At 40.8% G+C, this 140,112-nt stretch overlaps 3 protein-coding genes across 4 annotated transcripts; 2 read left to right on the forward strand and 1 right to left on the reverse strand.

The window, feature by feature from the left end:
- The first annotated feature begins 9,071 nt into the window (after nucleotides 1–9,071).
- CWF19L2 (CWF19 like cell cycle control factor 2) lies at nucleotides 9,072–78,031 on the forward strand. 2 transcript variants are annotated; one of them, XM_080342140.1, is made up of 18 exons: nucleotides 9,072–9,187; nucleotides 15,316–15,426; nucleotides 16,252–16,371; nucleotides 17,566–17,673; nucleotides 20,015–20,134; nucleotides 21,650–21,743; nucleotides 22,868–22,983; nucleotides 24,569–25,281; nucleotides 30,865–30,961; nucleotides 32,244–32,333; nucleotides 52,173–52,298; nucleotides 53,532–53,669; nucleotides 69,473–69,685; nucleotides 71,550–71,666; nucleotides 73,998–74,153; nucleotides 75,513–75,593; nucleotides 76,553–76,654; nucleotides 77,530–78,031. In XM_080342140.1, the coding sequence occupies exons 1-18, from the start codon at nucleotides 9,104–9,106 to the stop codon at nucleotides 77,668–77,670; spliced, it is 2,727 nt and encodes a 908-aa protein (XP_080198266.1). In that variant the 5' UTR covers nucleotides 9,072–9,103; the 3' UTR covers nucleotides 77,671–78,031. The 2 variants fall into 2 exon arrangements, with proteins under 2 accessions (XP_080198266.1, XP_080198267.1); XM_080342141.1 differs by lacking the exons at nucleotides 76,553–76,654; nucleotides 77,530–78,031 and having other exon boundaries at nucleotides 75,496–75,582.
- Nucleotides 78,032–103,862: 25,831 nt separating this feature from the next.
- LOC308037050 (vitelline membrane outer layer protein 1-like) lies at nucleotides 103,863–118,799 on the reverse strand (the record flags this gene model as incomplete). The annotated part of the gene is made up of 4 exons (XM_080338515.1): nucleotides 103,863–104,157; nucleotides 104,712–104,815; nucleotides 105,258–105,453; nucleotides 118,792–118,799. The coding sequence occupies 4 exons, from the start codon at nucleotides 118,797–118,799 to the stop codon at nucleotides 103,863–103,865; spliced, it is 603 nt and encodes a 200-aa protein (XP_080194641.1).
- Nucleotides 118,800–128,194: 9,395 nt separating this feature from the next.
- Nucleotides 128,195–132,657, forward strand: LOC308037057 (vitelline membrane outer layer protein 1-like; the record flags this gene model as incomplete). Its single annotated transcript, XM_080338526.1, is given in 7 exon segments — nucleotides 128,195–128,306; nucleotides 130,187–130,319; nucleotides 131,016–131,139; nucleotides 131,143–131,202; nucleotides 131,866–131,960; nucleotides 132,378–132,492; nucleotides 132,496–132,657. Coding segments are annotated over 7 exon segments (801 nt in total).
- Between the last annotated feature and the right edge of the window lie 7,455 nt (nucleotides 132,658–140,112).

The following is a 140,112-nucleotide window of genomic DNA, read 5'->3' on the forward strand; positions in this document are numbered from 1 at the left end:
TTGTTTGTGTGTGTGTGCTGCCCATCTTTTCACCCTCATTAAAGTACATGTTTCCTCTCTGGCCTCATGGCCTCGAAATTCTCACCCACATCAGATTTCCTAATACACCAATAGTGAACTGATGCCTTGACTCACACGTAATGCCATGCCTGAGTCCCTTCAAAATCCTAATGCTTTATATTTTCTGTTCAAATACTCTCCTCGGATTATTTGTTCTTCACTGTAGGATGTTATGCAATCTTTTGCATATCTGCATTTTCTTTACTTTTAACCGTCTCCTTTTATGGCTCTTTTTTAATCAAGCACTGGCTTTTAAAAGGATATTGGGCATCCTGGGATGGGCTCTGTCTGAGAGGATTATGTGAGATGTGCACCCCTGAGCTTCAAGGAACAGACCAACCCATTGTCAGGTCTGCACTCCTCTGGGAGGTGGATTTCTCACAAGCCTCAACACTAGCCAAATGCTGCTCATTTTTTGGATGAGTCCTTGAACCCTCTCCCCTTCTTAGGTATCCAGAGGGGAGCAAGCATGACCAAAAACCTGACTTCCACAGAGTTTAAAGGAATTACTTTCAGCGCTTAACAATTAAGCTTTAGGACTACATGAATTTTCTGAGAACCATTTTTGCTTCCTGGAATATGGATTCTTTTCAGGCATCCCAGGCTGGGAAATTTTGACATAAAGCCCTTTAGTAAATAGTCTGTCTGATCACTAGCCTGATGCTGGTTTTAATTTACCATAATAACTAGTTTCTAGCAGTTTCCAGCATGATCCTTTTCTTGGAGGGTTATGCCCTTCAAGAGAGCACGTCTTCTTGGAGAAATGCTTCCTATCTAATTATTTTATTGCTACTCTAATGATTTCTGCTGTGTGTGCTCACTTCACATCTCGCTTTCCTTATTCTGCATCCCATATTCTAAGGAAGGATCAGAGAATGTTTTATTTGGAGTTCATCACTGCCTCTCATCAGGCCACCAGAATGAGAGAATGTATTTCATCTGGCCCAGCTGTTTGCTTCCCCATCTTCCTTCAGATTGCTTCCTCTTGAACTGCCTTGAACTTAAATTACTGCTAAGACACTTGAAACTGGCATCCATAATCAGAGCACAAGTAATATTTTTGAGTGCTCCAATCAGTCTAATATCTTTTTAAATTAACAATAAATGAATCAGACTCGCCTCCAGTATCAGTGCTCTCTACTCTGGCTTTTGTGAACTGGGATTTTCAGACAGAGCCTCAGGTGGAGCATTAAAAGCCTGGTTCTGGTTGGCAGTTCTGTTTAAGATGTTTTATGGCACAGGCAAGAGAGGGCTGTCACCCCTGGCTTTTAACACCACATGTGGGCCTAAGGGCAGCACCTAGTACAAGCCTCTGTGGTGGAGGCCAGAAGAAGCCTGGTCACCATGCCAGGTCCCTCTCTGGCTGAGCACAGCCAGCACTTCTGGTGGTACCCGAGGTCTGAGAGGGCTGCAGAAATCCTGACCCTGGGCTCGACTGGGTTACACAGCCATGCAGACCAGAGGAAAACAGTTACAATGCTTTTCCCTTTGCTTCCTCACAAAATAACATGGTCTTCTCATCCAGATTAACTTAAGCCTTAAAGTTTCTAAGGGAGTCAGAGCATCACAGTGTCTGTATGCAATTAAAATTAAACCAAAAGAGACTGAAATGCATGGTAAGAAATCTCGAGCCCATATCACCTTATTCTGCACTGCAAACATGTTCATTGAATGCAGTGATTTACCACGCCACTCATTAAAGCTGAACTTTTCCTTGCATGAATGGTTCTGGTGTCAGTGTATAGAAGGCACATTTTTGAACATGGGCTTGAGTTTTTTCCTTGTTTTTACCAGAAAAGATCTCTAAGTCTTCTTTCTCAGATAGTGCTATTAAGAATACACTAAAAAGCATGTTTATTTATCGTGCATTTTTCTTGGGTCTCAGGCTGTATGTGACAAGGATGTAAATTAGAAGGTGATTGCAGTGAAACACATTTGCACCAATTCCTTTTAATGAAGCAATGCTGATCATGAAGATTTAGCTTATCGGTATGCTTTGAGTTAGAGGAATTGCTGTAATTAATCTTTTTTTGTTGATATCTCACAAATTAAATAAACAATTCTGCAATCTATGGCACTGTTCCTGTTCTCATTTCTGTTTCCAAACTTGAAAGGCACAAAGTCAGCTTGCAGGACATTTATCACACCAGAATCCCCAGTAGGACCATTGTTAGGATGGCCAGAACTCTTGCCCTGCCTCTGCTTTTCCCAAATAATCCTCTCAGTTGAGTCATTCCACCTGGCCAGGCTGACATGCCAGGTGTCTTCTGGGGGAACAGGCAGCAGAAAATACAGGGGCAGGAATCACTTCTCACCCATTTAGCCTGTCTAATATGTGCTTGGCTTTATAAGGCATAAAGACCTTATAATAAAGTGTTATTCCTGTGTGACCAATCTCTTTCTGAACACACCACCCAGGCAGGGTACGCAGCAGGTTTGTGCTAAGATGCCTAAGATGCTTCTGACAGGCAGGGTGAGAGCTTGAAACCTCATCATGGAGAAATATCGTAGAATCATAGAACCACTTTAGTTGGAATAGACTCTCAAGATCATGGAGTCCAATCATAACCTAACTCTAGCACTAAACCATGGCATTAAGAACCTCATCTACTTGTCTTTTAAACACCTCCAGGGTTGTTGATTCAACTGCTTGCCTGGGCAGCCTGTTCCAGTGCTTTACAACCCTTTCGGTGAAGAAATTTTTCTTAATATCCAATCTGAACCTCCCCTGATGCAACTTGAGGCCATTTCCTCTCATCCTATCTCTTGCTACTTGGGAGAAGACACCAACACCCTCCATGCTACACTCTCCTTTCAGGTGGTTGTAGACAGCAATAAGGTCTCCCCTCAGCCTCCTTTTCTCCAGGCTGAACAGCCCCAGTTCCCTCAGCTGCTCCTCATCACACTTGTGCTCCAGACCCCCCACCAGCTTTGTTGCCCTTCTCTGAACTCTCTCCAGCACCTCCATGTCTTTCCTGTGGTGAGGGGCCCAAAAGTGAACACAGGATTCGAGGTGCAGCCTCACCAGTGCCGAGTACAGGGGGACGATCACTGCCCTGGTCCTACTGGCCACACTATTCCTCATACAAGCCAGGATGCTGTTGGTCTTCTTGGCCACCTGGGCACACTGCTGGCTCAGGTTCATCCACCTGTCAGTCGACACCCCCAGATCCTTTCCCACCAGGCACTTTCCAGTCACTCTTCCCCAAGCCTGTAGCGCTGCCTGGGGTTGTTGTGACCCAAGTGCAGGACCCAGCACTTGGCCTTGTTGAATCTCATCTTGACTATGAAAGATGCTTTGTTTGGTCTTTCCCACTCTGAAACTCCTAGGACAGAAGAGGCCAAAGTGCACACTAAAAGAAATCCAAGGTCCTGCCGCTATATGGTCTCTTTCCTGACTCTGCAGTACCCAACAGCATGACAGATGCTTGAAGAGTTGCTTGCTTGGTGGTGTCTGTGTGTTTGCATTAACAGGGGCCTGAGGGGCATTTGTGCTTGAAAATGAGGTGAGCAGCAAGACAAGCTGGTAGTGTGACACTCCTCAGAGGGTTTGCTGTCAAGAACAGTGACAAAGACAGTGCCCCGGCATGTCAGACACATTACTCAGTATTTACAGCTATTTCTGGGTCAAGGGCTAAGACAAGAATTGGATATGAAATTATCCTTCCCTCTTAACACAGTACTATAGAATAAAAAAAAATGAGGAGCAATTTCAGGAATTGTGGGGTGAAAATTAGAGAGAAGTAAATCATTCAAGTTGCTGCCAAAAGAGACAATTATGGATGCTCTCTGAGGCAGTCAAATTCTCTTTATAATTATTGTTACAGAGCTGTAATGCCTCAGAGCTCTTCCATGGAGCAAGACCTCACTAGTCTCACCCATTTTTTTTCCGTCAGTGTTCACCATTTCATTAGAGAAAAACACGTTCCCATCCCCGTGTGTTTTTTTTGAATATTGCAATGAAAGAAGGAGACTCCCCCATGGTTCTCCACACACAGAGTCGAGCTGGGAGCGTGGCAGCAGCTGCCTTTGGTTTGCTGGGTGCTATCTGTGTGAGGGTGCATGGGGCTGGGCGGCAGCACTGCAGGAGAAGGGCAGGGGCAGCCCCAGGTCCCTGGAGCAGCCAAGGGCTGGGGTCGCTCTGCACAGAGTATCTGCAACACCGGCTTCGGTATTGCTGCTCTTGTAACTAACGGGCAGGTACAACAGCCTGTGGGACCAGGCTGCAGGCCTAGCTTTAAAAAACAAACATCTATTTCAATCTCCACTTCAAAAATAAAACCAACCTATTGATCTGCATTGAAACTCTGCCTAAGATTGTTTGAGTTTTTATTGCACTGGTCTGCTGCATAAAGACTGATAAACTAAAGTTTCAGGGTGTTAATTCCGGTCCTGGCCAGGTGACCTCAGTCAGTATTTATATCTTGTTTTGGAAGTAGCTGATTTGAAGCTCCTTGACATGTGCACCTCTGGACCTCTCCAAACTGAGCAGACATCAGAAAAAAAACATTTCTCTCAAATAATTTCTGAAAAAATGTGTTACTAGACTCAGTAAAGCAAGGACAGAATGGGTGTTTTCACTGCTGTGAGCTTCCCATCTGATTTAAGTCTTTGTTTTCAAATTAACAAAGGAAAAATGATAGCATGTAAAAGACCCACAAGAAATGAACTGAACAAGTTTTTGTTTCACATATGTAATGACTGCCTCACAAAGCATTTGTTAGCAGTAGTTGTCATTAGAGAATTTCCCAGATGAATGATTCTCATTATTACAATGATGAAGCTGGGGTGAGGACAGGGAAAATCGGGGTTTCTAAACCCCATTCCCCTGCTCTGCTGAGCTACAGCTGAAGAGATCGCTTGCTTTAAAAGGATCTCAGCAAATTAACAAAATAACTATCGCTCAGTGGCAGACAACACATGATTTACTATTGAATATGGAACAAAGGGTGAATCATTCTTCGATCCACCATGTCTTCTCGCTGGTTTTCATTGCAAGGAGAGCTCTCCTTTCCGAGGCAGGCTGTCAGAATCCTCAGCGTCACAGGGGCTCTTTTGTTGCTGCCAGGAGCACATTTTTTGATGGACAGTAGAAATTTGTCTGCTTTTTCAATGCAGGTGCTCACTGAACAATTCAGGCATGAGCATCTAATAACCCAGGCATTGCTCCAGCATTGATTTTTGGGCAAAGTGTTCTATTATTTTATGGCAGTGAGCTTAGACACAGTTGCTCTAATTTTCTCCTGAGGAAATATAATGAAATTTCTGTGAAAGAAATATGCTTTTCCTCATAACCACGTCATTATTATATTTTTTCTCTCCTGCAATTTCTCCAAGGACTGACATTTTTTACTTCTTGGACAAATTGTTGAAAATTCCCATCCCAGTCTAAGTAAGCTAATGTAAATGACTGGTCAGCAGTACCAATGGCAAATGAAAACCAGGTGGTTCTAAAAATGAACAGAATGAGAATTAACTGAAACTAAGAATATTTTGACTTGGGTGTACCCCCTTTCTGCCTTCTACCCAGCATCATACTGGATATTGTGCTTCTTTAGTATGAAGACTTCAGAATGTGTTGTTAAAATTGAGGTAAGAAACTGTCTCCAGTGACACTGTGGAAAAAAGAAGTTTCATATTCTCAAAGTAAGGAACCCCTTTTCCCTAGTGAAGCATTGCCTTTTGCTTAAAGAAAACTGCACAGGATCACACCGAGAGGATTTTTTTCCAACCTTTTTTGTATAAAAATAAAATATCAGAGTGTTGAAGGCAAGCAGTGCAGGTTAGCAGCATGAAGGTTTATCATATGAGTCAGTTGAAGAGTCACCAGCTTCTTTCAGAGAAAGTGTAAAATGTGTGATTAAATGGGAAATAACAATTCACTCTGCAATGTCAGTGCTTCTCTGCAGAAGTTCAGCAAAGATTAGTATCTCTGAAGCATTATTGTTTTATTAGTGTGTTTAATTTTGGCACTGAGAATGAGAATGAACACAGGTGCCCAGCTGACCATTAAAAGTGACATATCAAGGAGATTTCTGGGCATGTGAGGAGCTCTCAGATATACTAACATCTTGAAATAAGACTAAACTTTTTTTTTCTTTGTGTGTATGTGTGTCTGTGTGTGTGAGGAGAAGCAATAAGATTAAATTATGTCAGCCTTTCTCTAACTGCTGACTTCAAAATTAAAGTCAGCTCTTAGAAAGCCCAATGGCAGAATGATCATATTTATAAAGCAGCTTTCTAATTTCTATTGTTCTTCAGTTTTTGAGATTCCCAAGTGTATTTGCATCATGGTTTCTATCATAAAAACAGGAGTACTGGAAATTTGTTTTAAAATGAAAATTTACAGAGCTGCTTTATTAATGCTATGGAAGGTTCTGATATCAATAACACCAAATACTGCAAAGGATGACACCTTGCTTTGGGTTCTCTTCTTTGTCTGTAAGATCCTGCTGTAGAAAACACATTCCCTGTTCTCACTCCTGTACTGGAGGAAGAAATTGTCCACAGCGTCACCATCCATGCTCTGCCACAGCTGCCAGGCTTTCTGTTCTCATGCAGCTCTGCCAAATACTTCCTAAACTGGTTCAGTCACAACTAGTCGGGTCAGCTCATGGACTAGCAATTTGCTGTTTAGATTTAATATGTTATCAATTGGCTGCCCAGAGAGGCTGTGGAGTCTCCTCTGGAGACATTCAAGACCTGCCAGGACACATTCCTGTGTGATCTGCTATAGTGAACCTGCTTCAGCAGGTGGGTTGGACTAGATGATCTCCAGAGGTCACTTCCAAACCGAACCATTCTGTGATTCTGTGATTCTGTGATTCTGTGATTCTGTGATTCTATTAAGCCAATATGCCTGGCTGTGTGCTGAGCGAATTGGGAGCAACCACCTGAGAGCTCTGCTGTTTGCCTGGAGTAAGCGGTAACACTGGCATGGAGAGAAAACAGTTTGTTGATAAGAAAAGAATATCATGATCAGAGAAGAAGCTTTCCTTACTGAGCCAAACATGCGCCTTTCTTGCTTCTCCTCTCTCAACCAGTGTACTTTCCTGTATATAACTGAGGGCTGAGCATACCATTCATCAATCCTGCTGGAACGTCTTCTGTATCCATCTGTTTGCTTTACAAATGGCTCTCCAGAGGGGCTTCATGTGCTGCTTTTCCAAACGGTGCCCATTAAGCTCTATTAGTTATCACTATCTATCTAGTGGTGATCTACGACTACTTTTTCTTGAGATGTTTTTAACCATCATAGCATAAACTGAACAAGGATGCAAATGCAATTTACACAGTTAATACCACCATGGAGATAATGATTAAATTACAATTACCAATTTGAAAACACACTGTCCAATGCAAATAGCTAACAAATTACCCAAGCACTTCTTAGACTTTTACCTAAATAATGTTATTACTTGGCAACTGTGAACACATTTTGTGTCAAACACACCAATAATGCACTGATCTCATTCCAAAGGACGATGTCTCATATGTTTGCTTCACCTGAGATATAGCAGTCCTCTTAAACACTGTTGACCAACTGCAACTTCTAAGTGCTTGAATGTGCATGTTTTTTAATTTCCCTCCTCCCAGGCAGGCATATCCCGAGCAGCCAGCATGCTGCCATTGCAGAAGCCACGGGGAGGCACGAATGCACTGAACCGGCTGCAAACAGGGCAGAAAGTGGCTGGGAGGCCACTGTGTGGGTGACTGCAATGTGGAGCCCTTGGTGCTGTGAGTGTTGGTTTGGCCATGTTTCCCTTGTTTGCTTCCCGTAAATGTTGGTCCAGACAAGGAGGCTGCAGTTCACACAATGTAATTTCAGCCAAGAGACAGGGGCAAGCCTGGAGGACAGTGTTCCCAGCCCAGGACTTCCTGGTCCTGTCAGTCAAGTGGCACAAGCACCTCCTAAGCTGCTTGTGCCACAACACAATATTTGCTGTGACCTTCACCTGTGAGGTTGTGGAAAACCTTCCACATTTTGACCTCTGCAAGTTTGTGGATGAGACCAGGCTGAGTGGTGTGGTTGACAGGCCTAAGGGATGGGATGCCATCCAGAGGGACCTGGGCAAGCTCAAGAAGTGGGCCCATGTGAACCTTGTGAGGTTCAACAAGGCCAAGTGCAAAGTCCTGAACCTGGGTCAGGGCAACCTCCAATATCAATACAGGCTGAGGGATGAAGAGATTGACAGCAGCCCTGTGGAGAAGGACCTGGGGTACTGGTGGATGAAAGATTGGACATCAGCCGGCAATGTGCACTTACAGCCCAGAAGGTCAATTGTATCCTGGGCTGCATCAAAAGCAGCGTGGCCAGCAGGTCAAGGGAGGTGATCCTGCCCCTCTGCTCTGGTGAGACCCCACCTGGAGTCCTGTGTCCAGCTCTGGAGCCCGCAGTGCAGGAAAGACATGGACCTGTTGGAGAGGGGCCAGAGGAGCCACAGAAATGATCAGAGGCTGGGACAGCTCTGCTGGGAGGACAGGCTGAGAGAGTTGGGTTGTTCAGCCTGGAGAAGGTTCTGGGGAGACCTTATTGAGACCTTTCAGTACTTAAAAGGGACCTATAAGAAAGATGGGGACAGACTTTTTAGCAGGGCCTGTTATGGCAGAACAAAGGGTGATGGTTTTAAACTAAAGGAGAGGAGATTCAGGTCAGACATGAGGAAGAAATCTTTTACAGTGAGGGTGGTGAAACACTGGCCCATGTTGCCCAGAGAGGTGGTGGATGCCCCATCCCTGGAGACATCCCAGGCCTGGCTGGACGGGGCTCTGAGCAACCTGATCTAGTTGAACATGTCCCTGCTCATTGCAGGGCGTTGGACTAGGTGACCTTTGAAAGTCCCTTCCAACCCAAGCTGTCCTATGATGCTGTGACTCTGTGACTTTAGTTTTGAAGTTTTAAACGGTACGACGCGCCACGACCCCGCCGGCAGGAGCCAGCTCCGCCCCCCCGCCGTTGCCAGGGACGCCGTTTACGACAGTCTCGCGGCCTCGCCGTACGGCGGGGTTGCTGTACGGCAGGTGTTTCCGGTGTGGGCCGGTGATGGCGTCGGGGTTCGAGAGCGAGCGGAGCCTGGCGGCGCGCAGAGAGCAGCGGCAGCGCCAACGGGAGGCGCTGCTGGCGCAGGTGGGGTGCCCGGACCGGCCCGGTCTCGCCTCTTCCCGGGAGCCCCTTGGTCCCCTCCTTCCCCCGGCCGGGCCGGGGCCGGGGCCGGGGCCGGGGCCGGAGCGCTGCTGAGGGCGGCCCTGGCCGTGGGCTCCTGCCCACAGGTTTGGCAGCAGTGGGAGGGGGAGGCTCTGCGAAGGGCCGGCTCTGCCCCGAGAGGGGCTGGGTGTGGTACCGGGAGGGTCAGAAAGCAACGAGAAACGGTCTTGAGTGACACCTACCTGAGTTCATGCATTTTGCCACTTGTAGTGGTATCATTGCATCGGTATTTCACTTATTACGTGCTTCTGTGCTTACACCTTTCAAAGAGCTACGGTCGGTCTTCCTTGCAGTTCTCTTCAGATATTTATATACATTGATAAGGTGACACCACCCCCACCCCCTGGCCTTCCCTTCACTAGGCCAAACTGTCCCGGCTCTCAGCCTTTCCTTAAGTGATACAGAAAAGGCAACACCTCCTCCACCTCTTTGTCTTCATGGCCTGTCTTTGCTAAAAGAGTCGGGATATCGTATCTGGAATATTGTGTCCAGTTCTGGGCCCCTCAGTTCAAGAAGGACAGGGAACTGCTGGAGAGAGTCCAGCACAGGGCAACAAAGATGATTAAGGGAGTGGAGCATCTCCCGTATGAGGAAAGGCTGAGAGAGCTGGGTCTCTTGAGCTTGGAGGAGACTGAAGAGTGACCTCATTAATGTTTATAGATATGTAAAGGCTGAGTGTCACGAGGATGGAGCCAGGCTCTTCTCATTGACAACCAATGGTAAGACAAGGAGTAATCGGTATAAACGGGAACACAGGAGGTTCCATTTAAATTTGAGAAGAAACTTCTTCTCAGTGAGGGTGACAGACACTGGAACAGGCTGCCCAGGGGGGTTGTGGAGTCTCCTACTTTGGAGACATTCAAGACCTGCCTGGACACCTTCCTATGTAACCTCCTCTGGGTGTTCCTACTCTGGCGGGGAGATTGGACTAGATGAGGTCCCTTCTAACCCCTAACATTCTGTGATTCTGTGATCTCCATTACAGCGCTCCTGTCATGGAGTGCTAATAACTTGTAATGCCTTGGACACAAGTGGGACAGCCTGTTTTTGTGGAGCCAGGATGTTACTTGCTTGGTTATATCTTGCTGAAGTGTTAGTCAAGAATTAGGAGGCTCCTGCTCACACATGCTTTGGTAGAGTTGCTGTGACTTGGAGACCTGTGCTAATCCTGGCTAATTTTATTCAAAATTTGCCATGTTTGGTACTTGTGCAGTAAGCTGCCGATTCTTGTTGTAACTTGTAGGTAGAGTGAATGATAAAAGAGTACATGGTGCATCAGTTAGATGACATGACTTGTTTTGAAGTTTAAGGAGTGGGGGATAACTGGAAAGAAAACTGTAAGAGGAAGCCAGGGTATGACAAAATATAAGGTTGTGATGATGGGCTTTTGAGAGAAAGGCCAAAGTAAGCAGCTGCCAAATTTTACTGGGAAAAGATATTTTAAGAAAAAAAGTAATGGGAAAATGGCCTGAGTAGCCTGAGGCTTACTTACACTGTAACTTGCAAAACCTAGAGTTGAATAGATATATAGATATATATAGGAGATAAAGATATATAGGATATAGCCTATATAGCTGATATATACTAGTACTTCAGATATGTGGTGATATCGTACTGTTTAAAAGAACATTTAATAAAGTGATTAAATATTCTTCATTTAGCTTAAGCAAGTGATGTTGTTCCCATTAAGTATCACACATCTAGCAATAGTCAGTACTTAGCTAAGTTTGAATTCCCCTTTTTCGATGTTTTACACTGTTCTTAATAAACTCTCTTTTGAATTAAGTTAAAACCAGGTTTTGTCATAAGCACACATGAAAATCTTTCTTTTCCTCTGTCCATTCAGAAAAATAAGAAAGCAGAAAACACACAAACAGATAAAGTTAACTTCCCCTTGAGAGTACTGTCACTGAAGTTTTATGCAGGAAAAAAGTCGCAAGTGGCAAGTCTGGTAGGAGGGTTTTTTTTGCTTCCCTGCTTCTTACTGCAGAAGGAAAATCGGTTCTAATGAAGAAGAAGAAATACTTTTTGAAGAAAACAAAGTGTTTCTGAAGTTTCAGGACTCCTGAAGATGTTAATCTGTTCATTAAAATATGTATAGTTTTGATAATGTCAGTAAGTGAGAACAGATTAATGTCTTAAGTGTATTGACTTCCTCTGCTTTGCTTATGGTTACACTACATGCTGCTACAATGGTGGGACAGAACTGGGAGAGAACTGCTGCAAGGCTTTGTCTTGGTGCATTTTGACTGTCTTGCTTTCAAAGGCAAAAAAAAAAAGAGACATGCAGGGACTTTGCATGTGTGGCTGATCTAGTTAAGACAGTTATTTGGTGGCTGCAGTCTTGGAAGCTCCTGCTTTTTGCTTTGGCAAAGACACATGGGCAGCTGCGTAGGTTTTTGTGTGTGATAATCCAAGAAGTCTGCAGAAATGACTGTACTTCAGCAGTTCTGATTCTGGAAAGATGAGACACTCAGCAAACTCGCCTTAGGGAGCTTTAAGTTGTAAAATATTGGAAATTATTAGTCTGTCTTCTGTTCTATAGAGTATGTAGTTGGGGCTAAGATAAAAGGGAACTCTTTAAATCTCATTGTTGGCAGTGAGGAGTCTGAGAGAACCTTCACTATCTCTTCTGAAGTAATTCTCCTCAAATTGCTGAGCTCAGTAGTAGATGTGGGATTAGCCTACTCTTGCAGGTTGAATATATAGTAGATTTTGAAACAGTCATGGAAATAGAATAGATTTCATTAGAACTTTTTACTTTTAAAACTGAATAGAAGAAGTTGCTTCTCATTGATTTTTTTTTTTTTCTTATTTACTGTTCTATGTTTTTTGCCAGTTATGAACTTATATTTCCTTTGAAGAACCAAAATACTACCCTACTCACTGATTTAGATTTCTCTCTTAAATTTTGGAAACTTACTCTTTTATTTGTGTCCTTCCAACTGCATTGGTAAACCCAGCAGCTGGTAATGTTTATGATAATGATCAGTAATCAAATAATTAAGTATTGACATACAAATTGTTATTAAGCCCCAGAAATAGCATCTTGTTTTGATGAGAGCAGTAGTTCATGATAGTACTGTTTTAATTTTCAAGTTTAGAACACGAAAATAATCAGATGGGTGTTTTGGTAAGTGCAGGGATGTGTGTTTTTCCTAGACATGAATGCTTTTTCTTTTGTTTTAAAAAGCTAGCAATAATTCAAATTGAATTATTCTTGCATTTTTGCTATAACATGGTATTTCTGTACTTCAGGGTTGCTCTTCTGTTAATTGTTGGGTTTGGTTTTTTTTTCCTCCCCCCCACAGTGCACACTTTTTCTCTTGTTCCTTGTGCTTAAACTGGTAGCCTTGCTGACCTTGCCAGGGGAGCAGCTTGGAAGCTTGACCTGCAGGTGGGATTCAGTTTGTGTTAGGGTTGTCCTTGAAGTGGCTTCCCCTGCAACTGGGGTGCAGGGGTGCTGGGACCACCCTAGGGGGAGCGCAGGGAGGAAAGAATGGGAATGGAGCCCTGCCCTTCAGTGGTAGGTGGCCATCAGAGCAGCTTAGGTCTGTGTTGGATGGTTTTGTCATGCTGTTTTGATCTGGTGCTGTGCTGTAGAGTTTCTTCTGAATGCTTGTTGGAGAAAAAGGGAAGTTTTCTTCTTTTGGATGGAGAAGTTGACTACTGAATGGTAGTGTTTATAATCTGAAGAGACAGAGGTTGACCACAGTTAAAGTTGGGAAATTGCATGGTCTCTGTAGTGATATGGAAATTTTTTTCTGGCCTTGGTGAGAGCTGAAATGGTAAAGAGAGTTGGGGTCAGGGAAGAATGTTGGTCAGGGCCTCTGTGGAGGGAGTGTTTTAGCCACCCTCCCTAGGTGACATCCTTCCATCCCTTCTGGACATCATCTGGAGAACTGTTGTGTAACAGCCTCTCTTTATTGTGTGACCTAGACCTTGGCCATTGGCAGGCTCTTTGATCTTTTCTGCTTCTTCCTGGGCTGACATGGTGTAATTTTTACAGCTTTTGGTGTTTGTGTCTGCGGTATATTACAAGCTGTTTGAAACAAGTTTTATTCTTCATTTTGCAGATCCTGTTGTCAGTAACCATGCAGGCTGGTCTTAATGACCTGCCTAATGAAAACCAGAAAACACTTTTCCCTGAACTTGGTTTCCGTCCTCATTCAGATGGGGCTGTGAAATCCAAGACCCTTTGGCCTGCTTGTGGGAAAGACTAGAAAGTTTGGCACTGTTCACCTTGGCAAATATTGCTAACACAGAGCTGTAGAATAATTACTGTTTTTATTGTACCTTACCAACAGACCTTTCAGAGTGCTCTACCAGCATTATACTTCACCTTGTGCTTGTTGCAAAGGAGACTATGAGCAACTTTATTGGGGTGTCGCAGAAGTATGTAATGTAGCAGTATGCTTGTCCTTCTTGACTGGTTGTTGCTTGTAATGGTCCTCTGTGTTTGTGTGTAGCATGCAGTCATTTGCCTAATTATTGCATTACTTTGAAATAGAGGTATTTCAGAATTGTAGCATCCTGTGTTTATGGAGAAGAAAACTTAAAAATATTGCAGTGGTGACCTAAAATGTACCTAATGTTAAGTATTCATTTGTAAAGGGGAAAGGAGAAATTGTTGGGTTTTATTTTGGCATCACAAAATATTAATAAACCTTAATGTGAATTAATTGCTTGAACTCTTGTGGGTTGGGAGATGTGAACCTATTAGAGTTGGCCTTCATAGCACAGAATATCAAATCTGACAAGGGATTTAACTAGTTTTTCTTTCTTTTCTACAATTTATAAGATCTAGTAAGCCCTGTGTCATTATTAAAGACAAGTAGAATAGAAAGGTAAGTTTTGAAGCTAAGAGAGTAGTGTAGACAGATTTCCTCCTCCCTGCCTTGAAATGATTGTATGTGGGGATGTGTGAGGGGAAAGCATTCACCAAGAATAAAATGAATATTGTGATTTGATGGTAGAAGGAGCTAGACAGTTTTTAGAAAGGATCAGAGGGTTTCGCTGCTAACTTTCTCATGGTAAAATGATAATTTACGTGAAAATACTTATTTCATCTTTTTTTAAATGCTTAGGCAGCTTTTTATTTTATACTCAGAAATTGTTAAGAATTTTCTATATTTTGTGTCTTCATCTAAGAAGAAATTAACTTTCACCTGATGCATTTGTATCTGTCTTTCTTTTTAACAGTCTGGTGGTATTGCCACTACAGATTCATCTTGCACAGCCCTGTTTCATTTAGTATTCAGGCGACAACAGTCTGCAGTTTGATGATGATTTCTGTTCATTCTTTGTTCTGAATATATATTTGTATAATTCAGCCAAAATGATGATCCATGGTTTTTATTAGGATCACGTGTCTCAATTACCCAAATACTTGCCTGTGTTTCTCCTGTTTATTCTTAGATCTAATAAAAAGTATAAAAGCTCCTTTTGTATCTTATTTATAATGTTAACTTCATTTTCTGCAATGTATATTTGTAACTTTGTTAATATGAAGGAAATAGTAATTTTATTTAAAATATACTTGTTATTATGGAGAAAGGTAAGAGGCTGAATCTTCCTAGAGAGGCACAGAGCATATTAAGTGAAGACATGTTGATCTGGCTTGACCTTTATTTGAGGTGTTTATAGGTTTGTGTGCCCAAGAGCTGCTCAGGGGATGGAAGGGAACTGTTGACTCCAGCTGCTGGTCTTTCTCAACCAGAAGTGAAATGGAGAATGCAGAAAACTTGTTATTTTCCCAGGCTAAATCTTGGCAACATGTTTCGTGTTTACTTGTTGAGCAAACAAGTTAGGAGTCAGTTTTTGTCGCGTTTTTCCCCCCCTCTAGAATTTTATTTGAGTTCCCTGTATACCCATGGTTTCATCTCTGTCCAATTATAAGCTTAAGTTTTGTGTAGTCCTCTAAAAAGAAAAGTTCTCAAGCACAGATCTCAGCATTGTGTATGGTTTTGTCAGTGTGGCTTACAAAGGTGTGTCTGTAAGTAAATGCTACTGAATGCTGCCTGGTTATTTTTCTTCTCTGTTTGACTTAGGCCAAAATTAGTTATGAAAAGGAGCAAAGACATAAGCTGCTAAAGCATCTACGAGGTGAAGATACGTGGCTGCTTCCTGATGTGAATGAACGTGTGGAACAACTGGAAAAGGTGATGGAACTGTAAATCATTGAATGGTGGTGTTAGCTTTACAGCATGTTTGTATAACTAGAAGGCTTTGAGAGCTTTAAGATGATCTTTAAAAAACTCCCGATTTCTGAATTCTTCATGCTTAGATGTTAGCTTTTTTTTAGGTGGAAATAATTGTTTACTCACAAAGAGGAAAAATTTCTATCATTCAATTCCAGCTTTAATTTCTACCAAGTGTAGAAGAGCAAGAGTTGCCAGAGAAGAATAGTCCCATGGGAAGAGATGTGGAACATCCATCGTTTCATAGCTGTCCTGTTTGTGGTCATTCACAGGAGAAGCCTTAATGGAACCTCTGAGTATTGAGTCCGTCTAGTGTAGAAATCTGTGCAGATATTTCAACAAAGGACAGATGTGTCTTGATGATGCAGTGATTCCAGAGGCAATAGATTTGACTGAAATAAATGTAGTGTAGAAGATATTCTTATGTATAGTTATAATGCCTTAATTCCAGTGAGAAAGGTTTTGAGAGAGGAAGAGAAGTTGATGATGGATGTGAGGCATGCCCTCCCACTGTCCCCCTGTTCCCCCAACAGGAGAGAGAAAGAGTAGTAGAACTAGGGACATGGCTTAGAAGTGGAATTGTCAGTGGTAGGTTAATGGTTGGACACAATGATCTTAAAGGTATTTTCCAACAAAGATGATTCTATGGTTCTATAAAATGCAGCAATATCTAGCTGTGTGTGTTTTACCTTTTTCAGTGTGGTATGGTAAGTAGATTGAGATTGTTTTTTCTTGTATGTGAGTGATGGGGTTTACTGGATCTCATTTACAAACATTTACTTGTAGGAACATTCTGTGCACAAAAAAAAGAAAAAGGATAAGCATTCAAAAAAAGCGAAGAAAGAAAAGAAGAAAAATAAGAAACAAAAATCTGAAAAGAAGGATGACTTGGTTGATAGTTCTTCGGTAAGTAAAAAAACTTTCAAATGTTTCAAATTAAATTTTTAGAACTTGTACAGTTTCATTCTCTGTGGGTACATATGGTTAATAAAATTAAGGCTCATTCTTGACCATTTTCTATTGGGAAAAACTGTGGTAGAGTTTGTCTTTTTTTTAACATACCGAGTATTTAATCAGTTTAAAAGATGCTCTTAAGTGAGTGCTTGTGAATTTTATAATATTTAATTCACTCATCAGGAACTAAGGGATTTATGGTTTTTCAGCAGAGAGAAACTGAAATCTTCAACCATGGAAACTCCCAACAACATGAGAGTTGTACGTGGTTCTGAAGGAAGGCTCAAACTTGCACATTTGAATCTGTAAACAAATGCCTCCTTTTTTTATTTTTTTTTTTTAAACTTTATTTTCAGAGATTCTCTTTATTGAGTGAAGAAACAGGCAGTATGATGAGATTTATTTTCCAGGAACTGATATTCGAGGTGAACTATGCTTTTTAGTGTAGGAAGTAACCTAAGGCACAAATGTCCCACATGTCCCATGAGAGTCATCAAAACCCCTCAGATCACGTCAGTGAGTACTGGGTTACAATACAGTCCTGGCTGATGCCTTTGATCCAAAGTCTGTTCTTCCCATGAGAGGTTCATGTAAACAGCAAAGAAACTGTTCAGTGGAGTCCTATGGGCTTCAAGGGTAAAATCTCAGTACAGTGTTCGCAGGTGCAAGTGTAGGAAGTTGGATATGAAAATAGGAAGAGATAGCATGTACAGTGCTTTATCTTGTACTGTTACTGATTTCACTTTTTAAATATAAAACATACTTATTATTGAATTTAGATTTTTAAAATTTTGTTTTTGTAATACCATAAAAGCAATTGGTTTTGGTTTTATTCTAAAAGTTTTAACTGTAACAATTTTAACTTTAGCAGTGTTATGCTAATAAACTGCCAGTATAAACTAGTATTACATGCTGTGATGTGCTCGTGAAGTATGGTAGAATGTTTTGATCATGAAAGAACAATCTTCTATGGGAATATCAATATTCTATTTTTATTATCGTTATTTTAAAATAATAAACAACACTATATTAGTAATGCTAATCAGGATCAATTTCGATGATCAATATACTTGGTAAGTATGGCCTTTTATCAACATAAAAGTGTGTTAAGGGGCTATTAATATTCTTGTTAAACTCTGTTTTTAGGATTCTTCAGTTGAATGGGTTGAGTCAAATGTGTCACAGTCAGATAACACAGAAAAAGCTTGGAAGGTCAACAAGCAATCAGATGCTGTGGAAGAACCCTCCCTACAGGTGAGCAGTTTGATAAATACTCCAGAAATAAATATAGCATGACCCGATGTGAAATCTGCTTACATTTCTTTACAGCTCTTTTGCAACGTGTTGAACAAAACTTATTTTACAGACAAATGTCTTTGTTTAGCTTCTCTACCTAATAGTTGCTTAGCATTTAACAAGGCACTACACTTAAAGTTGCCCAGCACCAATTCCTTTCATCATATTTTGAAGGTCTAGCATCTTAGCTTCATTTTCTTGACGAGGTCAACTTAAAGACCTTGACTAGGCATGTTATTTTTTCCAGCATAATTTTGGTGACTATTCTGCAGTTGAATGAATTTTTACTTCTGTGGTGCTTGAAAAGATATAAGAAGAAGAGGTGTAGAACTTTTCAGCACCAATATTTGTGGAATCAATGTCTCTTTTGATCTTCTTAGGTGAATTATATGCCCAGTAAGCAGTATTTATTATGGAAAATGGAGTTATTCTGAAATGAACTACTGTGATTTTAGTAAAATAAATGTAGTCACATATCACAACATTCTCAGTTGTGTGAAAATGATGATTTTTAGTTTAATGTCTAATTCCACTCCTGAAAAACTCTGTTTCTTGTTCTGAATTTGCACATCTTGTTAAGAGAAATAAAAAGGGTCTCTGAATCATATCTGTCTTACTGGAAAAGTGTAAAGTAATGAAATATAAATCCTTCTGTATGTCATAATAACTTATACTGCAAAGCCATTTTTTTTTCCAAGCATTTCTTTTATAATCTCTTCCCTGGACTTGTCTATTTTTGCATGAAGAGAGTGCTTTTGAAAGGAATTTCATGGTCATCCCTGTTTTTTGTTTTTTTTTTTTTTGTATTTTGACTCACATTATGAAGAAGTCTTGGAGCATCTACATCCATTTCCTGTTGAATTTAAATTAATTTAAATGTTCTCAAAGTGCACCTGAGTTGCTCCATGGGACCAATGTTGGACTAGTCCAGTGTGCTTACTCAAAAAAATCCAAACACCAACAAGAAAATCAAAACCAACCAAACAGAAACAAAAAAAACCCCAAACTACAGATCTGAAGCCTGTATAGAAGACAGAGTCAGGCTCTTTTCAGTAGTTCTCAGTGACATGGCCAGAGGCAACAGGCACAAACTGACGCACAGGAGTTTTCTCTCTGGACATCATGAAACAGTGTTTTACTATGAGGGTGACCATGCCTTGGCACATGTTACCTGGAGAGCTTGTGGAATCTCCCTCCTTTGATGTATCTGTGAGCTATCTGGACATGGTCCTGGGCAGCTGGCTCCAGGTGGCCCTGCTGGAGCAGGGGGTTGGACCAGAGGGTTGGACCAGACGACCTGCAGAGGTCCCGTGCACATCTGCTTCTCTTGATTCATGTTGCTTACTAATGTGGACATAGTACTTTTGAAGCATTTGAAGACAGATTGTTTTTCACGTCTGTCTCTTTGCTAGATGAGATCTGAGAAGTAGGATGTTGTGTGTCACCTCTGAAACTGTCTGGTGTGTTGCCTAATGTAATTTCTAGATAACAGAGAAAGTATGACATATAGCATCTATTCAGATTGACAACTCAGACTTGAACTCTACTGAAGAGATGAAGAATCTTCTGCAAGGACATGTTTCAAAATAAACGTAATCTTGTTATTTTGGTTGCTATTCTATCCACAGAAGTGTACCAAATACATGTTTCTACAGAGTAGTTGTTTATAATGTGTGTATCACTGGTTTCTTTTTGAGGCTTCAGGTTTTGTGTGTATAAAGGTAGTAGGTATATCGAGGCTTATTAAATGCTGCTTTTCTTTAGAGAGTAGTCCTTATTTTTAACTTGTCCTTGGCTGGCTTAGGTCTTGTAAATGCAACTTAATGTAACTTAAATGTAACTTAATGTAACTTAAATTTGAGGGTGAAGCTAGTGGCTAGATATGAGCTTGCTCAGTTACTGATTGTAGATTCTATATCCACTAGAAGACATGTAAGAGGCCATGAAGTCAGAATGAGCAAGATGAATAGGAATTGGTCTAGATGTACAGTGTTTGTTTAAACAAATAATAGGCAGTCTGTATGGTTCATATGTTTACCATTATCTTACATTATGAAGATGTATTTCAGATTATGGAAAGACATTTATGAAATTTATTTGTGTAAATAAATATTTAAAAGTTGAAAGATTTAAGCTCTTAAAATCATATTTGCTTTTGATCGAAGTATTTTGTATTTGTTTGTAAAACCTATCAGTTTATTGAAAGTAACATTTGTCGGTAGTTGCACTGGTTTGATTTGTACCTAAGCCATGTTTTTGCTGAAAGCATGAACACTGATTCTTTGTGTTTATTTTAAAGAGAGAAGAATGGATGAATTTCGACTTCATGTCATTGAAAATGACATCAGTAGCAGCTGTCAAAGGTGAAAGACACAAAGAAAAAATACTGGAACGACAGAAAGCTCAAGAACATGAGCAGGTAGGATAAATTAATATATAATTTTTTTTCTGCATCTTATTGAATTTTGTGTGATGAATGAACCAATGGGATAAGTCATGAACCAAATACATGAGTCTTTTGTATAGTTTTTAAACCAATGCCTGATGTATTGTGTGGTAGTGATTTTAATTAAATTGATCAGTTATTTATTCTGTATGGGATGGGAAGGGTTCATACAGCTGATGTGCAGACAAAAGTCTTTAAAGTATCTTCTAGCCAGTTTTGTTAGTACTAAGTTCTGTAATATTTGAAGTTCTTCATTAATAACAATGATGGACTGTTCGTCTGGCCTTCTTCCCCATGGTGCATGTGAAAGGAGAACTGTTGTTTTGTGGGATAAAAGCTTGCCTAAGTTACTGTGTTAAAGTGTAGGGTGCTGAGACTTGTTTTTTCCTGAAGAAAGAATTCAGAGCAGTTGCTGTGCCTTTCATGGTGCAGTTGTGCATGAACTCCTGGGTGGATCAGAATCTGACTGGGGGAGAAGCTGCTGTCTTTAAATTAGTTCTGTTTACATACAGTTGCTGGTTGCTTCATTTGCTCATTCATCTCCTTAAATGCAAGGTAATCTGATCTGAAAACATAGTTGCTGATCATGGTCTAATATTTACTTGTCGTCACATCTGGCTGTAGGCCCCTTGTGGCTGTTAGGTTTTCCAGTTAATTGTGTTGTGGCTATGAATGAGATTGATGTGGAGCACTGTTCTTGGACAGTATGCAGTGCTTTAGTTAGTATCTTTTGAGAAGGGATTAGTCTTCTCTTTTTTTTCCATGCATAAGTTTTTGCTGAACATCTTTTCTGAACTCTTGAAGGGCCGTTTAATATGGAGATCTTAAGTCACTGGAATAACAGCATGTATTATATAGTTAAAGACAACTTATATCATATTCTTCAAGGATCAAGAATACATTTTTTTTATGGACTCTCCCACCCACGCACTTGTTCTCCATGCAGGTTTATAGTTTTGTGTTTTCTACACCAGAATGTCTGTCCTTCCTTTGATACCCAAAACAATGTGTGCAACAGATGCATACAGCATGCTGGAGCTGGTGAAGAGCGATGCTATAACATAGATAAATTCAAAATTTTGTCAGTGCTGGAATGCTTAATCCATCCTTTTCTCCAGGGGACTTCTTTGGCTGCCTCCAGAGAAGTCAGCTGACAGACTCACAGTAAGAGATCTAGTTTGAGGATGGAAAGCAGCAACTTTAGGTAAAACTAGGAGCCCCCATAACAGCAGTGCTTCAGTTGCAAGTGCATATTACTGCTACACGGGCAATGCAGTCAAACAGTGAAACTGCTTCTGTGTGAGAAGGGTGACAGCATGTTGGGGAGCTTTGACTTGGATGGACAGTTACATTTATTTCTACCCGTCTTTAGATAGTACAAGTTATGAGTAAACTGATTATTCCCACACCAGCATCACAAAATTTATGAAATGTTTTACAAAATACAAACCATATGCTATGCACACATTAAAATTATTTCTGTTTTAGGCCGTGCTGTCTGAGAGAGAACTCAATCCCTATTGGAAAGATGGTGGCACAGGTTTGCCACCAGAGAAGGATGAAGCAGAGTCAGTTAAAAAAGGTAAACAGCAACTTTTAGTAATAATCTTAAATTATGGTCCTCAGTCGCTGGTCTCTGTCTTGCTAACAAGTTGCAACTAATGTTGATGTAAAGGGATTATGAATTACATGTACTAAGTAAAATTTGGACGAAAATTCAGTATTGAATATTGGGCTAACACAGTATGTTGTTTTGCAGAATTTCTGTTCACTGGTTTTTAATCTTGAGCGGTTTGACCTTCAATATCTTTACAGAAATTCTCCATTTTGAACTAATTAAAGGAAAGCATGATTTAACCAAGACAAGATAAATTGTTGTCATCTCATTTGGTTCCTTTCATTCCATTACACAAATTATAGTTTTAAAATATTCAACCAGTGAAGTCTGAGTCACATTAAAATGAAGTACATTACAGATGCAGTTGGTGAAAAATATTATTTCTGTAACCTTTTCACTTCTTTCCTTACCCTGGGGTTATTCTGCCTATTTCCAGCAAGAGCAGTTAGGAAAATGTTTTTCATAGTGTCATGAAGCATTTATTATGTGATGAGAAGGGTCCTTGTATTCTGTCAACAGGGAACAGTAGGGTCCCTGGCTTTTCTCTTTGGGCGCCTTTCTCTGTGGACAGTCTGTCCTGCAAACCATTAGCCTCATACCCACTTGTAGGAGTCGCAGAGATCAGTAATCTGTAAGAGGTGACAGGCATCAGTGAGTATGTGTCCTGAATGTTAAAACCTCTGCTAACTTCTCAAATGGAAAGTGATGGGTTACTCATTAATTTTCTGAGAAGGGGGAATGCATTTGTTCAAATGGAAGGGGTATGCCAAAGAATGGACACAGAAAGTGGAAACAATAAGAAGGTTCTTTAATTTCGTTAAAAAACCCCTCAACTTCTCATATGCAATTCCTGTCATGGAAACTGCTTGTTTTGTTCTGTGATAAAATGGAGAAGCTTAAATTAAATCAACAGTATTACTGACTTATATCCAGCATTAACTCGTAAAAACAAGTAATTGTATTATTATATTATTTCTATTTTTCTTTTTCACCCCTTCAGTTTTTGTAATACATTAGGTGAAGATTTAATGTCACATACAGAGTAAGATTAAATAAGAGTGATGACCTCCCATTGTTTTTTTCTTCAGTTACAGTGGTAGAAGATGCTGGATTAAGTTGGTTACGAAAATCATACCAAAGGATGAAGGAGGAGGCTGAGAGAGAGAAACGAGATTTTGAGGAAATTGTAGCTGAGAGATATGGGGTAAGGATATTAAATTATTTTTCGTCATACTGATAGATGCTTGGAAAAGGTTACTTTCATGTAAAGGCACAAATACTCAATGTGTAGTGTAAGACATAAGGAAAGAAGCAGGAAAAAACAGCCTCTGAAGCTTCTCTCAAATGATGAAGAGTTCAAAGCTACCCAGCCTTTTATATCTTTAAGTTAAATATTTTTTTTAATATATGGGATCATATAGCAAATTTAAAGACATGTTTTCTACATCAGGAGGTTCAAATGGTCCCAGCTACAAAGTACTTGAGTGTTTCCAAAATTATGATGTATACTAGAAAATACATTTTGTTCTCTTACATGTAGTGGATAATAATGTACATTGTAGATAATAATAATAACTATGCCAAGATAATTTTGAGAGCTGTTACATTTTACCAAATACGAATCTTCTGACCACCTGTTATGTGCTCAGTACAGATACATTGAGAAAGATGCTTGCTTCTGAAAGGTTTGAAAGTCTTCAACATTTATTTTAACTAGAACAGTCTGCCATAACAATGTTAACTCTTTAAAGCCTGCTCCCCTTACATATTATATAAGTGTCTTTAAAAGCACTGGTCAGAAGTGTGGGGTGTTAAATCTTGGTCGTAGTGTTACATTTGAGTTTTCTGTGGGGTTTCTTGATCAGGCTGATTTGCTTGTGGAAATCTTGGATAAGGCAGTATGACTTCATGATATTGTCTTTTAACTGAATTGTAGTCACTCCTGGCTGATGAAAACAACATGGTCAGCACTTGTAGAAATTATTTGGAGTCTGTGGTTGTAAAGAATATTATTTTTAAGAATCTTTCTCAAGAAGTTAAAATTCAAACAGCATGAACCACTCTGGGTGCTGAAATATGGGATAGTGGTTGAAAAAGAACCCTGCTTGATTTGCTTCAGTATGTAATGTTTTGAGCCAAACCAAACCAAATAAAAAAAAAAAAAAAAAAGTAATTGGTGGCTTTTAATTCAGCTCGAAAGAGGGAAGAGGAACAGTCTACATTTTGCATAATTGTGTAACGAATGGAGTATTTGTCCAGAAAGCCAGAGATGGGTGCAAAGCCTGTTTCAGGCTAAGGATTTTGAATCCACTCTCCTGTTGTTTTTAAGAGTTTAACTAGATTGTAAAATAGTTTAGTGATAGCGTCAAGTAGTTCTATAGGAGCTGAGCATCTGGTGAGCATACACAGGAAGTTCATGAGTGAGAAAGAGGAAGCCTTTCACCCTGGCTCAAGCCTCTGATCACCTGGTTGCCAGGAGGGGACAGTTCTGAGACTCTGATCCCTGTACCCAGGAGTGTTTGGTGCTTTGCTTTAGCACCATAGGATGAAATTTAGAAATAGCCCAAGAGAAGGGATCAGAAAGCATTCCCAGCAGAGCATACTAGACATGAGGCTGTAAATTCCTTTTTTCGTTCTGGTTTTCTTTTCCACTCCATGGCTTCTGCATTGTCCTTTGCACAGTGATTCATTTTCACAGAGTGATGCCTTCCTTGTAATACTTTGTAGAGAGCTTCACGGTACCCCATGATCTTACAAGCAGTGTGTTTTCTTTTTATTCTTTCTTATAGTCAATGGAGGTATTTCAGTCACGATTAGAAGAAGCTGAAAAAGTTGCATCTAGAAAGGAAAATTATGGTAGAACTGGACGATGGAAGAACAGTGACTATTCAGAAAGTGAGAAAGAGAAGAAAGAACAGCATATGAAAAAGGAGACGCGAAATGAAGATGATAGAAACCGGAACGTGTTTGGGGGCTACACTAGGGAGAAGTATGGCAGGGAATGGGCACAAGAAGACAAAGGTTACAAAAGAGATACGTCAAGAGAAGACCAAGAATGTGGACACAGTAGCATGGACTCAGCATTGAGAGGCTACAGCTCCAAAGCAGAAAAGCACTCAGATGAAAAACCAAGTCAGGAAAAGACTTCATCTTTCAGTAACATGAAACACAAATTTCTGAAACCCTCTGATGATGATTTACCATCTTACAGTGCACCTAGAGACTACAAGTCACAGCAATCCTCTTCCAAACTGCCAGTTCATAGCTCTTTGAGCAGCCGTTTCCAAAAACCTAGTGAGGATACTGCACTGTGGACCAAAACACACAGAGAAGATAACAAGGAGAAATTAATGTCTGATCAAAAATCGTCAGATGCTAGGGAACAAACTGATGACAGTAGTCGGAAAAGAACTTCAAGTGATGAAAAGTCACGACAGGAATACAGAAGCGATATCCCCGAGAAGAGCCAAACGTTATCTGACAGTAAAACGTCATGTTCTAGGTATTTTACAAACATCTTGCCTTGTTTTTCATGGCAAAATGTACTGGAAACTCTTTCTTTGTAACAGTATTAGATCTGGTATGGTCAGGTCTCTTTATGTAGGAGGAGGCTTCCCTCACAGCTAGGGGCAGCTAAAATGAACCGCTGCAGGAATAATGAACACTCCCTGCTTGTCCTGTCTCCTCAGCATATTTGAGAATTGCTAATGACGGGTTATTTTCTACTTCTTTTGAATGTTAGTTCACACTGCAGTAAAATTGGCTTCTTAGGCAAAATCCCTGCAAACCAATATCTTAATTGTTGTTGAATTTATAAAAGACAAATTTGAAATGTTAGAAAATGCTGACTAAAAACTGAAATAATTAATACAGTGAGGATAGGTTTTCCACCTATGAGATAAACTCATATGCTAAAGTAGTGGCGTATGAAAAATAGTAGAGGGTTTTGATTAGAAAAGTGCATTTGCTGAGGAAAAGAGGGAAGCTAAATAAGAGTGGGAAGGGAAATGCAAACTAATATGTGGTAGGAATTTCAGTTTGCCTGACTTGCTTTAGTGAAAAACAATGGAGAGTAGCAAGGAGTGGTGGTCAGAGAAGTAGGTTGTAAAGAGCTGAGCTTTTGCTCCACTCGAGGACGCCTGTTCTCCAGTATGACCACCTGGTTCTTTTGGTGGTATGAGCAGTGTGGTTATTACTGTGAATGCTTTCCTTCCACTCTTTCCAATAACAGGAAAGCATGTTCAAAAGTATTTTAGAGTCAGGGTGGTGTTTTTTTAATTGCTTGGGAATGCTGGACAAGTAAATATTCTTGGTTGGAGTAAGAAGGATGATATGATTTAGTTTGGAACAGCATTTGATGAAATGTAATTAATTTCCTCCATTCTTATATGCTTGTGTCAGTTATTTGCAGAAAGAAGCTTATGGTTGGGTTATGAATTTACTTTTAATGTTTAATTGTTGAATTCTAATAACAAGACAATACCTGAAAAGTATTTATTTTATTTATAACTCTTCCTACATGTAGTACTTGCAGATACGTCACTGTTATTGATTGTACATCAAATGAATAGTGCATGACTAACCAGAAACAGGCAGCTTAATCTGTATAGGTTGGGTATTTTTTCCAGATTATACTTGCTATATTTTGCACATTGATAGGAGCAAATAAAATGTACATTTTCTTTGGTAGCAGGAAGATAAATTGTTTGGATGATGTTCACTTAATCAAAATTATTTATTTATTTCAAAAAGCATGAATTTGAATATACTTGGTAGCAGGAGTAATTCTTGATTCTGTTGTGAATAGTTTGTATGCATTATGGGAAGTCCCACTCGTAAGAGTTTGTCATGTCTTGTTTTATTGTTTATTTTAGTATTTGCCTAGGTGTTATTTTGCTGGCAAATCAGAAATGTAACTTTATAGTTGTTTTGATTACTCTGAGAAAAAGCTCTTGTAGCATTAAACCTGTTATGTATGAGGCATTATTAGACATTCAAATCTAGTGATTGTCTTGGTTTATCTAGATATTGCCCAAATAGTTATTGTCCTGAAGTGCCTGCTGTTTACTGCTTAAATGCACTTCGTAAGCTTTTGATGAGAATGATTCATGGTGTGTCTGAGCTGGATCCTATGAGATTTCCTCAGCTCTTGAGTCCTGGTTTGTTCATGACTTTGTTGAGGTACAAGGTCTGCACAATCCACGGTTGTTTTCTGGCTGCCTTGGGTAGCGCATTGGTTTCCATAGGGAAATATAGGTATTCGTCTCAGGAGGGATGCTGTGGTGAGCTGGGAGAGGATGTCTGCTCTGCACTTCACGGACGGCCTCCATGAAAATGAAAATATACACCCAGAACTATACTTCCAGAAAAAACCCACCCTGTTAAGAAGCTGCTTTTTTGTGCACATAAAAAGGCACGATTCTGAGTGGTTGGAGTCTTATCCTTCATCCCAAATATCCTGCACTTAAAAAAAAAATCCAAATGCTTATTAGCAGCAAATATTCTCTGTAAATGACATATAATCCTTCAGTAAGTCTACCTTCATTCTCAGTTCTGTTTCCTTTGTGACTTCCAGAAGGAGAAAGCAAGCTCTGACTGCTGTGTCATACAGCTGATGGCAAATAAGAATCCTGACATCCAATATATTTTATTTAACTGTAGTGAACTAGTGGTTTGTACTAGTGATTGTCTGAAATGCAGAGACTGAGTGAGAGAGCCCTTGTGAAGACGCTGCGGGAGATGGGGAGGTGTTGACGCCAGCAGGTTGCTTCGTGTGTACCCAGCTGCTTGCTCATTCTCCATCCCACAGAGGGAATCAGAAGAGCAAAAGGGGCAGAATGACAGAATCACAGCATATGAGGGATTGGAAGGGACCTCAAAAGATTATCTAGTCCAATCCGCCTGCCGAAGCAGGAACACCCAGATGAGGTTACACAGGAAGGTGTCCAAGCGGGTTTTGAATGTCTCCAGAGAAGGAGAATCCACATCCCCCCAGTTCCAGTGTCTGTCACCCTCACTGAGAAGAAATTTCTTCTCATGTTTGAGTGAAACCTCCTGTGTTCCAGTTTGTGCCCATTGCCTCTTGTCCTGTTATTGGTTGTCACCAAGAAGAGCCTGACTCCATCCTTGTGACACTCAGCCTTTGCATATTTATAAACATTAATAAGGTCACCCCTCAGTCTCCTCTTCTCCAAGCTAAAGAGCCCCAGCTCCCTCAGCCTTTCCTCATAAGGGGGATGCTCCACTCCCTTAATCATCTCTGTTGCCCTGCACTGGACCCTCTTCAGCAGTTCCCTGTCCTTCTTGAACTGAGGGGCCCAGAACTGGACACAATATTCAAGGTGTGGTCTCAATAGGGCAGAGTAGAGGGCAAGGAAAACCTACTAACCGCCCCCGCTTCTAATCCTCCCCAGGTACCATTGGCCTTCCTGGCCACAGGGGCACAGAGACTCCTGCACCGGATAAAGACAGTTTAACAAGTGAAGGAAAGAGACAAAGCCAAGTGGTAGAAAGGCAGTCAGTGACTCGCCACCTCCCGTGGGTGGACTGATGCCCACTAGCCGCTGAGCAGCAGCCACTTTGCCAAGACTGTGCTCCCCAGCTTGCCGTGCTGAGCGTGAGTTGTGTGGCCTGGAACAGCCCTTTGGCCAGTGCAGGTCAGCTGTCATGCCCATGTCCCCTCCCACCTCTTGCCCACCCAGCCTGCTTGCTGGGGTGTGCAGTGGGAACCAGACAAAGCCTTGGGGCTGCGTAAGCACTGTTCAGCAACGGCCAAAACACAGGTGTGTTGTCAACACCGGCACCAGGCACGTCCAAAGCACAGCACCATGCAGGCTGCTATGAAGAACACAAACTCCATCCTAGCCAGACCTAGTAGAACGTGTAACTATTGAATGCAAGTCAGTGATACCATTGTCTCGTTATTATTTTTTGTTAAAAAATGATGGTTCATTTTTTTTTTTTTTAATTGCAAGTACAAAACCTGTACCTTTTAGCTTTTGCTTACCACGTGAAGAAAGTGCAATGCTGACTAACTGGGCAGAGCTGCAAGTTTTGGGAAACTAGATTGTGTATGGAAGTGGTTAGCTTATTTAAGTTCAAAGAATTCAATTATTGTGATAGAAAAGGTAATTCCTTTCCTCACAGAAGAGAACTAAGCACAGAAACTGTTTAGCTGATATTTTCTTTTGCATATGTCTTCTGTTTTAGTTCTGTTAAACCCAATTGTGCATAATCTTTGTTATTTTAATTATATTTCTTAGCCAACACAATTACTGAGCTGATTTATTAGTAAAGTGGAGATTACTTAGGTCTGGAAAACCATGTAGCATCTGCTTATTGACTTATTTATTTCCAAGTTCTTTAAGCTGACTCTTAACTCCTAAGCTTCTGTGTGTTTGAGATCGTGTATGACCTATTTTCCTATTGTTTTCAGTGACAATTGTCATCTTTTTTGCAGAATTTTATCAAAAATCCTGACTTTTGGAACATTTTAGGTTTGATTCTGTGGGGTAGTTATCTGTCGGGAATAATTTATAGACTGCTGCTTTCTTTTTCTTCCCAAAGTTTCGAGTCTTGTAGTACATGTACTCTTTCAGTGGTGTTGTCAGTCAGTCACAAAAAGTAAATGTTAATTGACGTGAAGGTTTGGATTAATAGGTGTTGCTGGTTCAGTTCCTCATCTCTCATGCTGGCAATCTACCTTTTAAGTTTTATCTCTTCTAAAACACAGAGTTTCTTCAGCCTATAAATCAAAGTTATGACACAGGTTAATTAAAAGTACTGATTTGATGTCCAGGGGATCTCCCCAGAGCAAAAGTCCATCCAGCTGAAAATCCCACTTAATTATGTGACTGCTTCAGAGTTTGATCTGAGACAAGATAAAAAGCAAATGAAAATAATGTCTATAGTCTCAAAAAGTTCAGATGATGAATCAAGGACTAACACTGCTTAAAAAAAGGATGTATGAAGTATTTTTTTAACTGAAATAGTCTGCCTTGTTTTGAAAAATATGGATTAAGGAGAAGTGAGAACTACTTCTTTGAGAGTTCTGTTTCTGGTGAAGTTAATGTAGATGTTTCTGCTGAGTTTTTTGGTTTTGGATTGGGCATCTTCAAAATAGGCAGAAGTAACTTTGTTAATTTCCTCTGGGCTGGGGAGATCTGGCAGTTAAAGATGATTCCATCGTCAGAGTTCTCTCATTCTTCAAATTCTACAGGGTTTAACCATATTGAGTGGAGAGTGAAATTGTCTCTCCCTCTTTTAATAGCAGGAACCAATATCATAACTGTGTTCTTGTCTCTTTTGTGTTCGATATTTTACTTCTAAGAGTTAGTTGGTTTTAGTCTTTCCTAGGGTTAGAGAAGAAGAGCCAAACTTGTTTGATGCCACTTTGCAATAATTCTTAGAGACCTTATTTATTATTGTAAGAACTCATACACTGGCCTTTTAATATTAAAGTACAATACTATAATATGTCTTACTTTCTGTAGCTTCTTTAGGGAGACTTTGTATTTTAAAAACAGTACCAGTTAATTTTTCATGGAAACTCTACCATACCAACCATAAGATCTTTTGAAGCAAAGCTTGTACTGTTAGCAGGTAAGTATGAGCATTTAGGTAGTTTTCGAGAGCTGGAAAGCCATTTGGTGTACAGGAGAAGAACGGGGAAATGGGTCATTTTTGCTGGAGCTGAAAAGTAAAAGCATGACTAAAGCCAGAAAGGAGAATTAGAGTGGGTTTAAGTTACTCTTTCTGTTCTTCTTTTCCTTGCTTTTTGTCTGCTTACACCTGCTACTGGCTCTTGACTGTTTTTTCAGGCAGAGAAAGTCTTCCTAGATAGTGCTTTTCATTTGAATTGATATCAAAAGTAAAAGGAAACCCAGCTCATAAAAATTTTATTCAAGCTTTGTGGTTTCAGAGGTCTTGGCAACTTCTGACTGCAAATATGTTTTTATTATATGTTGTTATCAATTGATTTGACAATAGGAGCATATGTACCAGTACAGTAGACATACAATGCTTAATTTCACAGGTGAATACTACACTGTTTTTCTATGGATTTAGTGCTGCTGGTGTTTTACAGATACACATCAAAGGATGAGCCACCTCGGTTCCTTAGTGAAGATGAGATGAACAGACTGGGAGCGAGGATTGTGAAAGCAGAACTCATGGGAGACATGGTAATATCTTTGCAAAATTGTCATAATTTACTGAAATTTTTCTTTAAAGTTCACAGTGATTTAATTGTTAAATATATATATGTATGTGTGTGTATATATATACATATTCCTGCAAAATTTGATCGGGTAGGATTTGAAGATACTACTTTACTATAAGTTCTGCTTTAAATGCAATGCTTTGTAGACAAATAGGGGACTTGGGTCCCCAGGTTTTGCAGGCTAGCTAGCATAGCCAAAGCCCGTTGTTATCTGTCTTTTTTGATAGGATTTAGTGTCTTTTTATTATGCAGGGAGCAGGTGAAAACTTCAAAGCTCCCGGTGTTACAAGGTAGACAGTGTCTGGAACTTCTGTTAGTTCATCAGCTTTGTCACAAGTCGGTGCTTGAGGTCCGTAGCACTGCTCTATAAGCCTGCTTATTATGCTATGGAAATATAAATATTGAATGTTGTTTCAGGAGGCTTGTTTCAGACAGTGATCTGAAGGAACAAGAATTTCAATCCTTTGGAACACTCTAAACTCTGGAAGTATATAGTTTTTATTACTTTAAGTATGGCCATAGTGATTTGGTTGCCATCAGTAGTACTGCCTGAAAATTTTAATTATAACAAGGTCGAAGTCTGTTAGTTTTGAAGCCATGTTTTACAAGTGCTTGCTCTGAATTACTGCTCTTAAGGAAGTAATGCTGAAGATTTTTGAAGGGTATAGTAAAATAACATTTTATAGAAGTGGATCCTATCACTATGGGCCTTTAAAAAAAATAATTTAGTGCACCTGTTTAAGCAGCCTCTTGTGACAGAGTATTTGCACTGAAATCTGCATCACTAAGAAGTGATAAATAAGACATGTTACACCTTCACGTGCCAAATTAATCTTTCCTGAGAGCCATTGATTCTTTGGTTTGTGGGAAGTTTTAGGATGTCTGGTATATTAATTTATTGCTGGATTAGGATATGGTGTTGGTCTTTGTCAATGCCCCTGTCACATAATTTCAGTTTTGTTAGGAGAAAGTGTCCATTTTATAAATATTTTCTTTTCTAACTGATTTTATATTATGAATTATTTTTCCACAGACGTTAGACACAAATGTGTGTATCTAGATTTACAAAGTTTGAACAAATACACCTTTTCTAGAAATCTTGTCCTTTTGAAATCTTTTATGTCATTGGAGTTTTAAAAAATATATCAAAACATAAAGAAATTGAATGAATAGTTAATTCTGATATAAAAGTCTCTAAAAGTTTAAATGGTTAAACTAATGGAGTTCTATGACTTTGTTTGTAGGAGTTAGCTTCAAAACTTCAAGCAGAACTTGATAACGCTCGCAAATTGAGAGAGGCTCAAGGGCAGGTTCCAGCTAAGTCTGGCAGAGAGGTAAGGAGAAAATATTCTTCTTTTCTTTGTGGTAACACAATAGTATAATTTGGGTACCAGCTCAACAGAGAAACGTACTTAGGAAAATTATTGGGTGTGACTTCAGGTGAATTACTGTTCAAATTGAGTTATACTTTTTGGTGGTAAACAAAACTTTTTCCATTGTAATTTAACAACTTCCAAAGGATTTTTTTTTTTTTTTTTTTACTGATAATATTTTCTCTGCAATGTTATGTATCTTCCATTAAAAGTAAAACTGATGTGTGTTGTGGTGTTGACTGTGCTGGCTGTTAGGTAGTTCTGCTGTCTCTGAAGAAGCTGGCGCTGCTTCAAATGGTGTTTTCAAAGAGTGGTTGATATTCAAGAAATGGATAGTAATCTTCCATACCAACTTCGATATAGCTATAAGGAAGCAGTCTATATCTTCTTTTATGAGGTCTGTCCTCATGTCAGAGAGGAGACTTTTAGGCAAAAACTGATGTTGTTGTTCAATTTGACACCAATTTTCTTTCTGAAATATCTTAGTAGCAAAATGTCTACCCTTGTGAGTTCCACGTTGTCTTTCTCTGATGCTCAGGATCAGCGTCTTACATAACTCCAGATGTAGGAGCTTGGTTTTTAGGTCTGTTCATCTCAGAATGCTTGTTTTTATGTTGAAGTTCATTTGTCTTGCAGAAACAATCTTTAGCTTGTGAGAGCCAGGTCTGCTGACAGTCGTGCTGTTTTGGACTTTCCATGGCTTACCAATGCAAACCGGCTCTTGCAGATACAGCAGCTTATGTTGGTAATTCTGCAAAGGCTGGCTCTTGAACTGTGTCATGCTGGAACAGCATCAGCCTCTTTACAGCTTGCTGTAAAGTTGCTCAGCTTCTTTGGGTGGCATTAAATTGGCAGACTCCTCAAATGATGGTGAAAACCTTGACGTTTATTTGAAGTCATTTGGGTTTTAATTACTGCCAGGTCTTGCTTTCCAGAGCGCAAAGGTCTTCCTGTACATTTTAGAGGCTTGCTGTCTTGTCTTTATGAATATGCCTTGCCTGTGCCTGTTTCATGGCAACTTACTGGTTTTACACTTTCAAAGTGATTTGGGGCTACTGAGACACAAGCAGAATGTATACTCCTAGGTGTCAAGTGGCAGCTATATCACACTGTGTCTGAACAGCCCAGATGTTCAGAAACCATCTCAGAACATAAAAGAGGCCAGTTTGTCAAGGTGTATTGGAAACTGTACGAATCAGTCTTTCTAGAACATTGACCTCCCAAGTGAGAGCCTCAGCCGGGTGTATTGCAGGTACGATACCTGAAGCAGTTTCCACAGAAGTCATTTCCCAAAAGGATGTCCCATTGATCCCAAGGTTTGATAGCTTTGCCTCCGCTACCAATACCAAACATGCAGCATTTTGTTTCAGGCAGGTCTGTCTCTGGTTCCTGGGAGCAGTGTGGCCAATGTCATACTGAAAGGTCCTCAAATGTGGCCTCTCCTTATTTTAATTTCTGTTGGGAGAACTGGGGAGAGAAGTCAGGAAGCAGTGAAGGCAATTCTGAATGCATCTCCCTAAGAAGGTTTTTTTTCCTTCTTGATTAATTGAACGTGGATCAATTTCCCAATTCAGTTCCCTGTGTGACTGAATGAAGACTCATGTGAGTACAAGGGGTGTGCAGGGGCAGCTGGGGTTTGTACAGAGGACACAATCAATTGTTTTGGCAGCGGTGCTGGTTTGTTCTGCCTTAAAGTGATCAAGAAAATATAGACTGAAGGGACTGTAAAGTGGCAGCTTAAATCCTGGGTTTATTTATTTTTTTGTTTGTAAGTGAGAATAGAGGCAAAACTAGCTTTTATAGCTTGTTTGATTTAGACAACAATTCTACCCCAAGCAACAGCAGGAATTAAAATTGTACTTCATATCCACAAATACCTACATTTGGTGTTTAAATCTTTGTGTCTATCAGTTGATATATTTCACTATGCCTACAGATCCTGATAAGACTGTTACAGTACAAGTTTTTGCTTTGGCCAAAGTCAACCTTAAGACCTCCTGTTTGTGATTCATTTAGATGTTGAAAGTAGACATTTCCAGGGGAAAGAAGCCAAAAAGTATGGATGTGTACATCTTTTGAACCGAGAGTAGCAAGAAAATTGTAAAAGATACTGGAGCAGAAGAGAAGTCCATAGTTGCATCCTAAGTAAGCCCACTTGGGTAATTTTATAGCAAAAAAAATTCCTTGAGGAAGAGGATTGTTGTTTTCTTTTTTTATTTTTTTATGTTTCTGTTAGATGAAGTGAACACCCACAAATAATAAAGGTATAGGTTTTCTGTGTATGAAGTCATACCATATTAAAATTCAGTATAGGCCAAAACACATTTGGATTCTCTTGAAACTGAAAAAAAAATACTAACTTTGTCTTAAACCATTTTTCACAACTATTGAAACATTTCTTTTTTGCACTACCAGCCCTCATTTTGCCTGTCTAACATTTGATTTGTTTTCAACTGCCTTCCATGTGTCAAAAGCACAGAAAAGCCAAAGATTTATTGGGTTGTTCTTAAATTGTTTGTGGCTTTTGAGTAGCTTTAGAAATGGAATTATTTTGCCTGAATTGAGATATGAATTTTTTAATAATATGTGTGGGTTTTTTGAAGAGATGAGTTTTTATATATATTTAAAGAGGTTAGTTTTTATGTATATTCCTCCTGAAGGCATATGAGCAGCTGTTATCTTGTTTTTTTGGGATTTCACAAAAGATACTAGGGAGTGTTGTTTGGGAATAGTGGTTCACTGAAGTTGTTGAGTTTTTTCCACCACATCATTTCCACATCATGTTAAATATTTAGTTTCTCAATTGCACTTTTTCCTACCTCTTTCGTGTAGCTATTTTTTTGATAAAATATCTGTATCTATAAATAAATACAAACATATGTATATATATATATTTATATAGACACACACACACACACACACACGTATATAAGAAATCAATGTGGTGTGCTATCATAAGTATTTTCCTAGTTAGTTGTGCTAGGAGAGCACAGACAGGAAGATAGTGGGAGATAAAAGGTAGATTGATTAACATTTCGTCTCTTTGCACCTTTAAAGGTGCTAATATCTGATATCCTTAAGTGTAACACAGGTTATTTTGAGTATTAGTAACATTAAATAAACATTTTTATCCAAATATTTCCAGTTTGAAACATGAAATCAGATTGGAACAACAGTTAAGGCACTCTAGACACTGAACAAGCCTGACTTTGGGCTCATTGGGTTAGATGCCTGTCACGGGGCAGAGGCCATATGCGTTGTAAATGGAAAATCTATGATTAAAAGCACCAAGTTCAAAATGCAGGAGTGTGTCAGCTGGTTTTGTGTGCTTGGCTCCAGTGAGAGAGGTGTCCCCTTGGGTGCATGTAGCACCCTGGACATCTGTAGACAGAAGTTACTGGTGTGGTGGGGCTGTCGCACATTGCGTGGGTGTCTCCGCTTGGGTAGAGCCCCCTGTTGTTCACTGCAAGCTGCCTTAAGCCTGTGGCTCTATAAATTTTAGGATTACGGTTAAACGATCTGTTAAGTGAAATTTGAGGCCTTAATGGCTACTGTGCTTAAATACACATTATACAACTACAATGAATGCATATGCAAAGACCCTTTTTAAAAGAATGAATTAAAATGTGCTTGTTTTGTCTTTATGTTTGAGCAGGAGGCAACCTTCAGGGTCTATGGAAATAAAAAAATGGGGAGAATATGCAAAAGAGGAATTTGGGCTGCATGAAGGAACTAAGCCTGAATTAAATATTTTAATTTCATTTGTGATAGAAGTAAATGATGCTTATATTCAGATGCTCGTGTCTTATTTGTCATGGGCATTTTGAGAAAAGCAAAGTTTCACTTTGAGCCCTAGTATAGTTTGTATTTCTGTTATCTGACAGTGCTACACAGCTCTTGATTTGAATGCATCGGTTATGAGGATGTTACCTCTGCCATTGTCAACATCTGCCATACCTGATGAAATTTATGCTTTTATTCTGTATATTTACTTAACAAAATATATTTGGAACATTAGCACTCCTTTGAAGCACATCATTTGCAGTGGTTTTTGGTGGTACAAAAATTGGGAGGTAAAATTTAAATAAGCGAGAGGCAGAATGTAGAATATTTTGGTTGGAAGAGGCATAGAGTGATCATCCAATCCAAATTGAAAAGGCAGATTGAAAACAAGTGGAAAAAAAAGTGTTTCTTCCCAGAATGGTTGCTCCAGGATATTGTGGGTGCTGAGGGCTTAAGTAGATTCTAGGAGAGACTGGACAAGTTCATGAAAAATAAATCCCTGGAGGACTGTACAGGAATGATGTGTGGCTCTCAACTTGGGAGTCACAGTTACTTGGAGACATCCTTCCTTTTGTACTCTGCATCAGGCATTCCCTTTTGGTGACTGCTGGAGAAGGAATGTTTGCCTTTGGTTTGATCCAGTATAGCTGCTTTTATGTTTTAATCTGCATGTAGAAGGTGTTCTTTATGGCAATTCTAAATAATATATGATGTGCATTATTTGCGTGCTTTGCCTTTTTCAATTTTTTCAAGAATGTTTTCTATTATTTCTCATGCTTCATTCAGTATGGTCTCTGCATAAGAATTAGAGTCAAATCTGCTAAATGAAAACTGATTTGGTTTTGTGTTGCTACAAACTTAACTGTGTTTATTTTTTTAATCAGAAAATATATTGACATGATACAGAATTAAGTAAATCTAGACTCAGTTCATGGTGGTGGATGAATGAAGTATATACATCTTTTAAAACTGTTTTGAATTCTAAGTGAAATCTGGCCTATAAGAAAAGCTTCGCAACCCTAAGCTTGTTACCCTGTTCCATGGCACTTAATCAGTATGCAGCAAACAGAAAGTAGTCTCTGCTGAGCAGTTGCCAGAGGCAGTTCTTAATAATGATGAATTGTGTTTAAAAGGCAAAATCAATGCAAAATTTAATGAGAAGTAGAAGATGGTACTTAGAGCAAAATAACATGTTAGAGGATAAACTATAATATAGAGTATTTAAAATAAGAGAGTGAAGTTCTGGAAAAGTATGAACAGATACAGGCTTTTCTGTCATGTTTTTGAGAAATTGTAAGGAAAACACAAATGATTTCAGCATAGCAAATCTTCATTTGAATAAGGGAATTTCCTATGAAAGTTCATCAGTCTTCAGACTAGTATGATTCATTTAATAAATATATTTAAAGCATAAGGAATAAAACAATGATTGAGATAGATGTATATATGTATATACACACATATATGCACGCATAGAATATATAAATTTATTCCACCAGATATATATATTTCTCAACACAGAGCAATGAACAATCTCCTGAAGCTTGTCTAATGAGGGGTATGTAGATGCTTCTGTGAAGCGTCTTGGGCATGAAAGGTATCACTAGAGCCATAGTCTTCAGTTGTGGCTGGCACTGTATTTCACTTTACAGTTGGCAACTGACTGACATGATGCTGCTTTAGAGGAGAAAGCTTTTTCTTGGCTACCTGTTGGTTCTGTAAGAGTAACAGTCTCCATTGCTTTTGCATCTCAGATAGAGATGCAAGGAAAAGTTAATTTAGCTGGTTTTATGACATAAGTAGGGCTTGTCTTTTAGTGAAACCATTCTTCATATCAAGAGCTTCACATACTTCAAATGCTTCTGCTTTTTTTAAAATTACTCTTCCCAAGTATAAATAATAAGGATGATTACATTTCCAACACCACCTCTTACAAACTGCATCTGAACACAAATTTTGATGTATTGAAGGTCAGGTGTTTCATTTGGATCCCAGAGATGCATTAGAGTCCAGACTGAGAAATAATTCTGGGGAACCTAGATCAGTATAAAAGTTTGTTTGTTTGTTTGTTTTTCTCTTCTTGTTTAAGAAGTAACACCTACTGTTTTTCAGAAAGGAAACTGAATGCAACAGCTCAGCTTATACCTCAAATCCTATTTATGGTAAAATACCATCCATTGCATACCGTTACATACTGTTCTGTCTTAAGAGAGACAGGACAGAACATACTGGATCTCTATCCAGAGAAATTATTTGCAGCACAGATATTATCCTGAGACAAGCAAACCAGATGATGTTAGGAGTAGCTGAGGGCAATCAGTTGTGGAACAAACCTGAAATAATATTCTATTGGTTCCAATAATGATAATAGAGAAAATTGAGAGTGTTTCTTTATTTTTCATGTGTTTTCACGATTGGCCCTTTTGAAAATACCTTGGGAAAAGTTACCTAAAGGTAAAGTGGTGTGTTTACATGTAAAATTTAGATAGTAATTGATACTTCAGAATAGGAAGTGAAAGAAATAGAAGAAAAATCATCAATGCTTATGAGGTGTGGGTATTTTTTCTTTTTAAACAAGTAAACAAACAACAAAACCAAACCAAACAAAAAAACCCCAAAGCACCCTGAAAATTACCACTCAAAACTGCAGGAGTGCCAGCATGTTTAGTTTTAGGTTTGGGAAAGGAGACTATAAACACAGGTATTTTCCTGCAAAAAAAATTATTTGTTTGTCACAATTTACCTGTGATATGTTTAAATAACACCTGGTTGAGTGGCTTTCATTGTGACATGCCCAATGCAGAACTTCTATACAGTTGTGGTAATGCTTTTAGACTTACGATAAAGAAAAGTTTAAAAAAAATGTTTAAAACTGCTTCTCACAAAAATACAGCTGAGACACTTGTATAAGAACTAGGATGCTGGGGATTAATGATCCTTGCTAAATGCACAATAAAAATCTGTGATTTCATTTGGAACTTCAGATGGTGGGGAGATACAGCAGCAGATGGCTCTTGGCCTGTTTACTCTCAGATCTCTTCAGCTCATCATAATTTCCAATTCCTGCTGTTCCATCATACTTTAATCTCATCTGCAGGATAGCTGTGCCTTTCTTCACCAAAAGTTTATATTCCGTACAAAGAGCTGACTATCTCTAACTGGAACAGGGAACTGTTTGGACTTAAAATAATTTACACATAAAACCATTTATAAAAGTGTGAACCATAAATTAACAATGTATTTTGTATGTTTCAGCAATGAAACAAAATAGTTGTGTTCAGAGTGAGGTTTTGAAAAGAGACGTTGATCAACCAGTGACTGTTGGGACCACCTGGTCTTTAGCGTAATTACATGTTAGGTCTCATTAGCCATTGCTACCAACATAAAGTTTATATTCCGTACAAATAGCTGACTATCTCTAACTGGAACAGAGAATAATAACATGGACATACTTTTGCACAACAGCTTTAATACCATTAGTTTGTACTTTTAAAAAATAATGGGTATATGCAGATTCTGGTGAGTATATTTCCTGAACACTCTTGCTGATGTCAGTAAGAGATGATTACACAATTATTTGTAAGATAAAACGTACTAAGACAAAACATCTTAACTTCCTGAATGTAATTTACAGGAAATGTTTTTTTGCAATTAAAAAGTACTGGAGAAATTGTGTTTCTAACTAACTGATGTAAAATATCTTACTGGTTTCAGTACATAAAGGGCAGAGTGGATAAAACTTCCTTAGAGTTCAAACTGATAATAAAAAAGCTTTGGAATGTGCTTTGACACTGGAAGCAAAAACCATATCCAAGTGCCATCCAGCACTTACAGCTGGTGCTGTCATTTTTTTCTAGCTCTGTTTTTCTCCTAATAATGTGTTGAGTTTCTGCATCTTTTTAGTGCTCTATCTACCCTTTTGTTGTGTTTTCTCAGAGTAAGTTCTGGTTTTCTTATCAAATTTCACACCCCACAAGCCCCGAGCTAAAACCAAAGCAAAGGCATTCCTGGAAGGCCTTTCTGGTGCAGTAGATCCTGTCAGCATGAAGTGGAGAGGTAGAACCTTGCTCATGCTTCTGTTGGTCCTTGCACAGTTTAGGTAAATTATTAAACCTGTTTGGACTTAAAATAATTTACACATAAAACCATTTATAAAAGTGTGAACTGTAAATTAACAATGTATTTTGTATGTTTCAGCAATGAAACAAAATAGTTGTGTTCAGAGTGAGGTTTTGAAAAGAGACGTTGATCAACCAGTGACTGTTGGGACCACCTGGTCTTTAGCGTAATTACATGTTAGGTCTCATTAGCCATTGCTACCAACATAAAGCAGAAATGTTTTACAGAAATAGGCTGTTTAAGGGGAGCAATTACACTGGACAGCCGTCCTTCTGAAAGGAACAGAGACATTTGGCTTTGGGCCAGCACATCTGGATAAGGAGACACTTCCAGCTGTGCAGTTGTGTGTATGAGATTTTTACAGAGGTTCTTCCCGGGCGCTGCAGTGACGGCTGTGGAAGTGGAAGTGGAAGTGCCAGCACCAGTGTCAGTAGCAGCGTCACCGTTCCGTGCTCCCTGTCTCGGGAAGATGATGTTATAGGCTCCTTGCTTTTTCCAGTCTTCGTTTGTCTTCTGATGTCTTCCAAAATATCAGCAGTGATAATGGCTTGAGGGTGTGGATATACATGAGCAGAAGCTGAAAAGGATGCACAGTTGAATCTTTGTTCTGCAGCATCTAGTTGTCCACATTCTTCATCTGCTTTTTCTTTTTGAAGATCCTTTTCTACATATACTCCTTTAATAATATTTTTTTTCATATTGGACTACTTTTCTTTCTAATAAAAATGCATTATTAAGTGCTCTCATATGCCTGAATACTATTTTTTGGTTGAGTTAATCTGTTTGTAGAAGTACCTTTTCTGATCATAGTCTCTGAAAATAACTCATATGGCAGAGCTAGGGTAAATCTCTTTTCTAAATAGTGTATATTGAGGCCTGAACATTTTTGAAACTTCTTGCAATAATTTTACTGGACTTTTTAATTTACTTGTTACTAAATGTTTATATTTAATTAAGTAAATGCCATTTTTATTTACATATGCTGAACCTCTGCTTAACACCTCGGTTGACTATTACATTTCTGTATTTGACAAGATGAAAATGAAATTGGTGGACTTAACAACATGCTGCAACATACTTTTCTTCTTTATCATCTGAGTGTATGTGTTTTCTATCAGATGTTCTTGCTATAGAAACAAGCCATTGAATCACTACATTTAAAAAAAAATTCTTTCATTGCATACCTACAGCAGCTCATTGATGGCACGGTTAAGTGACTCACCATTTCAAAGTGTAGCTAACAATTTAAAATATCAAACTACTTATTTAGACTTTTTTTCTTAATTAAAGTTGTATTTGAAAGGTTATGTGGCTATCCAATAATATTGTAAGTTAAACTTAATTGCTTTAGTTTTCTCCATTACCAGGCACATCACTGGACTTATAACAGTCCACTGTGAGTTGCAAACTACTAGTTTCAATCTTATTTGCACAGCCTGGCAGTATGACTCTTACTGAGTTTGATTTGAGGTTTGTGTGCATGTCCATTCTACTCAGGAGGTTTTATTCTGATCATCCTATCTGAGAGATGCCATAAGGAAAGAAGTACTGAGAGCAAATAAAAGGATTTTTGAATGCAGGGGTGCTTGGAGACATTCATTATAAAGAGGAGTTGAATAAGAAGGTCAGGACACTCATTCTGAGTAATGAGCAAGCGAGTTAAAATACACTTTTTCATAATGTAACAACAAAGAATTGTTGATTTAAAGGGCAAGCAATTTTATATCAATAAGATGAAATAAATTTTTTTACATAACAAGTTATTAACCTGTGTCACTCATTGACTGGGAGAAAGAAAGGATAGAGACCAAACAATTAGTAGTTATCTAAGTACCTAATCCTTTTCTAATTATTAATATTTTTATTCAGAAATAGGAGCTATGTTGTGCTTTTTTGTGTTGTGTGTTTTTTTTTTTTCCTCATGCTTTATATGTAAATTTAGCACTACCTGATGAAAATACTATTATGTAGACTAGTTCATTTCTATGTTTTACTGTTCTGCTGTTAAGTGCAAGGTGATAATTTTGGCAGACCAACTTCCTGATCTTGTCTAACTTTTTAAAATCCCATTTCTACATTAGCATAATACTTTTTGAAGTTGCAATAGTGGTGCTTATTACTATATTTACTGAGTCTTTCTTGCAATACTGAATTTTTAACCTGGGTAGAAGTTTACTTGTCCTTGTCTCCTTCATGCTGCTAATTCTCTTAGACTTATTTTTTTCTCCTGTAAGAAAACAAATCAAAGATAGAAGTTTAATACACTGGTGAGGGGTCTGGAGCACAGGTCTGATGAGGGGCGGCTGAGGGAGCTGGGGCTGTTCAGCCTGGAGAAAAGGAGGCTGAGGGGAGACCTTATCGCTGTCTACAACTACCTGAAAGGAGGTTGTAGCAAGGAGGGTGTTGGTCTCTTCTCCCAAGCAATAGGACAAGAGGAAATGGCCTCAAGTTGCACCAGGGGAGATTTAGATTGGATATTAGGAAAAAATTCTACATGGAGGGGGTTGTGAAGCACTAAAACAAGTTACCCAGGCAAATTGTGGAGTCACCATCCCTGGAGGTGTTCAAAAGGTGTTTAGATGAGGTTCTTAGTGGCATGGTTTAGTGCTATGGTTGGACTTGATCTTGAGGGTCTCTTCCAACTGAAATGATTCTCTGACTCTATGACTGCTGTTACAGACCTGTGACCATTTTAATTTCATCTTTCTTTGAGTTCCAGACCTTGGTCTTGCTATGGAGAATGGTCTGCCTGCTGATTTCATAGGCATTACCTCCATGTTGACAGTTCATTATTCACCACAAACAGCAGAGCCTGGCAGGTGGCTCAGAGGCTTTGCAGCCCGTGTCACACGGGAACTCCACGTGCGGCTGCACCGGCCCCTCAGCGATGTGCCGTGCGTACATGTCGCCCGTGCTGGCAGAGGCAGACGGCTCCTTCTGCGTGAGGTGGACTTGTCCTTCTGAACACTGGTGATTGTGTGCAAACACACCCTGAGAACCTGATAGAGGGGTGGCTGAAATGTGAGGAGAGTAATGGAAGAGAGCAGGAGACAGTGGGTGGAAGATGTAGCTACATCCAGCACTCTGACAAGTGCTAGATGTCTCCTAGACATGTATTTGATATTGTAAGGGCTGACTTTTCCAAGAGACGCATAAGGCAATATTCAAAGCATAGCCATTGGCCATGGGCTGTAACAGAAAGGGCACAGGTTGTGTGCTTAGTCCAGTGTCCAGTTTGTCCACAACTATTATAGTGTTTGGTAGTGGAGGTTTGTTCCTTGCTGGGGACTGTTGCTGAGCTTTGTTATTCCCTCATCACACTGTGCTTGTACCACTGCAGTGTCGCTCCTGGTAAACATCTGCAGACAGCTCTCACCTCACACAACATCCAGCTTTTGTTGGCTCAGTCATTTAAAAAAACGTTTGTTTTTCCTAGCTCTAGTTGCTCCTTATCCCACAATATACTGACTCTTAAAAAATATTGTCTTCTCTTCAGCTGTTAACATTGAGACCCTGTTCCAATGGAATAGGTTTGGCCTGTTCACTCCCTTTGTTCAGTGTCTGTTGCTCAAATTCAGCTACACACCTGGTGGCAGCGTTTTTCCATTTCCTCCTGCTGGGTTATGGAACAGACATCATCCCTCAGGAGTTCAAAAATGTTTTTTAGAACTGCATTTTATTTATTTATGTATTTAATTTAAAACATTTATCTTTCAAAACCAGACTTGTCTGCTTTGTTTTGTTCAATTGGGTGCTAATCGCTGTATAGTGGTTAGTACATTTGGAGAGAACAACTGTGTACTTTGCATGTTTAATTGGCCTGAAGTAAAAATTCGTATTCCTTGATGGGAACAAACAATTCCCCTCTCATTCTGTAAATACACTCTATCTTTGTTCATTTCAGACTGTAAATTATATTGTTTGTGTAGCAGTCATCACAGGATTCAGGGATAGGGACTGAGCCTCTTCTCCAGTTTCAGTTGTAACACTTAATAGAATGTATAATACCTGAAATACTTCAATATATTTTTAAACCTGTGTTGTGCTTATATAGATAGAGATATTTATCTGATGGTAATTATTAAAGAACAATTATTATAATACTAGAATCAACATTTCTACTAATAATATAGCTTAGTACGTGTAATATTTAATATTATTTAAGAAGTCATTAATTCAGAAACTTGAGAGGTTTAAGTAAGCTATGTAAGGCTGCCTGGACAGTTTCAGACTTTGTTATTAGGAAAGAAAGTAATTACTCCACTCTTGTGCTATGCTGAATGGCACATAGGTGTTACTGGATATCATGTCACATAGAAATGCAGGTCTATATTGTGTAAACAAAATATCAACAGATAAAATGAGAGTTTTAAGTACAGTCTTCCAGTTAGATTGGTATCCACGCTCCTTTAAATCCTTCAGAAATGTCTGATACTTGTGCGAGTCATGGCTTTCCCTGCAAAGGTTCTTTCCCAGTGTGCCATGTTTGTTCAAGTGTAGAGGAATTCTGCTCTTTATTAAACTCGTATGAATTTGTCCATTACAAATGTTAAATGCATCACCCTGTAATTCCCAGAATCAGCCTTTCGCATATTTTTAAAGGTTTATGTTTTACTTGCCACCCTCCATTACTTTTGTACTGAGACCTGTTTAAGTGATAGAATGCATGCTGAAGGATGTGGACATTATGTATTGGAATTCTTTTGGGGACCTCTAGTGAAAAATCATCTCTTTATGGCAGCTTGCTTGAAACTCCTTTTACTGATATTTCAATTTAAAGATGATTCCTAAAGTTTATTCTGTTTTTAAAAGAAAATTAGGATTGAGTAGGAAAATACTATATTTAGAATTAAAGACAATAAGTTGTTGTTCAAATGTCATCTTCTGATACTGTTGTAATCATTTGATCATCATTTCTGCTAGAAAGCTTTCTGCTTCTGATGTATTTAGAAATAGCTTTACTATTTGTTGTTAGTAAGATCTTCCTCAAAATCAACTTGCGCCTTGCCTTTTTATGTTAGTACAGTTACCTTTCTATATTTGTTATGTTTTTCATTCAGTTCTATTTAGACAGGATTGTGACTTCTGAAAGATGTCTTTGCCTCTGATAACATCTTTAATCTTCTGAATGATCGTGCCTGGTGTATTTGATCCATTGGATTCATCTTGCTTCATAGAACACATTCACTTTTAGTCTCTCACATGACTTCACATTAGTCTTCATCCTGCCCGTAATTATTTTGTCCTTTTATCTATCTGCTGCTTTTAATTTCTTTAATTTTTTTATTTTTATTTTTTTTTTTAACTTTGTGTTCTAAAGCTAAATATTACTATGATTTTTTGGCCTTTTCTTTTTCTCTGGAATATTAAATCTAAATATGTTATGATCAAACTCATATGCATCGTTGTTTCAGGACTCTGGACTTTGCAATTAGGAAAAATAACCCCACACCTCACAAACCCCACAAAAACCAGCCAATTGTCTACCTGTTGTGGTTGTTGTTTGTTTGTTTGTTTTTGTTTTTTCATGAAGAAAGAAATGACCAGTGCCCTAGCAGCCTACATTGGTTACCTCTGCTATATCCAGAATACTCCATTGCATTTATATCCCATTTAAAAGTATAATGTACATCCTTCTGCTTTTCCCTTATGTTGTATTCCTTCTCCACCCTGTTGTTTTCTTTGCTAATGTAATGCTGATCATTTGTTGTTGTTCTGCTTTCAAATTAATAGTGCTTGTAGTGCTGTAGTGTTAACTAGGTCTCACACCTGTTTGAACAGCGTAGCAATGACATGAAAACAGTGTCCCCCCAGTTGTCTGTGTCTGTAGCCAAGTTTGACCCTTAGCACGTGGCAAGTGTGGGGTGCAAGTACGTGGCTGTGGTCTCCGGTGCAATGAATCGCCTTTTCTCCCCCTCCCAGCAGAGAGAAAATGCCTTATCTTGGGAAAATGTAGCAGGTGAGGCAGGTATCTAGCTGATGCTGGAAATAAGTAGTGTTGTATGTATATTCTCTGAAAATACCATTATTGTTATTGGAACCAGACCAGTGTTGGACATCTTGGTTTGCTTTGCAAAATGAGATTTGCCTTTGATGAGACAGGAGAGAAGTTTGGCTTATCTAGGCAGGTTTTTGGTCTGTAACTTATGTTTCTGTAACTTCTCTGGGAAAAAACATAGTTAAGTCATTGAAGCTAGCATACTTGAGTATCTACAACATTTTCAGACTTTATTAGGGTTTCTGGGACAAGCTTTCATTAGGCAAGGATGGCAGATGTAAAGCAAACATCAGTTGTTTGGTGGAAAATAGCTTCAAATTGAGATTAATAAAGTTGTTTATAAGATTTGACAAAGGCTGTCCTAATATCACCAGATTTAGTGATGTCCCCATTATTAGCTCTGATTTGATCAACCGACTGACCTAAACATCTTTGTAGTGTAATCAAGAAGGTGTCAGGCTTTTTCTTTTTTCTTTCTTTATTTCATAAATACTTATTTTGCTGGTGAAGAATTTCTGCATTTTATTTTTATATGTGTTTCTCTCCATATATATTTGTAAGTCTGAGAACACCCCTGTGAAGTGGAAATGCACAATTGTCCCTGTTTTGGAGGGAGCTGAGCTGACCTCGCTCTTGACAGGACGTCCATCATCTGAACAGACGTCTGTCGGCTGAAAAGGCAGCAACTTCCATTCCAAGCAAGAAGGTGGTTGGTGGCGGCAGGTGAAGGTGTGGGGAGACTGAGGGCTGGGTGCACAAAGGGAGGCATACGGAACAGCACCCAGCGCTCCCGTACTTCAGTTCGGGCAGCTGGCAGCAGTTGTGTGAACTGCAGTTGCATGTCCTGAGAAATGGAGTTTGCAGTAGCTGAGGTGCAGCAAAGTATTTAAGCAGTTTTTTGGGAAATGGATGGATTCATTCTGCTCCCTGGTATTTTTTTTCTGAAGGACTGGAATCTGTGGGAGTGCTTATATCACTGAGCTACACGCTAATGCTCCGGTTTCATATGTGCTGACTTAATGAGTCCTCCCTGTCTGTTTTTCACTCCTGCTGTATTCTAGGCCTTTTCCTTCTCTCTGCTTCATGGGTAGAGAAGTTATAGGAGATAGAGTCTGTAACCTTCCTGAGCTGCACTGAAGTTAAATGAGTGAATGATATTCCCCTGGGATATTTCTACTAAAGGGTATTTTTTTTTCTGCATTAAATTTGTGGCCCCTTTTAATGAACTCAAGAGTGTTAAGGATTGATGGATCTGACCTAAGTCAACCAGGGATAAAACTTAGGGCTAAGGATACTTGGTCCAGGCAATATGGAATTGGTGTTAAACAATCCATCTCTGGCAAAATGGGAGCAGTTTTAAGCATACTCGGAAGCATAACTTGATATGGCTCTAGAATTCCACTGATAACAACTTCGATGCTCCTAAGATCTTAGGTGCTGAAGGGTAGATGAGGAGTTTAGGGATTATGCTTTTCTGTCCAGACTAAGATGACCTCACTTGTAGGTAATTCCTTGAGGTAGGTGTTTGCTTTTGGTCTTACAGTTCTGAAGATACCTAATATAATAAGGGTTTACACTATCTGGCAAGATGTTTCAATTGTACAAAGAAACTGAGAGGTATCCTCTGTGCTCCTATGAGTGATAGTGATTTTACTGTCCATTCACCTGTCCCTGGCTGACAGATTGAACTGCAGGCGGACACTTGGCAGCTTGCTGCTTGGCTTCTGATAAGGAAAAATCAACATTGCCACTAGTTTTCATATTAAGCTTCTATCTATGTCTAATGGTAAGGACCACTTTGTGAACTTCTTTCCTTCTGATATCCAGCATTTAATGTTTTTACAGCTGTTCTGTTTTTCCTCTTTGTAAACTAATCTGAGAACTGTCAGTCATAGCTAATAGGGGTGAAGGTGAGAATAGGAGCATAATGCAGACTGGACAGGCACTTTTTTTTCAGTAGCATCCCTATGTAAATTGTGACACGGATCTTGTGGTACCTCTTCAGTAGTGATCTACCTTTCAAGTTTGAAATGAAAGTTTAAAAAACTCAAACCAGATGATGAGTTGTGGGTTCTGTCTTCTATTAGTTTGGATCCTGTTTCATGGTGCTTTGTGAATGCCAGTATTGCGGAAAAAAAAATACATGTTCAGAATATGGGTAGAGATAGTAAAAGGAAAATGACACTGTTTATATTTAGGTTTCTATTGGTCTTTATTCAGTTTAAATAAAAGGTGTATGTCAGGCAAAAGATTTGGTTGACTGATCGCACTATTTCTAGATCACGTAGCTCCTGTTTAGAGGTTTTGAACTCTTACAGCAGTTATAATAAGCATATTAAAGAAAAAAGAAAATAAATAGTCACCTTTTCTGTGTCATAAGAAGGTCTCCATGCTTTGTCAGGTAATAGTAATTGTGAAATAGCTGGTAAGATGTGCATTTAGCTCTGTCTCATTAAAGAGAATGGGTTAGAACTTGTTTACAACAATAATAATAGTAAGCAAACTGGGGTTTTTTTGCAAATAATAAAAGATTTCTTGCTGATATCTGCTGATTACAAGGAAAGCAAAGGCAATGTGCAGTCTTGCAAAGGTCTACATCCATTGTAAATAAGCAGTTGTATTATATTCTGTATAAAGGACACAGGAAGTCTGCTTAAGGACTGTTTTGTGTCTTTAACAACATTAAATATTAAAATATGGAGTAGAAAATTGCTGAAAAACTTCTCACTGATAATACAAAAGATGTTAATCTGAAAATACATTTAAAAGAAATTAATTTCTGTTTAGTTTTAAATGAGGGGCAAAATGGACAACCTTATATATTTATTTTAGTATTTGACAAAACTGATTATTTCGCTCAACCATGTTTAAAGGCTACATTTATATCATTAAGAAAAATAAGAGTTATGGCAGGATGTTCTTCTATTGTATTTTGTCCAGAGCTAGAGCAATTTTTGGAGAATGAATGCTTTAAACTTGTTTCACTTGCCCATTTCCCTCTGTAATCTTACCAATTTATGAGATCTTTTGAAAATGACTTTTTTGCAGTTTTTCTATGTGTAGAAAATTGGTGTAATAAATTGCATGTGCAGGACTAAGAGTAGCATTTTGGCCTCTAGAATTCTCATTACTTTGTATAATCTACAGGGTGGAAATCACAGCTCAGAATGTGATTAGCTGGCTCATAAACTCATTTTTTCACTGCTGTCAACCAAGCATCCTGACTTTTTTCTACAGAGTTGCCTCCTCATCTCTCTTCAGCCTTCGCCAATGAATGAGTTTGTCCCCAGGTGCAACACTTAGCATTTGTTTGAGATTCCTGTCAGCCTGTTTTTTCAGTTTGCTGAGGTCCCTCTCAATGGCAACCCTGCCCTCCAGTCTGTCAGCCGGATCCCCATCCTGTCTATTTAGAGTCTCAGCAAACTTGCCAAGAGCACATTCTGTTCCATTGTCGAGGGTGTTGAAGTCAAGTTATGTAGATCCTGCTCTCAGCCCCTGAGGGACGGCATCTGTAACAACATGGTAGTTAACCCATGAGGAACGCCACTTAGACTGGGAAGTATTAACAACTTCTCTTTGAGCCTGGTAATACAGATGATTTCCCACCCATCTTGCAGGCTACACATCCCTCCAATCAGGCAAAGACAATACTGTGAGACTGCATTGAAAACCTTGCAAACACTAAGGTAAACAGCATTCCCAGTACTTTCCTTGTGCACTGAACCAGTCATCTCACTGCAGGTGGCAGATTTATCAGGAATTATTTGCCTTTTGCAAATCGTGCTGGCTGTTCCCAGTCACCTTGCTGCTGTTGTGCTTGGAAGGGGCTTCCATAAGGACTTGTTCTGTAATTTTTCTGGAGACTGAGGTGAAGGTGGTCATCTTGTTGTTCACCAGGTGTTTCTTCTTTGTTTTTTTGAAGGTGACCGTATACATTTACTTTTTTCCAGGGACATCTGTCGATCACCACTACTTTTCAGATGTGATAGGGAGCGACCTCTTGTGCAGCTTAAACAATACGTGCATCTCATCTAGATCCATAAACTAGTATGTTTCCCATTTGCTTAGGTGGTCTTTAAGTTGGTTCTGCTTTCCTGCAGGTAGTACAACTGTCCTCCAAACTCTGCTGCTGGGCACTGGGGCTTGAGAAGCCTGAGGGTAGATCTTGCTGGTAAAGACTGGCAAAGTATTGAGTGTCTTAGCCTCTTTAGTCTTTCATGTCCTTTGTCACTAGGCCTTTCCTCTTTCAGCTGTGGACCTGTGTTGTCCTTGCTTGTAGAAGGATATCCAATATGCTCACAGAATCCCTTCTCTTTGTTCTTTGTGTCTCTTAGTACCTTCAGCTTCAGCTGTGGTTTTCCTAATTCTATCCCTGCATGCCTGGAAAGTGCTTCTGTGTTCCTCCTGGGTAACTTTTCTCAGGTTCCACTTGCTGTTAAAAGTCATTTTATTTCTGTTAGATGTTCCCCATTTTGCCAAATAGCAGATCAAATGGACCCTTCTCATCCTCTGTGAAAGTTGTTCTTGTAGACCAGCCAGTTCTTGTGGGCACCTTTGTCTTTCATGACCATTTCCCATTTCCCCTGAGATCCAGCCGAGCAGATCCCTGAATAAACTGAAGTCCATTTTCCTTCAGTCCAGGTTTTTTCTTTGTTCTGTTACTTGCTTTCTTCCTTTCCCTGGGAATCTTAAGCTTCAGTGTCTCATGGTTGCTGCAGCCAAGGCAGCTGCTCACTTCTATGGCCATTGGTTTGTTCAGCATTTGTGTCAATACTTGTCCTCCATGTACTCGAGTCTGGATTGCTTGTGCCCTACTGTGTTGCTGTTCCAGCAGATGAACTGCTGGTTCTGTTCCACCATGAGGACCAAGGGTTAGTGTGTGACAGCTTCCCTTGTTGCCCTCTCCTCTTACCTCACATCTCCAGCACCTCAAGAGCTTGGTTTAGTCAGGTTTCAAATATATCTTCCTCATGATTCCAAATTTCTCTTGGTATGTAGAAACAGTACCTAAGTACCGTTGTTGTTTATGTGTGACTGAATGTATGTGCCATCCAAAGGCAAATGATTTATTTGGCATATATCATGTAAATGTTTGGTCTTGTTTCCATATATTTCAACACACAAACAGATGATGTAAACATTGTCATTTCTGCCTCAGTCTATAATTTAATTTGACCTAAATAATTGATATACATCTACTCATCTGTTTCTTCTTCACTATAGAGAGATATATTTATGTTGAGCTGTTTTTATCTCCTATTCTGCATATCCTAGAAACAAGATGAAAAAATTTTTAGTGTTGTATTGTGATAAAAGTGATCTGTGACTAATAGTAGGTGCAGTGCAGGAAAGAAAAGTCTGATCTAATTGAATATGTTGAAAAGCAATAGCTAATGTTTTGGCTAGTTTGTTAGCTAAGTTTTGAAAAGAAAAAAAATCCACAAAAAACCCCTGATTCCCCCAGTTCACAAAAAGGCCAGATGTGGTAATATCTGGCAGCTTTTCAGATGGTTTTCAGGAATACACTGTTATAATGGTGGTGGTGTATATTAATTCAATGTTATCTATTTAAGTCTTCAGGAATATTGCATTTCTTCTGGGGATGAAGCTTTAGGAGAAGGAACCAGGAATACAAACTTAGTTCATTTTGGAAAGGTTTTATTAACACTGCACTTAACTACCTGAAAAAAATTTTAAAATTGTGTTCTGTTTGAATGTGGAAAAGTATACCTTGTGTAAGGTAATACTGTCTGCGTTCAATTACAACGAACACACACACACTGTAAAGAAGCTCTTATTTAATCTTCAGGATTAAAAACATTTATTCAGTGTGGATTAGGTGTTTCTTTTGGTTTTGTGTGTATCATCTGTTTTAAAATACATTTTAAAACCTGGCACAGGCTTCAAGCCGTCAAGAAGATGAACAAGTGGTCCTTGTCAGAACAGATGGAAGTGGAAGGGCATGGCCTGTGACCGCACCAACTGAACCGCAGGAGCCTAAGGGGGGACGGAGAAAGCGGCAAACGGTAACTTTTACAAATGATTACGGTGTAATTCTGAAATGATTTTGTAGTTTTACTTTTATGATGCCATAATGAATCTGAGCATCTTATCAGAATGTCAATAGGTAGTTAAAAAGTCTCTTTTGGAAGATGATTGTAATTAGGTGTTTGAGTACATATTTATTAAGCATATATTAAGTTTATATTCAGACTGTGTTTCCCTAGGGATCACTTTAGAGCTTATTTAAATGCACGTTCAAGGAAAAGTTTTTCCAATTATCACAGTCTCTTAGCCAAGTAGTTTATAGTACATAAAGTTATATAAATAATGCAGATTAGTAGAGGTGAATATTTCCGAAATAAGAAATATTTTACTGGGATACTCAGGCCTTGGGAGCTAATTTTCATTTTATTTTCTCCTGGTCAAAAATACTGCTGCTCCTGATAATAAATACTATGACCTAATCTTTGTGAAAAAGTGCTTTGGGGGACAGTAAAAAGCTCATAGTGTTTTATTCTTAGGGTGTTTGCTTGCAACAGTAAATAAACTAATATTTCTATCATCTTGGGAAAAGAGGAGATGACAATACCTCATATTTCTAGCAAGTATGTTCTTTATTAGTAGGACGGCTCAGTTTGTAACACTGCTATGGAGGAGTGAAAGGCACAAGAATGTGAGGAATTGGTTGTCATCTTGCTGTTGTTTCCATTTTGGAAAACGCTGTCTCTGTTTTATGTTGATGACTGTTCCCTATGCTCCTTCAGGATTTAGTTTAGTCCTGCCCTAAAGGGCAAACTCTGTTCTCTTGTACTCTCTGTCTAAGATGGCAGCATTTCCCAGCAGAGGTATCACATTTATACATATTTTTAGTAGTGTCTGTGACTTGACAATTGAAAAGCTGCTGTAAATAATAAAGTTTACTTTTTGGAATATTCCATGTTTCTGAGCTGGTTAACTGTTTCAGTGAATTACTGTACATCTTTCCTGAGTGGTAATGATGTAGCTGTGATAGCTTAAGGGTATAAAGGATATAGCGATTATGGGTAGAGGCTGTATTTTTATTTAGACCTCCTGATGCAAATGAAGAAAGGGAAAGCTGGTTTTTTTTCCTAAGGTCAAATGAAGCAGCAAGCCCAATTGTTTTAGATGTAGTTAGTTTGATTTCTGATTCTTTAAACATTTTGAAATTACTAGGATCTGATTTTTGTAGTTGATCTTTCTCACTAGGTTAATATTTTCAATATGTTTATTTCCAGGTCCCTACTCATGTAGATAAAGAAAGAGTAAGGTATTTTCAGGATGATGATAGTATGGACCTGAAGGATTTGGTCAAAAATGAGAAGATGAGAACAGCAGAGGATCAAAACTCACTCTTCATGCGTATGGCATCAAAGGTAAGGTGTCATGTGCATGGCTTTTAAATTGAGAATGTTGTTATTAGGAATATCAGGGAGGACAGGAGGCCTCAGTGCTCCATGTATGTTACTTTTGGTTGAGAATTCTGATTGTCATGAATAATAATAAAGCCTGTAGTAAGATGGTCCTGGTAGATGTTACTGAAGTGATGAAAACTCGAATGCATGGAGAAATGGGGTACATTCAGTTCCTTCATATAAGTGATTGTGCTGTTCCTCTGCCTGTAGAATTTGATGCTTCTGAGGTGAACACTTTTAGAGTGTGTTTGTTGTACATTAATAGGTTACTTATGCCCAACAAAGCAGGTTTTCCCCGAATTAGTAACAAATACAAGCAGCATTTTCTTAGTGTTTAGAATGTCTTTTCCATTTAGAAGTTACAAGTGTCAATGAGATATGAAGCAGACTACCTGAAATACCATCAGGATGTCCTGGATGATGAGATAATTCATGCTCGCAGGCCACACAGATTAATACATGATTGGTTCCATGAATGGTTCCATGGTTAAAGGAGTGGCCAGCTCACAGATACTGCAGAGCAAATGGAATTATTAATTTCTGTCATCCAAACTGAATATTAAAGGATACTTTCTGTGCTTGATATGGAAGTGTTTGACAGAGGTGATTTCCAATAACTATGACATCCACGCTTCATATTTTACCAGATTACTGCTCCAGTATTTTGCGCACTGCTGAGCAGGTTTTGAAAAAGCTTGCTGGCATGGAATTGCTATTATCACAGCCAAACTTGATTTTTTCCATTTATCTAGAAGGCAGACAAGATCCTGGAGAGCAGGTTTTGCTTGGTGGTTGTGGTATTATTGTATTGTATTAATTTATTTTTATAATTTTTATTTTTATAATTTTTATTATTATTTCATTTTATATTTTTTTCTCAAATCTCCTTCTTCACGTTATACTTGCAAGATCAGAAAAGCTGTGATAGTGCCCAGTAGAAAATATTTAACCTAATGCTGTAAAGCATCTGACAGGAAGTTCTTCTGGAGAGATTATCAGAACTGTAGAAAGTAGTGTGGCTTATACATCTTCTCCTTCAGCTGCTTCTGGTAGAAGTTCTCATTTTCTTCCACTGGCATACTAAAAAAATGGGTGCCCTTGGGGTCCAGATAAATAAATGTGTCTTGTTGCCAGTATTTGATTTCCTTCTTTACCTTCCTTTCTAAAAAAACCACAAACACATCATATTTTTCTACAAAACCTGTGTAACAGTGCAAACTATTAACTATAATTAACTAGCGTATGTGTCCTGCAAATATTTACAAGTAAATGAAAATGTAGGGACACAATAAAACTCTGTACTGTCTACATCATATGATAATATGCATAACGAAGACAAATGGTTGCCATTTTCTCAAGGACCTTCCATTCCAAGTGGAATGGAATTTTTAAAAAAATCTTTAACTCAAATCTGGGCATTGAACAAGGGTTTGTAAATCAATATTAACATGTCTTTCTGAAATTGTTATTAATGTACCCAATTTGTCTGATTTTAGTCTGATGTTTCATGTGTTTTCTTCCACTGAGCAGTTTACAGGATTGCTTTCTTTGCTCTGATTCTTTCCAGATATGTGAAAATAATACCAGACAAATTTGAATTTCCTGATTTTGGTAATAGCAAATGTTTGCAGTGCCCCTATGGAGTGGGGAGTGCTCTCAAAGAGAGAAATATTTTTCGCTTGGATTTTTTCAAACTCGAATGAAAGGCCATTTTGACTTTCTGAGAAATATGTGCATTTATACAGTAATGTACTTGGCTTGCCGTGAAATTACTAAACTTTGTGAGAAATATAATTTGTGTATTCATACATTTATTGATTTCAAGTTTTTTCAGTTCGAGATGGAAATAACGTTTGACTCTTTGAGCAGATTCAGTTGTCCTTGGTTTAGTTTTGGGGTTTTTAACATTATATTAATTAATTATTAATGCAAGGAAGAGTAGCAAACTCGAAGGGAGATCAAAGGTTTCTCTATTATTTAGTTTTACAAGCCTTCAAAGGGAAAATTCTGCTATTTTTCCTTTATATTTCTTTTTGTTCTTTTCTTTTTATCTATTCAGTTTTGAAATGCTGTGTGTTTTCCAAGTTCTTAATGACTGAGACACTTAAAGCAAGAACAGCGATACAAGAGATTCACTCAGCCCAGTATTCTGTATCCAGCAGTGACTGCTTAGGAAAAAGAGTGTAAGAACAGGTGACATTTCCAATGATGCAGCCTTTATGTATTTTCCTGGCCTTTAGCTATTTGGGAGCTTTTATGGTACCTCCTTGTTGTGATTTAACCCATCAGGCAGCCAAATGCCACACAGCCACTCACTCAAACCCGCCTCAGGGGGATGGGAGAGAGAATTAAAAAAAAAAGAGAAACTCTTGAGTTAAGATAAAGACAGTTTAATGGGACAGAAAGGGAAAATAACAACAACAACCACCATAATAATACTGCTGCTACTACTAATAATAATACTAGTAATAAAATACTCATAACAAGTGATGCACAATGCAATCGCTCACCACCCACCGACCAATGCCCAGCCTGTTTCCGAGCAGTGATCCCCACACCCAGCCAACTCCCCCCATTTTTTGTTCAGCATGATGTCCGATGGTCTGGAATATCCCTTTGGCCAGTTTGGGTCAGCCATCCTGACAATGAGAAGTTCTTGACTTGGTATAAGCACTACTTAGCAACTTAGCAACAACTCAGTGTGTTATCAACATTATTCTCATCCTAAATCCAAAACACAGTACTATACCAGCTCCTAGGAAGAAAATAATCTCAACCAAAAGGTGGACACTCCTTACCTGGTATTTCTCTCTGCTTTTTGTTTATGGATATTTCTGTTAATTGGGGATTTGGTTGAATATCGCCTGTTACTTCCTTTCGGTGACTGCTCATCTCCCATTCTGTCATCTGTACCTATTGCTAAAAGGTATGAGCTCTAATAATTGATTTTGAAGAAAACAGAAAACTAAATCCTGTATATATAACATCTTTGGTTGGCATTCTTGTATCTGCAGCCAGTTCCTCCAAGATTTTAGTTACTTGCACTGTAAGGGTTTCCGAGACAGTGGGGTAATTTGATCGGTTTAGGAATGGTGCAGAAATAGCCTGGCTCAGTGTACAGCTGTTTTAAAAAAAAGATTCTATACAAATGAGGGTGAAATTTGGGAATGGAACTTTCATTCATGTTGTAGAAGAAAATGCAATATAGTATTTAACATCTGTAAACAGGTAATTATGAAGAACTAGGAGTCTGTTTAATTGGGAGTTTAAAATTAGTCCCTAAAGAGAAAATGCTTGCAGGTTATGAGGGACCTTCTAGTACACAGTGCTAACTGCACGTGTATGCAACATTCTAAGGAAGTGAACGCCCTCCCAAAATGGGATAAAACTCTATTTAGTAGTTTTTATTTAGAAATAAATCCAAGGGTGGGTGAATGAAAGAATAAAGAGTTTCTGGGGTTGAAACAAATACCAAATCCAGAACCCAGCCATTATTTGGAAAGTACTTCTCATGTCTGAGTAAGGACATGAGCTTGAGCTTAGCAGGCTTAGAAGTAAGCTTTGATAAGAAAGATTGAAAAATTATCTTCCGGGAATTACTTTAAGTAATTATTTTGCGTTTTCTAAAAGCATAAAACTACGAATTAAACTCACTGGAAGCAAGAAGCCTGCAAGAGTGTGGTATTGAAAAAACCTGACCAATGTATAATTAGAGCATTTAGGAAAGATAAATGAGGTCAAAGCATTTCTTTTGCATGAACCGTTATTTACAGGGAATAAAGAAAAAGCTATCTCAAGCTAACAGTGTCAGTAAAATGACTTTTAGCTCAAATTTATAGAAATCCATTTTTTTAAAAAGAAACTTGAATTTGAGATTAATAGTAATAAACGACTAAAACCGAATGGTCATCACTTAAGTGATCTGAAAGTAGTCAGGAGTGACATGCTGAGTGTGATCTTTATTCCTTCTGAGGAACAGATGATGGCAAGTATAATGGCCATCTTTAAAAAGAAAACAGTGCAGGAGTAAATGGTTGGTTTTTATTATAAAATATTATAAAACCAGTGTATTCATCAGGAACCTCTCGTGTTCACCACATACATAAACCTTCTGGAGGAAGGGATGCTTTATGACCCAACAGTTTGTTTTTGTTACAGAATTATTTAGGACTGTCAAAAATAGAGGTCACTGTAAACTGTAAGTTAGAGAATTTCAAAATACAAAGCTGGGATTTTTCTAGCATTGTAAACCTTTTATCTGAACTGATTCTTAAGATTCACTTCAGAGAGTTGCTGGAGAGGTGTACGTATTTTATTGGTGTGAGTCATCTGTCCTATTTTGAATGCTGTCTGACAGACACTATGGGTATAGAAGGAATTAAGATGTCTAGCTCAGACACAGGAGATTATGCTATAGACCTCTGAGATAAGGAGAAAGAGATCCCACCATAGGTATTGAGGCAGTAAATTCAGAAGAAATTCAGGGTTAATGAATGCAAAATAATGGTGATTGTGAAGCTGAGTGAACTATGCATGTACAACAGGCTGTTTCTGCCTGATTTGAGAGTCATTGTGAATCTGCAAACATCGTCTCACTGCTGGTGAGACTGTGGAGAAAAAGGGAATTTAGGACATACGTAAAACATAAGGCTACTCTAGTGCACCCATGGTGCATCCATAGCTTCGATGCTACCCAAGTTTGTGAATCATACTCAGTGGTCAAAAATACAGAATGGTACCATTTGAAAAAAAACCAACCACAAAGTAGCCCAAATTTCATCAGCTTGGGAAAAAGGCAGCTGGTAGACTAGAACACACAATTCACTTAAAACTGTAATAGAAAACAACTATTTTTGTTTCTCAGATGTGAAGTGGTCACAGAGCAGCTTTTAACACAATGGAGGTTTGTGGGCTTTTTAAATTTGTTTCTTTTTTTCCCAGTGAAGAAGGAAATTGTAGAATGTGTGCTGCAGAGCAGGAGACGCTATGGAGACCTTAATTGTGAGTGGGAGGAAAAAGGATCCAGCGCCTTTGTGAAGTTCTGTTTCATTGGTAAATACTGAGTAGGGAGATCTAAATAGGATTTTGCCTTAGGATTTCCACAGAGAAATGCTGAGAGCTGCAGGTGTGTAGCAGAAGTGTCAGTTCTATGCGCCTTGCTGATGCTTTTCCCCGTACATTTTAGCCATTGCTGGAGATTGATTTTGCAACATACACTGATCACACTGGGTTAGAGTAAGCAGCTGTTTAGTATGCTTCATTCTAAAGGTTTCTTATTGGTTTAGTTTTGGTTTGTTTGTTTTGTTTAAGGATAAAACTTTTAATGATGTTTCAAGAATGTATTGTGTTTTCTGACTTTAGCAACTGCTTCATTTTAGTTTGGGAAGGCTCTGAAGCTCACAGCATTACAAGATCATTGTTAGTGCTGAAATGTTGGCAGGAGTCTAAAAAATTTGAGTGTGATTATAGATACTCTAGATGGTTTCTTTATGTACTTGATAAACCTGTACTACAGAGAGTATCTGCATTATGGTCTAGGGGCTCAGTGAGACAATCTTTGAAAATCTTGCATCTCTCTTAAATACATTCAGCAAGGTGTTTTCATGTCCAGCAGGAAGTCTAACAACCAAACCTTTTTTGTCAGTTTTGGTTTGATAACATAGTACACAAATTTAACACATGCATCTTACTCTTTGTGCCTTCATTTGGGAAGTGGAAAAAAAAATATCCACGAAAATGAACGTATAATATTTCAGAACAGCAGTGGGAGGAAACTGCTGAAAAGTCACAGAATCACAGAATGGTTGGGGTTGGAAGGGACCTCTGGAGATCATCTAGTCCAACCCACCTGCTAAAGCAGGTTCGCCAGAGCAGATCACACAGGAATGTGTCCAGGTGGGTTTAAATGTCTCCAGAGAAGGAGACTCCACAACCTCTCTGGGCAGCCTGTTCCAGGGCTCTGGCACCCTCAAAGTAAAGAAGTTTCTCCTCATACTCAGGTGGGACCTCCTGTGCTTCAGTCTGTGCCTGTTGCTGTTCATCCTCTTGTTGGGCACCACTGAAAGGAGTCTGGTCCCATCCTCTTGACACCCACCCTTGAGATATTTATAAACATTGATGAGGTTGTCTCTCGGGCTTCTCTCCTCCAGGCTGAACAGACCCAGCTCTCTCAGTCTCTCCTCAGGAGAAAGGTGCTCCAGACCCCTCAGCATCTTTGTATCCCACTGCTGGACTCCCTCCAGTAATTCCTTGTCTTGAACTGGGGAGCCCAGAACTGGACACAGTACTCCAGATGTGCTCTCACCAGGGCAGAGTACAGGGGGAGGATAAACCTCCTGCGACGTGCTGGTCTCATTCATTTTATTAGTCTGAATGACTTTTGTTGAGTGATTGTTGTGATTTTATCTCAGTAGTCACACCTAAGAAAGCAACCCACTGCAGACAAAACAATTGCTTTTAAAGAATGAAATATAGGGTATATTTTTACCGACAACCTTCCTTTAAGTATCTGTTTTGCACAGTTACTTCTCATTATGGTGTTGGTTTTGCTTTCATGGGCTTTAATGTCAAACCTGCTGCCAACATAATTTGCAGGAAAATGGATGTGGGGTGGCTCATCCTTAGGTTGAGTTGGATGCCTCTTTTCAGCTGAACAGAAAACAAACTAAAATTACCAAAAATATATATATTTTTTTAAATTCTGTGTCATTCGTTAGTTGTCTTAAAATTGCTGGCTGCTCGGCCAAGTAAAAAGAAAATTTAGACTACAAACTTAGGGAGTTTCTGCTACCATAATATAGCCAATTATGTCTGGGGATTTTTTTTGTTTAGAGGTTCTAATTTATGGTCAGGTTATATTTTTCCATGTTGTCTATATCTTGTTCAGCCCGGTGAACGTTCAGTGCCTGGCAGCAAGGTGGCCCTCCAGCCCTTACAGCTCTTTGGTTATGCAGCGTGATCACCCTTATTGGCACCTTTAATCCAGTGTGAATTTACCAATGTGAACAGAGGAGCCTCAGCGCTCTGTGTCTTCATCCCTCCGTCTAGTACAGGCCTGTGCGGTGGGTTTGCTCCTGCTCCCGTCATGCGGTGTCAGTCCCCTGCAGCTGTGGCAGTGGCCAGCTGTGGTTACCACTGAGTATACAGACTGCAGCACTATAATTTCCTTCAGGGATTTTCCCAGTGCTTTTATCACTTTCCCACACTGCGCCAAAAAGGAAACTCCAACCACATGGCTGTTGGGGATCGAGGAAATGATCACTGCTCTCACGCCTGGAATGCAGTGAGAAAGACAGACCAGTATATATTTTCTGGCTTTTACACAGCTGAATGCTCTGTTCCACAGCAATGTTACTCTCCTGATATTTAGTGTTTTAATGGTATTTCAAATGATATACAGGCTAGTAGTTACAAATCTCTGAACACAGTGTCATAATCTCAGTTTTGTAACAGGAGACAAGGATGTTGAAATAGATACAATTTATAAAAGGATTTACTTTCTTGAATGGGACATGGAGGAAATGGCAGTACATAGACCCAAAATCTGTGTCCATGAGATCTCTGTCTAATCCCATTGGCAAATGAAGGTCGATATAACTTTATCTCATGCCTGACTCCCGCTCAGGTTCACAGGCTGAACATGTGTTGTGGTCAAGGCATACGCATCCTTACAAATCTTTTTCCCACCTTTAAAGTTTCCTTTTCTTAAGGGCTCCATGAGATCAGATCGAGAAAATATGCCGTCTCCTTGCTGTTTGTTTGCCTGTTGAGCCTATGTTTTAAATTTAGATGAAAAGCAAATTCTGATTTACCATTCCCCTTTTGCCCGTTCTTCTTTTTTCTAGTTATGGTTCTAGTACAACCCTGTTGTACTTGAGGCTCTCATCTCCTGTTAGTTTTTTGGCTTCTGTGCACAGCAAGTTGATGTGGACATCAGTTACCTCAAACAGTTTGAAACAGACCCTTTGCTACAGTGTCCCGTGCATGTTCTTATGTCAGAGTTGTGAACATAATGAAAAAACCTCAAATCTTTAACTTTCGGTGGTGAAAAAGTGTTTTTAAACAAAAAAATAAAACGCCAACAGTAATATTTTTGATATATGGAAGAAAGCAGGCCTTAAAGTCTAATTCTTTCATATATGACTGTTACGCTTAAAGAAAGTAAGCTGTTTGGGGTTACTGTGTTTCTACTCCTTCCCCTCTACTTCGCCCTGGTGAAACCCCATCTAGAATAATGTGTCCAGTTCTGGGCCCCTCAGTTCCAGAAGGACAGGGAACTGCTGGAGAGGGTCCAGCGTAGGGCAGCAAAGATGATTAAGGAATTGGAGCATCCCCCTTATGAATAAAGGCTGAGGGAGCTGGGGCTCTTTAGCTTGGAGAAGAGGAGACTGAGGAGTGACCTTACTAATGTTTATAAATATATAAAGGGTGAGTGGCACGAGGACGGAGCCAGGCTCTTCTCGGTGACGAACAATGATAGGACAAGGGGTAATGGGATCAAGCTGGAACACAAGAGGTTCCACTTAAATTTGAGAAGAAACTTCTTCTCAGTAAGGGTGACAGACACTGGAACAGGCTGCCCAGGGGGGTTGTGGAGTCTCCTTCTCTGGAGACATTCAAAACCCGCCTGAACATGTTCCTATGTGACCTCACCTAGGCGTCCCTGCTCCAGCAGGGGGATTGGACTGGATGATCTTTTGAGGTCCCTTCCCATCCCAAACATACTGTGATACTGTGATACTTTTTTCTTTCTTCATCTTGGAAAGCAGATTGGGTTCTCACTGCTACAGGAGTATAACTATAGGATACAAAAAAGTCAACAAAATATTTGAAAACAGATTTTTTTTTTTTTTTCCTCTCCCAGTTTTAAAGTCCAAAATATGTGTGAAGTCTTAGGTTTTCACTACCGAGAGCTCTAAGTAACCTGTCTGTAGTTCCTTCTGCCCTTGACTGTTGTAAGTAGTTCAGTTTTACCTAATTCATACTCTTAAGGCTTATGTAATCCTTTCACTTATGTCAATAGGAGTTTGTGGGTGTGTAGAGACTGATTTCTAGGACATTGCCTCAATAGAAATTACCTTCTATTTGTACACGTAAATTCTACTAAGGCTTTTTTTTTTTTCTTTTTGATTATGTTTTACTGGAAGAAAGTGAGAACAATTAATTTGTGTTGTTCATCAAACCATTTAAATTTTGGCCATAAACTCATTTTCTTTGTAAGTCTCTGCAATAATCCATAACATTAGTTTAAGCAGTGAAAAATACAGAACTATATTAGAAATTCTGCCCGTCATTTATGGATTTAGTGAAGAGATATGCTGGTATTACAGGTTTGTAAAAAGTGAGTTTGCATGGTGCCTTTCTTTGATTCTGAAGTCTTTAAAATGGAAAATTGCTTTCAGCCTTATCTTTTTGACTTGCTGTGCAAACCTACCTGTTGCACATCTTTGCATTTCCACCACCATAAACCAAAATAATAGTCTAGAAACATTTTAAAAGCTAAAATGAAAAATGCAGAATATTTCTGCTGCTATTGTGTAATGAAGTCTTTTCTTCTCTTTCTTCACGTGGTGAAGCGATTCTAGCACAGGATTTAATAGACATGATAACCTCTAACAAAGCTCTGGTGCACTGTTGCTTTTTACATTTACTTGAAGATCTACACATGTTCATGGTTTGCTATAAAAAAAAAATGAAACCCAAGAGGAAATAATTTCAAATACCTGCATTATGCTACATGTCAGTTCAATGCACTAAACAACTTCTGTGAATATTGTGTGGACACAAAGCTGCTTCTGCATGTGGACACACATCCACAGCAGTGACAGCTGGGATAGGAGAGAAAACCTGGGAAAAGGAGCAACTGTGGAGAAGCAGCCCATAATAAATGGCTGCGTAAGCATTTGGTGTTCTTCATGAATTACGTTAACATTCCAAGATATGTTGCAAATAAAGACTTGTGCACAACTGTATTTTCTAGACTGTGTTTTCTTTCATGTAAGTTATGGCCTGGAATAACTGTAAAGATAAATGCTAATCACACTTTTAATAGCAGAATTCTGTGGCTGAGGGTATTTTGTTTGGCTTTCATTTCATTGGCTTGCATATGAAGTTTTATCTGTCCTAATAACTAATCATAGCAAAATCAACAGTTTTCATTTCAAATAGCTAAAGCAGAAAGGATCGTGGTCCCTAATCATTGCACAGGACTCCGCTGTATGTTTATTCCTTGACTTCTGCTGCTCAGGGGTAATTCTGAACTACCTTGTTCATCAACATGATTCATAATATTTTCCTGTATGTGTCATGGGCATTAAAAGCACGCTGTGCGTTGATAAGTTAAAATCCTTTGATACTATGTGTTTTAACATACTATTTAACATACCCTGGAATGATAGGTTTCTGAAATGCCTATACGCTGAATTATATGTTCAATTAAGGCTACAGGTTCAGGTGTCTGTGGTCATAGGGAGATTGGAGTTGTAATAATGCTAACATGATAACATTCTACCTTGATCTGGCTTGAACACATGCTATTTGAGATCAGAAACTCTGTTTTCTGAGCTAAAATGCTAAATGATGAATAAATGCGACTGTGATGAGATATATTCATATATCACTCAGGTTTCTATTCTAAAATAATAGTTTGTTCTTTATTGCAGCTTCCCAAAATATATTAAGAGACAACATTCCACAAATATTAACTCTGTCATTTAAAGTTGAAGACGTCAGTGTTGCCATGACAATATAAAACCAAACTGATACGTTTTATACAGTCTATAGACTTTTTTTCACAAATTTTCCAAGCAGATGCACTTTTATTAGCTTATATGGAAGTAACTTTTAGCTATGATTGTGTTAGCGAGAAAAGAGAAAAAGCAGTCGTTCAATAGTTGCATACAAAATAGAACAAGAAAACAAGCAGAAAAATGTGTGTACAAAAAGGCTGAAAATTACCCGTGCTAGAAAGAAGCAGGTATATTTTGTTACTGTGCTAATTGTGTTTGAGAGAATTTCCCGTTTCATCTCCAGATTTCAGAGGAAAATTGAAGAGGAGAAAGGTGTACTTGGAGTATTATATAGGGATAATCCCTGATGACTAGGAGTTCTGTTGCCTGAGGTTTCCTTTCAGTATGACAGTGTCGTTGAATTCTTTAGTGGTTCCAAAGGGCGCACCCAAAGAGCAAGTGACAGCAGCGGAGGGAGAAGGAGGAGACACAGTGTGTAGCACCCTTTGGATGGAGAGTGTGGGCAGCCAGCAGTGTGTAAGAACCGGGTCAAAAGGAAGCTATGAGATACTGTTCCATCAGTCTGAACACTTGGCGGAAACATGAGGCTGACCCCAGAGTGTACCTGGCACAGACCTATAGGAGTTGTTTTTGGAGTTAGCCCCATGCAAAGGTGCCTAATGGCTTCAGTAACATAAAAAAGTGGAAAAAGACACAAATTATTTTATGAAAAGAATGTTATATAATGAAATCATTAATGAAATATATTCATGTTATTAATGGTAATTATAATGTTAAGGGTTTCATCAGCAAATACAACATTGTAATTTTTCCCTCCCTCAATTCATTCACATGTGTGCGTAGTCAGGTGCTGATCTCTTTCTGAATTCTGGTGAATGGTTGGTGCTTTCTCTCCTTGTTTGGCATGTTGGCCACATTTGCACATGTTAGATCTGTCCAAATGAGATCCATAAGAGTGATTTTTATTTGCCCCTGGAAGAAGTTTGAATACCTTCCCCAGCTGCTCTATAAGTGTTTATATAATACAGGCCTTTCTTGGCCAGGGCAAGCAAAACTGTGCTGCTGTCCCTGTTGGTTAAACCAAAACTGCATCCTGGTGGTGGAAAACAGATCCCCTCTCAGATGGGTGGTGGAAATGTCTCAGTTGTACAATGACACCATGAAGTATAGGAGGCTGTGTCATTTTGCCTGGTGCTAAAAGTCCTAAAGCCGCCTATGTGTTCTCTGGTTAACCAGTGCTTGCCAAGAGGGGAGGAAAGGTTGGAAAACAGACGTACAAGCAAAGCAAAAAAATCACAGAAATGTGGCAGATGAGCCCAGAGTAAAAAAGCAGAATGAAAAAGTGGAGACAGGAGACTGTGGGGATGATCTGTCTTCTTATGAGAACACCAGTTTACATTAGCTCTTGTTTTTGGCCAACATCTGGTAGAAACAAGGACTTCAGGTGCATTGTCTTTATAGATGTCTGAATTTCTTATATTAAGTTTAGGTAGATCAGTGATGTTTTTTTAGGACATTCCATCTTAAAACTGATATATCAAAGTGACTGCCTGCTTCTTTCTGATCTCTGTATAGCACCTGAAATACAGTGAGCGCAGCATCCAGCACAGTGAGGGAACTAAATACGCAACTTCCAGAATGCATTGACTTTTACATTTAACAGGTGTGATGCTTCAGCTGGTGCAGAACAGCAGCTTTCCAGTAAATCTAATACATCAGCATAGTTCCTTCTTTGGATTTGTACTTAGCTCAGTCTTCTATATGGAAGAAGATATGTATGAAATAATTCGTTTTTTCAATGGTTACTCGCTTTCCTTCTGGCATTTTGGAGAACACTCTCTTCTTGTTCTTCCATTTCCCTTTAATTTGTTTGGATAAATTTTATTATAGCCAAATAATGCAATTGGCAGAACACACTGGGCACCTTATTGTAAAAGTAAATTTTTTGAAAGAGAATTTGTATTTTCTTCCTGAATAACTTTTCAAAAGGCCAATATTTAGAGTAGCAGTTGAAGAGTACCCTCTAGTCTGCCATAGTAACAGCTACATTTTATTTAATTTCAGTTCTGACACATTGATATTTGGCATTTTTAGGATATGAGGGATAATAATATTTAAGGGATTATAATATTTAGGGGATTACACCCTTGAAAAAAAGGTTTTTTTCATTTTTCCTGGCAAATAATGTGTTAGTGATGTTCATTGCTATTATTGCAATATTGCAGACTAAATGTCTTTAGTAGTGGTTTCTTTGTTTTTAAGGCATTGCTGAACGAATTTTCCCACTTGTATTCATGCCGTATCTTATTTCAGTAGGAACACACAGTTCTTGCTGACTGATATTCTTGCCTGGTTTTGGTTTCTGTACTTCCTGAACTGTTTTGAGGTATGTTGGAAGGACACTGTGACAATACAGGAGTTGCAAAGAGATTCTTATTCCTTACATGATTGTTGTTTTTAGAGGTGAAAATATATCCCATTTTAACACTCTTTTAAAGTGATCTAAAGGATGTGATAATACATGGCGAGAAATGAAGATTCAGAGGCAGGGTGACCATCTGTAACTTGGTCTTTTAGTCTCAGAACTGCAATATAACAGCACTATGCATTGGTGTTCTAGACTTACGACTTGAATAAAGGTCTCATAAGCTTCTCCTTAAAGGTGTGAAAAGGGAGAAAGAAATAAGCCCTCATTTTTCAACTTTGTCCTTATCTGTATTTCTTCAGCGAGGGAGAGGTATAGTGCTTGAAGAACATCCCATTGGACATGAGTTATTAATGACTAGGCATCTTTTATTGCAGAGACAGATTGAAATGTTTAAAACACTTTTTTTCTTAGACCCTGATTCTTTCAAGCACTTATTTAATGTCTTTGAAGCTGGGGTGTTGGTTTCTTGAATTGCCTTGCATTCCTTGTTATCCAGTTATTCATTAGTATTGCAATGGAATCTATACTTTGGTTGCTGGTAGAGACTCTGTGGTAGAGTTAATCTGAGCCTGATCTGTGAATACTCCTTGAAATATCCCTTTACTTTGGCTCCTCTCCCAAAATGCTGCATTGCTACCTACCTTTTCTCATCCCTTCACTTCTCCAAAGTAATCATGTTTATTTTACTTCCTTTCCCAGTGTGCTTCATCTAATTCTGTTGACCGATAAATATTGCATCTTAAACCATAAGTGCAATGTTGTCTGGCTCCCATGGCCTCTAGCTGCATGAAGAACTCTTCTACATACCTTTTTGTTTCTAGGAACAATCCAAAGTTTTGTTTAAGACTCTTCACTGACTTACTCTACTCTGAAACACAGACCTTGGGTGGGAACCAGGCTGTAGTAGGAGCTTACACATTCCACTTATGTATGTAGACTGTTTAGTAATATTAGAAGTGAAGGTATAATTTAATATTTTCCATTGTTTCCCTTCACTTTGAGAACTTTTAATTTTGAATCCTGAAATACTACCATTGGATTTCCAGGAAGCACTAGGAGAATTCTATGATGCAACTGGGAAATCTTTCTCATAGTCCTTTTGGGTGTCTTAACTTTTGCCAAAGGCTGATTGGTTGGTTTGTTGTTTGTTTTTCCCTTTTCGTTGTCATGGTTGCATTCGTAGCTGGGTGTTTTTAAGTCTCCTGAATTGTGCTCGTTTTCATTGACTCCACTCAAGGTCGTGTATTGGACTTTATGTTGCTTCAGACCTACTTCTAGGTTTGAGTCTTTGAATTATGAATTTCATTTCAAGAGAAAAACTTGCAACAATTATTTAGAATTTTTTTTTTTTTTTGCATTTGCTTTAGCTATATGTGTTGAATATTTAGGGCATTAATGGCACACAATTTTAAAGTTGTGTAGAGCAGCCAAAGCAGAAAATGGAGAAATACTTTCCTAAGTTCTTTAGAAAGTTAATCTTTACAATCAAGACTTGCTAAGTCTTGATTTAGGCAAGATGTCATGGGATTTTTTTGTCATCAAAATAAAAAAAAAGATTGATAAAGCTTAATGCCATATATATGTAGGGGTTCAGTGAGTTTTTAAACTTAGTGAAATCTACTCTCATTTGGGTTTGAGTCCAGTGACCTCATATTTTATTTTGCTTTCCTTTCCGTTAATTGTGTCTTGCTGCTGTTGCCGTGAGGCCACCTTCTTACCATGTGCTCCGTCACCTGGAGTCACCTTCAGTTCCTCCGGTTCCTCTCTACAGACTCCATCCCTGCCAAGTATCATCTAGATGAGACGTAGCCAGTTTGTATGGGTTTCCACTATTAAGTTCTTTTAAGACACCACTGATCCTCAAGCGTGTCTTCGTAACAAATTTAGTATTTTCAGAGTTTTCTTTTAAATATGGCACATTTAACTAAAATGTAGCAATTAATGAGCAAACAAAAAACCTGTGGATCATTCAGTGTTGTTTCTGGTAATGTGCTTATTGTGTTTGTTATCCATATCTAGCAACAGCTGTATTCAAGAAAGACTAAATATTAAAGACAAAGACTGTTTTATCCACAAAATAGCTTAGTGCTGTTCACTAGGTAAGAATAACTGTTGGCGTATTTTCACAGGGCATGAGGTGCAGAATCATGATCTAGTTATTTCACAAGAGATGATTTGATGGAGAGTGATAGTTGTAATAGGAGAGGAGGAGGAAGAGGAAAACTAAAATAAAATATATGATAATATATGATTTTTAAAAATTTGTAGCTATCGAAAGCAAGCTGAAATTTTGTCAAGTTAATACTGAAATACTTAGCCCTTACCTTGAGATGGAATATATTATAGTAATATACTCTTCTTACTGCTGTCACTCATCTATATTTTCATACCTGTGCTGTCTAAGATTGCGTACGACCGCTCTCAGGAGATGTATCTGGTGGTAGCAAGTGCTGCAGGTGCTATATGGAAGGAAACAATGCTACTGCTTACACACTTAATGCTTTTCTCAATAAAGGATGCTACAAAGAGCTAAGTATTTTTTGTTGCGTATGTATAAATACACGCATTTTTTCTGTGTATCTTTTCAGCTCATGGAAAAAACCGACAGGGAGTACTACACTCTGGATGATATGTTTGTTTCCAAAGCAGCCAAAAGAGCGCGCAGTGGGGAAGAGGAAGAAATACAAAGAAGAAAAGCAATACATGAGCACCAGCAGCTTGCTGCACGCATGGAAAAGTGCCCACACTGCTTTGAGAGCAGTGAACTTTCTAAACATCTTATTATTGCAATTGGCACCAAGGTAAGAAAATAGCTATTTAACACAAATGTAAAAATAAAAAAGATATAAAGGAAGGCAGTGTTAATGTTAGAGTTCCTAAGCTTAAGAACAAAATTGCTTCTGCAAAATGATTTTTTTGTTCTGCATCTTATTTTCCATGTCCTTACAATTCATTTCACAAATTCCTCAAGGGTGAAGGAGAAAAAGATATAAATCTGTCATGAATTATAAAGCTAATCTTTGATATTAGAACTTCAGATTTTCTGGATTTGTGGAAGGCAGGAGCAATAATGAAAGATCTGAGTGCAGAGATTAAACTGTAGGTGGACTTGTCGAAGACTAAATCACACTGTATCACATTATATCTCAGTGATATAAAAAAAAAAAAAAGTGGAGAATTCCAGTTTTAAGCCTGAAATGCTTTGAAATAGTTTGGTACAGGGAACCTTCTTGTTTCTGTTAATGCTTTTAAATGTTGCAAAAATATTTGGATTTATAACATATTAAATGATTGAGTATAGGCTATTTTTGTCATTCTTTAACCAAAGTTTTAATTTATTATTGATGTTTTTAATTTGATTTGAAACTTTTTATAGGCCAAGGAATTAAATGCATAGATATGCATTGATGGTACATTGCACTTGTTTTGTAATAGATAATATATACATATACACACACACATATGTATAACTAGATAGAGATATAAAAAATGAGAGGACTGAGAGCAACCCTGTGAAGCATGACTTGGGGGTACTGGTGGATGAAAAATTGGACATGAACCAGCAATGTGCACTTGCAGCCCAGAAAGCCAATCGTATCTTGGGCTGTATCAAAAGCAGCGTGGCCAGCAAGTGGAGAGAGCTGATTCTGCCCCTCTGCTCTGCTCTGGTGAGACCCCACCTGGAGTCCTGTGTCCAGCTCTGGAGCCTCAGTACAGGAAAGACATGGGCCTGTTGGAAAGGGGTTAGAGGAGGCCACAAAGATGACCAGAAGGCTGGAAATGGCTCTGCTGTGAGGACAGGCTGAGAGAGTTGGGCTTGTTCAGCCTGGAAAAGAGAAGGCTCTGGGGAGTCCTTACAGCAGCCTTCCAGAACCTAAAGGAGACCTATGAGGAAGCTGGAGAGGGACTTTTTACAAGGACTTATAGTGACGGGACAAGGAGTAATGGCTTTAAACTGATAGAGGGTAGGTTTAGATCAGGTTTAAGGAAGAAATTCTTCCCCATGGGGATGCTGAGGCACTGGAACAGGCTGCCCGGGGAAGCTTTGGATGCTTCATCCCTGGAAGTGTTGAAGGCCTGGCCGGATGGGGTTTTGAGTAACCTGGTCTAGTGGAAGGGGTCCCTGCTCATGGCAGGGGGGTTGGAACTAGATACATCTCTAAGGTCCCTTCCAGCCCAAACCATTCTAGGATTCTATATGAAAGTGCATACAGATATGCATCTATGTGTGTATACATATATATGTGTGTTTGTATATCTGATAGATATACAGAGATATAGTTATATCTGTATGCATTTATATATATTATATTTTATTAGGTTAATACAAATATATATATGTATGCATTTCTGTATTAAAAGTGTATTGTAGTGGACAAAATAGTATGATTTCATAATAGTTAGTTTACCAATTTGTCTGTAAAGCTGATATTACTGCTTTGTTGGTGGAGCTGGTGCCTGAATACTACTAGTTCACTGGAGCTACTGATGGATAATGGAACCTTTTAAAAAAAAATACTAAAATTACTAATACCTTGATGTAATTAGAAGGTAATGACTTTCATTTGTTTGAAGTTTAGCAAATGATGTATTTCTGAGCCTTAGCAATGGGAAGGTTTTTAATGCTAGAAAAATGGGCACTTAGTTTTTATTTGCTTTTTATAGGTTTACTTGTCTCTACCACGGAACCAGTCCCTTACTGAAGGTCACTGCCTGATAGCCCCTCTGCAGCACCATACTGCAGCCACTCTTCTGGATGAAGACATCTGGGAAGAAATCCAGGTCAGCTGCGAAACTGTCTCATTTTCTCACATTTCTGTAAAATAATGTTGTTTTGAATAATAATACTCGTGTCATTAAGTACCTGTTTTCATAATTTCCAGCCTGGCAGCTCTTCTCTGGTTCCACTAAGGGGCAGAACATTCTTGCATTTTGGATAAAAATTAGTGGTCGAAAATTAAAAAAGACAGATGCAGGGTAAACACTGAAGAAAAGTTCTCACTTGTTAGTACTAGAAGAAGTTGCCTGGAATGCTGCAGAAGCGCTGTTGTTGGAGGTCTTAGAAACCAGGTTGGACAAACATCTCTCAGGGCTGTGATGTAGGTATAGCTGATCCCCTACAGAAAGTGGAATAACTGGCGTGGCAGTTAAGATTTCCGTGGGAGTGCCAAAGAAAAGAAAAGGATTGTCAGGGCAGAAAGATGCCTTATAATGAAACATGAGCTGAAGTTATGTTGTTTACATATCTTCGGGTTTTTAAAGCTGATCTGAGTTTTGGGTGGATGATAATTGAGAGAGAACTATCTCATTCTTTTTCATATCAGTGAGGTCTCTGTTAGAATACAATTTCCTACTTTTTTGAAACAAATTTTAGATTTAAGTGCCAAACATGATGGGTCGTGCTTTCCGACTCTCTTACGAAGGCATTTAGAAAGTTCTAAGTTCCGTTTTCTTTGGAAAAGGAAACTCAGGTTCTGACTAAGAGATGGACAGTGATTGGTCTTCCCTCCTCCCCCCATCAGGATTTTTACAAGGGGAAAACAACCTGCAACCTCTTACATAAAAATCATGGGTACTACTTCAGACTAGGTAAAGGGTTTTTTGTTTGTGGTTGCTTGGACTTACAAGCAGGTTGATTAATGAGTTTGGAATAGGTTAAGTAACATTGATCTTACCTTAAGCCTGGCAGATGATTCTCTGACTTTTCAAGTTTTCTCCCCACATTGATTCCCAGGGCTGATCTAATTTTTATACAGTGTTTCATAGTAAATTATGCTCCTCCAAAACAGAAATGAACAGAAATGCCTAAGGAAGTTGGATAAGAGGCAAATTAGTGCAACAAATAGGAATTGGGAAGTAAAACAGAGCATGGAGAAGAGTGGTAAATGCTTATTCTGTATCTTCTGTTTATCTTAATCTCTTTTAACTAAATAGAGGAAAACAGGATGTATGTAGGAATAGTTACATTTATACAGTTCTCAAATTACATTTGGCCCTTTGAAGGCAACCGTGAGGCTGATGTAGCCCCCGGTGAAAAAGCATTTGGCACTCCTGCTCTGCAGGGATAGAAAGGCTGAGGGGTGGGTGGTGCTGGGCAAGGTGGGGAAGTCACCTCACTGACACGGCGCAGTGCCATGGCAGCCAAGCCAGGAGGAGCGAGCAGCTCCCATGGTTAGACAAGCGTCAGCTGTAGCCCAGTGATGGCTAGACGGGTCTGCGGGGATGAGTTAGGTTCAAGTCAGCAAGTCCGGCTCACGGTCAGCCAGGCTGGGCACAGGCATCCCTGAAACTTAGGCAAGGACAGAGGTTCAGCCTGAGCTGAGCTGCTGCTCCTGCGTGACGGGGCCAGGCCCGGCTGCTCACAGCTGTGCTTTCCCCTCCTCCTGCTGCGGCTGACCCCGGCTCACAGCTCCACCGTGTCAGAGCTGCCTCGAGAGTGTGCGGGGCCCTCACACTGGAGCTGGCAGAATTATAGCTTGAAATACGCTTGGAATAGGTGCAGCACCTAATTGTAAGGGGAACTGGTAATGTTGAGGACAGGGCTATGTATTACAGTATTGCATTTGGCAAGCTGCTGTACAGTGAAGATGGCAATTAAAGCCAGGGCTTTCTTTGGAGGCAATGTTAATATTTTCCTTAAAGGTCAAGCATGCCTAGTGGAAATGTCATTTTTTTTTTCTTTTAAACTGTGTAATTGGGATGAATATTGGAAAGATAATGGTATCTGGAGTCAATACAAGGCAAGACATTAACTCGGAAATTGTAAGCTTGGGACCTACTGTTAGAACCATATTGTCTTATGGAACATCACAGTTATGAAGTTCAACATAGCTTTAATTTCAACTGTAAAAATATGTGGTATTTATTAAAACTGAGTTTGTAGTGTTAATTATAATGTGTGTTTCACAATAGTTTTCCAGACTTCCTGTCTTCGTATCTTAGCAACTATAGTCCATGTTAAATTGTTGAATAATACGGCATTTTCCCAGTATGATTGCTGCTGTTATCCATTTTATCATAAGTTTATTATGAATATAATATATGTTGGTAAAATGATATAAAATATCTGAAAGCTTTGAAAAGCTTATTCAAATTACACTTTTCTTTAAACAGATGTTCAGAAGTGCATTGGTGAAAATGTTTGAAGCTAAAGACTTGGACTGCGTATTCCTAGAAACAAACATGGGTATGAAGAAACGGTATCACATGGTTTACGAATGCATTCCTCTTCCAAAAGAAGTAGGAGATATGGCTCCAATTTACTTTAAGGTACATGAAAATAATTTTTCTTAGGTCATTTGAATGTGTTCATCATAATTCATCTATTACTTCTTTTTTTAATATTCAAGTACTATTTTTGAGAAGGTGGATTCTTTGATCCTACTTCTTGATTCATTCTTTGAACCTGTTACTTGATCTTAAAACAAGCCCTGTGAGGTAATTCTGTTTTTCAGGCAGTCAGGGGAAGAGCCAGATGTCACTGTGCAGTTGCCTCAGGTCTGACTGCACTGACAAATACTGGAGGAAGACGAGAGACTTGTAGTTTCTTGAAGTGCTGTAAGGATAGCCATATTCCTCAATTAAGTCCTATAGTATAAACTTAAAACCCCATACATGTGCTTGGCAAACATAAAATGACAAAATAATACCAGCTGTTGTAAAAAATGTCAGTATATAATATTTCTTCCCCATTTTATTTCAGTAGGCCCAAATTTGATATGTGTCTTAGGTTTTTGATGAGCATTAGACAGCATGGTAAGTATTTCTTCTGTAGCTTTTCCAGTCTCTTTCCGCTGACCCTGCAAGGAAAAGCTCGTTGAACCTTCTGCCTGCAAAAGAAGCGTTTTGGCTTTCAGCAACTAGATAATGATTTGCCTTTTTTAAGTAAATTTTTTTATTTGTGCTTTGAAATATTATTTTTGTTTTCTGGAAATAAATAGTGTGATTGGGTTTTGATGAAGTGGGGTGGTCAGTATGATGAACAGTAGTGCAGTAACTACCACATTTGAAACTCTCCACCTGGTTGATTTCATTGCCGTATTTCAAGCATTGGTAAAACTTGGGTTTTATCTGAATGTTAAAGGATACAAAATTTATTGTGATGTAATGTGCATAAAACTTTCTCTCAGGAGTTTCCATCATTACAATATACAACAAATAACATTTAAAAGGTACCTATACTATACTACACTATACCTACTTCTATACTATGGAGGATACAGAGGCAGCTTGAGAAGGTTTAATCATAATTACTCTTCTAAGCTGGATTCTCCTCTTAGTGTTTAAAAAATAAAAAAAAGGCTACTATAATGAACTCATAAGTGGTTTTTGTATGAGCTCAGTAAAAAAAGAATGTGACCTTTTAGCTGAGAGTTGTGAGATAATTTGTGTCAGGCAAAAGTTAAATTAAAAATAAAGAGGAATAGAATTAAATGAGTTTGAAGATATTATACGATGCTTTTATAAAGTATGTAAGTTCTGGAAATTTGAAAGGTTGCTAAAATAAAGTTACTTTGTTCAGAAATAATTGGTACTTGCAGTGCAACATACGTCACTACATTGAAAAGTTAGCTCTTTGCTTGCTCCTCTGAAAGACTATTTTCACATTTAGATAAAATGTTTTTACAGAAAGCTATAATGGAATCTGATGAAGAGTGGTCCGTGAACAAGAAGTTAATTGATCTTTCTTCAAAAGATGTTCGGAAATCTGTAAGTAAAGAAATGTATTGAGAACGCTGAATTTCTCAGCAATTTTTTCTCATCTTTTTTGTTAAGTGTTTCAAAGAGAGAAGAAAGGGAACACAATTAGATTAGTGTGTCGGGAGATGGAATAGACATGATGAGAATTAAAAGGCTGAGTGAGCTCATAACAAACATCAGGGAAAAGATTCCCATTTATTTCAACAATAGGTGGACTGAGCTGCACGTATTGGTTGAGAACAAAGCTGGCACTATGAGGACATGTACCAGAATAATTTTCTTGATTAAGAATTAAGGTAGATCAAAGATTTGCAAATTACTTTCCTGGAAAAAATATGGTGTGTCTTTTTCATTGACCTAGAACAGCCTTTTGTGTTGCCAAGTTTATGTAGCAAAAATATAAATAGCATTATAAGCTTTTTTTTTCCTAAAACAAGGGAACAATAACCCTCTCTGTCTCCTGGATACTGAACTGAAATATCTTTGTATATACAAATCTTAAAGGAATAATGCTGAAACTATTAGGTTCAAAGATTGTTCCATCTTCTTAGTATTAAAGATGTGTGGTAGATAAACTTACCACAAAGTAGTTTACTACTATGTAGTAATAATACTTAATTTCTGAAAGCGTCTTTTAGTAAATATAGCAACTTTGCACTAAAAAAATCCTGATTTAAGAGAAAGAGGAAATGAGTTTCAATAATGAGATGTGAAGCCTGATATGACGGAGAGAAAGTATAAATGCAGTAGAGCAAGGGATTGAATGGCTGTTATCACACAACGCCGTATTTGTAAGAGATGCAGCTTGCTGGTGGTTGTCTTGAAATTTCTGCTCAACTCATGTTCTTCGAAGGTGTAGGATGTGATACCATCAACTGCAAAACCGCTTTCAAATTCATTACATTGTGAGGATGTCAAGTAAATACCTACAGTCTATTAAACGTATAAAAATGTTTTTGCGTGTATAGGTTCCTAAAGGATTACCATACTTTTCTGTGGACTTTGGGCTGCAAGGAGGATTTGCTCATGTCATTGAAGATCAATACAAGTTTCCTCATTACTTTGGAAAGGTATTGTTATGTAAAAGATCGATTTACCAATTATGCCCTGTTTTGTAAAATTTAAGTAATTAAAACAGGTGCTGCCAGAACAGTCACTTTGATGTGCCTTGTCCCAGTTTGTTAGCCAGCTCTTCTTGGTGACTCATTTTAACTTGGCTTGTTGAATGAACAAGTAGTTGATTTCTTGCTGTCTCATACTCAGAATGTGATTCTAGATCCATGTTTCTTTTGAATTAGTAGGATGTCTAGATATTTGACATATATTCTAATAGGTGGAAAATACATCTATTTAAGAGTTTTCATGGCCAGAGTGTTCTCATATAGGTGCACGGACTTGTGATTACACACAGAGTCTCACAGGCAACTCCTAGTAAAATACTTCCATGGTTAAATTACTCTGTGTGGTATAGAGAATATCATATATACAGGAAGACCTGCAATAAATTCTTCCTTTCTTTATTATGTCACAGTACATCACAGCAATCATTTATTCAAAGAGTTAATATTGCAAAAACATCAAGAATGATTGGGCAGAAATGTAACTTCAGAAGGAGTTAAAAGTGAACCGGGCAGCTTTCTTTTTTCTGAATTTTTTCTTAGTCACAAGCATACTAACATATTAACAATCTTGCAATGTTAGGATTTTTATGCAGTCCATTGCTATGCTATACCTAAAAGAATTTTGCTGAAGCAACCATACAACAGCTACGGTTCTAATTTTTTGATTGATATATTTTTCAGAATTTCAAGTTTTAATAACTAGCACTCAAAGAAAACAGTGACAATCTCTTAATTTGAAAATATGTATTTCTTTATTCTAAGGGAAAATAGTGTTAAGTAAATGCTAATTTTCACATATCATTATCTGTCTTCTACTTGCAAAGGAAATCATTGGTGGGATGCTGGACTTGGAACCGCGACTCTGGAGAAAAGGAATCAGACAGAACTTTGAGGAGCAGAGGAAGAAGGTGTTGCAGTTTGCACAGTGGTGGAAACCATATGACTTTACCAAAAAGAAAGAATGAGTACACCCCTGCGGTCAAGGACTATACAAGCCATAAATTATGTTAAAGGATATTTCATATGTTAAGAATAACAATAGTGTGTTATGCACTACTAGTATATTTTAAAACCAAGGATATTGTCTAATTGCTGATTACCTATTTCTGTTTTTGGCACTGCGAATGACATGAACCTGCAAGCCTGGAAAAACAGAAGTGTACAGTGGTTTTAGTTTTTTGGTTTTTAGCTGAACCAAAAGAATAATATCCCTGTGGCTACTGGAGTTCTTCCAAAAGCAGAAGCTACATTTTGAGTTTTTATCATCTTTGAGGCAACTGTTTTTTCTATTTTGTATTTAGTATAGAGCCAGTGCTTAATTATCATGGTGACTTTTTACAGAAAGTGGTTTACATTGTAAGAACATTTTGATTAATACAAATACATTGTTGCAGATGGAAGCTGCACAGAAAAATAATTTTCTGATTTCAAGTCCTTGTGTTCTTTAAGTTGAGGTCATTGCAGTAATACAGACATGGGATATGATTGATAGATTTGCTGCTGCCCCCCTGCACAAGAATTAGTGCAATTTTTTGTACTTATTTTCAGTATGAAGTAGTATTTTTTTCAAGCTGGGCTGTTGCACAAAGGCTGATGAGACAGTCTGTTGCTGGTGGCGAATGTCAGCTTTCGTGGTAACAGGTACTTTTGATGATAATAAAAAACAAAAAAGAAAAAGAGGAGGGTGAAAGAACCTTAAGGGAAAACAGTCTGTGATGGCCAGGAAAGAAGAAAATGATCATAGGGATTTCCTCAGCTGACTCTTCTGCCCTGGGCATCCCCTCTGGTGCTGCAGGTGGCCCGCCATAATACTTTTCTGATAATCACTGTATAGTTTTCATCGAGATCTGCTTAAACTCACTCCTGGTTGTTCCTGCTCATGATGCTTTTAGTGCTGATCGGAGCAAACTCTGATCCGGACAAGAGCTGCACCGTAACTGATCATTAAGCTCTGTGCATGGACATCACTGAGAACTGCCTGTCCACTGTTTAAAGGACGGCTCTGTTATGCACTAGGTTTTGTTTTTTCCTTTTGTGTAAAATTTACAAAATGGGGGTGGGAGAGTGTGGGAGGGAGGGAAAGGGAGATTCTCACATCAGTGTCAATCCCTTTCCATGGGAAACCTGCCGTAGCAGGCTCAGGCTTCACAGGTGCAGAGCTGGGAGAATAGGACAAGGACAGAAGGACAGGGATGGAAATGTTGCCACAGCATCCTCGCAGCAGGTGAGGGACAGAGAGCTGACTGACTTGTGAACAGAAGGTGCCACACGGAACGGCTCCGAAGGGCAAATGGGGGCCCTTAGCGCAGGAGAAGTCAAGGCATCCTGCAGGTCTCCCAACATGCTTCCCACTCCTTTCCCACCCACCATTGCCCTGGACAGCTCTCTTAACTGTTGTGAACCGCTCAGGTTGAGAAAAGGGTCGCTAAATATTACTAGGTTGAATAAGTGTTCATTTCTAGTCCCTTGGTGGTCTTCTGCAAATTTCCTGAAGAGTTAGTACCTTTTATTTTTTTTCCCCCATTTTGGCAAAGTCTTCTTTGTTGTGAATCATTTTCTGTAGGATCTTTATGTCACTGCAAGAGAAATACCTTAAAAATAAGCTGTCACACTAGTTTTAGTATGAATCAGACATAAAAACTACTTTTTTTCACCAGCAAGCCACGGATAAAAGAGCCAGTTCTACTGTTCTTCAGTAAGTTTTGATTGTCCTTAGTCTACTGGAGAGATTACAGAGCAAATAGGACATGAAAGAGTTGCTGCTTGGAGTTGCTGAGAATGTGGTAACACTGAAGCAAATGTAGGTAAAGTGCAGTCGTGGTGGTGTAAAGCATGACTAAAAGTGGTTTTCTCTGAAAGCAAATGTTGCCCCTGGTCTCATGTGTCCCCCGGGAAGCAGCAGAGGTGTGTGTCTTTTAGGGCCATGAAGAATTTTTTTATCCAATACTGTGTTGAAGATGCAATTTTTCTAAATATCACTTCTCTCAAAATTCATATTCCTCAAGGGAAGTGCTGTGTTTCACAAATGATATCTAACTTGTAGAAAAGTCTGTCTCTCCGACTCATGGTGTGTGCATATTTTATTTTTCTGGTTTGGGCAAAACTACTGATATTCTTTGGACCAGAAAGGACTCTGAAATGTGGAGTAAGGGTAACAATCTCAAGCTGCCGATACAGGAGAATGTGTCTTGCCCTAATAGAATTTTTCAGAATGGGGACTGTGCTTACCATATACACTGAGAATAGTATCGTGTTGTGCTTGGTCACAGACTAGGTGAGCATATCTTCAGGTTAAGCTGTTCCTCGTTGTAAGTATCTTTAAATATTCATAAGGCCATGAGAGTGAACACAGCTTGTTAGGGCACTTAAATGGAAGGCATAGTACACTTGAACTTCAGTCTTTACTCGTATAAATATTAAAATATTTTAAATAGACCATCTTCATCCAGAAGAATACCCGTTACCTACATTCTTTGGCACTGAGAGGTGGAAAATGTAAATTCAGGTGTCCTCAGGGATAACAGGTCAGAAGCTGGATTTTTTTACATGGCTATAAATGTGCTCCTATGTACTCTTTGGTGTAAGCAGGGAGGTAAAGTGACTTCTCTCTTGAAGTGAGTCAGTGTGTGTAATTTAACAGGTGTTAGAACATAGTCGTGTCCTACCCTATCACACAGAAAGATTCTTGTGTATAATATGTGCTGGAGCTCAGGATCCAGAGCTTTTTATTAAGTTATGTTTGCCATGAGGTTCTCTAGAGGGAACCAGGATGGATGCTATAGTCAAGCAGATCATCTGCCTCAGGCCTTGAAACCTTGAAGATTCCCAGCCTGGGTCTGTCTTGGGGCAAATGAGCTGAACAGGCTCCTGTGAGATGTTCACTTTCTTCTCGGCTTTTTCTCACCCTGGTGTTCCCTGGGCTCACATGCTTGCTGGGGAAAGCTGCCTGAAGCATGAGGCCTTTGCCTTCATATCAGGGACCCACGTTTTGAGGTTATTTTTGGTCAAATAGAAAGAAAGCAACATGAATTTGTATCACACCATTAGCTGCAAAATGAAGTGCAAAAGCTGCCATGGCATCATTATTCTTATCCATAACCAGTGGCTGGCTGATATGGAGGTGATTGCCTCAAGTCATCCGTTGGTGGAAACTGACGTAATGTACAGGACATTTAGGAAAGATGTTTCAAAGCAGTGGTGATTTCAAATTGGTTCCATCTTTTTGAAACACCCTATAAAATAAGGTTGATATAAGCAGAGGTAAACCCAGCAGATATGGAAAGCAAGGCTTTCCGCTAATTACCTCTATTTTTCCAGATAAGTACTTCTCATTTATGTCCCTCTTCCACTTGCTTTTCCCTTCTTCTTTTGTGTTTTCCTTTGGAATGAGAATGTGAGATGCTGCATTTAGTGCAGTTCTGGTGTAACAGTGATGGATTGTTTCTTTGTACTTGTTAAAATACCCAAAAGAGAACAATGTGGATTTTTGTTGCTTTGCTAGAAAATCAATATAGCAACATTCAGGCTTAGGTCTGTTTGGGCTGATTTTTTTGCAGTTTGTTCATGAATCCAAACGATGAGTTATTCCCAGAGTCATAGTCAAATGTGATTTAGTGGGATTTTACATATTGAGTTCAACCAACTTGTTTTAAATTTCCTACAAACTCTAATTGGAAAAATAACATGGTAGAATAAATAAATAAATACACTCTAATGGCAAGAGATCTCAAATCTCTCGCAGTCTATGAAAGAAGAAACATTTTAATGGGTCACTTAAGGGATCTGTCTTCAGTCAAAATTTCTTCATAATTTCCTGTCTTCATCTGTATTTTTATCATTAAAGCATGTTTTCTCTTTCTGATTCCAGCTCTACTGCAGGATGAAAAGATGTGGGCACACAGGCTGCTATACTCTTAGTTTAATCTGAGCTGGTTTTGAAGCAAGATCCTAAATATTGTAGCTAAAAGTACCACTTCTAGCCCTCATAAATCAAGACAACCTAATCCAGTATGAAGGAACAGACTTTAGAAATCCAGGCTTGCTAACATCGTAATTATCATGTGTGTATTGATGTTACTGTGTGATAACATTACTTTTCAAATGTTGGATTTCTGTTGTTAAAAGTGGTAAGGAAGGGTAGCATACTTCCTTCAAGAAAGTCATGCTGATATACCCTTTACAGAGAAGCTGGTGTAAATTTTACCCCTAGGTTAAGAACCACTGGAATTTGGTTCCAAAAGAAGATTTAAACCTTCCTCAGGTCTCAGATTTTAAAGCTAATAATGTAACTGCAGGACTGTCGCAGGGAAATATTTGGAAAATAATTATCTATCATTGTAGAAGTTGATGACTTTGTAGTTTTAAACATTATAATCTGCTCAGTGATCAATCTTGCATAACTGCCCAGCTGTCCCTTTTAATTCTGACACTTATGCTGTAGATATTTTTTTTCCATTTTGCTGGCATAATTTTGAATTCTATGTCTGCTCTTAGTTTTGGGCGAAGCAGCATACTGTATTGTGACAACTGGAAATTGATGCCATGTCCATGTGAACCCTGCAGTGCTTGTGTACACTGGCTAAACTGTTTCCCTGCTGTCACTTTTATTGTTGCTGATGGATTTGCTGCAGCTTCTGATACCATTATTCTTGCTGTGGATGTAGAGGCTGCGGGCATCACAAGTAGCAAAAACAACAGGAAGGGTGGGTTTAGAAAGTCAGAAAGTGGTATCATCTGGGAAAGGTGAGGTTGAAATGAACTCTAGGATTATATTCTGTGTCATCATGGGGAAAAATTGGGTTGAAAATCAGACATTCCTGTAATACCATTCCTTTTTGGGTCATCTGCCTGGCTGTGTACCCTCCCAACTTCTATTCACTGGAGGGGCAGAGGGAGAAACAGGAGAAGGCCTTGGTGCTGTGCAAATGTTAGTGTGTTATCAGCACTGTTTTGGTCCCATATCTAAAACACAGCACTATATGAGCTGCTGTGAAGAAAATTAACTCCATCCCAGCCAAACATGATACATACATTTTTTGCAGGCAAATCTCTGATTCCTGAGCTGGTTTTCTCCATTTAAAGACTGTCATTACCTCTCAGCAGGTTTAGGATGCACTGGATTATCTATCTCAGACTTAAGCAAGTGCCCTTTTGCTGCATAGTAACAGTTCTTCTTTTTTCCTCTGTTGCTATTCATGAATATTCATGAAATGGGAAGAAATATCTTTTACACACTGCAGGGGTTACTCATAGAATCAAATAATGGTGAATTCTGTGTTGAATAGTGATTTTTACAGTCAGAAATCCAAGGTTTCTTTTGCCTGAGTTTTCTTCTCTCTAATCAGAAGTGATCAGAGCACTGAATCTTAGTCTGTCAGCAAAGAAATCTTGGTCAAAATCAATATATTTCAGTGAAATGGCTCAGCTTTATTGAAACAACTTATTGGATCAAATTTCATGGCTGATGTTCTCAGCAGTTCGATCTCCTTGCTTATTATGAGTTGGAAAATAATGTAGTAATCCCATATTTAGTATTTTTATCCAACTGTATTTGAAGTGAGTGGAAAGTGACTGTCCATGTAAAACAGATCTGGAAAGCTTGAGGTGGGTCCTAGTTTGGCCCATATTTCTGTCGGGGCCAATTACCTTCTTTCCTTGGCCTTTGCTATCAGCAGATGGTGAGAGAACCATGACCCAACAGAAGTTTTGAAAGAGTTGCAGTGATTTCCAAACAGGTTGTTTGAATCTAAAAGTATATACTGCTGGCTGTTCCTGAGAACTCTGGGGAAAACGTTATCTGTAATTCTGACATAGACTGGGGATTCTAAAAGCCCTAAACAACTTAACATGCTGTTGAAGGCAGAGAATAGACAGAAAATTTAGGTATTATTTCTTTTTACAAACATCACATGTTTCTTGAGAGGTTTCTGTGAACCAGCTCTCCACTTTTCCTGATGCATAGTCTTTAGTGGAAAGCTTTTGGGTTATTTTCAGAGCAAAAATATTTTGGCCAGTATCACTACAGAAACAGATGATATGGAATTGACCTCACCTCTGTATGAGTAATTCTTGTCTCTCTATATAGATGTCTGGAAGACTGTGTGGATAAATAGCATTTTTATTTCCTGCTGAATATGAAACCTTTAAAAAACTTCGTTTAAAACTGAAAGAAAAGAGTGAAACCCTCCAAGGAAATCCTAATCCTCAGGACTTTCCTCTTCACAGCTCTTCATAAACATTAACTCCATATGTCTGAAGGCTTTGACCAACATAGCTCCCTCTGACAGCCATGACACTGCTGTTCCCTTGGACCAGGGGAGTTTGCCCCAGGCCTCAGTGCATCCCTCACCCCAACCCAGCACATGGGCTTTGGGTTGCTGGGAGGGCCCAAAAGGTCCTCTTGGATTCCAGCTCTTTGTGCACCCCAGAGATCCCACTCGCTTCAGTTGGTCACATCCTCCTCGAAGTGTTCCTTGTCCACAAGCAGTTTTAAATGATTCATGACTGCACAGACTTATGTTTTTAGCTTCTGTGCAAAGCTTCCAAATCAAATCTTGGTGGGAGCTGCTGTCTGGGATAATTTTGTTGCCTTCCTCTCCACTAATGAGAACCAACTCAGTCTTGCAGTTAAATGGTGTGGTTGTCTTCCTTAGTACATTTTTATACAAATCAAACAGGAATACAGGTAGAAGAGAACAGTAATATGATTCTGGCATATTAAATAATTAACTTTAAAAAGGTTAATGAGTCCTTGCCTAACAAAACAGCAGTGCTAGAAAGCTTAGATTGTCTTTTAATGGTAGGAAGAGAGGACATGGAAGCAGGCTGTGAGGACTCCAATTCACTGTTTTCTTGCCCTTGATCCCCAGAGGAGTTGTGCAGTGTTCATAGGACACGAGTTTGCTGTGCAGTGAGGATGCTCACTTCTCCTGTCTGTCCTGGAGCTGCTTCATCATATATGGTTTCTGTGAACTGCTGTGATTTAAACATTAATACTTATTTCTAAGGTATTTGATATATGAAAATATAAGAACGGTAGGAGTTTCTTCTGAAGGCACTAGTTTGTGAGGTATTTGGCCATCTGGTAGCATAATCCTGGCTTCATTTGGGTTAGAGACCAGGCATCAGTGGCTTCCTCTGCATTCTCACTGGGACCTGCAACCTTAGTCTGTAAGGGCCCTACAGGGAGAAGCACAAAAAGCAGAAACAGATTGAAGTTAGTATAGGACATTTGCATTCGAGGACACTTGGGACTTTCTGAAAAAGAGGGGGTTTTGTGGTTGGTAGTTTTTGTTGTTGGTATTTTTTTTTTCCCTCTGCAAAAACTCAGAGGGGCTGGAAGCAAGATGCTGAAAGATGAGCAAAACACGACCATGTTGCTAATACATGGCCTGTTGTAACCCAGACCGGTAAGGCTGGCAATATTTGCAGCTTCCTTCATTTGCTTAGTATGTGTTACAGTGGCATAAATGAATGTCTGTGACATGCGGTGGCAGTGCCTGAGCTGGAGCAGCACACCCTGCCCTGGGCTCCGCAGCGATGGGATCTGCAGGTTTTGAGAAAATGTTGAGATCCAGAAAGGCTATAAACAATTGCAATTTTACAGGAAACAAACAAGTGAAAATAAAAGTGGCTTAAGTAGCTTTTTTTTTCTTTTTTAAGTATTGGGAACCAATGCTTGGGAATAGAGTATGATTCATGATACAAAGAGGTAAGAAGTCAGGCAACAGCTGGCTGTGACTGCGGGAGAAAAAAAGCACCTGTAAGGATTTCCAGTGTCACTGGTAGACACAGAACATCCCATCACTTCCTGTAGCATTGCTCTGGTGTCTCACAGGAAAGTGAAGAAATAATCCAGGAATCAGTTTTACAGCAAAGGAGGCCAAATTCAATATGATTATTTTGAGGAAAAAAATTGTTAGCAACCTTAAACATCCAGCAGTGAATACCTTTTTAAATGGAAAACTGTAGTTTAAGGTCCACCACGTGAAAGACCACCCCATTACAAGTATTTTGCTAATAACAATATAACTTTTATTAAGAAATGCTTTTGTTAAAGAAATGTTCATTTCTCCACTGCTCATAGAGTTTCCTTTGGTTTTATGATCAGGTGATTCCTCAGTTCTGTTGTTACCAGTCCTGTGGTGGTTTCCACCTATGGCTGCATTATTATTCAGGGCAATAAAATTGTAACATTTCATTTTCTTAAATTAGCCTATATGCATTACTTGAGTAACAAAGTCATCTCTGTACAACATCTGGTTAATGTGTTTTAGACTCATAGCAGATTTCTGGCTATTCTGTTTTCATAGCATTTTTTTTCCATGTAATATGTTGGCTGCAGTACAGCTGCTAGTGTGAGGGTGGCAGCAAGAACGCTTCTCCTTGTGTGGTATTGTGCTTAGCATCTCTCTATGTGAATTCCTTGTAGTTAAGTAGACTGGCACTGCCTGATGCTGGGAGACCTTGGAGACGTGTGCTGTTGCCTTTCCTAGTGGGGTGGGGGTCTTGGGGACAGGGTCTGTTTATTTGAGATGATATGTGTGGTCATTTTCTAAAGGATGCCAGAAGACCTCAGTCTTGAGGAGTGATCCAAACATGATCATCCTCGCCTTCTCCGGGAGTGTGTTCCATACCTAGGTCAGCTTATTAGGGCTATTTACTAACGAGGCCCTAGTGTGGTGACACAGCAGGCAATTATTTCTTGCACCAAGTTCCTGCTTGTTTAATGACAGACGGCAGGACCTTTTAAAACTGCAGGCCTGATGACTTTGTGTTTAATCTATTATTTCAGTTCAGTCTTTAACAACATCACAGAATCACAGAATGTCAGGGATTGGAAGGGGCCTCAAAAGATCATCTAGTCCAATCCCCCTGCTGGAGAAGGAACACCCAGATGAGGTTACACAGGAAGGTGTCCAGGCGGGTTTTGAATGTCTCCAGAGAAGGAGACTCCACAACCCCCCTGGGCAGCCTGTTCCAGTGCTCTGGCACCCTCACAGTGAAGAATTTTCTTCTCAAATTTAAGTGGAACCTCTTGTGTTCCAGTTTGTACCCATTGCCCCTTGTCCTATCATTGGTTGTCACCGAGAAGAGCCTGGCTCCATCCTCCTGACACTCACCCTTTATATTTGTAAACATTAATAAGGTCACCCCTCAGTCTCCTCCAAGCTAAAGAACCCCAGCTCCCTCAGCCTTTCCTCATAAGGGAGATGCTCTGCTCCCTTAATCATCTTTGTTGCCCTGCACTGGACCCTCTCCAGCAGTTCCCTGTTCTTCCTGAACTGAGGGGTCCAGAACTGGACACAATATTCCAGATGTGGTCTCACCAGGGCAGAGTAGAGGGGAAGGAGAACCTCTCTCGACCTACTAACCACCCCCCTTCTAATACACCCCAGGATGCCATTGGCCTTCCTGGCCACAAGGGCACAGTGCTGGCTCATGGTCATCCTGTTGTCCATCAGGACTCCCAGGTCCCTTTCCCCTACACTGCTCTCTAATAGGTCATTCCCCAACTTATACTGGAACCTGGGGTTGTTCCTGCCCAGATGCAATACTCTACGCTTGCCCTTGTTATATCTCATTAAATTTTTCCCTGCCCAACTCTCCAGCCTGTCCAGGTCTCGCTGGATGGCAGCACAGCCTTCTGGCGTGTCAGCCACTCCTCCCATCTTGGTGTCATCTGATAGTACACTCTATTCCCTCATCCAAGTCATTGATGAATATATCAAATAGTACTGGTCCCAGTACTGACCCTTGAGGCACTCCACTAGATACAGGCCTCCAGCTAGACTCCACCTCATCGACCACGACTCTCTGGCTTCTTCCCTTCAGCCACTTTGCAGTCCACCTCACTACCCGATCGTGCAGACCGCACTCCCTCAGTTTAGCTGTGAGGATGCTGTGGGAGACTGTGTCAAATGCTTTACTGACATCAAGGTAGACCACATCCACTGCTTTGCCATCATCTGTCTACCTGGTTATGTTTTCATAAAAGGCTATGAGGTTGGTCAAGCATGACTTCCCCTTGGTGAAGCCATGTTGACTGTCCCTGATGACCCTCTTATCCCTGATATGCCTTGAGATGGCACCAAGGATAAGTTGTTCCATCACCTTTCCAGGGATGGAAGTGAGGCTGACCGGTCTACAGTTACCCAGGTCCTCCTTCCTGCCCTTATTGAAGACTGGAGTGACATTTGCTTTCCTCCAGTCCTCAGGCACCTCTCCAGTTTCCCAAGACTTGGCAAAGATGATGGAGAGTGGTCCAGCAATGACCTCAGCCAGCTCTCTCAGCACCCATGGGTGCATCCCATCCGGACCCATGGATTTATGGATGTCCAGATTGCCTAACTGCTCCCTATCCCAGTCCTCATCAACCGAGACAAACTCCTCCATTGTCCTGCCTTCCTCTGGGGCCTCAGCAGTACGGGGCTCCTCAGGACAGCTTCTGGCAGTGTAGACAGAGACAAAGAAGGCATTCAGTAACTCTGCCTTCTCTGTATCTTCTGCCACCAGGGCACCCACCTCATTCATCAGTGGGCCTACGTTGCCTCTGGTGTTAATCTGCTACGTATTTGAAAAAGCTCTTCCTGTTGTCCTTGACCCTCTCACCAGGTGTAATTCTAAGGAGGCCTTAGCTTTCCTAGTTGCCTCCCTACACCCTCTGACAATAGCCTTATATTCTCCACAAGTGGCCAGCCACTCCTTCCATGATCTATAAACTCTTCTCTTCCACTTGAGCTTACCCAGCAGCTCCCTGTTTAACCACACAGGTCTCCTGGCTCCCTTCCTTGACTTCCTACGTGTCAGGATGCTCTGATCTTGTGCCCAGTAGAAACAGTCCCTGAACACTAACCAACTATCTTGGGCACCTTTACCTTCAAGCAGCCTTGCCCATGGGATTTCCCTTAGCAATTGTTTGAAAAGGCCAAAGTTGCCCCTACTGAAAGTCCAGGGTTGTGATTCTGCTTGGTATTCTATTTCTGCCACATGAGATCCTGAACTCCACCATCTCATGGTCGCTGCAACCAAGGCAGCCCTCAACCTTTACCGCTTCAACCAGACCCTCCTTGTTAGTGAGGATGAGATCCAGCAGTGCACCTCTTCTAGTCGGCTCCTCCACCCTTTGCATCAGAAAGTTACCATCAAGGCACTGGAGGAGCCTCCTGGACTGTGTCTGGCCGGCTGAGTAGTCCCTCCAACAAACATCAGGGAAGTTAAAATCCCCCACCACAACCAGGGCCTGTGATTGCGAGGCTGCTCCCAGCTCTCTGTAGAGGCCTCATCCACTTCCTCACCCTGACCTGTGGCCAGTAATAGATGCCCACAATAGTATCAGCCTGCCAGCCTGCCCCTTAATTCTCACCCACCCACAGACTCTCAACTTGCTCCTCATCCATGCCTGAACGACACTCAATACATTGTAGTTGCTCTCTCACATAAAGAGCAATTCCACCACCACGCCTGGCCGGCCTGTCTTTCCTGAAAAGGGCATAGCCATCCATGACCACATTCCAGTCATGTGAGCTGTCCCACCATGTCTCTGTAATTGCCACCAGATCATCATCTCCCGACCGAACATGTCTAAACCCCAACCTAAATCCCCAAATACAATCACATTACAGACCAGTTATTTGGCTTGCTGAGTCACTTTGTCAGTTTGACAGCATGCCTGGCAGAAAATTTTGATTCTTTTCAATTCTTTGATTAAAGAAATTAATTAATTCAGCATCTTATTTTGTTTGGAGAGATGAAGATCTGACTCTCCCACTGATTCATAGTCTCCACTGGTAGTTACTGGTGGGATTCATTCTCTCTCTCTTTGAAGCTGGAGAGATCTCTCATATAGTAAAGGTAATGAGCTTCTGGCAAAATCCTTCTTGCTGCCATGCTCAGATGTAGATCCCTTGTCTCCCTATATTTGAAGACCTACTCCCAGTTCATTGTTTGTATTGCCCAGAAGCTGATTGTGTTTCTCTCTAGGAGCCATGAATGGCCAATGCAACAACTAGTCTTAAAGAAGGGGGTGATCCTTACAAAGACAGATTCATTACGGATTATTATTTAAAACAGGGAATCCAAAGATGTGTAGACAGAGATTGGAGATGGGAAAGAATCTTTTGGATTTGAACAAGCTGGTCTTGAAGTTAGCAGCTATTCATGGTGTTTGAACTTCTGAATATTTGGTTGCTTAGACAAGTTAGATATCTGCAGTGTCTAAGGAAGAGTGAGAACTGTTGACAGAAACATACTGTCATAGGACTCTGATATGTTTTTCTATTGATTATAATGGGAAAGGAATAATATTAGCATTGGCATTTTGAAACTGTTTCTCAAATACAACAAATACGTTACGATTTAGAATTTATAATTATTGTGTTGCTATCAGCACGCTGCAGACCAGATTGACTGTTATACTGGCTATTGCTTTGTCACACAGCTAGGCCTCCCATGTCATAAAGAGCTCAAGCTCTAGAAAAAACCCCAACCAACCGAACAAGAAAAAACCCCCAACACTCAGAGTAGAGGAAAAGTCACACTTTCCACTCCCATTTTGCTAATGAGAAATGACCCACAGAAAGATTGGAGTTTGTGGGAGTTGCTGTTTGACACCAGGCAGTCCTTCCTGCTCCCATGTGGTCAGCACAGGTTAACGTTTAATGGGAAGGATGATAATCCACTTCTAATTTGTGGAAAGGAAAATTATTTGAGATCTATGTAAGGACATAACAGGAATATGCAGGGATAAAATCAGAAGGGCTAAGATGTGAAGTGGATCTAGTGACCTATAGGGTCATAAAAGACCAGGAGAGAAGCTTCTTCACCTGCACTAAAAGGGTGGCAATGGAAGTGTGTCAGCATGCTGAGCTGGGAAGAACAGGAAATAACCAATGGTGCAAAGGACAGGTGAAGTCATTTTGGCTTCTAACTTTGTAAAAAAAACCAACAAACATTGATTGTCACCAAATGCTAAATAAAATGAAGATTTCAAAGGAGAAAATAGTCAAGTAAGAAATGAAGAAAGAAGAGTTAGAACAAAATGTTCAATAACTTGCATGCATGGCAGTCTCTGAAAAATCAGAAAGAAACTATCTGGATGGCTTGGAGTATTTGGGGAGATGTGAAAATATTATTACTGCATACTAATAAATATTTACAGAGACTATCAAGTGTAGTATAATATTAACAATATGTATCAAATTGCCTACACCTGTGGCCCATAGCTTTGTTCATTTTGTCAAGGATGTTTTTTAAAAACAAAAGCAAGAACAAACATTCAAAAAGAGTATTGTTTTTTAACTTCTCTCCATGGGAATCTTCACAATTCCTTAAAAATTTACCTTTCCATCCAAGCAAAGCTTGCAGAATCTCCACTTTGAGTTTTCTGTCATTATGCAGCCTAAATAAAACTCATCCATGAAAAAGTTCTTTCAGATGGAGATTTACTGCCAAGAGAAAGAGTATAATTTTCACTACCCTCCTGGTGATTTGAGTAGCAGAAAGGTTGAAGTGCACAAAACCTGCTCTTTGTGCTGGGTAATTTTACACCCTCTTGTGGCCATGAAGTTTTTCTTTATTTCCAAATTCCCTGAAGCAGATAAAACTCTTTGCCACAAGAAGCAAAATGTTCAGATCCTGCAAGTCACCTCTGTGCCCTCTACCTATAATCAAGTAATACACATCTCTTTCCAAAAGAATATATTAAAATAACTGCATTTTAATGAAACTTTTTTCTCCCTTCCACACTGCTGAAAAGAAAAATCTCATCTGTGACAGTTAGTTTATGCTTAATAGCTGCCATAAGCGACAGGAATCCTACAGTACTTTCTTGTCACCTTTGACAAGCTTTGTATTATCACAGAAAAAAGGACCCTGGGTATTTTTTTTTTTAAAAAAAAAAAAGAGCTCCAATTCTGTGTCTGCATCCTCAAATATCTTTCTTCCTTCTGTTGGGACAAACCCTTTGAGAGGAGAAATTGCTTCAGTACCGAAACAATTTACATATTCTTTCCAAGGCAGGATGCATCAACGAGAGGTAGTGAAGGGCTGAATATCTCAGTATTTGTCTGTGTTTGTTCCCAACTAAATCACAGAACTGCTTGAAACTCTGTACATTTGCTGTACGTATGTGGAAAGAAACTTCTTTCAAATGCCCATCAGAATCCCCTGGAAGAGAACCTCACATGCCATAATGGATTATGAATGCATTTAAACCAAGACCCCTCATTCATATCTCTCTTTGAGTCCAGTTTTTACACAGAGCAAGTTACATTTCCTCCTGTAAGAATCCAACCAAGACAACGTTACCCTTGCTGGTAAGTGTAACCCTCAGCCTTTGTTTCTTCTACAACCTTCAGAATTTGCTTGGAAATCAATTCTGTGGTTACCTAGGAAATGCAGTAAAAAGTGTAAGCTCTTCACTGCACAATGATGAGCTGCAAGTATATCTCACCTTGACTTAGGTGTGTGATTTAGCACTGGTGTAGGGAAGGTGTCTAAACTCCTGTTACAGTCAGTACAGTTGCTGGAGTTGAGAGGGTGATTCAGCCAACTGAATGAATGTGAGTGGTGTTTTTGGGATGAGCCAAAAATATGGGTTGGAGCTCAGACGCATGCCTTATGGAGACACATGGAACGGTGTTGTAGAAACTCAGGTCCAGGAAGACTGGACTGAGAAGAGCTCCTGGCTTCAGACTGAATGGCCTAAATTCCAACAACTGGAAAATCCTGGGTGTGCTAATGCTTACCAAGTGAATTTAATCCCTTGTGCATGCGTGCGTATGTTTGCTGGCAAATTTTGAACTGGACCAGCTGAAGGAGACCTGCCTCTAGAAACACTCAAGGCCTGAGCCGGTGGCTGGGTGAGAGTCCTGGGGTCTGGGTGTGGATGTGAGGTGGACTGAGAGCCTGTGCTGACATTTAAGGGGTTGGTGAGCGTGGGATGCCTGTGACATGAGCATATGGCTGTGTGTATCTGTGTTGCTGGTGATGATCAAGCTGGATGAGCCAGTGGGTAGGAAGAAACCTGTTGTATGGGGTCAGGGGGGCAGTTCAGGCATGGTCGTTGTGTGTACTCGGGGGCTGTGCTGTCATCTGAGGGATCTGGGAACATGGATGTGCTTGTGAACATGGAGAGAGAAGGCAGGTATGTTCTCATCAGCAGGCTTCATTCCTGACAAGCTGGAGAGGAGGGAGGGGCCTGAGCTATCCGTGCTATCCGTCTGGGTGCTGTTGCTGTTTGTGGGGATACTGGCGAAGGCCGTGCTGTTTGTGGCAGCCCATGTTGGTGTCCTCTGTGTGTGTGTGTCTGGGATATGCTCTCAGCCTCATTACTGGGCAAACTTGCAAGCATCTGAGATATCTGGAAGCTACTTTGTAGTTGACTGACATTCCCAAAGGCTCTAAATATATGGTATCAAAGGCATGGACTTAATTAAGTGACTCTTAAAACAGTGGCAATATGGTATCCTGCTTCCCTTGACTGCAATGACATCTGTTAACAATAAAGAAAAAATGGTCATGTCAAAGGTCACGTGTTATTTCCATGAGTTACAGAAAACATCCTTTCCTAAGACTCCCACAGTACCGAATATAATGACTCATTGCCTCTGTTCATTCCCTAATTGCAAAGGTCCTATGTGGGGGTCTCAATTAATGACAGCAGGTCTCACAGGCGTCGCTTGCATAATGACTCTGCCCCATGGCATGCTGGAGCCCAAGCATGGCATTAGGCTGAGGGCAAAATGTACCTTGGGGTTTCCAGTGGTTGGAACCTCCAGCAACCACAGCTCCAGCACATGCCGACTCACAGACGAGGAGAAAATGAGTGGAAAATTCAAGGGAAATTGCTGCACATGCCAAGCAGAAGGAAGAAAACTTCAAGGTTTAAGGTAGAACTAGGTGATATATCACAGTATCACAGTATGTTTGGGATTGGAAGGGACCTCAAAAGATCATCTAGTCCAATCCTCTTGCTGGAGCAGGAACGCCTAGGTGAGGTCACACAGGAACATGTCCAGGCGGGTTTTGAATGTCTCCAGAGAAGGAGACTCCACAACCCCCCTGGGCAGCCTGTTCCAGTGTCTGTCACCCTTACTGAGAAGAAGTTTCTTCTCAAATTTAAGTGGAACCTCTTGTGTTCCAGCTTGATCCCATTACCCCCTGTCCTATCATTGTTTGCCACCTAGAAGAGCCTGGCTCCATATATATGTATTGCGGTACAGCCAGAACCACATAAAGCAAAAGGCCACTTCCAGATACATTTTCCATCATCACGTGCTTCTCACAGTGCTGTCAGACACAGCCTCTTCAAAATAATGCTCTTTCACTCTCTGTAATTTGGAAGCCAGAAGGAATTGTTGTAATTATCCAGTTGAGTGATATCTACCCTTTAGCTAGAACTTCCTAATTAACCTTGTTTTTCCTGCCTGCCTCTAGTTACGGCCTCATGTGCTCCGACGTGTGGCAGAACCAGGATTAACAGTTTTGGTGGTGATATTGCTTCTGTGACAGGAGGTCCTGCCAACCCAAAGAGCAGCTAATCCCAGAAGGGAGGCATGGCATGAAAGGTGAAGCTGCTCCAGCAGTGCTGGGAAAGATGGTCAGAGGGGATGAAGGATCAGCTCTGATTGCCCTGAAAATATGCTGTTTGAGCTTGCTGAGGCTGCTCAGAGGAACTACAAAAATGGTGTTTGGAAATAAGAAGAAAAAAGAAAAACTGGAAAAAGAGGGTGAGAGTGAACACTTTCCCTCTTAATTTCACCCCTGTTTGGTATGAAGATTAGGTGATTGGACTCAATGATCCTGAGGATCTCTTTGAACTGAAATGATTCTGTGATTCTAAAGGAGTTTTGAACAGATCTGAGTCATCTCTTCTAATGGGGGTAAAATATTTTTCTGTGGAGTCCTGTCTCCTCTTCAGCGTATGCTCCTGGGAATCTGTCTGCCAAACACAGGTGGCTTTAGGTATTGCAGAGAAAATTGCAATTGTACTAAGTCTACTTGCTGCCTTAATACAACCAGAAGGAAATGTATTTGGAGTAGTTCCTGAGCTTGCAAACACTCACTTTCGATGATTTGGGTTCTAAAGGTGGTACATCTTACCATTGAATTAGTAAAGTGTTGTCCTGATTAATCTGGACCTACAGATCATAGTGTCTCTGAAGTACTATTTCACCATTAATTACTGATTTTTACAGTGTGATTAGGTATAACAAAGGCTGCCTCTCTCTGGCACAGCATGTACTCTATCTGCTTTTAATATAATTTTCCAAAAGACAATCAAGTGTCATTTTCTTTTTTTATAATCTTCATTTGGACAACCTTTCTTTGTGAAGCTGTACCAAGAGGAGTTTCTTTAGACACTTAAGTAAAGATTGAAGAAAGAAATAGTGGACAGATGTTCAACTTGAGGAGCTGGAGATGTCTCTTTTCTACCAGGCTTCTGATCAAGCCAGTGTGTGTTGCCCCGCATGTAGGCTGCAATCTAGCAGTAAAGATTTCTCAGCATGTCTGTAGACAATACTAGCTCTCAACTGGCTTTTTTTCTGTGGCTGTTCAGGACAGTATCACCTAACAAGGACTTGCACTAATCTATCAATTACCTTTTTACATGAAGAAACCTCAGCACATTTTGATCTTGTGCAAAGGGATGACTTGGACTCTTGTAGCTCTTGTGCCTGACTTAAAATATATTACTGACTTTGCATGAAAAATAATGTTGGAGACGTACAACTCTGTAATGGCTGCTCTGTGGCCATTTTGTGGTTTTTGGCTCACTCCCATTATAAATCTTGTATTTCTGAGATACTTCCAACTCACTCATTGAAAATTGCATCAACCTAACTTTTGACATTCAGGATGTTGGTTACAAAAATTATCCAGGAGTTTAAAAAGATGCAGATATCTTCGTCAAAGATAAGGTCTCCTGACATACAACACTTCTCAGAGCTGTTGGAGTTCACATGAAAAGCCTTGGGGAGGGAGGCAAGAGCAGAAATCCCACAGCTGTTAGATCTAGACTGAAGTCTAGGTGCCCTCCTACACTAGACACTTTATATACATAATAAGATTGTGCCTGGCCTGAACAGCTTACAGCCCAAATAAAGAGAGGTGTGAAGAGATGAAAGAGGTTGGAGAAAACTTAATTTTGTGGGTACGAGACCAAAACCTCCCTGCCCAACTGCAGAATTGTTCTTGATAACCTGGAGCAATTTCAGGTGCCTGTATCTTTTTTCCATCATTCTGTCGGTGTATAAATAGTGAGCTAATGGTCCTTAATCTCCACTCCAAAAAGGACATAGTATTAGTGGTCATAAGAGGTTTAAGCAGGACTAGCACAGTTTTAGGTAAGTGAATAATGAACAGGTTCTTCTTTTTAATTTGAGTTTATCCATAAGAGAATTGCCTGATATGCTGACTTGGTGTTTCATGCTTACTGGACAAAAAAATCAGTGTGCATTCTCGATCTTTTAGGATGTGTGTAAAACTGACTTAAATAAGTTGAAGTCCATTTACACAAAAACCAGCCTGGCATTATGGTGTAAGGTGGGCCAGATGATAAGTTCATTGTAACTCGGAACCCCACTCTGTTAGGAAGTTGCTCTAGATAAGGAAATGTCTCCAGGGATATCATATTCATGTGCATAACAGCAGAGGAGTGCTGGAGGAGGAGCGTGGGAGAGGCACACCAGCCTGGGCAGCTGCAAGAGAACCCTGGCTGGCCCCACCAGAGCAGCACTGGGCACCTTTCCTGTCTTGCTCAGAGCACTGGGCTGCATTATTAACACAGACACTGGTCATTTGTCCTGCTTTTCTTTCCTGTCAAGCTATGATTTTATTGTGTTTTTGTTTTTTTTTTTTTTTTCACTAAGCTTCAGCACACAAGCTATTAATGAATATGTCATGCCAGTGGAGCCACTTCATTGTCCGGGCTCCAGGCAATCCAGCCTGGACACCAGCTCCTATCAGACTGCAATGTATGGCGTTTCTACAGGTTGTTTAATTAATAGAGCAAATAGAAATGACAAATCGGTGGAGATATTGAACCTGAACTCTGCATGGGGATTTTTCAGCACAAGAAAATAACACTAATAACAGAACAGGTTTATGTTCTTTCTCTATATTGCAGTTATTGGGAGATGATATCCGAAAGTGCTACAAGGAGTAGAAAGAGGTGTACTAAAGGCATCAATTTAGATTTAAAGTATTTTCTGTAGCTAAGTGGAAGATGCAGGATGACATCAGGTAATTTTTAGGCCTATTACCTTATGACAGATGACAGAGGTGCATTTAGATAAATCTGTATAAGCAGACAAGCAATATTTACAGAAGAATGGGAATCAGGTCCTTAGACAGTAGCTGTTTTTTGACAGACCTTTGCGACGAACCAGGAAAAAGTAGCTGCATAACAAGACTTTGGAATATGTACTACAACTGCAATCAAGACACAGACTTTAGCAAGACATTGAAATCCTAGCACTTTCTTGATGTCTTGGTCTTGTAAAATCGGATGTTACTTGCAGAAACTTGAGGCTTGGAAGCACTGTGAGAACAGCAGATGATGCTTATGATGCTTGTTGCTTTTTGATACATTTTTTTTTTAAACATACTTCAAAATCATGCTGGAGAGCAGGAAAATGAGAGGTGGTGATCTTTCTTTCTTTCTTTCTTTCTTTCTTTCTTTTCTTTCTTTTCTTTCTTTCTTTCTTTCTTTCTTTCTTTCTTTCTTTCCTTTCTTTCCTTTCTTTCTTTTCTTTCTTTCTTCCTTTCTTTCTTTCTTCCTTCCTTCCTTTCTTTCTTTCTTTCTTTCTTTCTTTCTTTCTTTCTTTCTTTCGTTCTTTCTTTCTTTCTTTCTTTCTTTCTTTCAGGACTCTCCCCCAAAAGTATCACCATTGCATCTTGTTACTTGGAAGCTTTCAAAAGACATCCTTAATCCCTGAAATGGGAAGAGGAAACCCCATCCTCCCAGTTCTGAAAGCTCCAGGCAGCTGTAAAGAGCAGCAATGCTGGAACTCGTCCCTCTGCAAGCCAGGGAGCAGGTAGTCTCCCTAGAACTCTGTCCTTTCCTCTTCTTCATCAAGGCCACCTCCAGACCTTGGCAAGGGATCAGCTCCTGCCCCAGGTATTGGCAAACTGCCATGGGTGTTGCGATGTCCCTCCACTCTTCTTTCTTGAGGACAGCAGAGTTTAAAAGCTGTGTAAGAGTCTCGTTGTTCCTAAATCAGCTTCTGAGTTCTGTGTAGGGAAGGCAACTACACTCCATGGAATTGTTCCTGCAAACACTGTGCTGAAGCTGGGCAGAAGAAGGAAATCTCCAATACAGCAGTGAGTGCTCAAAAGCATGTGTATGTGAAGTCACGGCTGAGGCTGATCTCTATTTTTCAGAAAATCCAAGGGAAGATATGAAAGATTTAGGGATGGAAAAGAAAAAAGAGAGAAAGTATTCAAGCCAAAAGAAATGAGTGATGACACTCGTTCACATCAGTAGAGACTACAGCCCTTTTTTAACTAGCAGACTTTCCTGAGGTAAAGGATGAGATCAATTCATCTTGAAATTACACTTAACAAGAGACAAACTATCTATTACAATCTCATTTAATAAACTGTTTAGCCCACTTAAATATGTTTTTTATCTACTTTATTCACTGGAAACATATGCTTTAGCAATTCATGAACCCGTCTTCTAATTACATGGATATGGGTAGCGCTCTGCTATGACCCTGCAGAACCACAGCACAAGAAATGTTGTTCTGTTACTCAAAGCACATGTTTGCTCCTGAAAAGGGGCACAGAAAGGTCAGAGGGATGTAGCTGTTTGTGTCCTCCCTTGGATTTACTGAAATAATTACTTGCTTGTTCAGAATTAGCCATTGCTTCAGTACGGATTTTATTACAGGTCAAAGACACTTGTGGACGCAAACCCAAATCTCCTACTAAAATAAAAAATAACAAATAATATCAGATACAGTATTTCTACTTCAAGGAAAACATAAATAAGTACTTCATTAAAGATGTTCTCAGAGGAAATAAGCTGACTTGGAAGAGCTGTGAACTTTGGGGGCATTTGCTCAATGTGGAGCCACGTTCAAACTTCACAGAGCTGGAGATACAGTTTTTTTGACCAGAATGTGGTGGGCTCAGAGGATGAAAATGCTGATAAGCATAAGACAGCTACTAGGCTGCAATGTCTCCCAGTGCAGTTTGTTTTCTAGTTTAGACTGGAATCCAACCCTTGCTGCTTTTAGGGAGGAAACAAGAAGCTTTCTGGGGAAGTTTTGAGGCTGATTGCTCCCATGAAGGTAGATTGTTTGAAATATCCAGTGCCTAGATATGAGTCCGTGCTGTCTGACAAAGTTAGCATTTTGTAAAGCTTTGAAGATAGCTATTTTCCAGCTTTAATATTAATTGTTTCAGCTTGCATTATCTATTAGCAGGCTTAAATCCATTCATTTCAGAGCCTGCAAAGTGGCTTGTGCCATTTGTGTCATATGGCAGTGATATCCACTGGGTCACCAAACTTTGGAATGAAAATGTGGAAGATCAAAATGTTGTGTGTCTTTCTTCAGTATTCCTGGGAGAAATACTAGGAAAATTTCCAATGCAGTTTCCATCCTGCTCTATTTTATTACCCATATATATTCTCTCACTCCAGAAAGGGTGTCCCAGGTGTTGTGACAGCCGGGGGACAGGCCTATGGCTTCTCAGAAGTGCCCTGTCACCTTACTGGCACATGAGGATGCATGCAAATATGCATGCTCAAATTTCAACAAAGATTAGAGCATGGGCCATCCTTCTGCTCCTTGGTTCCACAGCACATACTGCCATAGGGGTCCTGGTCCATTACTGTGGTTTTCAAACATTAGTTCTGCTGCCAGAATAGACAGTCAAAAAGAGACTATCAGATGCAAATAGTAAATATGAATGCTGCTTTCAGCAGGTGTCACATCAGTGCTCCTGTTTTCCACCTGTCCCTGCATTTTGTGAATGAGGAGGGGGTTTGAGCAAAAGCAGGTGTTGTCCTGTGTCTAGCACAGAAAGGGGATTGAGTAGAAAGTTCTGCACAAAAATATGATGTAGAAGAAAGCATGGGAGCAGCGGGAAAGCAGTGCTGAGCCCTGGGGAGTGAGGCCTGAGGACAAAAGTAGTTCTATCTTTGCAGGCTTGCTCTGAACAGATAAGGGCGTGGTGCTGCCTCTGCTCGGGGCCGGGTACTGGACAGCTGTGCTGAGCGCGGTGCTGGACTGGTAACGCTGCTGGGAGGTGATGGCTGTGGCTGCAGGCTCAACCGCCTGCTCACAACAGCAGAGGCAGGTCACAGCTGTCTATGGACAACATGCCAGTACACCCAAGGAAGCCGAGTGCATGCCTCGGTTGCGTGGAGACCTCTGGGGTTTGTGCTTTGCCCACTGGAGTGTAAATTACATCATTGTATTACTTTTACTACCTATTCCCTTAACAAAGATTATAGCTTTGGGATATCCCCTGTTGCACTTCTTTACTACAGTGTAACTCCATTGGCTCTTCTCTGAATGAATCAGTTTATTTGGGGAAGCAACTAGGAATTTCTAAGGAGGAAAACTGGTTGCTTGGGTAGAACAAAGCCACCATTGTTCCACAGCTACAACAAGCTGTTCACAAGGTGAACCCTAGGTGTTATTTTAGAGGTAGTCACCATCTTCCAGGTGCTCAAAACCATATATATGTGGAAATTGACATTACTTCATTAATGGTCATTGTTGCATGTAACCCACATATCTTGAGGAAGTGTTTCTGTGAATATCTTCACATAAAATATTGAGCACCACATATACTCTGCTCAGTAAATGGGGGAAGAGTAGCTGCTGCTGGTTATTTAACATCAATGGTGCCTAAAGACAAAATAAGCATGAAGTGAGAGGCTTAAGATTAAACATCTCAACCAGCTCTTGCTGTACATTAAGGTAAATAACTGCAAAAGAAGCAGGACCATTATTGAAAAGCCTTGGGGTTCTTTCAGGTATTCCATTCAGGTTTTCCTGAAATAGGAGGGGCCACAGGCTGCTGTGAATGGACAGAAAGCAAGTGCTTGACATGAGCCTTGTCACTTCGTGTCGGGCTGTGGCAAGCCCTGGGGTTCTCTGTTGAGAAGTAGTGGCATGCACAGTACAAAATCCAACATTAATCAAATAACAAATTTGAAGGAGTAATGGACATGGATTTCTCTTCCAGAATTTCACCGTTAGATCTTATGAGCCCAGAAACTGGGATATTTATTATTTGACAGGACCTGCCGTTGTATTTGGACTCAGCTCAATTGAGCATTTTTGTTACGATGGGGAGGGCTAAGAGCTGAGCAGAAAGACCACAAAATGACTTCTAAGACTGATCGTTTTGCAGGAGCTGCCTGTGTAGAGGGAAAGTCTCTTTCATGTTTAATGCCATGCAAAGTGCTGTGTACAACAACTCAACTGAATAATATGAAAGTGATATAATAATACAAAGCTAATGTAAAAACCTCTTGAGACATTCATGACAAGCATCCCATCTTTTTGTCTCTGTGTATTTCAGAGTGCTCTAGGGGAACCTTTTTCTAGAAGAAAAGCTGACTTATGAATTTTCCTACTATATCTGATCGTAAACAATGATTCCTGTAATAGAAAACTGAGCTGCCTCAACAGTGCCTTTATCTCTTAAAATTGGTTATCCACCCATGAATATGTGTGACCTTGCTGCCAGCTCATGTATTCAGCGATTCTCTTTGGATTTTGATCTGGTGTTCTCTTGAGATAACAGGTGGCTCTGTGTGGCTTACCAGTATAGGTGTGGATTGAGGTAAATATGTGGTAAGTAATGAAATGGGCACTAAAAACGTAACAGCTTGGAGTTTCAAACCCCGGTTTTCAAAGTCTTGGTGGAAAGGGTTAAATATGCTTGTAAATATATGTATTGTGAGGCTTCTTCCACCAAGATGATCAGAGGAATGGAGCACCCCTTCTGTGAAGACAGGCTGAGAGAGTTAGGGTTGTTCAGCCTGGGGAAGAGAAGGCTCTGGGGAGACCTTATAGCAGCCTTCTAGTACCTAAAGGGGACCCACAAGAAAGCTGCAGAGGGTTGTTTTACGAGAGTATGTAGTGATGGGAAAAGGGATAATGGATTTAAACTGAAGGAGTGTGACTTTAAGTTAGATATAAAGAAGAAATTCTTCACCATGAGGGTAGTGAAACACTGGAACAGGTTGCCCAGAGGAGCTGTGGATGCCTCATCCCTGGAAGTATTCAAGTCCAGGTTAGACAGGGCTTTGAGCAACCTGGTCTAGTGGAAGGTGTCCCTGCCCATGGCAGGGCATTTGGGAGTACATGATCTTTAAGATCCCTTCCAACCCATTCCATGACTCTATAATTCTCTTGGCGGCATGCCAAGTGGCAGACAGGCTGTTTGGATGCATAAGGGCAAATGATGGCATGGTTAATGCTTCAGAAATATCTGGGCTCCCAGCAGGGATTAAACAAAGGTAACACTGAATTAGCTGTATCTGTGTGTTCAGATGTTCAATATGTGCACAGAAACTCTTGGCTCACAGGTGCTACTGACAACCATTCACAATCTTCCTAGACAAAAATCAGTTATCAGAGAGCATACCATAGCAAGCAAATTTAAAATATGTGAGTGTGGGAAATGCCTACAAATGAACTAGAGTGAAAGATACTCTCCTTTCCCCCTATGTCTTTCTCAGATTTCTGCCTCCTCTTTGAACTCTTGGTACTGAGAAAAAGGTTTGTTCTTGAAATCTTTGCAAATTCATTGTGGAACTCTCCTCGTCCTTGCGGTTTGTTCCCTTCCTCCCCAAGCCCTCCCTGTGCGTGTGGACCATAGGACTCCCCAACTATCTTGTTCTTGCATAAGACTCTGTGAGAACTGGGTTTGTGGCTACTCCATGTCCCACACTTGTTATCAAGGACAGAGTCCTCACATGTGAAGTATTACCTACAGCTCTAGAAAGCAGGACAAAATACGAACTCCAGAGAAGAGCTAAGCAGGAGGTCTTGATGCTGAAGGAGATGGCGATGGGTTCAGGAAAGGTGCTTCCATGATGGTACACTTCTGATTTCGCTGCATGTGAATTACTGCAGGCTTGGAAACAAAAATCCTCAAGCTGTCTGATTTGCACCAGACACCTGGAGATGTTGAGTTGCTGTGCTGAGCAGGCTGGAAGGAGAGGCACGGAGCTGAGGCCTGCAGCTGCATGGTATATTTGAACCTATTCATGGATGAATGACGTATGCTAGTCAACCCTCAACATGGTAACCATTGTAATGGAGAGGGAGTGAAGAGCTGGTCTTCCTCTCCTTTGAAACCAGGACAGATATCCCTCTTCTCCTCCTTCACTGTCCAGCCGTTACAGTCCTGCCTCCTGCCTTACCTACAAGTGTGGGGATCCTCTGTGCTCACCCCCAGGAATTTGTTGGGTTATGAATTTATTACAAAGCCTAACCACAGTGAACACAAAGTCTCAGAGAGGATGAGGGAGGCAATACCAGGTGGAGCAGTAACCTCAGCAGTGTCAACAGAGCCCAAACCAGCTTCCTGTGATTGCTGGAGGAGGGTTGTGGGAATGTGTGAGAATTATTATGGGTTGGAGCGGGACCATGATCCTCAGGAGATGGAGGGTCTGGTGCCAACACCTGGGGAACTCAGGGCCTTCAGCCAGCTGATGCCAGCTACTGGAGAGACTCATCTTCCATGTACGGGTCCGTATTTCACTAGTGGATGTTTATACTGATCAGTCTGAGAGGAACAGCCCCTGCTACTCGTGCTGTCCATGTGTGTATGAGCAGTGTGTGTGTGCATGAGTCTGTGTGGGTGTGTAAAGTCACTGCTCTCTGTGTTCATCAGTAGCTGGCCATCTGTGTGTGTGTGTGTGTGCACATGCATCTCCTGGTAACACATTCTCAGCCTTGCTGCAGGCTGGACCCAGGAGCAAGAGGAGCAAGGAGCTGGAGCAACCTCACATCAGGTGGATGGGGGCAGGATGAAACCCCTAGGATGTTGTCACCACAGGACCCGGCTACCTCTGACAAAATGTGATGGAGAAAAATGCACACCTCTCCTTGTGCAGGACAGATTCAAGGTTTAATGGTGGATCACTTGGTACATACTGTCATGGGGTGGGGGATTGGACTTATTCACAGCAGAAGATTCTTATGTCATTGAGAGCTGTGTCGTCCTGAGTTCCCTGAGGTGCTTCCACCTTTGTCTGGAGCCCACAGATGGCCCCGGAGCTGCACCTGCTGCTCCATGGGCCAAAGTGACCCCATGGAAGTCCGTGGCCTTCCAGCTGTGTCCCATCTGAGCAGGTGAACCTCACATTGTTGGCAGCCGTGTCATCACCCAGGTACTTTCTCCCTTCCACACGCAGTGAGAAGGAAACCAGCTTGTTGCTGTGGCAGACCTGGGCGTCAGTCCACTTTCCCCACCTGCCAGAGAAGAAAACAGCTCAACAAGATGTGTTTAGCTTCTGTTGTAATGCAATCAACACCACAACACACCTGTGACCCAGTAGTCGGGGGGCAGGGGAGCTACAGAGGGACAGTGGGTTTCTTCTACAGGCACCTGTTTCACTCGGCTTCCCCATCACCCCCTGGATGCCTGGCCACCATCCAGCCTGGGCTGTCCTGTTTCTTCAAGACTCCTTGAGGAGTTCAGTTCCTTGCTTTGTCCCTGTTATTTAACATAAATGTCCTTTTCCAAGTGACTATTTGAGGAAAAGGAGAAAGTACAGGTTTAATATGTGGATTTTTTCAACTCCCATCTTTTAAAGTACATATTGTTCCCTCTGCAGTACCAGATGTCCACCCAAAGACCTTCACACTTTATGGCCAGGGGGACCTCATCCATGTCCTCAAACAAGGTGGGGAGCCACCCTCATAGGGGGTGTGGGTGCCTACGGGGAAACCATCACACAGGTTTTCCTGCGTGCTGCCCAGAAGCTGCTGACGTCAAGGAGGACAAGAAAGCAAAGAGTACTTACGGCCCAACAGAGGACTCTATGACTGTGCCATCGGTGCAGAGCAGGCGGATGCCGTTCAGAGCTGTGTCATCACCAAACAGCCATAATCCCTGGTAGGGGTCCACCTTAGAAGAGAGGATGAAAATGTGAGTATCACCAGCGAGTGGTTAGCACTCTCCTCCAGGAATGAGGTGAGCTGTCCTGATGAAGGATGGTAGGAGACTCCAGGGACATAGTCAGTGCTGCTGAGCGGGGCTGTGGGACAGCTCCAGGGCATTTCTCAGGGATGCTTTTTTGCTGTTGCCCACCTCTGCTTTTTCTCCAAACTGCAGAGATTGACCCCAGGTCTTCCCTCACTCTATGGACTCTGCTAAGAAATCGCTCCCTGGCAGGGAGCCTGGAGAGCTGCTCTGCAATACAGATTTCTTGCTGGTAAGCCTGCATGAGTGATGCAGATGCAAACTGCTGCAATGGGACAAATCGTTGTGGCCAGCCCTGCTGAGACCAGAACAAAACATCATTTCACAGCAGTTTTTTTTCCATCCCAAAGAAGGAGTGAAACCTTACCTTCACTTCAAATCCCTTAGCGTAGCCACTGGGGCAAAACTGTGGGTTCCCCCAAGAGCCCCAGGGGCCTCCATTGGGCACGGTGAGGATGGACTCATACTCCCGTGATGCCATACCCAAGGGGCAGTAGAAGCCCAGCAGGCAAAGGATGGCCAGGATGAGCAGCTGCATCGTGGGGGACCGGCTTGGCACCTCTCTGCATGTAGGTGATGGCACAGGGGAATTTATGAGCCTGGAGAGTGGGCGGGAGTCCTTGGGGAGTGTCAACAAACCCCGTGTCGAGTGCTAGTTGTTCCTATGAACTGTTCCTGTTGACTGCCTGTCTCTCAGCGGTGGGGCCACCCTTGCCAGGCAGAAGAGGTATCACCAGCGCATGCTGCCTTGGGAGCTTGCAGGGTTGTGCAGACTTGGGGCTGTGAAGGAAGGGGATAGATCTGGGACCACTCCCCAAGGGGGTGCTGCGGGTTTGATGAGGGTCCTGGCAGTGCTGAGAGGAGGGTGTTGGAGGGAGTGAGGTAGGAAGAGGAGTGGTGGGGTGGGAGGGGAAGAAACCTCTGAAGGGGCTGAGGCAAAATGGAAGTAGAATGGTTTAAGGGTTATTTGTCCTGTGGGAGTCCTCACTTGCTTCCACTCCATCACTTTTCTTCTCTCCTTGCTGTCCCACTGGGACTGAGGAAAGTGCCTGCACTGGAAATCGTTGCATTTTGCCCTGAGACACATGTTAAATGTAAAGGGTAGAAACCCCTTCTCACAGGGCAAGTGCTCCAGCTGCCAACCATCTCATGTGGCCTCTGCTGAACTCATTCCAGTTTATTGATGTCTTACTTGTACTGGGGACAGGGGAACAGAAGCAAAACTACACAATCCCATCCTCCCATGGACTCCATGCTCTTTGTGAAGCCACAGCTCCCAGCTGCTCAGGTGGATCTTTAGGAGATGTGAACATACAGAGACAGTGGGAGTTTCCAGCACAAGCAGACCCCTAATTTTACTGTTGTTCCACTCAGATGTGAGTTTCTGCTGCATGCGTTGTTCCTCCAGAGGAACAGGCAGAGAAGAAACCTCTGCTGACAGCAATATTCATGGGTATCCAGTGAGCAGTTGCAGAGTAGGAGGACAAGCTGCTCACAGTCCCATTGAAGAGTCAGAAATAATGCCACCTGGGAGAGTTGTTCTGTTAGGTCTATACCAGCACAGCCAACATAGGGAGAAAGAGTTATTCCAGGCTTCAGTTACCAAAGAATGGAACACACTGCTTCTGTAACAGCTATCTCACACAGGTGAAGCAGGAATTGCTGCTTTCAGTTGAAATCTTCTGATGTCCCCCCTTGGGTAAAATTGTAAAGACCTTCAGTTACTCATGGCATCCCACGGGAGACAAAGAGGTTAAAAATATCTTTTTGTGGCTTTGTGCCCCATAGGCAGCAGGAACCCATCAGAAAGAAGACAACAGTGATGAAAGGCTGCGTGATCAGGGTCCTGGTCTCAAGAATGGTAGCTTATGGATACTTTGCCACTCCTGGAGAGACAGGAATTTCTAAGTTGAGATGTCGACTGGATCTCCTCATAAGAGTGGCAGCAACTGCAGAAAGAGCAATGGGCCATTGCCGGGTACCACATCCAGTAAAGAGCTGTGAAGAAATGATTTGACCAACCCCCTTCATTAACCATGCTGGCTGGATGGTGAAGCTTTCTGGATGTGTGGAAAGTAATGGATTTAGGGTAGAACAGTGACAGAGACACCTGGAATAGAAAAAGGATCTTAAGGAGAAGCAGTGAAGAAGAGCTGGGTGGGGGAGGAGGCCTAAACTGACAGTTGCTGAAAAGGTAGAGAAGTTTTACAGTTTATAGTCATATCCATGGATCTGAAACTTGCTCTGTTTGAGTCTCTCTTATTGAGAGGGTCTGTTTTCTTTGTCTTCCACTTTCACACAACTTCTGCTGTTTCCTGTCAGTCAGCCCCAGTGGTGCTGCTGCTGCAGGTAGGAGAAGGGCGATCCTGGCTGGGAAAAGACCCCGCTCAGCATCTTTGCTGATGTTTTTGTTGCTCCCTTTAGGCTGCCTGAGGAGGACGTGGCAGAGGCAGCGGCCTCGGGTCAGTGGTTCTGTGGTACTCCAGCAGGAAGCAGTGGAAACAATTCACGCTGGTAATTAACTCTGCCTGTGGGAGAGGGCAGACGCTGCGTTTCTATAACTTCAGAGTGGGGAGCTAGAAAACAAACAAGGAACTAATTTCAGTTTTATGTTTTCCTCTCTTGTCTCTCATTAATTTTTAAACCTCCAGTGTGATGAACCTTCTTCTTGAGTGAAACACTTTTTTTCTTTAATTCTACAGGACACATTCCCAGCTGTAGGAGTAAGGCATGGACTAGAATGAAAATGCTGGGATCACTATCAGGAGTTGAATTTGTGCTGCTGAGGTGCAGGGCCAATGAGTTCTTTTTGATAAACCTCCTCATACACTGAACCTGCCCGAGTACCCAGTGATGTCTCCAACATCTCTGCTAATGAATATTGTTTTAACCTGAGGAAGCTCTTCACTCTCTGCTCCTTTTTCTCTTCTGTTAACCTGCACTCCTGCAGTCAGACAGGGAAAGTACCAGGTTGCAAGCCCAGGATGGGTGGATTTTTCTTTGTGTTAGATTGGAAAGCTGGAGTTCGAACTTCTCAGTGAGTCTGGCAACTTCTTTGCTGTTTAGCTTTGGTAGCTAGTTGTAGGGTCATGTTTTGTGTCATATCTTTTTTAGTTTTTCTTTTTATTTAATTATTGGAAAAGAGGGTAGCATTAGACTCAACAATTGAAATGAATACACGATGACCAGTGTAGGACAAAGACCAGTTGTGTATTTTTGCAAACATGTACATCAAAAATATATATTTCTTAATTTTTGGACAACTTCTGGGTGTAATTTCCATCCAGATTTAAGTCCCCCTCCCTGTGATAAAAAAGAACTGAGAGTTACAATGAAATCAGAAGCTTTGAAAGCAGTGTAGGTGCTCAAAATAATCAGAAATTAGCAGAATAGAAATGGAAATAGAAGGCAGTAGCCTTGTTGACATTGCATTACAGATACCTAAGTGTTGGTTAAGTAAATCCCACTTTCTCTGGGCCAGAAGGTATTTTGTCATTTACTGTACATTTACAAGATGGTGAGGCTCTCCAGAGAAAGTACAGGAGTTGTATTCTCGGTTGTCCTTCTCTAGCAATGAGAACATTCCCAGATGATGGTGAGAAAAAGTTACTTTAAGTTGTATGTGGACTGAAAAAAATACTTGCAATGGCCTTCATAATGTCATTGGACATAAAGCCGGCTAAATTCTTCCCAAATCTGGAAACTAAAGCTTGGTTTTGGATAAAAGACCTGGTTTTAAGTGTTCTTTGGTGCTGCCAAGGGGCCAGTCAGCCTTTAAAGCATGTAGCACTGCTGCTGCTGTCATGTCAGTTTAAGAACAGAAGCGGAGTCTCAGAGCTCTCTCAGCTACTAATGATGTTCTTTGGGGGCCAGGGAACTGACACTGGCTGACACCACTGGTGAACCTGGACCAGACAGACGCATAGGCAAGTTGCCAGCTGGGTGAGGGGCAGCACTTCTTGCCCACAACATAATAGTGGTGAGGTGTGATTTCTGTGACTGCCTACATGAGGCCAGTGATATTTCCCCCTCTTAGAAACACCCCTAATAGCACAAAGTCATTAGACTAAGTCAGAGTCCAGGACTTCTCACCGCTCTCAGTGCAGAGCAACTGGTGCTGAGAATTAGTTCTCTGAGGCAGAAGTAGAGGCAAATATATCTTTCCCTTTCACAGTTTGTTTGTTTCTCATTTCTGCTACTTCTTGCTCTTTTCTATTGACTGGTGAGGCCACCAGAGCTGTGGTTCAGGTTCACCTAAGTTATGACACCTCCCTTTATTTGCCTATACAAAAGTCCACTTGTGACCTTTGTGTCTGAGCTGCTGCTACAGTCAGTGGGATGTACACGCTTGGTGAAGTCCAGAAATTGATTCCACTGAAATTGAATCCACAGAAGGGCCTTTATGTAGCTGATTAAGCTGCCTAAGGGTAGGTGTCTAACGCCACTGGAAACTCCACAGGGCAACACATCTTCACATCTTGCTTCTGCTCACCAAGCCATAAGGAGCACGGGTTTGTTTAGGCCTGGTAATGAGAAACTGGAGTCTACCTTATGTTTTCCTCTGCTATTTTTTAAAATGTTTGTTCTTCTATGGTTGTCTTTGATATTTCCTGGTAATAATTCCTCATGGAGCTTTTTGTCTCAGATGAAGCCAGTTTCTAGGGAGAGTCTTCATGAGGACAGAGCAGATTATTTCTGGAGAGAATTTGTAATAGGGAAATGTTGTCAGTGGTTACAGTTATTATTAAAAGTTGCATGTGAAATAGATAGCAAGCTTTGTCTCTGACACTTCTTCCTCTTCATGCTCTTCCTCTGCTTCAGTGTGGGGTCCCTCCCATGGGAGACAGTCCTCCATGAACTTCTCCAGTGTGGGTCCTTCCCATGGGCTGCAGTTCTTCATGAACTGCTCCAGAGTGGGTCACTTCCACAGGGTGCAGTCCTTCAGGAACAGACTGCTCCAGCCTGGGTCACCCATGGGGTCACAAGTCCTGCCAGCAAACCTGGTCCAGCGTGGGCTCCTGTCTCCACAGGGTCACAGGTCCTGCCAGGAGCCTGCTCCAGTGTGGGCTTCCCATGGGGTCACAGCCTCCTTTGGGCATCCACCTGCTCTGGCGTGGGGTCCTCCCCCGGCTGCAGGTGGAGATCTGCTCCACCATGGGACTTCCATGGGCTGCAGGGGACAGGTGGCCTCACCATGATCTGCACCACAGGCTGCAGGGAAATCTCTGCTCCAGTGGCTGGAGCACCTCCTGCCCTCCTTATTCACTGACCCTGGTGTCTGCAGGGTTCTTTCACATATTCTCACTCCTCTCCCCTGCTGCCGTGCAGCATTTTTACACTTTCTTAAATATATTACCACAGAGATGCCACCAGCATCACTGATGGGACCAGCTTTGGACAGCAGTGGTTCCATCTTGGAGCTGGCTGGCATTGGCTCTGTCTGACATGGTGGCAGCTCCTGGTGTCTTGTCACAGAAACCACCCCTGCAGGCCATCCCACTACGAAGACTTTGCCACGTAAATCCAGTACCCCCATGTATTATATAAAAAGTTGGCAAATCCTACTGTAAAATTTAAGATGGAATAAGAGTTCTGTAGTTACTCAGATCACCCTTGGAACAATTTTTAAAAACTGACCTCCTGATTGCCCCTATTTAGCCTTCCAGTAATTTTGAATGACATGATATCCATCACTGCTATGACCTTAGCTCTTCCAGTTTAGAGACATCTTAGACCTCTTGAGTGCTTATTATCAGTTTTATTTATTTGTTGCTATTCACTCTGTTATTTTTTTTTTCTCTCTTCTAAAACAATTTAAATTTCTACCTAATCTTTCTAAGACCCCTAGACCCCAACAGTGGTTGGAACCATCTGGATGCAACAAAGTTTCTTTCACTATGACCATTGATGCAAATAAATAATTTTAAAATGGCCATATCTGCTGTGATCTTCTTTTATACTATCAGCTGGTCCTAAAGATTTTCTGACAGGCTCCTGAATTCTTAATGTGAAGAAACATTATTAGCGCTAATTCCCTTTGCCATTTGTTCCACAAAGTGCTTTTCTCTGCTGTGTTTTTGCATGCAATCTGCCACCAGATATGTTGCTTCTATGTTTTCTGTTTGGCCACAACTTTAGCTTTCGCTGTTTCCTGCAGTCTACCTTACCTTACAGTTTAACAATACCTGTTTGTTTTTACCCTTCCTCAAGCCCTTTTTAGTAAGCTGTGTGCCCTGGTCTTGTACTTTCAGCCCAATACCCTTTAGATCACTCTGGCCATCAGTCAGTGTGCAAGCCCTAGGGTTTCCTTTGCAGGAAACATTTTGGAAGGAAGAATGGAACGGACCCTCTGCAGTGTTCATATATGTGGCTTGTCTGTGGGTGAGGAGGAGAGTCAGGACCTACTCTTGCTGAGAGACGTGCAGTGTCACCTCAGCCCTGAGATGACAACAGAGAGAGATGGGCATCTTGTAGCTGTGAACATTCCCCATGTCAACAACAGTCTCTATTACTTGTTGTTAGATTATTCACTTTTTTTTTTTTTAAGAAATAACATGCTTCTGAGGAGCATCATAACACAATTACAGCTGTTGCCTGAGGAAGACAGGCAGCAGCCCTTCCCAGGGACTTGCCCACCTCTTGCCCAACTTGTTCCTACCAAATCAATGAGCAGAAATCCTGTCTCCAGCTGGGGTGGGGAGTGAGGGGCTGATGCTGCCCCACAGCACCCACAGAGAGCTTACAGGGAGGGTTTTTGGGAAATCTGAAGACAGGAGAGAGTGCCAAAGTGAACTGAGATTAGCTGAGAAATAAGTACTTTGTGTATGAAATCTGCTAAGAGATGCCTTGCAGGTGCTGAACCCTGAGGACTATATCACTAGCAGAGTTTTGCTGGTATGTCATGCCAAGCAAAGCCATAGCTATCCTGGCATGATGTATTGCCGCCAGCTTTTGTTCACTTTGAAGAGTGAAAATAAACAGATTTGACAAAAGATTTTTTCCTGGGAAAAAAACCTTCAGAACTTGACCCTGAGAGACTTGATCTTTCTTTGAAGTTGGCCCTTCTTTGAGCAAGGGGCTCAGGTTCTGTGAAAAAAACTCCATCTGCTGAGATGTTGTCTGGGACTAAATTGGTATAAAACTAGACGTATTGCAGCGTTACTGACATAACCGTGATGGCAAAACTCTTCTGTAGGCTTGTCTTCTGAGTTAGTTCTAAACACATTTCCTTCCTGATTTATGTTCTTCTTTCCATTTTACACAGTCCCTTTTCTACTTCCATCTCTTTCCAGACTCTATATCATCCCTTTTCTTTCCTAGGCCACATGAATTTATATTTTTGAGCCCTTCATTCGCAATTCTTTCTGATATTTTCTGTGCTGTCTGGAAACTTTAGACATTTGAAGATTAAACCCCCATAAGCATTGTCTACAGAGTCTCTAAATTCTTCTTTAATAACATCCCTCCAGTCTCAAACCTGAGTTTCAGGTGTTCTTTAAGCTAATATACACCAAGGGCCTGTTTGCTGACTACAAACCAGGAGGAAGAAGGAAAGATAAAAATCCTCTGAGCAATGAAAATACCTGGAGCACAAAGGAATTCTCATTGTGAGAGAGGCTGTTGAAAGTACAAGGGCAGAAAGGAGAACATGGAAAAGAAAAGGTATTTTGCCGTCAATACAAATCCCCTGGTATCACTGCAGGAGGAAAAATGCATAATCCTTTTCTTACTCCCAGAGCCTCCAAGGGCACAGCAGTGACAGAGCTTCACGGTTGAGCTGCTTTGTCCTGAGCACAGCAGGAGAAGAGCAGGCAGGAGAAGGCAGCTGCAGCGGGGTTGCACAATGACCATTCCTCTTCAGGTTCCTGAAAGAGCAGTTGCTGGGTAACTCCCAGCTTTGGAAATGGAGAAATTTATGCTCCAGCAACATAATGTAATCCAACCTTTATAACCACTGCTGCTGTCTGCTGCTGTGTCTTCAGAGAATAGCTGTCAGGGTGAGGAGAGCCACTGCTCAGTACAACAGCAAGACAGGAATACTGGCCACATCTACTGGGAACGAGCTGAGACAGTTGGGCAAGTCCTTGAAGTTCATGTTGAGGAGAAGTGGATGTTAGACTGAGTGTGAAATAGGTCCTCTGTGGGCCAAGCAAAGGTGCAGCCAGGGAGCTTCTCTCTTTTCACAGTCCCATTGGCAGGAATGATGGCTATTTCCTATTGACCTCCAACATCAGCAGCATCCCCTCTTGTGGGGTCCCCCAGGTTCCCGATAACCTGTGTTTCAGCCACCGCATGCACCAGCCTCTTCCATCTTCCAGCTCCTCTCCCTTGGTGACATGCTGATATATGGGGTGTGATCTTGATTCGGTAGCTATGTGACATTCTTGTGGCATAAAGACAAACATTTCTGGCTTGCTACTGCCTATGACCACTACGATGAAGCAGATGATGTGCATTATATGTTATTTTTATTGTCCTCAGATGGGAAACAGGTAATAACCTGATTTTAACTTTGTCTCCTTGTATCTTTTCCTTTGCCCTTTATTCGGATCAGGCCTTTTATATTCTGTTCTAATCATGAATCCTCTTGCCCTGACGAAATCCAATTTCCACAGAAAAGCTTTGTGAAGAATGAACAAGGTGGTTTCTGGAGAGAGTGTCAGTATCAGGGAAATGTCAAGCCAGGTCATTATTAATGGTTGCCTATAAAATAAATAATAAGGTTTTTAACTTTGTGGACCATAACAAGCTGTAATAGGCTGCAAGTACTTTGGAGGACACAGCTTGAGCTTGACAAATAGTCTTGTCAAATTGGAGAAACAGTTTGAGAAAAATAGGATGCAGTTCTGCAGGGACAAGGGTGAGCTTCCACCTTATGCAGAAATAAGCAGCTGCATGAGGAAAAATGCCTGCATTAACATCAGTCTGCAGAGAAGGGTCTGAGGGTCATAACATATCAAAGGCAAAGCATGAGTCAGCGGCGTCAGGTCGTCTCCATGCCAAGATATATGAACCAAATTACAGCTTGCAAGACAAATGGAGTGATTTTTCTTCTCGGCATTTGTGAGCCCCCATCAGGGCTGCTCTGCTCAGCTGAGGGCACTGAACTTCCAGAAGGACTGTGGCCCAGTTGGACAGAGTCCAGCGGAAAGCAAAAGTGGTCAGCGGTCTGGAAAACATGACCTCTGAGGAATGAGCGTGAGAGCTGAGAACATATAATCAAGAGACAGGAAGACATAAAGAGTACATTGGGGAGGCAGACATTGCTTCAGGGCCTGAGAAAACATGTTACAGTAGGAGTGCTGTCACCTGGGGTCTGTAGGGAATGAGGGGATCAGCAAGTCCCCACACCCTGCATTACTGACAGATCATGGCCACTGTGGGGGCGGGATAAAAGCCTACGACAGTGCAAAATACTGCTGAAAAGAGAAAGAATGACCTGGTCTCTGTCAGGCTGAGAAAGAGTAATGGATGAACATCACAGCCAGCTGAGATTGGACACTGGGGTTCACTTGATAACAATAATTATGCCTAGGGAGGTTGTAAGATCTCCACCACTGGAGGATTTTTGGTAAAGTTTGAGTAGATGTGCATAAGGGATGATTAGCATGCAATGATTGCTTTGGAGCAGGAATGCACTAGGAGACCTCCTTAACATCCTTCCATCCCTGTTTGCTCTAACTAAATGATTATTTGTGTAAGCGAAGTGGTTCGAAACCAGGACCTTCGGCTGGTGAGCATGGGTAAAGCCTCCAGCAGCTGCTTCTCCTCTGGAGACTCAGTGGAAACGTAGCTGCACCTGGGGCTGATGGGGACCCAGGTGGGAACAGCACGATGGAAGAGCCTTGAGGGGAGCAGTGCAGCTATCATGGACACAGCTCTGCTCGTAGACCCTGTCTGCTGTCAGTGCTCACCGCAGGGACTCTGCAGCAAGAGGGTCTTTGCTGAAGCATCGGTTGCTGGAGGAGTGAGTGAATAGATTGAGGTGGGAGGGAGATGCCACCTCTCCCCATTTGCCATGCACGATCATGTCACTTATGTCTGCAGGCTCGTTGGGGACAGCTTTCCCTGGGGGCTGGCTGCTTGCCTTGGCCCTGGCACTGCTTTCTCCCAGGGAGCAAAGCCTCTGTCTGTGCCGCAGGAAGGGGAGTGTGAAATGGCAAGTGACAGGCGTTTACGGGAGGTTTACACCAGCAAATGGGTGAAAGCTGCTGCCAAAAGCATCATTACAATGTGTTTATTTTCTTTGTATTTGTAGGCTAAAATTGGGAAAAATCTGAGAATGCAAGCAAAGGCAGTTTGGACAGCTGGGATCTAACTGTTTACACAAACTGTTGATGAAGAATATAAGTAACCAGGGTCATGTATACATTACAGCATGTGCTGCATTTATTAAATTAAGTGTATGAAAATATTTATTGGATCACATATTATTACATGCATTATGATTTACTGTGACCATAAGCCTGTACTGAATTTCCCAGCGCATCCACACCTGGCCAGCAGAATGGAGGTACTAAATAATCTTGAACTTTTTAAATACAATCTGAACTAGGGTTGCAGATAAGAAACTGTTGGACATCAAATTCCTGTTGCCTGGGGAGTCCTTTTCCTGACCAGTAATGTGAGCCTAGTAAAGGGTAAATATCCCCCGAGCAGCAGTGAAGAAAACAAACAAAGGAATAAATCCTGTCTAGCACTGACATGCAAGAAAAACCACAGAGCCAATTTTCTAGGGGTACTCTGCACTTCCCTCTAGCTACAGCATTGTTCTCAGAGCTAGGTGAGCCCAGGGGCGGCTGCTCGAGCTCTGGCACAGGTCTGGCCTGGGCTGGGATTAGGGAACGCTAAAACCGACATCAGCTCTTTTCTAAGGTAGGGGTGGGAGGGGAAAGGACAATTTGGGGTCAAGCAGGGGAAAGGAAAGAAAGCAGAAATAGTGCTTTACTTGGGCTGAATTTCTCTGCCATTGCCAGACCTGGAGTAATTAATTAAGTAAACAAGCAGGACTCAGACTGCTTGTACCTCCTAGAAAATGCTCACTTTTGTGCAACACTTCTGTGGGACTGGAAAGCCTCCTCACTCTGGGTCCCCAATGGTGCAAGAGCAGTGAAAACCTGATGTGGGAATGGGGACAGCAAATCTCCGATGCATCAGCAGCAGGCAGTGTCGTGGCAGCAGCTGGCTGACTCATCACCACTGCTCTGCAGTGGTGGCTTATTTTCTGGTTAAGGCTGTCAGATAAGTGCCAAGTAATAACAAGCCTCCTGGAAAATCCTTCTGCTGCCAGTGACTGCAAGGGCTTGCTTGTACATTTTGTGAGGCTGCTCTAAACCCAGAGAACTGATGGGGAAACATTCAGTCCTTGTAAGGAAGAACAAGTAGTCTACTAGTACTCTGAGCACCATAGAATGGTTGGCCATTGACATCTACCTGCACAGGAACTGTTTGTCAGGCAAAATAAAATAAGCCATTATCAAGAGCCATGATGGACAAAATGGCTGTGGCCCCCATTTGCCAGCCTGGCCCTGGAAAACCAGGCTGGGAGCATCATGGTTGTTGCAGAGGGAAGAGTGGGATGGATGGATGGATAGATGGATGCATGGATGGATGGATGGATGAGTGAATGTTCACTACTGTTCGGGAAAGTTCACAATCACTGTCTCCGTGTTTCTCATCTCCTCTGACAGCAACTGGAGAACTGCTCTGCCCCATGTCTGTCCCATCCTGCCATGTCTTCCTCAGCAGCAGAGTGTAGGGAAGTGACAATTTCTGCAGAGAAGGGAAGTGTTGCCCTAGTCAATGCTTCCAAAAGTCCATATGCACTGGCACCAGCAAGAAAAACAGTCATCCATTTCTCTCTCCCAGCTCTCTCTCTGCTAGTCTTCTTTTCACATGATAAATATAAGCCCACACTATATCCTGCTCTTTGGGGGCTCAGAATTGAATTTTGCTACGCCTCTAAGGAGATTTGAGGTAGCTCTGACTTATTGTACAAATGCATGTTCATTTCTTGAAAAAGGATAAAAACTGAGGATGACGATGATTATTATTGAACCCCAGGTTTATCATCACAGCCTTGCTAGGAATGATGCCTCCAACATCAAGGGAAGATTTACAGAGAAAAGTACTTTCATAGAATCATAAAATAGCTTGGGTTGGAAGGGAGCTTCAAAGTTCATCTAGTCCAACCCACTGCCGTGAGCAGGGACATCTTCAACTACATCAGGTTGCTTAGAGCCCCGTCCAGCCTGGCCTGGACTGTCTCCAGGGATGGGGCATCCACCACCTCTCTGGGCAACCTGAGCCAGTGTTTCACCACCCTCACTGTAAAAAATCTTTTCCTTACATCTAGTCTAAGTCTATCCTCCTTTAGTTTCAAACCTGTTGTAACAGGCCCTGCTAAAAAGACTGCCCCCATCTTTCTTATAGGCACCTCTTAAGTAATGAAAGGCCACAGTAAGGGATCCCCAGAGCCTCCTCTTCTCCAGGCTGAACAACCCAACTCTCTCAGCCGGTCCTCATAGCAGAGCTGTTCCAGCCCTCTGATCATTTCTGTGGCTCCTCTGGCCCCTCTTCAACAGGTTGATGTCTTTCCTGCACTGCGGGCTCCAGAGCTGGACACAGGAATCCAGGTGGGGTCTCACCAGAGCAGAGCAGAGGGGCAGAATCACCTCCCTTGACCTGCTGGCCACGCTGCTTTTGATGCAGCCCAGGATACAATTGACCTTCTGGGCTGCAAGTGCACATTGCTGGCTCATGTCCAATCTTTCATCCACCAGTACCCCCAAGTCCTTCTCCAAAGGACTACTCTCAATCCTTTCATCCCCCAGCCTGTATTGATAGGGGGATTGCTCCAGCCCAGGTGCAGGACCTTGCACTTTGCCTCGTTGAAGCTCATGAGGTTCACATGGGCCCACTTCCTGCGCTCCTGGTAATCCAGCCTGCTTCTTTGCTGGTGCAAACTCTTCTCTTGCATTTCCTCCTGCTGCTTCCTGGATGAACTCACCCTCTGTTCCTCCCCTGGAGAGGTGAGGGTTGTCTGCCTTCGCTGCAAAGGGCCACCATACATATGTAAGTGCCTGTGACTGTGTTTGAACTGCCGCATGGCAGGAGTGAAGAAAACAAATTGCAACTCATAGCAATGATTCAATGGCTTTGGTACACACGCAGTAAAGGCAGGCGATCTTCAGAGCTGTGTCATTATCTCTACTTCTGGCAGACTCCACCTGGGAGGAAGCAAAGATCTAGTGACAGAAGGCAAGACTGGATTTACTCAGGGGTTCAATAAAATTCTGCGCATCTTTTGATTTAAATGAGCCTCTTAAAAACACACCACATGATTTCAATACCAATTTGCAAAGCTGTTTCCTGTGTATTTCCTTCTGATCCACAATGTAAGGCTGAAGCCCTGGACCTCATCTAGAAAAAACAAGGGGACTGTATTGCCCTTCTCTCCCCTGTCATCCACTTGTGTTCAGGCTCCAGGAGTACAGTCTTCTCTTGCAGCAACACAGAGATTATAATAGCTCCAAACAGCATAGGATGGGAGAGTCCCGGCTTGATTTGCATTAATTTATGCACTAAGGCTTCCCTTTGTCTGAGGAGCTTTTCACTAATAGATTCCTCACTGGCAGAAGCCAAGGTCTAATTACATGATAAAATTGTGCAGATGTGGCCATAGAAGAGACACACACTGTTAATAGAATATTTTTCCGCTGTGGCTTGTCCCAATTTGGAGAGAAAAATAAACTGTCTTCTTCTTTTTTTCCTTGTATAACCACACCTTGTGTAGGCATACGGTTAAAATAAAGAAGAACTCAGCCTCACTGGTGAAGCTATTATGGCCAAGCTGTTTGGACCTGTATTTCAAGAAACTCGGGGGCTTTGCCCTTCTATACCTGGCCATGGTTGAGGAAGGGACAAAAGAATCAAAACACTGAGGAAATTCCCCAACGCAAGTGTTACTCAAGTGAAGTTTGTAGATATCATTTGTAGTGTTCAAAGCACTTCAAAGACCATGTGCAATCCTACTTTCAGGAGTAGGTAAAGATGAGGGGAACGATGAGGTAAAGATGAGGTTCATGGCTTCATGGACAGAGTTGCTGTATTTCTGTGAAAGATTTTCTGGGGAAATAAATATCCAAGAAATTTAGAAGATCCATATTCCAGATGCATAAAGTTACTGGAAAACTAGACATGCAGATGGAAATCCAGATATGAGATTGTTTTTGGCATGCAACCTGGAAAACTGTGGTCTGCTGCTGTCACTGTGGTACCCGTGAAAAATCATGTTCTGGGATCAGGAGGGGGTTTCAGAGGGAGTTAATGACATGTGGGCAGCTGGCAGAGGACACTTCTGGGAGTGGAGAAGGCTTACCTTCAGTGCAAATCCAATGACATACCTACTAAAGCGATAGTGAGGAGTCTGCCAGTTGCTCTGAGGACCTTCTAATTAGTGACAGGGAGGACAAAAATGTGTTTTTGTGCACCTGCTACCTGGACACAGCAGGAGAAAAAGAGACCAAGCCCTTGGATGAGGGATCTGGTGAGTATCTTGGTTTGAGTTCTGGCCCAGTGATAGCGGAGTCATTGCTCCTTGACAAATGGCCTGAATGCGTCTTTAGTGACCTGTCCCTACTGTCACTGAGACAAGGCTGTGGAAGGGTGGACAGTTCATATATCAGACTTTGCCACTAGCAGCCTCCTTCACTCAGCCCGCTGCCCCACAGTCTACATGTAGAGCCTGGGGGGTGGGCTTTCTGCAGTTCTGAAGAGAGAGGTGAAAGCCAGGATAACCTCAAATCAATGGAGAATTAAGTACTTGGTGAATGAAACCTTCCACCAAAGAATGCCTCTGTTATTGTGCAGGTCCTGGCAGCAAGGCAAGCACGGATTCACAGCAAGAAGTGGATAGCTGCATTTTTCTCACTTTGAGAAAATAAGCAGTCTTTGTGATAGCACTTCTCACCTGTTAAAATTGTATCTACCTTTTGCTGGCACAGAAGTACGTCTTCTAGCTTCAGCAGAGGACATGCAGTGGCTACATTTTCTCATATTGTGTGATGCTTAAGGCTTGTTCCAGGCAAACAATCTCTTAGTTTCAAACTTCCTTTTCTTATATTACCTCTAATTATTCAACACTATTAACAAGTTGAGATCTTTGCAGAGAGTTATTCCATCCATCCAGGCAGCAGTTATCTAGACCATAGTGTTTTATCTCTTTTAAGCTCTTCCACCAAGTAAGGTGCTAAGGGACTTCCAGCTCTGAGGACCTTGGAATCCTGATCCTAAACCTTACCTCACCCTAATTCTGTCATAGGGCAGAATAATGCTGCTGCTCAGAGATGCACTATGAGTAAGGGGCTTTACTTGTTCATTTATATAGTGTATTGCTCTTTCCTAATTGTCTCATGTTTTGTCTCCTTGTTGCATGCACAACCTGAGTGTTTGTGTGTACACTAAAGCCTGTTAGAGGCTTATCTTCTGGGGTTCTGCCTGAAATAAATTTCAGTTTTTAAGAGAAACTGCAAGACATTTGGACCCAGTATAGTGCTAACATTTTCTTCCAGCAAGAGTTATATCTTTCTTGCACACAGGCTTGCTAACAGTGCCTGTCAAGATTTCCTACTGTTTGCTTCTGTAAGACTGATTGCAGTTGCTTGTAGTTTTTCCAGTCTACAACCATTTGTGCTGAAATTTTCCATTTGTGGTTACAATACCTGACTCAATGCAAAAGTTTTTTCTGGAAAGTTTTCTGGAAGGATGATAAGGTGATAGCTTGAGGGGGATGAACAGAAAAACATACATATTAAAAATGGCACCTTACTTCTCCTGCAGTGGTAATCCCCACTCAAATGGTGGAGGTCTGTGCCATGAATTTGCAAATTTCAATTCTACTGGTGCATTGCTTGAGGAGTTTAGATAATTTTAAAAATCACATAGAAAATTAGACCCTCTAAGAGGTGAATTGGAAACTCAAGAATAATGTAACATGAGTAACCAATTATTAATTATCTGTGGTGACTCCAGGCAGGAGAGAATTAGGAGGCTTGTGCCCATTGGCTTCAGCCAGGAGAGTGATACAGACCAGTACCTTTCCTTTCCTTCTTTCCCCCTTCTCCTTTCCCTTCTCCTTCCCCTTTCTCTTTCTCATTCCAAGGTGCTGGGCAAGAACAAGGCAGAAAATGCTGCAATGGGGACTGGGTCTTGGCGCAGAGGTCATAGGCAGGGAGCTCGGGTCTGGATATGGTCAGTCTGGGATGACTGGGCAGCAATAAAGACCCTGAGGACCAGAGTCTGAGCCCCTGCTGCCTAGGGAATCTCTGTTAATCTTCCCTTGGTGGTTCAAGGTGGATCACATCAGCTATGTACAGATGGTTTCCTAATAACTGGTTGTCTTCTGAGTTGTTTACACTGGGACACTAGGATCTTAACTGCAGAACTGAGTTTTCCACAAAGAGTTGTGGCTCTGCCTTGAATTTATTATATCATATGTAATATCTGAAACCCTGAAATGTAGCCAAGGAAATCTGGTGCTCAGAGTGAATGATTTCTTTTGTCTTTAGTCCATACATCTTGGTATGTGGACTATTACATGGAGAAATGTCACTCACTCATTTCACAACATAAACTGATGTTTGTTTAGCCCTTGGATACCTCAGTGAAGAACACAATGGAAAACCCAAAAGCAAATAACTAGACCTTTACAGATCATGGTTTTAACAGAGTGTAAATAATAAATAGATCATGCCCTAAACAGCTACCATTGTTTGCAGGCAGTGACCAATTCTTGCTCTTGATGTTCATGATAGGGGTGAGGCAATAGGTGGAAGTCTGGATCAATGCATTCGCAGGAGTTGAAGCCAAGCAGATAGCAGGTTCAAACCACAGAAGAAATACCTGTTCATAACTCAGAAGTAATAGGGTTCTTGTTTTCCACTGAACTACAGCCAGGTATAGGATATCTTGGGTTAATCTGTACCTAACCAGCATTTCCCCTATAGTCATCTGTTCCTGACAGAGACAGCAGAGTAACTCATCAGCAAAACTGCTAATCATGCATGATTTATCTTCTGGTTAGTCCAGAGTCTCCCACATGGTGTGAATCCAGATCCCCAAGTAAAGCTGTTGGGTCCAGACAATTGTTGGGTCCACATGATTTCATGACAAAGGAGAACTGAAGCAGTGACAGGACCAGGGCTGCCTCCCTGGTCAGCGGTCCATTGGTCGGTGGTGAGGGCTTTGGGACTGTGGTTTGAAAGATGCTAACTAAAGGTCTGAACAAGCTCAAGTACAGCAAAGCCCTTTGGCACTTGCTGAACTTTAAGAATATAAATGAAGTCCAGAAGATTAATGCTGTGCTTAAAGGCTTTGCTGGATCAATACACCTTGCAGAATCAATTCCAGAGGTGTATGGCTCGCTGTAGACAACAGGGTCTGTTTCACAGTAAATTCTTTGGATCAGTATGGTTGCTTGTGAAGAGCTCTTGGGAGAGAGAAGACTTTTGCTTGAGTTGTCCCATCAGTGCAAACGTCCAGGCTGTAGTGGCCAGTGGTAATTCCCCATGGAAATTCCGAATGATCTTCAAATATTTCTGCCCTGTTCCAGAGTGGAAGAGGATTGTGATTCCATGGATAAGTTTCCTGTAAGAGCATGGTCCCTCTCCCATGATTCTTCATATTAAGGTGATGGTCTCCAAACTCTGTCAAAACAGAGCAGTATAGTACTGGCTCTGGGCATAGGCCAGGGTGCAATCTGCTCTGTTTGTGAGCATGGATCTCAGACTGGTGGTTACAGTATTTTGAACAAACACCTGAATCACCTTAGGAGATACAAAATTTTTATAAAAGAGAAAGTTCTTTACATATATTAGACACTTCTAGACATTCTGATGTCAAGGGCATGCCTTCTCCTCTCTTTTCATCCTCCCCTTCACCTGTCCTCAATGTCTACTAATAAAGTCCTTTTTTAAAATAAAGGTATACTTTGAATGACCTGGTATTGACTGAAAAAATCTGCAGATATTTTGTTCATAGTTTCTTTCTTTCCTCACTCCCCCAAAACTGAGCAGACCTCAATCTGCTCTTTCTGGCTTGGCATTACTGAGCTAGCATGCAGAGCCACCCTGTCACCACAGGCATGGCCAAAACTCAGCAACAGCTCATGCTGCCTTTGTCAACAGGGCAGTTAAAGGGGAAGACAAGGGACAGACAGTGGTCAAGGTCCACTAGCAGGAGCTTTGGGAAGGTGACATCCGTGACAGGAGCAGTTCGGAGGTCCCAGCTTTCTGCAGGGGACACTCTGAGACTGAAGTACTCTTGCTGACTCTGCTGTTAGCATCAGATGGCTTTCCATGGTCAAGTGGTGAGGATTGGTTTGCCTCTGTAGCAATCAATCTGCATCCCAATGCAGAACATGCTGTAGCTGGAGACAGCTTGTCCTACCAAGGGAGCAACTTCGTTTAGTGGAGAAAAAGCCCAGGTATGCACTGGCATGTGCGCAGTCTATAGAGCCAGGGGAGCAGGACTCTGACATGGAGCAGGGGGAGGGATCGCTTTGGCCGTATTAGATACACCAAAACACCCATGTTCAGGGGACTGAACAACCTTGCAGCTGTGGTTAAGGATAATCCTAAGAACTTTTCCCCATACATTTCAGAATAAGGTGCTAAAGGTTTCATGTGTGAAGTGATATAGTTGTAGATTTGTAGTGGTGTAAATTTATATCTGTTCTCTGGCTGTCAGTAAATCTGCACTACAGGAGGGTGTGTGTCGTCTTTTTTTTTTTTTAATGTTAGTTAACAATTTGAATCAATGGTTAAAAAATGTCAAAAGCCTGAACCAATTGTAGAAACATACAGAATGATGTTCCACAGGAGACTGTTATGGGTCTGGGGTAGCTCAATATTTTTATCAGTGACTTGCATGGTAGAATAGAGAATTGCTTATTAAGTTTATAGATGCCATCAACCTGGGACATGCTAAAGACACTAGAGTTTGGGGATAGAATTAAAAATAAGCACAGGTGTAAAGTATGCCATGAGTATAACCACCTTCAAAGACAGCTGAGAATGACTGCTGAGGCAGCAGTTCTACAGGAAGAGAGGTGCCAGTCCCACCCTTGTTAACTGATCAGGCATTTTAACTAAATAAGCAAGTAGAAAGCTTCTACTTTTCCAGCACCTAACACAGCCTTGAGTCTTGATACCAAGAGTGTAAACAACCATGAGACACGAGCAAAACAATGTCTTCATTGCTGGCCATGGTTTCCACATTCTTTTCTCCTCAACAGGTTTCTTAAGGATGTTTGATTTGCTTGCTGGCTGTCTGGTGCAGGTGGAAACCACAATAAGATATCAATCACAAGTGGACTTATAATATGTTTTCAGTTCTTGTGGGTATGGAGGACAGCAAGTAATACTGGAATTAGTCTTGTATGAAGAAAAAAGGGTAGGGATCCTCTGTAGCAATTCTGGATGTGGTGGATCATAAATTGAACAAGAGGCAACAGTGTCACGCTGTTGTGAAAATGACAAGAATCATGCTGGAATGCATAAACAAAAATGCAACCTTCCAACCACGCTGAATAATCCTCTTCTCCTGGGCATTTTGTTTCATCTTAGCTGGGATATCAGGTACAGTTCTGGATGATGATATTCAGGGAACCTGTGGACCTACTGAGAGAGGTGAGTAAAAAAATTTCCCCAGACTGACCCCATAGACCACCAGATCTAGAAAACTGTATAAGCAGTAGGACTGAAAGAACTGGGATTATTTAGTCGGAAGATAAGACTGAAGAGGGGTGTGACAATAGTCTTCATGTGTGCAAATCATTGTGTAGGGAAGAAATGAATGAACTGTACTATTATGAACAAGAAAGAACAGTAGTCTTGCATTTCAGTAGACACTCCAACAGTAAGGACAGTCGAGCACTAGACTGTCTTGCTTGAGGGATCTGGGGTGTGTTTATAATTGGAAGTTTTTACACACAGGTTGGACAAACATACTTCATCCTTCACTAACACTCAGGTGTGGACTGATCCCGTCTTAGAGCTGCAGCCATGGATGAGCTGTCTGCTTACGTTTCTTTGGGTTCTCTATTTCAGATTCTTTCATAGGGAGGATTGTTCTGTGGCACTGTCTGGCAATAATAAGCAATTTTGTCATGCTGGCTCCTAGATGGGAATGGGGAACAAAAAGCAATTGAGATCTCCCAATGCAGGGCAATTAGGTTTTGACCAGAATGTGTTAAAACAATATTAATCATTGTAAACAAAAATTACACTGAGCAAATAAAGAATAAGGTTGTGGAAAGTAGGCATACATAATTCAAAGATGAAGGAAGTTAATTCTATTGATAATACGGAAATATTAAATGTGAGAAAATTTAAATATTGTAATTTCTGTGTTAAAAAATGCTAATGGATGCTCAGCTTACTACTAGATGACTAAATTGTTTGAGTTTCCTAGGAAAAGTTTTCAATGAAGGTTGGGGGACCTGGGAAGGTAGGCAACTGCCTGAAAAAAAGTTCACAGCAAAAGAAGCACCACCTCAGAGTGGAGCTCTTCTTTACGTCCCATCACTAATGCACAACTACCTCCTCCTACATTTAAAAAACAGCTATACTTAGTCTGTTTTTCATCTTTCTTTGCTCATCCATCTAGAAAATCCTAGCTCTTGTCTCACTTCTGACGTCTCTCACTTGCATTTTTCCTGCTATTCTTTTTTCTATTAATCTGAGTCAATTTAGCAAATGAGAAAATCAGGACCAGACAGCACATAATTTGATTACTCATGTTCTCTTAAACATTTGCCCATATTACTGAAAACTAATTCTAATTCAGCACTTCTGTTTTTAGCCTACTAAAGCTTAAAAAGAGACTGAAGTTATAAGACCAGTCCAGATGGGGATCATGGCTCCCAGTAGTCAGCAGAGATTAATAGGTACATTTATGGAGAGGTTCACGTGAAGGTATCTGTCTCTCTCTATTGTCGTCATATTGTCTCTCAGCAGCTATAAAGGGAGCCCACGGTAATTATTTCAGATGAGACATCTGCACTGTACATGTCTATGTTCATTCAGAATCCCACCTCTTGTTTCTAAAAAATACAACCCTTTGCTAATTCATACTTCCATAGAATAAAATAGATTCTTTATTGCCCTTTCATGTTTCTTTGGAAATATATGTGATTTGTGGGTTTGCTGATGTATTTTTTCCATGAGACAGTGTTTTCTTTTGCAGGATGCAGTTACCCGTGGAGTGTCTTGTCTTCATCCTGAACTGCAGGAGAGGGAGGTCTGACACAACCAGGGTATGTGATTTAAACCTGATTTATACCCAATTGTAATGGCCAGTTTGGACATTAGACCTGATGAGGGACATGGCTACTGAGAACTGATGGGTGGCAAACAGTACCTTGGTAACAGAGTGGAAGGAGTACAAAATGACCTAGAGCACACAGAAACACATGGTCATTCAGCCAAAACTATCCCTCTGTACTTACTGACTTTTCTGGTGGATGCTGTCTTACCTCCACTCCTGTACTGAGTTCTTGGGCACTTGCTGACTTCAACCCTCCTTACAGCTCACTTAAAACACAACACTGAAATTATCTTCATGGGTTTTTATCCTGCCTTGTTGTTCCTGTCAACATCTGTCTTCCAGTTCACGGAATCACAGAATGGCTGAGGTTGAAGGGACCTCTGGAGATCATCTGGTCCAACTCCCTGCTGAGAAGGGCCACCTGGAGCCAGTGCCTCAGGACCATGTCTAGATGACGGTGCTTAGTCATCCTCACTGCAAAAAAGTGTTTACTGATGTTCAGAGGGAACCTTCTGTGTTTTAGTTTGTGCCCATTGCCTCTAGTCCTGTCCCTGGGCATCACTGAAAAGGGGCTGACTCTGTCCCCTTTATGCCTTCCTGTCAGGTCTTTATAGACATTGATAAGATCCCCCTGAGCCTTCTCCTGGCTGAACAGTCCCAGCTCTCTTAGGCTTTCCTCATAGAACAGAAGTTCTAGTCTCTTAATCATCTTTGAGGCCCTTCACTGGACTCTCTTCAGCATATCTCTTGTAGTGAGGAGCTCAGAATTGGAAACAATACTAGAGGCACGGCCTCACCAGTGCTGAGTAAAGGGGAAAGATTGCCTTCCCTGACCTGCTGGCCATGCTTTGGCTGATGCAGCCTGGGTTTCCATTTACCTTCTTTGTTGCAAGGGCCCATCTCTGGTTCATGTTCAACCTGGTATCCACCAGGTTCACCAGGTCCTTTTCTGCAATGCTGCTTTCCAGCTGGTTGGCCCCCAGTGTGTAATGGTACCTGGGGTTGTTCCATCTCAGATGCAGGACTTTGCACTTCTCCTTGTTAAACTTCATGAGGTTCCTGTCAGCCCATTTCTCTAGCCTGTCCAGGTCCTTCTGGATGGTAGAATGCCCTCTGGTATAACAGCCACTCGTCCCAGTTTTGCATTGTCAGCAAACTTGCTGAGTGCACACTCTGCCCCATCATCCAGATCATTAATGAAGATGTTAAATAAGACTGGACCCAGAGCTGACCACTGTGGTACACCGCTAATTACTGGCCTCCAGCTAGACTTCACACCTCTGACCACAACTCTCTGGGACCAGCTGTTCAGCCAGTTTTCAATCCACTTGAGTTTCCTTCAGGTTTTAATCACTTGCACAGAAAATTATATCACCAGAAGTTGCTTTCACCTCCCAGCCTGGAGTACCTGCTGGCAAGTTAACAGGTGATTTATGAGCAGATGTAGTCCCTAGACCTCCATCTAAGATGCAAATTCTCTCCTTTTAGCGCACAAAGAAGATTTCATATTAGAGGAAACCTTTTTTAGTTCCATAGGCTGGAATGGGGAAGTTCTTGGTTGTATCTGACTGGCTGATCCGAGTGTGTTTCTGAGTTAAGGACATCAGTGTACAATGCTTGTCCTTTGTTTCTGTCCCTTGGCAAACCATCATACTAGACCCCTCGCTACTCCTGAGAACTTCTAGTGTGAGCTGGATCCTGTGAAGAAGGAAGCAAGAATGTCCAAGATGGAAGGTAACATGAATAACTGAAAGTTACGATGCAATGCTCATTTCTACTTTTATGTCTTGTTGATAAAGGAAACTTCAATTTTTTTCTAAATTAGCATTTTTAAACTTTTGCAGGAAATTCTAAAAAACACGTAATAGAGGAAGTGATAGGAACTAATTTTCTCTGCCTGACAGAGATATAATATTAATTACTAGGTTTTAAAGATTCCCAATTCTTACAATTTTAAAGAATTAAACACTAGAGATTATGCTAGTGCGTGACCTTCTTCAGAATATAGAAAAAGACTATAACACTGAAATACATCGGAACCTTCATGAGCTTGCAGAGCTCCTGACAGACAATCTGGAGCAGTGTGGAGGTACGTGGGTTGTGGATGGAGAGCAGAGCCCCTGGAGACTGAAAGAAGAGTGAGAAAATTGAAGAAGCTGTGGTCTTGCATGACTTCACAGTCTATTGCCGTGCTTTCCAAAAGCTGTAGGAACAGGCTGGGCAGTCCTGGAAGCCTCTCCAATAATAATTGTGCTTTGGGCAGCAAAAGATATACAGGAATATAAGAAACTGAGAGTATGAGAAAGACAATATACAGCGTTACCTAATGAAGTTTGTATTCTTAAGTGTGTGGTATTTTCAAGGGTAAAAATCAGAAATTAATTCATTTCCAAGAGCTGCCAATGCATCATGTTTTTCAATAACATCATGAACCAAAGCAAATTGTGTATGGTATATGTTTTATATGTTATAGATAGGAATTTATTTTCCATGTTCCATATAGATTTTAAATATGTCATAGCAGCAAAAGAATAATTTTATAAAATTAATGTACTAATTAATAGTATATTCATATGTTTATTTTAAAATTTCAGAAGTATTTATCAAAGCTGAAAGTAGTAGCATAATTTTTATGCTCCTCTGCTTGCAAAAATAATTGTATTCACCTGGATGAATAATGACAGGATGAAATACCCTGTATCATCATCATTTTTCTGTAGTCATGTTTTATTAATTGAATTAATCAGTTAGCCAGTTTTGTTTAAAACTGTGTTCTGACATTATTTCAAGGATATTAAAATATGGGAGAGGGAGCAACAAACTAGAGTATGTGTGTCAGTAAGAGGTCTGGATGTCACCATTGTAGATCTTTCTTAGATAAGCTGATCTTAGAAAACTTTCTGAGGCATCCTAACAATGTTAGCACCACTATGTGATGGAAAAAATCAATGGCAGCTCTGCTTTGTACCTGTTAAGTGCTATCTCAGCCATGTACGCTGAAATCAAGTCCAAGGCATCTCGCATTTGTCTCTCCAGGTTAGCAGGTAGATTCTTGGGTTACAAATGGGGAAACTGATACTTCCCAAGCCCCGAAGTGACAGCGCTCATCCTGAGCTTGAGCTTTCTTGGAGGCCTCTGAAGTGTGTGTAGAAGTAATTTCTCAAGGCCAGATTCCTGAAGGTGGCCTCACCACTCTCCTTGCTGTCACACTGTGGGCTCATGGTGACTGGGATCCTCCCTTTGAGGCTGGGAAGAGATGGGAATCTCCTGATGGGAGCAGAGTCTGTGGGTCAGGGGGTCCTGCCAGGCTGCAGATCTACATTACTGCTACCAGAGTTGAAGCGGCCAAGGGTGATGGTTTTGGGCCAATGAATGAGAAATGAATGTGGGGACCCTGCTTCTTCTTTTGAGTTCAGAACACCAGGTCTCAGACATTTCCTTCTGACTCCTTCTACTCTTTTCCATTCATATGCAGCCAAGGGCAGGTCTGGGTGTCCCTGGCTGTCACAATTTGACCCTCCTTGAGCAAACACACCTGGCTCTCCAGCTGTGATTGCATGGTCCTTGTGGGGGAAAGCACATTTCCTCTGGGCTTCAACACCCCCTTGCAGATGTAAGATTAAAGTCCTGGTTTAGAAAGGAAAATAGGTTGTGCTTCCATCGTGTGCTGTGCTGTTTTGGTGCCTTACACTGAAAGTTGATGCAGCTTCCCATCACCTCCATTTACAGATATTGCCACCTGTACAGAGCACTGGCAAGTGGGAGTACAGAGCCAAGAGTGAAAAAGGCAATGGCACCTCTTAATGGGACAGCAACAGAGGCAGCAGAGCAGAAACTGGAAGAGAAACCTAGAAGAGGAAAAAATCTTTGTCTCCTGATAGTTCAATGTTTGGCACTCCATCTTGCTATAAAATCCCGAGGCTCAAGATACTTTCCTAAAATGCATTCTCCTCTTTGCGTCTTGAACAGAGAAACAGCTTCTGCCGGACCCTGCAAGCGTGGCTAAGGGCCATAGGGAACATCAGTTATCTGTATGTCAGCCCCAGGATTTCAAAGTTACCTCTCCCTGCATCGTGGCATCCTCAAAGACCGTGTTCTCAAGGTCAGTATCACCTTTCTGGAAAACCTGCCTTTCACCTCCCTCCTAATGGCATTTGTCTTAGTCATCCCTGAGAATCACTGTGGGCATCCTGGCATGTCTGACTTCAGTTAAGCTTGTTGCAAAGCAAAGTAAAATGGTTTTTATTAAGATAAAAAAGTGAAAAAAAAGACATTGAAACAATAAATAACCTGCACACTTGTCAAGCTTACCAGGAATCCTGTTCAACGGAGGGTGTTGGGAGACACAAGACTTGAGTTTACTTATACTTTGTTCTAGACTAGGTTCCTTGTGTTTCTTTGTATAGTTTGACCTCTCTTGCCAGACATCCAGCAATAACTAAAATGGTTATGACAGTTTCTCTCAAAAGGCAAACAACCCCATGGCCAAGCATCTGGATAACCAGAAGCAGAACTGGTATTAAGCCTCTGCTATGAACACAGCAAGGAGCACATAGGTCTTTCTATAGCCCTTCGGTGATGGTGGATACACCTGTAGCCACAGCATCTGCTGCACGTTGGCTGTTGAACTCCCAGGGGAGCTTCTCATGGGCACTACAAGCAGGTCAGCAAGTGCTGCATCACTGCCTGGGTGGAAACTATTGTTCCTGTGCTGTTTGTCATCAGATTGATGGGGAAAGGCAAGCTGCCTGGACAGGGTATAAATGCCCCTGTCCATGTACTGGCTCTCCTTCAGCAGGTGCAGAGTGCAAGACATGAAGCTCCTCATGCCAGCTACCCTCGTCCTGCTCCTCTCACTCTGCACCTTGCGCACAGGGGTGCATGAATATACCTCTGTCCTCATTGTGCCCAATGGAGGCCACTAGGGCAAGTGGGGGATTCAGGAATTTTGCTGCTATGGCTATGCCAGTGGATTTTCACTGAAGGTAAAATTCTCCCTATTTCCCACCATCTCCTGTCTGTGCATCCCAGTCAGTCGCTCTCCACCTCCCAGGAGGGTCTTCTCCAGAATCAAAGGATTTTCTGCAGGGTCTTTGCACTTCCTTTGTGTGATACTCTGTACATAAAACCATGAGTCTTCTGGAAAATTTAGCCTAGAAAATGTTGCCACCTGTGCACAAAAATATGTGGTGTTTTTTTGTTATTTTAGGACAAGAGGTCTCCTGTTAGACAAAGCAAAAGTAGATCTACTGCCAGAATTGTTTTGCTCTCAATCTGGATGGAGTTGTGCTGGCAGATGCATGATCTGCATGTGACTAATGTTGCTGGGAGAAGACACCTCAGAGCTGAAATCTGCTGCTGGAGTCAGGGAGCGAGGCAGCCTCCTCCAGTCTCTCTCCTGGGACTCAGAGTCTCTGCCTTACATGTTGGGTCAGAAATAGAAAACACGAAGAAGATGATGTTAAGGGTTATGCAGGTGTGGTGCAGTTTCCCAGTGACAGACATATTTTCCTATGTGCTTCCCAAGATGTTTTCTCTTTCTCATTACAGGAAAGAGCTGGGATTGTTTATGACTGGCACCTAAAGGACTTACCCTGGGTCTTTTCCCCCTTGCTTTTACCTCTGTCCCTGTGTGACTGCTACTGCAGGTGGAGCCCTCCCAGTTTGGAAGAGACAACACAGCTCCGAACGGCATACGCCTGTGCTGTCAAGATGACTCCGTCATCGAGTCCTCAGTTGGGAAGTAAATAACACTGTGGTTTCTCCCCTGTTTGTCATGCACCAGCTCACAAAATATCCATAGGCGTCAACATTTGCAGGGGTCTCTTCTCTGACTTGCTTTGTCTGCATAGTGCTGAAGTAAAGTAAATTAAAACAGGAGGTTGGGGTTTTTGTTCATTTTTAGGGTAATTAAGCATGGTTACTTCACATTACCACCTTCTGTTTGCTCTTGAGATTTCTGAAGAGCATTGTGAACACCTGAAGTATAGGAAGGCAAAAAAAAAAGGGGAAAGTAAGGGGCTCCAGAGCGCAGCAGGATATTGTGCTGGTCAGTGCTGTGAGCAAGGAAGTGTTAAGCTTCGGGGCAGCATGACAAAGAGAAGGAGCACTTCTCCCCAGTTTGCAGAGCCCAGACATTCCTTGCTTTTTGTTGGGTGAGATACCTGACCAGATTCCAAGTTTGTCCTGGAGGCTATTTGATCTCTTTTTCACTGAGAACAGAGAAATCCCAAGGAGTAGGTGATGACACAGCAGCCAACAACATCCCGTTCAGATGATCAGACGAAACTGTGCTAGTAGGTGATGGACTGTCACGGGGTAGATTTGGCCTGTGGAGCAAAAGCTGCAACATATGTGATCTTCAGACAAAGGTAGAGCCCCCACGGGGGCTTCAGAATGATGCAGCACTCAATAATGTGCAGTTCTTCTGCTGTAAATGAGGATTTGCTCCGTCTTCATCACTGCCTACACATCCCATATCCCACAGCAAATGAAACATCAGTAAAGATTTGCTCTAGTTTTACACTGGGACATGCCTGTGACGTTTTGACTGCTTGCATCTTTCTGTACGGGCCAGTGCCTTAGATGATGAAGCCCTTTACAGTTACCACTACTTTAACATAGCTTCTTGTAGTTACTGAAGTTGATTGTCTTCATAAGAATCTTCACATCACATAACTGCTGGTATAGAGCTGTGAAAATGCCCAATCTCTGACAGCTGCTCAGAGATAAGGAACAGATTTCTCAGCTTTTTTTTTTTTTTTTTTTCTCTGACTGGTGATTTACTTTCAGGTTTGCTCTGCCCATTTTTTCATCATTTGAAATAATATTTGACCTATTGACGTGACAGACAGGGAAGAAAGACTATTAGTTTGAGTCTGCTTGGGGTTTCTGATCAAAGAGAAAATGATCAATGAGAGATAATTGGGGTGAAAAAGAAATTTGGATGGGCTCATGAGAAGCATCAAAGGTTTGGTATCATTGCCCACTCCTAACTTTATTTGCCTCAAGGCTTCTGCATTTTTTGCAAGCAATCTGTTGCCTCATACCTGAGCTCCTGCTTTGGGAAACATGGTTAGAAAGTGTGCTTACACTGAGCATTCGTCTAAGTGTGACATTGGTGTCACCTGGGTGGGCTGTAGCTTCCCAAACCTCCCTCATTGCTGCTTCGTAGTGCTCACCCAGCTATTAATGGAAAACTCATTTTCATGAGACTTGATTTATTCTGGGCTTCATGATCTAAAGAGTATGGGAAGAATCCAAACTAAAAATAAGCTCTATGTCACTCATCCATTTTTGATGCCCCAATTTGCAGGATAAGCTTGAAGTTATTACCTTGTCCTGATGTGCTAGATGTAAAGAATATACTCTAGATTTGGGAAGAAAATCTTGCCTGGATATCATTATTGTGCCCTAATGTCTGAGCCACTGGGTAGAAAATCTTGCCTGGATATCATTATTGTGCCCTAATGTCTGAGCCACTGGGTCTCTCTGGCAAGAATTCAAGAAGAGTTATCGCCTCTCTGAGCACCTTTTAGAAAGTGTAGCTGTTGCTGTTCCCTTAAAGCAATGCATTATGCATCTTTGTGTACTTGAAACAAGGTAGGGCCACGGTGTTGTCATTCTCTAGGTGACTGATTGGGCTGTGGGAGTGTCATGTCCAGGATGACAACCACGTGGAGCAGCAGAGAGCTGATGGATGGAGGTTCCCTTTGCCAGTTCACATCCTCTGCTCAGCACATACACATCAGCCATCACCACTTTGGCTCTTCATCCATGTGAAATTTTCTTCCTGTCACCTCAAAAGATACTTGAATAATAACTGTATTTTCTTTTAAGAGGAATGGAACATAGCAGGCAAAAGAACAGAACAAACATGATATGTACTTTGGTAAAAATATTTTGATATAAAGATCAGGACTTTGCTTTTGAATAGATCACTGGTCTCTCTAACTCTTTGTACTGTCTCTGTTGGCAGTACTCAGTATCTAACGCTTGCTGCAATAAAAAGTTTCTCTGAGTCAGGGAAGTGAAGAGTAGGAATTTTATTGACAAAGCCAAGAGCAAACATTGGATATTTGGTGTTTGGTAGTGTTCTCCAGTTCCAACCTTTGGAGAACACAGGAATTTCTCATGATGCTTATGTCAATCCATGTCCTCATTTTTGACAATGCAGGGATTTTCCAGGTCGTGTGGGGTGATGAGTGGAGAAGCCAGCCATACCGACCTCAGGACTGATTGCATCTACTGCTGCCAGGCAGAGAGTACAACATGTTTCTTGCTCTGTCTATACTGTGCAAGGTATTGCTTTCCATCTTCTGCTTCCTGAGGAGCAGCTGGAGTGAACTGGTGCATCTCCAAGGACATCATTCAAAGTTACTTCAAGTGAAGCACTTACTGAAGCCTCAATGGTGCAAGAAGAAATCTTAGAAAGTTTTCTGGATTTGAATGGTTTTATTAAAAAAAAAAATAAATATGAAGCTTTCCAGCCAGACCTTCTGCTGCAAATTCACATGGCTCAGGACCTGATTTGTTTCTCAACCTTTTAAGTCTGATTTTTTAATAATTTGGTTGTTTTTAGGTGTTTTTTTAAGTGCTTTCTGTCCTACTCTTGAATGCAGACATTTTAAGCATGCAACTGTGTGTTGTTCGTTGTTTTTTTTTTTTTTAAATAAATGCTTATTTTGCAAAACCAGCCCAGTCAGCACTTGAAATACAAGGGATTATTAGCTTCAAGGCAGCATTTTGTAACTTCCATCTCCCTTTGGTAGTTTCTGAAAAAATCCTTATTTGTCATATATTCAGCTCTGTGTAAACATTCAACTTCCTCAACTCTAGTACTCAGTAGCAAAAAAAAAAAAACCTGACAAAGTCAGAACCTTTTTCTAACAAACTGAACTAAACTAAAACTAAAACTAAATTCTGATGCTATCACAGTTAGCTGGGGTTTACAGTGACCACGTAGAAACTTACCTTCCAAAATGTCTGTGTTTTCAAACCCCACACATGGATTTATCTTAATTTTCATCTAGTTGGTTGACTTCCATTTTCTTATGAGATAGGGATAATTTCAGCTTGTGAATTGACCATCCAGTATAATTAGTGAGGTAACATTTGAGGACACAAAAATTCAAGTAGCTGCACTGATCTAAACAAAGCAGGTTTTATTTGATGAAAGTGAACAGGAATCATAGTGACATTATCTGCATCCTATTTCAAAGTTTGGGCAATCCCTTTGCTCATGTAGAGGCAGCTCCACACACTTCACAGAAGTCTTATAGGGCCAACTACTGGTCACCATCTACCAGAGAAAATAGGACAAACAAAAATCATCAAGTATTTATATTATAGTGATATATGATTAGTGTCATCAGAAAATGCAGCAACATGACATTTCAAGTGTTTATTTTTTTTCTTGGCATGGAAATTTTGTGTCTTGGAAAGATACACTGTTTGAATCTAAGTTGTGTGTGCACCCAGTTATGTGTAGGGAAAAAGGTTTGGTAGCTTCTCTGTTCTGCAGATAGAGATGGTTTCTAAGAGAGTTAATTATTGGAATTGCCATCAACCCTGAGCTAGAGTACCTAAAAGAAGGAATAAAAGTATTTTGAGTGATTTATTCAAGAAGTGGTGCCTCTTTTCCATGCGTATGTTTGTGTATATGTAGATAGTTGAAAGACTTGAACTTCGTATCGCACATTTCTTCTCTGGAAGGTAGGTCAAGCTGGAAGACTCTGAATATCTGCTTCTTCTTGGCAAGTGGGTGATTGAATTAAATTTTGAAGTTGAACTGGGGGAAGAATTATTCACATCACCAGCAAAACTGACCTTTTATGCTCCCCAATTATGCCTGGTGTCATGTAGATTTATATCTGTGTGTGAATAGACACTCCAAGCAAGAGCTGTTCCAAGAAATGTTTAGAAAACAGAATTCCGCCTCTTCATGTACTTTCTCATGTATTTATCAGCAACTTCAAAATATAATAGGATGTTTTTGTCATCTGAACACTGATGGAATACTTTCAATCAGGCTTCCTCTGATGGTCTGCTTGCATAGCATGGGTCATATACAGAAAAGATGGAGTGGGGCTGCAAGTTAGAAGCTTGAGATGAGCAGGTCTCAGCCATGTACTGCACTCAGAGTGGAGGAATCACTAACTCTTTCAACTGAAATGAAGGTATAAAAGCATCACCAAAGTGTGCTGGAATGGATATGGCTGAAACTGTGTGTATCTGGAAACTCTGAGTAGCTACAGCTGCATGGCTTCAAAAAGCCACTATGTGTCCTTGGCACACCCAGGAGTCAGGAACACGTTGCCAAAGAACTGCCAGCCAGTTCCTGTGTGATCCCATAACAACGGGATCAGTGGCAAGATCAAGCACGAAACAAGGAGTAACCCTTTTTCAACTGATAACATGGCAATTTTGGGGCTGGAATAGGAGTAGGCCTGGGGAAGGTGAAGAGGAGTTCTCCATCCGTCCACATGACATATCAAGTGTTTATTTTTTTTTCTTGGCATGGAAGTTGTGTGTCTTGGAAAGATACACTGTTTGAATCTAAGTTGTGTGTGCACCCAGTTATGTGTAGGGAAAAAGGTTTGGTAGCTTCTCTGTTCTGCAGATAGAGATGGTTTCTAAGAGAGTTAATTATTGGAATTGCCATCAACCCTGAGCTAGAGTACCTAAAAGAAGGAATAAAAGTATTTTGAGTGATTTATTCAAGAAGTGGTGCCTCTTTTCCATGCGTATGTTTGTGTATATGTAGGTAGTTGAAAGTCTTGAACTTCGTATTGCACATTTCTTCTCTGGAAGGTAGGTCAAGCTGGAAGACTCTGAACATCTGCTTCTTCTTGACAAGTGGAGGCCGGCAGAAGCAGCAGGTCTGGAACTATCCAGAAGCAATTTTTAAAAGCCAGTTCTATTGAATAAGACTAAAATAGGTCCAGAAAAAACTAAACGTTTATGGTGCTTGAGTGGAAGCAAGCTTTGAGACTGCTTCTGGAAAGTTTGCCTTAGAAATTTTAGCCTTTATGGCTGCACTGTTCCTGCTGCATGAGGAAAATAAATATTTCCTTCATCACAAGTCTTCCAAAGCTTAAGTTAGTAGGTTTTGTGAGGCACAGAGAAAACAGCTGAAGATGATTTAGTTACATATGATTGTTAATGCTATACACGATGGAGATGTGCAGCTCATGCTCAATCTGTCGTAGTTACCTTTGCTAGCACTTAAAGCCAACACTAATTAACTAGCATGATTGCCAGTGAGGAAAAAACAGAAAACATCTGGTTTAGAATTTTCAGAGTATGATTATTTGGAAATGTTGCTACAGAATGTGAGCAGCAGAGAATATTAACCCATGGATCCTGAAGAGAAAAATGGTAGGGCGTTTGGAGAGGTGATTCATGAAGGATTGAATTCTGACTTCCATCCTCTCCTGTGAGTATGCCTCTGTCCCACAGGACTGCAGATCCATGGTAGCATGCTCAAATCCTAACTTTTCGTCTCAGAAATTGTTGCATGCATTGTACATGCCCGCTTTGTTTCCAGCTCTGCAGAAATGGAGCCTAGCTGAGGCAGTCCAGGCTCTAGAAAATGATGTTAGAAACTGTTGTCATGACAGGAAGAGGGGTAGAGGTACCTCCCTGGCTCAGTGAAAATTTGGGATAATGAATGAGCTGTCTGGCAGTTCAGAAACACAGTTAAGAGCAAGGTGGCAACACCAGATGTATAGAAAGCGTATTTCTCTTGAGCAGATAATGTGGAACCTTTGTTAGACACTTCGGCTTTTGGTACATTTCCTGTGCTTTCCGTATCCTACCAGAGCAAAACTTGGTAGACCTCAAGCACCTCGTAGAATCTTACAGCACAGACCGACCCTGCAGAGCTTGCTAAGGTTTGATGGCTTCTGCAACAGTTCAGCTGTTCAGACATTTGGCTGCATTAACAACTGGGCCTTTCCAGCAGATGGTTAAAGCTGTTTCTTTTTGATCACACGAAATCACTTCAATGGCAGTGATGGAATAGTAGTAGCTCATTGCATTTCTTAATGAACATAAACAATCACAATGTCCATCAATGGCTTCTTCAGTGGCTGTGTAGCAGAGAAGCAAGTGAAGGTGTTTCAAGAACACTTGCATGAGCTTATTAACTCAGTCTGTGGAAAAGTACATTTTCAGAGGGTATGTGATAGCATGAGAAGTTAGGTTACTGCATGAGTCTTTTCAGGATCAGGCGTTGAACAGGTCTGAGATGTGCCCTTAGTGCTTCTGCTGATGTCTTTCTCAGCGGGAGCATTCTGCTGCTGTTTTGTGAATGACTTGGAAGTGAACTGACAAAAATATACATAACTGGCTTCATTAAAATCCAGAAAGAACTGCTCATACCTTAAAGGACAATGTCTCTCCATGCAATCAAAAAATATTTTAGCCCATTGTACTTTTTCAAGTAGTAAGATTAGATTAAAATATTAATCCCCCAATCTGATGTTGTGTCCAGAATGCCTTTCAATCCTTGCTCCAGCTTTTTTTTTTTTTTCGTGTCAGTGAACTTTTTATGGTGAGATAACCAGAAGTAATTTAGAAAGCTACTTTCCTTCTCAGCTTTTGCCAATATTGTGATTATCAAATAAGACCGACTCTATTATTTCTAGTTTACTGCTATAGCACTCACAACATGCCTGTGAGTGCTGTCAATAGGAAAACATGAAATATATTCTAGAAATTGATTTGAACATCTTTTCTGAGGACAAAAGACAAAAATAATTTTGACTCTTGCCAGCTATGGAGTTGGTGCTTCACTGCAACAGCAACTCCATGTGCTTACTGGGATAAGCAGTGTTAAGGGACCAAAGCTCTTCTTAATTTCAAAGGAGACTTCATTTCAAGAAAAGTAGTAACTAAGTGAAGAAAATACCACTTCTATTTCTAGGTGTTTGCAAACAAACAGCTGGGAACACTTCAGTGTTTTATGAAAAAACATAACTGTGTTTCTCCTCTGGGTCACACTGGAGTCAGTGAAGTGACACGTATAAAATAGGGGATAAGTGAGAAAGACATGAACTTAGGAAATCTTTATTGTATGATCTACCTGATGAAATATTTCCTTTCAAGTCTAGCCAAATGACTGCAACTTTCATGTGAGATTATAACACCTATGCCACAGTGCTAAGTAGTTATCCAGCAGTACCTGCTGAGTCTCTCTCCTATTAGAGGTGTAAGAAATTCAGAGGTGTTCTTCAAGACTTTAAAACCCAGTGGGAAGTTTATGAATGAGTTATCTCCAAGGTGGCTCACCTAGAATGAGATACAGTGTCACACTCCTGCTTGTTAAACAGGCTTTTATATAAGAGTTATGGTTTCCATAGAAACATAACTAAATCTTTCCTCCAGCATAATCCCAAAGGCTTTCATAGGCCTGGAAAATGTGCAGTGAATAGTCAAATCACTTTTTTATGCTGACAAAAAGAATACCACAGATGTCACCCAATCAAGTTCCTCACGTGGGACAAAGTAAGTTTAAATCCCACATTGCAGAATTGCCTTGCAACATTCAGACATTTTCTGGATTCCCATTTGCCTGCAAGTTCAGTTTTATAAACCTCTCATGAGAACTTATGGAACTGTGTAAGCTATAAATGGGAAAGAGCTCACTCATTTGTCTTCCCAAGGCATGTTGGTGAGTGCAAAACCCATGAGAACAGAAACCATTATTATGCTGATGATCTCTTTCCCAGGTCTATATTGTTTCCAGTTGGGCATTTTCTAGTGGTCTTCATGTGGAGTTTTAAGTGTCCCCCTTAATTGTTGGGCCTCCCACCACATAACAGGGATTTGCCACACAGAAATATCTTCCCTGACAATCAGTCTACAGTGTCCTCTTCTGTAATTTCACCCCA

The sequence above is a fragment of the Nesoenas mayeri genome (genome assembly GCF_963082525.1).
Source record: "Nesoenas mayeri genome assembly, chromosome: 1".
NCBI lineage: Eukaryota > Metazoa > Chordata > Aves > Columbiformes > Columbidae > Nesoenas > Nesoenas mayeri.

Bases quoted from the DNA above. Each gene is read 5' to 3' on its own strand.
- CWF19L2 (XM_080342140.1), top strand. From the start codon at position 9,104: ATGGCGTCGGGGTTCGAGAGCGAGCGGAGCCTGGCGGCGCGCAGAGAG. The intron at 32,334-52,172 runs GTAAGGAGAAAA...AACCTGGCACAG, and splicing joins CAGCTAAGTCTGGCAGAGAG to GCTTCAAGCCGTCAAGAAGA. The intron at 69,686-71,549 runs GTAAGAAAATAG...TGCTTTTTATAG, and splicing joins TTATTGCAATTGGCACCAAG to GTTTACTTGTCTCTACCACG.